Raw genomic sequence first — 144,179 nt, 5'->3', positions numbered from 1 at the left:
CGTGACAACTATTTATCTGCTAACTTGGAGAAATGGCAATTTGTGGTACAGCAGGTCCAGTTCTCAGGACATTTGGCTCCTGCATTGGGGTTTCAGATGGACCCCGTTAAGGTCCAAGCAGTCCTTGATTGCTTCTAACCAAGTAACCTGAAAGCGTTAGAGATTTCTTGTAGTCGAGATACTGAGGAACAAACAAGTGAAAAATAGGGTCTTATCTGATAACAAGATATAATGAAAATAGAGGAGTATTACACTCACCTGATACAGTGGCACCTTAGCAACATGTTCAATGCATAAATCAGCTGCTGCAGGACATGGGTCCAAAGACCGAGCAGAATAGTTGATCCGGGTATAATGTGTCTGTACCTGCACTGCTGATGAAGACTAACAGATATGGAGATTTCCTTAAAAACGTTTATTCAAATAGGTTTTCAAAGTCAACGCGTGTTAGGTGTCGAGTTCCTGCCTCTGCACAAGGGGAATCTTGAACCATCTCTGCTGCAGTCTCCCATTCTTCTCCAGCCACAGTGGAGCCTGCTCAGCAGAGACATTGGTCCCAGCATCTATTTCAGGCTGATACTCGGCAACTGGTTACTACTGTTCTTCCAGGCTCTTCCTTTGCAGCCAGCGCTGATCAGCAGCGAGCAGACCTTTCTGGGACTAAGTCCTGCTTTTCCCATACTGGGCATGCCCACGGGACGACCTCCCATTGGAGCTCAGGGGTCACATGCGCAGGTCCTGAAGCGGGTCCTATTGGACTGCTAGGATGGTCCTTGAGTGCTAAACCTATAAAGGGCTTGCATGGCCATACGCTAGTATCAACTTTTATCATGAGCTCAGCGTCATTGTGGTCATTTGTGTATGTGGTCAGGGTTTGATTGAAATAAGCCCCTAGAATACCGGCACCTCCGGTGAGTTTTGTGTAAGTGGATTCAGGGCTGGCGTATAGACACTAGAATTCTGGATCCACCGGAGAGGAGTTGCTTGTGTGATTCTGACGGCATGACCACTGTTTGCTCTACTAGGAAGCTGTGTACCTCTGTGAGGATAACAAGGCACAAAGTTTTCCTTTCTCTGCGAATCTGTGTAGTAACAGACTTCGCTTATACCGCCATATAGTGCCATCTATCACTAGCAGCAGGTTTTCTCCTGCACGGTGGACCCCGGGTTGCGAATGCACCTTCCATTTCATAAATATATACACGGTGTGTTATGCCAAACATAACAGTATACTAGCGCCAGGGTCTGGCTAGTAAATGGTGGATGAACAGCAATCCTTGCGGTACATCCAGCAGCTGGAGGGTAGGTTGGCGGCTCTCGAGCGCACAACCTCAGCTGTGGATGTAACCACAGTTGCTGTACAGGATGCTAGCGTGGCTGCAGCAACCTTGTCCACTGCCACCTCTGTTCCGACTCTATCTCGCCTCCTGCTACCAGAAAAATTTGCTGGTGACAGTAAATCTTGTAGGGGTTTCGTGAGTCAGTGCTCTATACACCTCGAGCTCCTTGCCGCACGTTTCCCCACAGAGCGGGCAAAGGTGGGATTTATTGTGTCTCTCTTGTTGGGCAGGGCGTTGGAATGGGCTACGCCGCTGTGGGAGTGTGGCGATCATGTGGTGCAGAGTGCTCCACTGTTCCTGAGCACTCTGAAACAGGTCTATTTAGGACCTCGAGTCACCCATGATATGGCGCTCCAACTGTTGGCATGGACTCAGGGCTCGTCCTTGGTCAGCCATTTTGCTGTCAACTTCCCCACCCTAGCATCTGAGCTGGACTGGTCTGATAAAGCCCTTATCCCTATATTTTGGAGAGGCTGGCGGACCACGTGAAGGACGCTCTGGCCACTAGGGAGATTCACACCATACTGGAGCTGTGTCTACTCGTATTGACATCCGTTTTAACGAGCGGAGGTTAGAGCGAGTCCTGGTCCCTGAGTCACATGAGGCCATGGAAATGTCACAAGCTGGATCTAAGTCCTGGACCGCTTGTGCACTCAAGGTTCTATGTTTGCCAGCAGCCAGGACACCTTGCCACCAGATGTCCCCAGCGGTCGAGGAAACATCAGTGTCTAGTGGTAGTAGGTGGAGGTACACTAGACACGGCGACGTTTGCCTCCAAATTGTCCTTTAAGGGGACAATTACTATAGGCTCATTCACCCACTTGGTAGAGCTGTGCGTGGATTCTGGGGCGGAGGGCAATTTTATGTCTTCTGTCTTCTCCCAACGTCACGCAATACCCCTGGTAATGCTAGCTCAACCAGTAACCGTACGAGTGGTGAATGGGTCGACACTGCCCTCACAGATAACACACCAGACCATCCCTTTTACTCTGTCCATGTCACCATCTTATCAGGAGATTATATCTCTGCTTGTCTTTCCTGAGGGAATTGATGAGGTCCTGTTAGGGATACCTTGGCTACGGTACCACTCTCCTCATATTGAGTAGTCCACAGGCAGAATTCTGGGATGGGGTGAGTCTTGTGGGGGTAGGTGTCAGAGAGAATGCGTTCAGGTTGCTACTACTGAGGTACCCGCAGATCTATCCTCTCTCCCCAAGCAATATTGGCCCTATGCGGACATGTTCTCCAAAAGGGCTGCGAAGAGCCTATGACTGTCCTATTGACCTCTTGCCTGGTGCTGAGCCTCCCCGGGGTCAAGTCCATCCGTTATCTCTACCGGAGATGGAGGGAATGTCACAGTACATCCAGGAAAATCTGGCAAGGGTATTCATTAGGAAGTCAGTGTCACCAGCAGGGGCTGGGTTCTTCTTCGTGCAGAAGAACGGAAAACTATGTCAATGCATAGACTACAGGGGTCTTGACGCCATCACCGTTAAGAATAAGTGTCCTCTGCCCCTGATATCTGAGCTCTTTGATAGGCTTCGGGGAGCAAGGGTATTTACTAAACTAGAAATGCGGGGTGCTTACAACCTGATTCGCATCCGTGAGGGGGACGAATTGAAGACGGCTTTTAACACCAGGGATGGGCACTATGAATATCTAGTGATGCCCTTTGGGCTCTGTAATGCCATAGCCGTTTTCCAAGACTGTGTAAATGAAATCTTCTGGGATATGATTTCCTCTTCGGTCGTAGTCTATCTGGATGATATTCTCATCTACTCTTCAGATATTGACTCCCACTGAAGAGATGTTTGCAAAGTCTTCGACCTCTTAGGAGCAAATTCCCTCTATGCCAAGTTGGAGAAATGTGTGCTTGAGAAGGAGTCCTTACCTTTCCTGTATCATCTCTGCCTAGTAATTGGCTTTGGATCCTGCCAAACTCCAGGCTGTGATGGACTGGCAAGAACCCCATTCTCTTAAAGCAGTGCAGCGCTTTATGGGGTTCATTAACTATTATCGCCAGTTCATTCCTCATTTCTCAACTTTGGTAGCCCTCACCAAGAAGGGAGCATATCCCAAATTGTGGTCTGAAGAGGTCCCCAAGGCCTTCACCTCTATTAAGTCTCGTTTTGCCAGCACTTCCATCCTACATTGCCCCGATGTAGATAAGCCGTTTATATTGGAAGTGGATGCCTCATCCGTTGGTGCTGGAGCAGTCCTCTTCCAAAGGATGCTTAAGGTCGGAAGCATCCTTGCTTCTTCTTTTCCAACACCTTCTCACCAGCGGAGAGGAATTATTCCATCAGGGACAGGGAGTTGCTAGCAATGAAGTTGGCCTTCTCAGAGTGGAGACATCTTTTGGAGGGGGCTCGCTTTCCCTTCCAAGTATTCACAGACCACAAGAATTTGGTCTACTTGCAGACAGCCCAGCGGTTAAATTCTCGCCAGGCCAGATGGTCCTTGTTCTTCTCCCGGTTGCAGTTCACCCTCCATTTTCTATCTGGGGAGAAGAACATTCGTGCTGATGCTCTCTTGCTCCCTTGTATCATCTGAGGAGGAAGAGGAACCTTGGCTTATTGTCTCCACCGAGAGCCTGAGAACTGTGGCCCCGGTTTCGCTAGAGTCTGTGCCCCCGGGCAAGACTTTTGTACCATACAGACTGCATCCTGAGGTTCTCTCTTGGGCTCACTCGTCCAGGGTGGATGGACATTTTGGGTCCAAAAGGACATGAGTTACTGGCGAGGACATACTGGTGGCCGCATATGGCCCGTGATGTCACAAACTATGTTCGGGCGTGTGTCTCCTGCGCCAAGAACAAGTTGCTCGTCAATGGCCAGCTGGGTTGCTTTACCCCGTTGGTGGCAGACAGGCCCTGGGAGATGGTCAGGATGGATGTTGTGGTGGGCTTACCCAAGTCTCGTAGCTGCACCATTATTTGGGTGATCACCAAACATTTTTCCAAAATGGTGCACTTGATGTCTGTTCCACGGTTACCTTCTGCATGGGCTCTGGCATTGTTTAGCAAACATATCTTTTGTCTACACGGTATGCCGGAAAAAATTGTCAGTGACCGGGATCCCCAGTTTGCATCTCGATTCTGGAGAGAGCTTTGTCGTCTACTCAGTATTGAGTTGAATCTCTCCTCAGCATATCATCCCGAGACGAATGGGTTGGTAGAGAGGGCCAATCAGACCCTGGTCACATATCTATGACATTTTGTTTCTGCCAGGCAGGATGACTGGGCATCCTTGCTACCGTGGGCGAAGTTTGCACTTATCAATGCCGTAGCCGACTCCACCGGTTAGACCCCATTCCTCCTTAATTATGGCCAGCTTCCGCGTGTCCCTGTGCCCATGCCCGTGTCTTCCGCCGACTCTAAGGTGGCAGACTGGGCTGTGGAGGCACGGGACATTTGGGACCGCGCTCAGGATGCCATTTGGGCCTCCAAGGAGAGAATGAGATCTTCCGCCGATGCACATTGGCGCCCCGCTCCGACCTTTGCTCCTGGCGACTTAGTGTGGCTCTCCGCCCGTAACATCAGGCTGCGAGTTGAGTCCACTAAGCTTGCACCTCGCTACTTGGGTCCCTTCAAGGTCCTTGAACAGGTTAACCCTGTGGTCTACTGTCTGGCCCTTCCTCCACGCCTGGGTATCACTTACACCTTTCATGTGTCCCTCTTGAAGCCCATATACATGTCCCGGTTTTCCGAGTCATCTGCCGAGACGTCGGGTTCGTCTACGGACGATTATGAGGTGAACGCTATTTTAGGGTGCAAGGTGGTACATGGCAAAAAATTTTATTTGGTGGACTGGAAGGGTTATGGTCCAGAGGACAGTGTTCTGTCCATTCAAAGGACAGTAGGATTCCAATTATGCATTAAAAGTTCACTATTAATAGTGTTGGTTTTTTGCTGTGTTATAGCACCACCCAGTGGTGGTTAAATGTACTATCTGTGTTTTTTAGTAATAATTAGAGTGTTGCATTGTGGGATTGCACCAAGGCATTTTGGGATGAGGAACCTCCATTTTCTCCCTGTGTTCTTCCTGGACATACGTGTTCTTCTGCTGTGTTGGAAATACCTCACTTACTTGCCATCCTGGTTAAGTTTATCCGGTAAGATCATTTTCCCTGTTCTTGCAAAGTAGTGTTGTACAGAATGTGATTAACTGTATAGCAGTCAGTTGTAGCATGGTGGCTAAAGGGTGTGTAGTCTATGGGAGGTATGTGCCACATAAGTGCCTTGTTGCTGTAATGTAGCCTGGAGTATTTCTTTGTTGTACATAACCATGTATATATATGTGTTTCAGGACTTGTGGTGATGTCAGACCACATGTCTAATCATGTGATGGGTTACTGGGTGTGGTTAGCTCTATATAAGACAGGCTAATGCTTAATACAGCAGATATGTGTGGAGGTAAAACCCTCCTGAGTGTGTTATGGCTCCAGGATTGAGCCTGATGGACTGGACACTTTGTTTTCTTTTCCTGAGCTAAAGGCTATTTGTTTGCTGTTATTTTGCCATGTGGTTTATGAAGTAATAAACCCTGTGAACTTTTAAAGGAACGTGTCTCCTGAGTGTCAGCCGTTGCACCTGAGTGACTGAAATCCCTACACAGTACACAGGAAATGTGATTACCAGGGACTTACTATATGTAGTTATGCACATAGGTTGCATCATACTGTATACTTTCTTTGTCAGTTGTAAAGTATCAGCTGTGTGATTGTTTAGCCCAATACTGTTTAGCCCAATACTTATATATGTCATTTGTATTCCTTTAGTTTTACCGCATTTCAATACCTGTTACCAATAAACAAGTTAGACTACGGAGAACAGTCTGCTTATTTGGAAGACAGAAGTGGTTTATGCTGTATGTTGGATCACACACTGTATCAACGTGTATGAAGACAGAACAGACAGGTCTTGGGACTCTGCTGAGTACATTCGAGCTCCGCAGCTCATTGCTGCCTTCAAGCGTAGCGAGGTCCAAGGTGGGGGAGCCCTAGGAGGGGGGTAATGTTAGGTGTCGAGTTTCTGCCTCTGCACAGGGGGAATCTCGAACCATCTCCGCTGTGGTCTACCATCTCCGCTGTGGTCTACCATCTCCGTGGCCATGCACTAGTATCAACTTGTATCAGGAGCTCAGCGTCATTGTGGTCATGTGTGTATGTGGTCAGGGTTTGGCTGAAATAAGCCACTAGAATTTTTGTGTAAGTGGATTCAGGGCTGGCGTATAGACACTAGAATTCCGGCTCCACCGGAGAGAAGTTGCTTGTGTTATTCTGACTGCATGACCACTGTTTGCTCTACTAGGAAGCTGTGTACCTCTATGAGGATAACAAGGTACAGAGTTTTCCTTTCTTTGCGAATCCGTGAAGTAACAGACTTCGCTTATACCGCCATATAGTGCCGCCTATCACTAGCAGCAGGTTCTCTCCTGCACGGTGGACCCCGGGTTGCGAACACATCTTCCATTTCATAAATATATACAGGGTGGAGCGCGGTAATTTGCTTTTTTGCACTGCATGCTGTGGCGGCACTGTCGGTCGAAGAGAGGGGAGATTGGGTGTGGCTTACAGTGGCTGATGGGAGATTTGTATTCCTCTGCCTTTCAGTTGCCATCATGCAGTGGACACGTGAGGAGAGGTCATTTTGTGTTGAAGCGTATTTTTCAAATGCCCACTCGATCATTGCAGTGCAGCGTGCTTTTCGTTTACAATTCGCTGTTCCTCCACGCGGACGTGTTCCTGGACGGCAATCAATTGTAAATTGGGTGAATGCATTCAGAACAGCAGGGAATGTGTCATGTGTACGAAGGGGACCTGAGAGAAGGATTACAACACCACAAAACATCGAGAGAGTTAGAGCAGCAGTACTGCAATCTCTGAAACGCTCTGCTCGGAAGCAATCATTTGCTCTTGGCATTTCAAGACGTTCTCTCCACCGGATTCTTCATGATGAACTGAATTTTCACCCGTGCCATAACTGTGAACTCCGAACGGTACTTGTCTATGATACAGGATTATTTTCAGCCGGCTCTTGAGGCAATGGAACTAGAGGATACATGGTTCCAACAGGATGGTGCCACTGCACACACAGCGAGGGTTACCATGAATTGTTTGAGGCAAATGTTTCCTGGACGGCTTATCTCTTTGAGGGGAGATGTGAACTGGCCAGCACGCTCACCAGATTTAGCCCCATGCGATTTTTTCCTTTGGGGTTACCTGAAGTCTAAGGTGTATATCAACCGTCCCAACACCTTGGAAGACCTAAGGAACAATATTGAAGCTGAAATTGGCAGAATACCAGTGGACATGCTTGTTAGAGTTCATGAAAACTTCAGAAAACGTATGCAGCAGTGTGTGGATAGCGAAGGTCGACATTTGCCAGATACACTATTTAAAACCATGTAATTTAAAAATTCCATTACTGTTCAGTATAATTAAAATATAAAATAAATTTTTCTAATGATCATAATTTTTTTATTTCATTCCCAAATCAGCAAATTACCGCGCTCCACCCTGTACTTGGTGCATTCCGCCAACCCTAACAACGCGTTTCAGAGTCACGCAGGACCTCTTCATCAGGACAAAAACTGATAGCGGATGAACATGTCAAGCTTGTAACGTTTTATATGCAGTTTTTTTGGAAAAAAAAAGCCAAACAAAGCACGATATGTCAAAGTTAATGAGAAGGTCCGTAAAACAAAGATAAATTATGGTTCATGAAAAAACAAAAAACATTTACATACATTAATTATATTAAAAAGTACTTATGAATTAAGTGAGGTCACCTGAAAGAATGAATAAACATGTATGTGATATGAATGAGAAAGTTCTTGCCATTAAATAAATCATTTATAAATGGTGCTATTTAGTTGTGTCAGTAGTTTCCTATATGAGATGTGACCTGGTGTTCTGGAAGTTTCTGAGGTCACAGGTATAGTGGTGTAAAGCTGGGCACCACTAGTGAACTTGATGGATCAGCATTGGACTGAAAAAATAGGAATATTGTAAAAGAATCCATTGAACCAGAAGACAAATACATAACCCAATGGTTTATCTAATATATACGTAAAGCTGAATGTGTGTGTGTGTGTGTGTGTGTGTGTGTGTGTGTGTGTATGTCCGGGATTGGGATCTGCACTGTCGCAGCTACAGCCACAAAATTTTGCACAGTCACAGGTCTGGATCCCGAGAGCGTCATAGGCTATGTTGTGAGGTGAAATTTTAACCCTGTGCGTTCCAATTCACCAAACAATTTTGCCCCAATCTATATAATGGGGAAAAGGTGAAAGGAAAAGTGTTGGAGGCAAATTGACAGCTGCCAGATGTGAACAAGGGGGACTTAAAGAATGAGAGTGATGGCGCCAAAGAGTATATACCGTACAGTTGCTAAGGTGGGGCCCCGACATGGGATACTCACCACACACGGGGATATAAACACACACACAAAATGCGCCACACACTACCACGTGCTTGAACACATACCACCCTCAGCACACATTTCACCACACATACACCAACCTCGCCACATAAAAGTCGAAATACAAAAGTAGTCACTCAAAACTCGCTACGCCAGAAATTCGCCACATGCAAAACTCAGCTCACGCAAAACTCGCCACATGTGCAAAACTCACCTCATGGAAAACTCGCCACACGCAAAACTTGCACACGCGGAAAAATTTCTACATGCACAAAAGTTGCAACACATGCAAAAGTTGCCCCACACAAAACTTGCACATACCGAAAAATGCACCACGCACAAAACTCGCCATGCGCAAAACTTGCTGCACACAACTTGCTACACTAACCTGTTACATGCAACTTGACACACAAAAAGTTGCAACACTCATGTCACCACACAAAACTCATCTCATAAAAGTTGCTACATGCATGTCGCCACACGCAACTCAATACACACAACTTGACACATGAAACTCGCCCTAAAACACACACAAGTCTGGTATTATCCTTCAAAAATAAAAATCTGATTAATAAGCAAACTACAAGAGCAACAAATAATAATAATCTTTATTTTTATGTAGCGCTAACACATTCCGCAGCGCTTTACATTTTGCACACATTATCATCACTGTCCCCGATGGGGCTCACAATCTAAATTCCCTATCAGTATGTCTTTGGAATGTGGAAGGAAACCGGAGTACCCGGAGGAAACCTGTTATGTAGGCAATCCAGTGACAGAGTGTGCCAGCAATCAGAGCACATACAGTGATCTGACAATAACCCAAAAACAATAGAACGAGCTCTGAGACGTGGAATCTCTGTAGACCGCAATACCTGAACCTATCCTAAACACAACTAAAGGCAGCTGTGGATTGCGCCTGACACTACCTATGCAACTCGGCACAGCCTGAGGAGCTGACTAGCCTGAAGATAGAAAAACAAGCCTGACTTGCCTCAGAGAAATACCCCAAAGGAAAAGGCAGCCCCCCACATATAATGACTGTTAGCAAGATGAAAAGACAAACGTAGGGATGAAATAGATTCAGTAAAGTGAGGCCCGATATTCTAGATAAAGCGAGGATAGCAAAGAGAACTTTGCAGTCTACAAAAAACCCTAAAGCAAAAAACCACGCAAAGGGGGCAAAAAGACCCACCGTGCCGAACTAACGGCATGGCGGTACACCCTTTGCGTCTCAGAGCTTCCAGCAAAACGAATTGACAAGCTGGACAGAAAAAGTAGCAACAAAAGCAAAGAAGCACTTATCTAAGCAGAGCAGCAGGCCACAGGAAAGATCCAGAAGCTCAGATCCAACACTGGAACATTGACAAGAAGCAAGGAAGACAGAATCAGGCGGAGTTAAATAACAAAGCAGCCAACGAGCTCACCAGAACACCTGAGGGAGGAAGCTCAGAAGCTGCAGTACCACTTGTGACCACAGGAGTGAATTCAGCCACAGAATTCACAACAGTACCCCCCCCTTGAGGAGGGGTCACCGAACCCTCACCAGAGCCCCCAGGCCGACCAGGATGAGCCACATGAAAGGCACGAACAAGATCTGGAGCATGGACATCAGAGGCAAAAACCCAGGAATTATCTTCCTGAGCATAACCCTTCCATTTAACCAGATACTGGAGTTTCCGTCTAGAAACACAAGAATCCAAAATTTTCTCCACAATATACTCCAATTCCCCCTCCACCAAAACCAGGGCAGGAGGCTCAACAGATGGAACCATAGGTGCCACGTATCTCCGCAACAACGACCTATGGAATACATTATGTATGGAAAAGGAGTCTGGGAGGGTCAGACGAAAAGACACAGGATTGAGAATCTCAGAAATCCTATACGGACCAATAAAACGAGGTTTAAATTTAGGAGAGGAAACCTTCATAGGAATATGACGAGAAGATAACCAAACCAGATCCCCAACACGAAGTCGGGGACCCACATGGCGTCTGCGATTAGCGAAAAGTTGAGCCTTCTCCTGGGACAAGGTCAAATTGTCCACTACCTGAGTCCAGATCTGCTGCAACCTGTCCACCACAGAATCCACACCAGGACAGTCCGAAGACTCAACCTGTCCTGAAGAGAAACGAGGATGGAACCCAGAATTGCAGAAAAATGGAGAGACCAAGGTAGCCGAGCTGGCCCGATTATTAAGGGCGAACTCAGCCAAAGGCAAAAAGGACACCCAATCATCCTGGTCTGCAGAAACAAAACATCTCAGATATGTTTCCAAGGTTTGATTGGTTCGTTCGGTCTGGCCATTAGTGTGAGGATGGAAAGCCGAGGAAAAAGATAGGTCAATGCCCATCCTACCACAAAAGGCTCGCCAAAATCTTGAAACAAACTGGGAACCTCTGTCAGAAACAATATTCTCAGGAATGCCATGCAAACGAACCACATGCTGGAAGAACAAAGGCACCAAATCAGAGGAGGAAGGCAATTTAACCAAGGGCACCAGATGGACCATTTTAGAAAAGCGATCACAGACCACCCAAATGACTGACATCTTTTGAGAAACGGGAAGGTCAGAAATGAAATCCATCGAAATATGTGTCCAAGGCCTCTTTGGGACCGGCAAGGGCAAAAGCAACCCACTGGCACGTGAACAGCAGGGCTTAGCCCTAGCACAAATCCCACAGGACTGCTAAAAAGTACGTACATCCCGTGACAGAGATGGCCACCAGAAGGATCTAGCCACTAACTCTCTGGTACCAAAGATTCCAGGATGACCAGCCAACACCGAACAATGAAGTTCAGAGATAACTTTACTAGTCCACCTATCAGGGACGAACAGTCTCTCCGCCGGACAACGATCAGGTTTATTCGCCTGAAATTTTTGCAACACTCGCCGCAAATCAGGGGAGATGGCAGACACAATGACTCCTTCCTTGAGGATACTCGCCGGCTCAGATGAACCCGGAGAGTCGGGCACAAAACTCCTAGACAGAGCATCCGCCTTCACATGTTTAGAGCCCGGAAGGTACGAAATCACAAAATCGAAGCGGGCAAAAAATAACGACCAACGGGCCTGTCTAGGATTCAAGCGCTTGGCAGACTCGAGATAAGTAAGGTTCTTATGATCAGTCAATACCACCACGCGATGCTTAGCTCCTTCAAGCCAATGACGCCATTCCTCGAATGCCCACTTCATGGCCAGCAACTCTCGGTTGCCCACATCATAATTACGCTCAGCAGCCGAAAACTTCCTGGAAAAGAAAGCACATGGTTTCAACACTGTGCAACCAGAACCTCTCTGTGACAAAACCGCCCCTGCTCCAATCTCAGAAGCATCAACCTCGACCTGCAACGGAAGAGAAACATCTGGTTGACACAACACAGAGGCAGAACAAAAACGATGCTTCAACTCCTGAAAAGCTTCCACAGCAGCAGAAGACCAATTAACCAAATCAGCACCCTTCTTGGTCAAATCGGTCAATGGTTTGGCAATGCTACAAAAATTACAGATGAAGCGACGATAAAAATTAGCAAAGCCCAGGAATTTTTGCAGACTTTTCAGAGATGTCGGCTGAGTCCAATCCTGGATGGCTTGGACCTTAACCGGATCCATCTCGATAGTAGAAGGGGAAAAGATGAAGCCCAAAAATGAAACTTTCTGCACACCGAAGAGACACTTTGATCCCTTCACAAACAAAGAATTAGCACGCAGGACCTGGAAAACCATTCTGACCTGCTTCACATGAGAGTCCCAATCATCTGAGAAGATCAAAATGTCATCCAAGTAAACAATCAGGAATTTATCCAGATACTCACGGAAGATGTCATGCATAAAAGACTGAAACACAGATGGAGCATTGGCAAGTCCGAACGGCATCACTAGATACTCAAAATGACCCTCGGGCGTATTAAATGCAGTTTTCCATTCATCTCCTTGCCTGATTCTCACCAGATTATACGCACCACGAAGATCTATCTTAGTGAACCAACTAGCCCCCTTAATCCGAGCAAACAAGTCAGATAACAATGGCAAGGGATACTGAAATTTAACAGTGATCTTATTAAGAAGGCGGTAATCAATACACGGTCTCAGCGAACCATCCTTCTTGGCTACAAAAAAGAACCCTGCTCCCAGTGGTGATGACGATGGGCGAATATGTCCCTTCTCCAGGGATTCCTTCACATAACTGCGCATAGCGGCGTGTTCAGGCACGGATAAATTAAATAATCAACCTTTAGGGAATTTACTACCAGGAATCAAATTGATAGCACAATCACAATCCCTATGCGGAGGTAGGGCATCGGACTTGGGCTCTTCAAATACATCCTGATAATCAGACAAGAACTCTGGGACCTCAGAAGGAGTGGATGACGAAATAGACAAAAATGGAACATCACCATGTACCCCCTGACAACCCCAGCTGGATACCGACATAGAGTTCCAATCCAATACTGGATTATGGGTTTGCAGCCATGGCAACCCCAACACGACCACATCATGCAGATTATGTAGCACCAGAAAGCGAATAACTTCCTGATGTGCAGGAGCCATGCACATGGTCAGCTGGGTCCAGTACTGAGGTTTATTCTTGGCCAAAGGTGTAGCATCAATTCCTCTCAACGGAATAGGACACCGCAAAGGCTCCAAGAAAAACCCACAACGTTTAGCATAATCCAAATCCATCAGATTCAGGGCAGCGCCTGAATCCACAAACGCCATGACAGAATACGATGACAAAGAGCATATCAAGGTAATGGACAGAAGGAATTTGGATTGTACAGTACCAATGGCGGCAGACCTATCGAACCGCTTAGTGCGCTTAGGACAATCAGAAATAGCATGAGTGGAATCTCCACAGTAGAAACACAGACCATTCAGACGTCTGTGTTCTTGCCGTTCAACTCTGGTCATAGTCCTATCGCACTGCATAGGCTCAGGTTTAATCTTAGACAATACCGCCAAATGGTGCACAGATTTACGCTCGCGCAAGCGTCGACCGATCTGAATGGCCAAAGACATAGACTCATTCAAACCAGCAGGCATAGGAAAACCCACCATGACATCCTTAAGAGCCTCAGAGAGACCCTTTCTGAACAAAGCTGCCAGTGCAGATTCATTCCACAGAGTGAGTACTGACCACTTATTAAATTTCTGACAATATACTTCTATATCATCCTGACCCTGGCACAAAGCCAGCAAATTTTTCTCAGCCTGATCCACTGAATTAGGCTCATCGTAAAGTAATCCGAGCGCCAGGAAAAACGCATTGACATTACTCAATGCAGGGTCTGGCGCAAGAGAAAATGCCCAGTCCTGAGGGTCGCCGCGCAAAAAAGAAATAATAATCAAAACCTGTTGAATAGGATTACCAGAAGAATGAGGTTTCAAGGCCAGAAATAGCTTACAATTATTTTTGAAATTAAGAAACTTAGTTCTATCACCAAAAAAACAAATCAGGAATAGGAATTCTTGGTTCTAACATAGATTTCTGATCAATAGTATCTTGAATCCTTTGTACATTTGTAACGAGATTATCCATTGAAGAGCACAGACCCTGAATATCCATGTCCACACCTGTGTCCTGAAACACCCAAATGTCTAGGGGAAAAAAAAGACTGAACACAGAGCTGAGAAAAAAAATGATGTCAGAACTTCTTTTTTCCCTCTATTGAGAATCATTAGGTTGGCTCCTTGTACTGTTATGTAGGCAATCCAGTGACACAGTGTGCCAGCAATCAGAGCACATACAGTGATCTGACAATAACCCAAAAACAATAGAACGAGCTCTGAGACGTGGAATCTCTGTAGACCGCAATACCTGAACCTATCCTAAACACAACTAAAGGCAGCTGTGGATTGCGCCTGACACTACCTATGCAACTCGGCACAGCCTGAGGAGCTGACTAGCCTGAAGATAGAAAAACAAGCCTGACTTGCCTCAGAGAAATACCCCAAAGGAAAAGGCAGCCCCCCACATATAATGACTGTTAGCAAGATGAAAAGACAAACGTAGGGATGAAGTAGATTCAGCAAAGTGAGGCCCGATATTCTAGATAGAGCGAGGATAGCAAAGAGAACTTTGCAGTCTACAAAAAACCCTAAAGCAAAAAACCACGCAAAGGGGGCAAAAAGACCCACCGTGCCGAACTAACGGCACGGCGGTACACCCTTTGCGTCTCAGAGCTTCCAGCAAAACGAATTGACAAGCTGGACAGAAAAAGTAGCAACAAAAGCAAAGAAGCACTTATCTAAGCAGAGCAGCAGGCCACAGGAAAGATCCAGAAGCTCAGATCCAACACTGGAACATTGACAAGGAGCAAGGAAGACAGAATCAGGCGGAGTTAAATAACAAAGCAGCCAACGAGCTCACCAGAACACCTGAGGGAGGAAGCTCAGAAGCTGCAGTACCACTTGTGACCACAGGAGTGAATTCAGCCACAGAATTCACAACAGAAACCCACGCAAAACGGAGAGAACATGCAAACTCTTTGCAGATGTTGTCCTTGGTGGGGTTTGAACCCAGGACTCCAGCGCTGCAAGGCTGCTGTGCTAACCACTGCACCACCATGCCACCCAAATGTACCATATAGGAAATACAGCAGCTGTCAGTCACATGACCTGTCTATTATGTGTATGTGTGAGCTAATATATACTGCCAGGGGGAGGGCTTCCTGTTGGTGGGGGATCAATAGCAATTGCCAATAGCAACCAATCACAGTTCAGCTTCTATTTTGCTACAGTTAATTATTCTAAGCTCTGATTGGTTAATATAGGCAACAAAGGACATTCTCAGTATAACAAAGCTTGTGTGAGGTAATAGCATGTCAGTTAGGGTTTGTTGGTGGAAAGGCTGATGTCAGTCACATTACCTCTATGTGGGAGGATATAGAAACTGCCAGTTACAGACTATTTTTACCACAATAATGCCTCATAAGAAAAGGAATTCCATGGCATGAATATTAGCTGATGCGAAAAGAAAAGCTGCATTACGGGCCAATGAAAAACGTGAAGATCGAGAAAAAAGGCTGACACACGTGAGAACAGCAGCTGCTTCCTCAAGAGCCAATGAACTTTCTGAGCAGAGGGAAGTGAGGCTTGCAGACATGAAAAAAAGAGCTGCTTCCTCAAGGGCCAATGAACTTTCTGAGGAGAGGGAAGCGAGGCTTTCAGACATGAAAACAAGAGTTGCTTCCTCAAGTGCCAATGAACTGTCTGAGGAGAGGGAAGCGAGGCTTGCAGACAAGAAAACGAGAACTGCTTCCTTAAGAGCCAATGAACTTTCTGAGGAGAGGGAAGTGAGGCTTGCAGACATGAAAAAAAGAGCTGCTTCCTCAAGTGCCAATGAACTTTCTGAGGAGAGGGAAGTGAGGCTTGCAGACATGAAAACTACAGCTGCTTCCTCAAGAGCCAATGAACTTTCTGAGGAGAGGTAAGTGAGGCTTGCAAACATGAAAACAAGAGCTGCTTCCTCAAGGGCCAATGAACTTTCTGAGAGGGAAGCGAAGCTTGCAGACAAGAGAACAAGAACTGCTTCCTCAAGAGCCAATGAACTTTCTGAGTAGAGGGAAGTGAGGTTTGCAGATAAGAGAAGAGCTGCTTCCTCAAGGGCCAATGAGTCATCTCAGCAGAGAGAAGGCCGACTTGCCACTAAGAGAATTGCTATTTCTTCCACCAGGGCACAGGAAATGATTGGAGATTTGAAACATGCTGCCTTTTGTTACCAGTTAGACATAAACTATCAGGATAATCCTAAAGTTCAGATAGGAAAAATTGATGTGGTCTGCATGTACTGCAGTGCCCTGAAATGGAAAGATGAACCACCAGGTTTATGCTGTGCAAATGGCAAGATAAAACTTCCACCTCTCCTGTCACCACCAGATCCCCTAAAGTCTCTGATGACAGGTACCAGTACAATATCAAAGCATTTCTTAGACATCAGGAAGTACAACTCCTGCTTCCAAATTACATCATTTGGTGCAACAAAAGAAATGTTTACAACAGGATTTATGCCGACATTTAAAGTTCAAGGACAGGTTTACCACTCAATTGGCTCACTGCTTCAATTACAAAGAGAAGACCCTCTACTTATTCAACTCTTTCATGGGAAATGCAGAAGCAGAGATTCAGCGGAGATGCTCTTTAATTCCTAACACTCACCTTGTTATTGTCACTATTTTGCAGCAGTTCCTTCACTCCAACAATCCACATGTTCAACTTTTCAAGACTTGAACTTGAATCCATGCCAAATGACGATTACAAGGTTGTCACTCGAGCTGACAAATCACCACAAGGTGAACATCAGCAATGTTTCAATGCTCCCACATTTGATGAGGTAGCCATCTCGATTGTAGGTAATGATTTTCAAAGCCGTGACATTGTGCTTCAGAAAAGGAACAATAGTTTGCAACGAGTAGCAGAAACTCCCAGGTCCTATGATGGTCTGCAATATCCAAACATCTTTTGGCAGGGACAGGATGGCTATCACTTTGGAATACCTCAGACAGATCCTACAACAGGCAACCCTTCAGGAAAAAAAGTGTCTGCCATTGACTTCTTTGCATATAGGATCATGACAAGATTTGCAGAGGATAATCACATCTTGAAATGCAAACACCTCTTCCACCAATTTATTGTTGACATGCATGCAAAGATTGAGAGTGAATGTCTTTTATATATCCAACTAAATCAAAAGAAGCTCAGGGCAGAGGAATATATTCACCTTAGAGATGCTGTTGCAAATGATGCTGATCCAAAAGAGTTGGGGAACATGGTTATTCTTCCATCAACTCTCACTGGAAGCCCACAACACATGCATGAATACACACAAGATACAATGACTTATGTGAGAAAGTATGGCCATACAGATATTTTCATCACCTTTACTTGCAATCCTGCCTGGGAGGAAATTGGAGGTGACCTGTTGCCGGGCCAAAGAACAGTGAATCGCCATGACCGTATTGCTTGAGTTTTCAAACAGAAACTTTCAAAAATTACTAATCTCATCACAAAATCACATATTTGTGGTGAGACGCAGTGCTGGATGTATTCAGTTGAATGGCAAGAAAGAGGCCTTCCTCACGCCCACATCTTGATCTCGCTGAAGCAAAAAATACAGCCTACCGAAATTGACAATATCATCAGTGCCGAATTGCCAGACCTTCAAATTGACCCATTGCTGTTTGACACCATCACAAAAAACATAATCCATGGTCCGTGTGGGAGTCTCATCAAAAATTCTCCCTGTATGATTGATGGCAGGTGTTGAAAGCATTACCCACGATCCCTGGTCCAAGAAACCCAAACAGGACAAGATGGATATCCAGTCTACCGAAGAAGAAAGCCAGGGGATGGTGGTTTCACAGCAAAGCTCAAAATGAGTGTTGGATCATCACTCCAAAAGATAGAAATTGACAACATGTGGGTAGTGCCATACAACCTTTTGCTCTCAAAAATCTTCCAGGAACACATAAATGTCGAATCTTGCCACTCTGTGAAATCCATCAAGTATATCTGCAAATATGTCCACAAAGGAAGTGATCAAGCAGTTTTTGAACTCCAGAAAAATGGACCTATTATTGATGAAGTGGAGGCATTCTAGATGAGCAGGTACATAAGCAGCAATTAAGCTGTTTGGGGAATACTAGGATTCTCCATTCATGAGCGCTACCCACCAGCTGTGCATCTGAGTGTGCACTTGGAAAATGGACAGAGAATTTACTTTAACCCAGCAAACTTGCAGCAGCAGCTCCTAACACCACCTAAGACCACCCTCTTGGCATTTTTTTTAGCGGTGTCAACAAGACCCTTTTTCAAAAACAATTCTCTACTGTGTTTTACCAAAGTAATACACTTGGAATGCCTCCAGAGAAACACTGGAACGGAGGAAACGGCGGCTTGATATTGAAGGCTATCCAGGGGTGAAAGCAACTGATACTCTTGGTCGCATCTACACTGTTGTTCATCCGTGAAATGCAGAGTGCTTCTACCTGCGCATGTTACTTCATGTTGTCATTCTGGAAAATGATGGACACTGGGACATTACTCTCAGTGAAGCAGCAGCCAGACAAACCCCAAAGCGACTAAGACACCTCTTTGCTATTATTCTAACAACCTGTAGCATTTTAAATCCTCCTGATATTTGGACAAAGTACAAAACTGCATGTAGAAAAGCCGCGGAGACACCGTCACATGTTTCTCAACGCAAGCAATAAATATTTCACCGGGAAGGAACAACCACGGGAAAGGCAGCATCCAAAAAGGAAAACCACCTATGTATCCATCCACAGACAGCTGTTTCGGGGTATTTGCCCCTCATCAGTGTGGAGTGTTGTGAATTCTGCTCTTGGGTTCCCTCCAGTGGTTGTAGATGGGAATGCAGTTGTCTCTGAGTGGCAGTCTTGGCCAGGTGTCTCTACTGATTACAATTCTGACTGGGAGATTTAGGTGTGCTGGAGTCTTTAGCCCTTGCCAGTTGTCAATGTTCCTTGTGCAGTGTTGGATTACTTTCTGGCTTCTCCTGCGTGCTGCCAAATTCAGCAAAGATAAGTGTTTGGTTTTCATTCCTGTAGCACACTGCTGTGTGCTTGTTTTTGTTTGTATTCCTGCTCTGATTGTAGGATTCACTGGAGTTGCAGATATACGCTCCTACATCTTTAGTTAGATGTAGGAAGTTTTTGTATATTCTGCTGTGGATATTTTTGAAGGGTTTTAATACTGTCCTATCCTGTCCTATCTAGCTAGAGAGGCCTCCTGTGCTAAATCCTGTTTTTCTGCCTGTGTATGTTTTTTCCTCTCCGACTCACCGCCAATATTTGTGGGGGGCTGTCTATCCTTTGGGGATTTTCTCTGAGGCAAGATAGTATTCATATTTCCATCCTTAGGGGTATTTAGTCCTCCGGCTGTGACGAGGTGTCTAGGTGTTTTAGGTACACTCCACGGCTACTTCTAGTTGCGGTGTTAAGTTCAGGATTGCGGTCAGTATAGTGGCTACCTTCTCCAGTGAAAGTTCTCATGCTGCTCCAAGGTCACCGGATCATAACAGTACAACTGGCCCATAAAAAGTTAAATGCATCTCAAAAGAAGGGAAGAAAGCTCTTGAGCCATTTTTTTTTCTCCAGTCTCTTTTGTGTTCTCCTCCCTCTTAATATCTGGGTGGCTGAGGAGCCTGGTGCAAGCATGAATGTTCAGGAATTAGCTTCTCGTGTAGACCAGCTTGCTGCTAGGGTGCAGGGTATTTCTGATTATATTGTTCAGAATCCTGCTTTAGAACCGAAGTGTTGTGAATTCTGTGGCAGAGCTCCCTCCTGTGGTCACAAGTGGTACTTCGGCTGATTCTCTCTGGGAGCTTCCGTTTGTGGATGAAACTGGTACTGCTGCTTCTGAGTTTCCTCCCTCGGGTGATCTGGTGAGGTCGTTAGGTGCTTCTCTACTTAACCCCACCTAATGCTTTGATTCATGCTTCGTGTCAATGTTCCAGTGTTGTACTTGTTTTTTCTCTGGATCATTCCTGTGGCCTGCTGCTCTGCATAGCTAAGTGCTTCTTTGCTATTTGTTTGCTATTTTTTCTGTCCAGCTTGTCTATTTGTTTTGCTGGAAGCTCTGGGACGCAAAGGGTGTACCTCCGTGCCGTTAGTTCGGTACGGAGGGTCTTTTTGCCCCCTTTGCGTGGTTTTCTTTAGGGTTTTGTGTAGACCGCAAAGTTATCTTTCCTATCCTCGTTCTGTCTAGAATATCGGGCCTCACTTTGCTGAATCTTTTTCATCCCTACGTTTGTCTTTTCATCTTACTCACAGTCATTATATGTGGGGGGCTGCCTTTTCCTTTGGGGTATTTCTCTGAGGCAAGGTAGGCTTATTTTTCTATCTTCAGGCTAGTTAGTTTCTCAGGCTGTGCCGAGTTGCATAGGGAGCGTTAGGCGCAATCCACGGCTGCCTCTAGTTGTGTTTGGAGAGGATCAGGGATTGCGGTCTGCAGAGTTCCCTCGTCTCAGAGCTCGTTCTATTATTTTGGGTTATTGTCAGATCACTGTATGTGCTCTGACCTCCATGTCCATTGTGATACTGAATTGCCTTTCATAACAGTACAGGAAGCCAAAAGTACTAATGATTCTCAATAGAGGGAAAAACGAAGTTCTGAGACCATTTTTTTTTCTTGGCATTGTGTGTTGTCTTTTTTTTTCCCCTAGACATTTGGGTGGTTCAGTACACAGGTGTAGCGATGGACATTAGAAGTCTGTCTTCATTTGTGGATCAGCTCTCGGCAAGAGTACAAAAGATTCAAGACACTATTGATCAGAAATCTATGTTAGAACCAAGAATTCCTATTCCTGATTTGTTTTTTGGAGATAGAACTAAGTTTCTGAGTTTCAAAAATAATTGTAAGTTATTTCTGGCCTTGAAACCTCGTTCCTCTGGTGATCCAGTTCAACAGGTTTTGATTATTATTTCTTTTTTGCGCGGCGACCCTCAGGACTGGGCATTTTCTCTTGCGCCAGGAGATCCTGCATTAAGTAATATCAATGCGTTTTTCCTGGCCCTCGGATTGCTGTACGATGAGCCTAATTCAGTGGATCAGGCAGAAAAGAATTTGCTGGCTCTTTGTCAGGGTCAGGATGAGATAGAGGTATATTGCCAGAAATTTAGAAAATGGTCAGTGCTCACTCAATGGAATGAATCTGCGCTGGCAGCTATGTTCAGAAAGGGTCTCTCTGAAGCCCTTAAGGATGTCACGGTGGGATTTCCTATGCCTGCTGGTTTGAATGAGTCTATGTCTTTGGCTATTCAGATCGGTCGACGCTTGCGTGAGCAAAAATCTGTGCACCATTTGGCGGTATTACCTGAGCTTAAACCTGAGCTTATGCAGTGCGATAGGACTTTGACCAGAGTTGAACGGCAAGAACACAGACGTCTGAATGGGCTGTGTTTCTACTGTGGTGATTCCACCCATGCTATCTCTGATTGTCCTAAGCGCACTAAGCGGTTCGCTAGGTCTGCCACCATTGGTACGGTACAGTCAAAATTTCTTCTGTCCGTTACCTTGATCTGCTCTTTCTCATCGTATTCTGTCATGGCGTTTGTGGATTCAGGTGCTGCCCTGAATTTGATGGACTTGGAATATGCTAAGCGTTGTGGGTTTTTCTTGGAGCCCTTGCAGTGTCCTATTCCATTGAGAGGAATTGATGCTACGCCTTTGGCCAAGAATAAGCCTCAATACTGGACCCAGCTGACCATGTGCATGGCTCCTGCACATCAGGAGGTTATTCGCTTTCTGGTGTTGCATAATCTGCATGATGTGGTCGTGTTGGGGTTGCCATGGCTACAAGCCCATAATCCAGTATTGGATTGGAAATCCATGTCGGTGTCCAGCTGGGGTTGTCAGGGGGTACATGGTGATGTTCCATTTTTGTCAATTTCGTCATCCACCCCTTCTGAGGTTCCAGAGTTCTTGTCTGATTACCGGGATGTATTTGATGAGCCCAAGTCCGATGCCCTACCTCCGCATAGGGATTGTGATTGTGCTATCAATTTGATTCCTGGTAGTAAATTCCCAAAAGGTCGACTGTTTAATTTATCCGTGCCTGAGCACACCGCTATGCGCAGTTATGTGAAGGAATCCCTGGAGAAGGGGCATATTCACCCGTCATCGTCGCCATTAGGAGCAGGGTTCTTTTTTGTAGCCAAAAAGGATGGTTCGCTGAGACCTTGTATAGATTATCGCCTTCTTAATAAGATCACTGTTAAATTTCAGTACCCCTTGCCTTTGTTATCTGATTTGTTTGCTCGGATTAAGGGGGCTAGTTGGTTCACCAAGATTGATCTTCGTGGTGCGTATAATCTGGTGCGTATTAAGCGAGGCGATGAATGGAAAACTGCATTTAATACGCCCGAGGGTCATTTTGAGTATCTAGTGATGCCATTCGGACTTGCCAATGCTCCATCAGTGTTTCAGTCCTTTATGCATGACATCTTCCGAGAGTACCTGGATAAATTCCTGATTGTGTACTTGGATGACATTTTGATCTTCTCGGATGATTGGGAGTCTCATGTGAAACAGGTCAGAATGGTTTTTCAGGTCCTGCGTGCTAATTCTTTGTTTGTGAAGGGATCAAAGTGTCTCTTTGGTGTGCAGAAGGTTTCATTTTTGGGGTTCATCTTTTCCCCTTCTACTATCGAGATGGATCCTGTTAAGGTCCAAGCCATCCATGATTGGACTCAGCCGACATCTCTGAAAAGTCTGCAAAAGTTCCTGGGCTTTGCTAATTTTTATCGTTGCTTCATCTGCAATTTTTCTAGTATTGCCAAACCATTGACCGATTTGACCAAGAAGGGTGCTGATTTGGTCAATTGGTCTTCTGCTGCTGTGGAAGCTTTTCAAGAGTTGAAGCGTCATTTTTCTTCTGCCCCTGTGTTGTGTCAACCAGATGTTTCTCTTCTGTTCCAGGTCGAGGTTGATGCTTCTGAGATTGGAGCAGGGGCTGTTTTGTCGCAGAGAGGTTCTGATTGTTCAGTGATGAAACCATGCGCTTTTTTTTCCAGGAAGTTTTCGCCTGCTGAGCGGAATTATGATGTGGGCAACCGAGAGTTGCTGGCCATGAAGTGGGCATTCGAGGAGTGGCGTCATTGGCTTGAAGGAGCTAAGCATCGCGTGGTGGTATTGACTAATCATAAGAACTTGACTATCTCAAGTCTGCTAAGCGTTTGAATCCTAGACAGGCTCGTTGGTCGCTGTTTTTCGCCCGTTTTGACTTTGTGATTTCGTACCTTCCGGGCTCTAAAAATGTGAAGGCGGATGCTCTGTCTAGGAGTTTTGTGCCCGACTCTCCGGGTTTATCTGAGCCGGCGGGTATCCTCAAGGAAGGAGTAATTGTGTCTGCCATCTCCCCTGATTTGCGGTGGGTGCTTCAAAAATTTCAGGCTAATAAACCTGATCGTTGTCCAGTGGAGAAACTGTTTGTCCCGGATAGGTGGACAAATAAAGTGATCTCTGAGGTTCATTGTTCGGTGTTGGCTGGTCATCCTGGAATCTTTGGTACCAGAGAGTTAGTGGCTAGATCCTTTTGGTGGCCATCTCTGTCGCGGGATGTGCGTACTTTTGTGCAGTCCTGTGGGATTTGTGCTCGGGCTAAGCCCTGCTGTTCTCGTGACAGTGGGTTGCTTTTGCCCTTGCCGGTCCCAAAGAGACCTTGGACACATATCTCTATGGATTTTATTTCAGATCTTCCCGTCTCTCAAAAGATGTCAGTCATTTGGGTGGTCTGTGATCGCTTTTCTAAGATTGTCCATCTGGTACCCTTGTCCAAATTGCCTTCCTCCTCTGATTTGGTGCCATTGTTCTTCCAGTATGTGGTTCGTTTGCATGGCATTCCAGAGAATATCGTTTCTGACAGAGGTTCCCAGTTTGTTTCGAGGTTTTGGCGAGCCTTTTGTGGTAGGATGGGCATTGACTTGTCTTTTTCCTCGGCTTTTCATCCTCAGACTAATGGCCAGACCGAACGAACCAATCAGACCTTGGAAACATATCTGAGATGCTTTGTTTCTGCTGATCAGGATGACTGGGTGTCCTTTTTGCCTTTGGCTGAGTTCGCCCTTAATAATCGGGCCAGCTCGGCTACCTTAGTTTCACCGTTTTTCTGCAACTCTGGGTTCCATCCTCGTTTCTCTTCAGGGCAGGTTGAGTCTTCGGACTGTCCTGGTGTGGATACTGTGGTGGACAGGTTGCAGCAGATTTGGACTCATGTAGTGGACAATTTGACCTTGTCCCAGGAGAAGGCTCAACGTTTCGCTAATCGCAGACGCCGTGTGGGTCCCCGACTTCGTGTTGGGGATCTGGTTTGGTTATCTTCTCGTCATATTCCTATGAAGGTTTCCTCTCCTAAGTTTAAACCTCGTTTCATTGGTCCTTATAGGATTTCTGAGGTTATTAATCCTGTGTCATTTCGTCTGACCCTCCCAGATTCTTTTTCCATACATAACGTCTTCCATAGGTCATTGTTGCGGAGATACGTGGCACCTATGGTTCCATCTGTTGACCCTCCTGCCCCGGTTTTGGTGGAGGGGGAATTGGAGTATATTGTGGAGAAGATTTTGGATTGTCGTGTTTCAAGACGGAAACTCCAGTATCTGGTTAAATGGAAGGGTTATGCTCAGGAGGATAATTCCTGGGTTTTTGCCTCTGATGTCCATGCTCCCGATCTTGTTCGTGCCTTTCATGTGGCTCATCCTGATCGGCCTGGGGGCTCTGGTGAGGGTTCGGTGACCCCTCCTCAAGGGGGGGGGGGGGTACTGTTGTGAATTCTGTGGCAGAGCTCCCTCCTGTGGTCACAAGTGGTACTTCGGCTGATTCTCTCTGGGAGCTTCCGTTTGTGGAGGAAACTGGTACTGCTGCTTCTGAGTTTCCTCCCTCAGGTGATCTGGTGAGGTCGTTAGGTGCTTCTCTACTTAACCCCACCTAATGCTTTGATTCATGCTTCCTGTCAATGTTCCAGTGTTGGACTTGTTTTTTCTCTGGATCATTCCTGTGGCCTGCTGCTCTGCATAGCTAAGTGCTTCTTTGCTATTTGTTTGCTATTTTTTCTGTCCAGCTTGTCTATTTGTTTTGCTGGAAGCTCTGGGACGCAAAGGGTGTACCTCCGTGCCGTTAGTTCGGTACGGAGGGTCTTTTTGCCCCCTTTGCGTGGTTTTCTTTAGGGTTTTGTGTAGACCGCAAAGTTATCTTTCCTATCCTCGTTCTGTCTAGAATATCGGGCCTCACTTTGCTGAATCTTTTTCATCCCTACGTTTGTCTTTTCATCTTACTCACAGTCATTATATGTGGGGGGCTGCCTTTTCCTTTGGGGTATTTCTCTGAGGCAAGGTAGGCTTATTTTTCTATCTTCAGGCTAGTTAGTTTCTCAGGCTGTGCCGAGTTGCATAGGGAGCATTAGGCGCAATCCACGGCTGCCTCTAGTTGTGTTTGGAGAGGATCAGGGATTGCGGTCTGCAGAGTTCCCTCGTCTCAGAGCTCGTTCTATTATTTTGGGTTATTGTCAGATCACTGTATGTGCTCTGACCTCCATGTCCATTGTGATACTGAATTGCCTTTCATAACACCGAAGATTCCTACTCCTGATTTGTTTTCTGGTGACGGGTCCAAATTTTTGAGTTTTAAAAACAACTGTAAACTGTTCCTTGCTCTGAGACCTCGATCCTCTGGTGGTTCCATTCAGCAGGTAAAAATCGTAATCTCCCTGCTGCGTGGCGACCCGCAGGATTGGGCGTTTTCCCTGGAATCGGGAAATCCGGCTTTGTGTAATATTGACTCCTTTTTTCAGGCTTTGGGATTATTGTATGATGAATCTAATTCTGTGGCTCAAGCTGAGAAGACCTTGTTGGCCCTGTCTCACGGTCAAGAGGCGGCTGAATTGTATTGTCATAAATTCAGAATATGGTCTGTGTTGACTAAATGAAATAATGATGCTTTGGCAGCAATTTTCAGAAAGGGTCTTTCTGAGTCCATGAAAGATGTCATGGTTGGGTTTCCCACGCCTTCCGGTCTGAGTGATTTTATGTCTCTGGTCATTCAGATTGACCGACGCTTGCGGGAGCGCAGAACTGTGTGCGCTGTGGCGTTATCCTCAGAGCAAATAACTGAGCCTATGCAGTGTGATAGAATTCTGTCTAGAACGAAACGACAAAGTTTCAGACGTCAAAATAGGTTGTGTTATTATTGTGGCGAAGCTTCTCATGTCATTTCTGTCTGTCCCAAGCGGACAAAGAGGATCGCCAGTTCAATTACCATCAGTACTGTACAACCTAAATTTTTGTTATCTGTGTCCTTGATCTGCTCATTGTCATCATTTTCTGTCATGGCGTTTGTGGATTCAGGCGCCGCCTTGAATTTAATGGACTTTGAGTTTGCCAAGCGTTGTGGTTTTCCCTTGCAGCCTTTGCAGAACCCTATTCCTTTAAGGGGCATTGATGCTACACCCTTAACTAAAAATAAGCCCCAGTTTTGGACACAGGTGACCATGCGCATGGCGCCAGCCCATCAGGAAGATTGTCGATTTCTGGTGTTGAATAACTTGCATGATGCTATCGTGCTGGGTTTTCCGTGGTTGCAGGTACATAATCCTGTGTTGGATTGGAAGTCCATGTCTGTGACTAGTTGGGGTTGTCAGGGGGTTCATAATGATGTTCCTTTGATGTCAATCTCCTCTTCTTCCTCTTCTGAAATTCCAGAGTTTTTGTCTGATTTTCAGGATGTATTCGATGAGCCCAAGTCCAGTTTCCTTCCACCGCACAGGGACTGCGATTGTGCTATTGACTTGATTCCAGGCTGTAAGTTTCCTAAGGGTCGACTTTTCAACCTGTCTGTGCCTGAACATACCGTCATGCGGAGCTATATTAAGGAGTCTTTGGAGAGAGGGCATATTCGACCATCTTCTTCACCGTTGTTGCTAAAAAAGATGGTTCCTTGAGACCCTGTATAGATTATCGCCTCTTGAATAAAATCACGGTCAAGTTTCAATACCCTTTACCTTTGCTTTCCAATTTGTTTGCTAGGATTAACCCCTTTACCCCCAAGGGTGGTTTGCACGTTATGGACCGGGCCAATTTTTACAATTCTGACCACTGTCCCTTTATGAGGTTATAACTCTGGAACGCTTCAACGGATCCCAGTGATTCTGATATTGTTTTCTCGTGACATATTGTACTTCATGATAGTGCTAAAATTTCTTTGATATTACCTGCGTTTATTTGTGAAAAAAACGGAAACATGGCGAAAATTTTTAAAATTTCGCAATTTTCCAAATTTGAATTTTTATGCAATTAAATCACAGAGATATGTCACACAAAATACTTAATAAGTAACATTTCCCACATGTCTACTTTACATCATTTTTTGTTAGGGAGTTATAAGGGTTAAAAGTTGACCAGCAATTTCTCATTTTTACAACACCATTTTATTTTAGGGACCACATCTCATTTGAAGTCATTTTGAGGGGTCTATATGATAGAAAATACCCAAGTGTGACACAATTCTAAAAGCTGCACCCCTCAAGGTTCTCAAAACCACATTCAAGAAGTTTATTAACCCTTCAGGTGTTTCACAGGAATTTTTGGAATGTTTAAATAAAAATTAACATTTAACTTTTTTTCACAAAAAATTTACTTCAGCTCCAATTTGTTTTATTTTGCCAAGAGTTACAGGAGAAAATGGACCCCAAACCTTGTTGTACAATTTGTCCTGAGTACGACGATACCCCATAAGTGGAGGTAAACCACAGTTTGGGTGCATGGAAGAGCTCGGAAGGGAAGGAGCGCCATTTGACTTTTTAATGCAAAATTGACTGGAATTGAGATGGGACGCCATGTTGCGTTTGGAGAGCCACTGATGTGCCTAAACATTGAAACCCCCCACAAGTGACACCATTTTGGAAAGTAGACCCCCTAAGGAACTAATCTAGAGGTGTGGTGAGCACTTTGACCCACCAATTGCTTCACAGAAGTTTATAATGCAGAACCGTAAAAATAAAAAATAATTTTTGTGAAAAAAAATGATCTTTTCGCCCCCAATTTTTTATTTTCCCAATGGTAAGAGAAGAAATTGGAACCAAAAAGTTGTACAATTTGTCCTGAGTACGCTGATACCCCATATGTGGGGGTAAACCACTGTTTGGGCGCATGGGAGAGCTTGGAAGGGAAGGAGCGCCGTTTGACTTTTCAATGCAAAATTCACAGGAATTGAGATGAGACGCCATGTTGCGTTTGGAGAGCCACTGATGTGCCTAAATATTGAAACCCCCCACAAGTGACACCATTTTGGAAAGTAGACCCCCTAAGGAACTTATCTAGATGTGTGGTGAGCACTTTGACGCATTAAGAGCTTCACAGAAGTTTATAATGCAGAGCCGTAAAAATAAAACAAAAATTTTTTCCCACAAATATTTTTTAGCCCCCAGTTTTGTATTTTCCCGAGGGTAACAGGAGAAATTGGACCCCAAAATTTGTTGTGCAATTTGTCCAGAGTGCGCTGATACCCCATATGTGGGGGGGGGAACCACCGTTTGGGCGCATGGGAAGGCTCGGAAGGGAAGGAGCGCCATTTGAAATACAGACTTAGATGGAATGGTCTGCAGGCGTCACATTGCGTTTGCAGAATGTACCTAAACAGTAGAAACCCCCCACAAGTGACCCCATATTGGAAACTAGACCCCCCCACGAACTTATCTAGATGTGTTGTGAGAACTTTGAGCCCCCAAGTGTTTCACTACAGTTTATAACGCAGAGCCGTGAAAATGAAAAAATCTTTTTTTCCCACAAAACTTATTTTTTAGCCCCCAGTTTTGTATTTTCCCAAGGGTAACAGGAGAAATTTCACCCCAAAAGTTGTTGTCCAATTTGTCCTGAGTATGCTGATACCACATATGTTGGGGTAAACTCCTGTTTGGGCACACGGGAGAGCTCGGAAGGGAAGGAGCACTGTTTTACTTTTTCAACGCAGAATTGGCTGGAATTGAGATCGGACGCCATGTCGCGTTTGGAGAGCCCCTGATGTGTCTAAACAGTGGAAACCCCCCAATTATAACTGAAACCCTAATACAAACACACCCCTAACCCTAATCCCAACGGTAACCCTAACCACACCTCTAACCCAGACACACCCCTAACCCTAATCCCAACCCTATTCCCAACCGCAAATGTAATCCAAACCCTAACCCTAACTTTAGCCCCAACCCTAACTGTAGCCTTAACCCTAACTGTAGCCTTAACCCTAACTGTAGCCTTAACCCTAACTGTAGCCTTTACCCTAACTGTAGCCTTAACCCTAGCCCTAACCCTAACCCTAGCCCTAACCCTAGCCCTAACCCTAACCCTAGCCCTAACCCTAACCCTAGCCCTAGCCCTAACCCTAATGGGAAAATGGAAATAAATACATTTTTTGATTTTTTTTTTATTTTTCCCTAACTAAGGGGGTAATGAAGGGTGGTTTGATTTACTTTTATAGCGGGTTTTTTTAGCGGATTTTTATGATTGGCAACCGTCACTCACTGAAAGACGCTTTTTATTGTAAAAAATATTTTTTGCGTTACCACATTTTGAGAGCTATAATTTTTCCATATTTGAGTCCACAGAGTCATGTGAGGTCTTGTTTTTTGCGGGACGAGTTGACGTTTTTATTGGTAACACTTTCGGGCACGTGACATTTTTTGATCGCTTTTTATTCCGATTTTTGTGAGGCAGAATTAGCAAAAACCAGCTATTCATGAATTTCTTTTGGGGGAGGCGTTTATACCGTTCCGCGTTTGGTAAAATTGATAAAGCAGTTTTATTCTTCGGGTCAGTACGATTACAGTGACATCTCATTTATATCTTTTTTTATGTTTTGGCGCTTTTATACGATAAAAACTATTTTATAGAAAAAATAATTATTTTTGCATCGCTTTATTCTCAGGACTATAAATTTTTTATTTTTTTGCTGATGTTGCTGTATGGCAGCTCGTTTTTTGCGGGACAAGATGACGCTTTCAGCGGTACCATGGTTATTTATATCTGTCTTTTTGTTCGCGTGTTATTCCACTTTATGTTTGGCGGTATGATAATAAAGCGTTGTTTTTTGCCTCGTTTTTTTTTTCTTACGGTGTTTACTGAAGGGGTTAACTAGTGGGCCAGTTTTATAGGTCGGGTCGTTACGGACGCGGCGATACTAAATATGTGTACTTTTATTGTTTTGTTTTTTTTATTTAGATAAAGAAATGTATTTATGGGAATAATATATATATTTTTTTTCATTATTTAGGATTTTTTTTTTTTTTTTTTTTTTTACACACTTGCAAAATTTTTTTTTTACTTTGTCCCAGGGGGGGGAAATACAGATCGGTGATCTGCCAGTTTGCACAGCACTCTGACAGATCACCGATCTGTCAAACAGCGCTGCAGCGTTACCAAGTGCCTGCTCTGAGCAGGCACTTGGTAAGCCACCTCCCTCCCTGCAGGACCCGGATCCGCGGCCATCTTGGATCCGGGACTTTCTGCAGGGAGGAGGTAAGAGACCCCCGGAGCAACGCGATCACATCGCGTTGCTGCGGGGGTCTCAGGGAAGCACGCAGGGAGCCCCCTCCCTGCGCGATGCTTCCCTGCACCGCCGGCACATCGCGATCATGTTTGATCGCGGTGTGCCAGGGGTTAATGTGCCGGGGGCGGTCCGTGACCGCTCCTGGCACATAGTGCCGGATGTCAGCTGCGATAAGCAGCTGACACCCGGCCGCGATCGGCCGCGCTCCCCCCGTGAGCGCGGCCAATCGCCTATGACGTACTATTCCGTCCTTGGGAAGTAAAGCCCACCCCACATGGACGGAATAGTACGTCTAATGGCAGAAAGGGGTTAAGGGAGCTAGTTGGTTTACGAAGATTGACCTTCGAGGGGCATATAATCTTGTTCGTATTAAGCAGGGTGACGAATGGAAAACTGCGTTTAACACACCCGAAGGCCATTTTGAATATCTTGTGATGCCATTCGGGCTCACTAATGCTCCATCTGTTTTTCAGTCCTTCATGCATGATATTTTCCGGACTTATATTGATAAGTTCTTGATTGTATATTTGGACGATATTTTGATTTTTTCCGATGATTGGGAGTCTCATGTGAAACAGGTCAGGATGGTATTTCAGATCCTTCGTGGCAATGCCCTGTTTGTGAAAGGGTCTAAGTGTCTCTTTGGGGAGCAGAAGGACTCTTTTTTGGGCTTTATTTTTTCTCCCTCGTCTATAGAGATGGATCCGGTTAAGGTTCAGGCCATTCATGATTGGATTCAGCCCACATCCGTGAAGAGCCTTCAGAAATGTTTGGGTTTTGCAAATTTTTATCGCCGTTTCATTGCTAATTTTTCCAGCGTGGCTAAACCCTTGACTGATTTGACGAAGAAAGGCGCTGATGTGGCGAATTGGTCCTCTGCGGCTGTCTCTGCCTTTCAGGAGCTTAAACGTCGATTTACTTCTGCTCCGGTGTTGCGCCAGCCGGATGTTTCTCTTCCGTTTCAGGTTGAGGTTGACGCTTCTGAGATTGGGGAGGGGCCGTTTTGTCTCAAAGGGATCCTGTTGGTTCCTTAATGAAACCGTGTGCTTTCTTTTCCCGTAAATTGTCGCCTGCTGAACGCAATTATGATGTCGGCAATCAGGAGTTGTTGGCAATGAAGTGGGCGTTTGAGGAGTGGCGACATTGGCTTGAGGGAGCTAAGCACCGTATTAGTAACATAGTAACATAGTAACATAGTTAGTAAGGCCGAAAAAAGACATTTGTCCATCCAGTTCAGCCTATATTCCATCATAATAAATACCCAGATCTACGTCCTTCTACAGAACCTAATAATTGTATGATACAATATTGTTCTGCTCCAGGAAGACATCCAGGCCTCTCTTGAACCCCTCGACTGAGTTCGCCATCACCACCTCCTCAGGCAAGCAATTCCAGATTCTCACTGCCCTAACAGTAAAGAATCCTCTTCTATGTTGGTGGAAAAACCTTCTCTCCTCCAGACGCAAAGAATGCCCCCTTGTGCCCGTCACCTTCCTTGGTATAAACAGATCCTCAGCGAGATATTTGTATTGTCCCCTTATATACTTATACATGGTTATTAGATCGCCCCTCAGTCGTCTTTTTTCTAGACTAAATAATCCTAATTGTGCTAATCTATCTGGGTATTGTAGTTCTCCCATCCCCTTTATTAATTTTGTTGCCCTCCTTTGTACTCTCTCTAGTTCCATTATATCCTTCCTGAGCACCGGTGCCCAAAACTGGACACAGTACTCCATGTGCGGTCTAACTAGGGATTTGTACAGAGGCAGTATAATGCTCTCATCATGTGTATCCAGACCTCTTTTAATGCACCCCATGATCCTGTTTGCCTTGGCAGCTGCTGCCTGGCACTGGCTGCTCCAGGTAAGTTTATCATTAACTAGGATCCCCAAGTCCTTCTCCCTGTCAGATTTACCCAGTGGTTTCCCGTTCAGTGTGTAATGGTGATATTGATTCCCTCTTCCCATGTGTATAACCTTACATTTATCATTGTTAAACCTCATCTGCCACCTTTCAGCCCAAGTTTCCAACTTATCCAGATCCATCTGTAGCAGAATACTATCTTCTCTTGTATTAACTGCTTTACATAGTTTTGTATCATCTGCAAATATCGATATTTTACTGTGTAAACCTTCTACCAGATCATTAATGAATATGTTGAAGAGAACAGGTCCCAATACTGACCCCTGCGGTACCCCACTGGTCACAGCGACCCAGTTAGAGACTATACCATTTATAACCACTCTCTGCTTTCTATCACTAAGCCAGTTACTAACCCATTTACACACATTTTCCCCCAGACCAAGCATTCTCATTTTGTGTACCAACCTCTTGTGCGGCACGGTATCAAACGCTTTGGAAAAATCGAGATATACCACGTCCAATGACTCACCGTGGTCCAGTCTATAGCTTACCTCTTCATAAAAACTGATTAGATTGGTTTGACAGGAGCGATTTCTCATAAACCCATGCTTTTCTCATAAACCCATGCTTTTCTCATAAACCCATGCTGTATTGTGGTCTTGACCGATCATAAGAATTTGATTTACCTCGAGTCTGCCAAACGGCTGAATCCTAGACAGGCTCGATGGTCCTTGTTTTTTTCCCGTTTTGATTTTGTGGTCTCGTACCTTCCGGGTTCTAAGAACATTAAGGCTGATGCCCTCTCTAGGAGTTTTTTGCCTGATTCTCCTGAGGTCTTGGAACTGGACGGTATTCTGAAAGGGGTGGTCCTTTCTGCCATTTCCCTGATTCACGATGGGTTCTTCAGGAATTTCAGGCTGACAGACCTGACCGCTGTCCTGTGGGGAAGCTGTTTGATCCTGACAGATGGACTAGTAGAGTGATCTCTGAGGTTCACTGTTCTGTGTTGGCTGGTCATCCTGGCATTTTTGGTACCAGAGACTTGGTTGGTAGGTCCTTTTGGTGGCCTTCTTTGTCGCGTGATTTGCGTTCTTTTGTGCAGTCCTGTGGAACTTGTGCGCGGGCCAAGCCTTGTTGTTCCTGTGCTAGTGGGTTGCTTTTGCCATTGCCGGTCTCTGAGAGCCCCTGGACACATATTTCTATGGATTTTATTTCCGATCTTCCGGTCTCCCAGAGGATGTCTCTTATCTGGGTTGTTTGTGACCGGTTCTCTAAGATGGTTCATTTGGTGCCTTTGCCCAAATTGCCTTCCTCTTCGGATTTGGTTCCGTTGTTTTTTCAGCATGTGGTCCGTTTGCATGGTATTCCGGAGAATATTGTGTCTGACAGAGGTTCCCAGTTTGTTTCTAGGTTTTGGCGGGCCTTTTGTGCCAGGCTGGGCATTGATTTGTCTTTTTCTTCTGCGTTTCATCCTCAGACAAATGGTCAGACCGAGCGAACTAATCAGACTTTGGAGACTTATTTGAGATGCTTTGTGTCTGCTGATCAGGATGATTGCGTGGTTTTTTTGCCATTGGCCGAGTTTGCCCTTAATAATCGGGCTAGTTCGGCTACTTTGGTTTCGCCTTTCTTTTGTAATTTTGGTTTTCATCCTCGTTTTTCTTCTGGGCAGGTTGAACCTTCTGACTGTCCTGGTGTGGATTCTGTGGTTGACAGGTTGCAGCAGATTTGGGCTCATGTGGTGGACAACTTGGTGTTGTCTCAGGAGGAGGCTCAACGTTTTGCTAACTGTCGTCGGTGTGTTGGTTCCCAGCTTCGGGTTGGGGATCTGGTCTGGTTGTCTTCCCGTCATATTCCTATGAAGGATTCTTCTCCTAAGTTTAAGCCTCGGTTTATTGGTCCTTATAGGATTTCTGAGATTATTAATCCGGTGTCCTTTCGACTGGCAGTTCCGGCCTCTTTTGATATCCATAATGTCTTCCACAGATCTTTATTGCGGAAATATGTGGAGCCCGTTGTTCCCTCTGTTGATCCTCCGGCCACTGTGTTGGATGATGGGGAGTTGGAATATGTTGTTGAGAAGATTTTGGATTCCCGTTTTTCTAGGCAGAAGCTTCAGTACCTTGTGAAATGAAAGGGTTATGGCAGGAGGATAATTCTTGGGTTTTTGCCTCTGATGTCCATGCCGCTGATTTGGTTCGTGCCTTTCATCTGGCTCATCCTGATTGGCCTGGGGGCTCTGGTGAGGGTTCGGTGACCCCTCCTCAACGGGGGGAACTGTTGTGAATTCTGCTTCTGGGCTCCCTCATGTGGTGGCAGGTGGTAATGCAGTTGTGCCTGGGCTGCAGTCCTGGACAGGTGTATCTGCTAATTGCAATTCTGACTGAGATATTTAGGTTTCCTGGACTCATTAGTCCTTGCCAGTTGTCAATGTTTCTTGTGAAGTGTTGGATCCCTGTCTGGCTTCTCCTGCCTTGCTGCCAATTCAGCTAAGATAAGTGTCTGTTTCTTTTTCCATGGCACACAAGTTGTGTGCTTGTTTTTTGATTGCATTCTTGCTTTGAGTGTATTTTTCTCTGGAGTTGCAGATATACGACCCACGTCTTTAGTTGGATGGTGGGTTTTTTGTATTATCTGTTGTGGATATTTTTGAAGGGTTTTAACCCCTTCATGACCCAGCCTATTTTGACCTTAAAGACCTTGCCGTTTTTTGCAATTCTGACCAGTGTCCCTTTATGAGGTAATAACTCAGGAACGCTTAAACGGATCCTAGCGGTTCTGAGATTTTTTTTTCGTGACATATTGGGCTTCATGATAGTAGTAAATTTAGGTCAATAAATTATGCGTTTATTTGTGATAAAAACGGAAATTTGGCGAAAATTTCGCAATTTTCACATTTTGAATTTTTATTCTGTTAAACCAGAAAGATATGTGACACAAAATAGTTAATAAATAACATTTCCCACATGTATACTTTACATCAGCACAATTTTGGAAACAAAATTTTTTTTTGTTAGGAAGTTATAAGGGTTAAAATTTGACCAGCGATTTGTCATTTTTACAACGAAATTTACAAAACCATTTTTTTAGGGACCACCTCACATTTGAAGTCAGTTTAAGGGGTCTATATGGCTGAAAATACCCAAAAGTGACACCATTCTAAAAACTGCACCCCTCAAGGTACTCAAAACCACATTCAAGAAGTTTATTAACCCTTCAGGTGCTTCACAGCAGCAGAAGCAACATGGAAGGAAAAAATGAACATTTAACTTTTTAGTCACAAAAATTATCTTTTAGCAACAATTTTTTTATTTTCCCAATGGTAAAAGGAGAAACTGAACCACGAAAGTTGTTGTCCAATTTGTCCTGAGTACGCTGATACCTCATATGTGGGGGTAAACCACTGTTTGGGTGCACGGCAGGGCTTGGAAGGGAAGGAGCGCCATTTGACTTTTTGAATCAAAAATTGGCTCCACTCTTTAGCGGACACCATGTCACGTTTGGAGAGCCCCCGTGTGCCTAAAAATTGGAGCTCCCCCACAAGTGACCCCATTTTGGAAACTAGACGCCACAAGGAACTTATCTAGATGCATAGTGAGCACTTTGAACCCCCAGGTGCTTCACAAATTGATCCGTAAAAATGAAAAAGTACTTTTTTTTTCACAAAAAAATTCTTTTAGCCTCAATTTTTTCATTTTCACATGGGCAAAAGGATAAAATGGATCCTGAAATGTGTTGGGCAATTTCTCCTGAGTACACCAATACCTCACATGTGGGGGTAAACCACTGTTTGGGCACATGGTAAGGCTCGGAAAGGAAGGAGCGCCATTTGACTTTTTGAATGAAAAATTATTTTCATCGTTAGCGGACACCATGTCGCGTTTGGATAGCTCCTGTGTGCCTAAACATTGGCGCTCCCCCACAAGTGACCCCATTTTGGAAACTAGACCCCCCAAGGAACTAATTTAGATGCCTAGTGAGCACTTTAAACCCTCAGGTGCTTCACAAATTGATCTGTAAAAATGAAAAAGTACTTTTTTTTCACAAAAAAATTCTTTTTGCCTCAATTTTTTCATTTTCACATGGGCAGTAGGATAAAATGGATCATAAAATTTGTTGGGCAATTTCTCCCGAGTACGCCGATACCTCATATGTGGGGGTAAACCACTGTTTGGGCACTCGGCAGGGCTCGGAAGGGAAGGCGCGCCATTTGACTTTTTGAATGGAAAATTAGCTCCAATTGTTAGCGGACACCATGTCGCGTTTGGAGAGCCCCTGTGTGCCTAAACATTGGAGATCCCCCAGAAATGACCCCATTTTGGAAACTAGACCCCAAAGGAACTAATCTAGATGTGTGGTGAGGACTTTGAACCCCCAAGTGCTTCACAGAAGTTTATAACGCAGAGCCATGAAAATAAAAAAATTTTTTTTCTCAAAAATGATCTTTTAGCCTGCAATTTTTTATTTTCCCAAGGGTAACAGGAGAAATTTGACCCCAAAAGTTGTTGTCCAGTTTCTCCTGAGTACGCTGATACCCCATATGTGGGGGTAAATCACTGTTTGGGCACATGCCGGGGCTCGGAAGTGAAGTAGTGACGTTTTGAAATGCAGACTTTGATGGAATGCTCTGCGGGCGTCACGTTGCGTTTGCAGAGCCCCTGATGTGCCTAAACAGTAGAAACCCCCAACAAGTGACCCCATTTTGGAAACTAGACCCCGAAAGGAACTTATCTAGATGTGTGGTGAGCACTTTGAACCCCCAAGTGCTTCATAGAAGTTTATAATGCAGAGCCGTGAAAATAATAAATACGTTTTCTTTCCTCAAAAATAATTATTTAGCCCAGAATTTTTTATTTTCCCAAGGGTTACAGGAGAAATTAGACCCCAAAAGTTGTTTTTCAGTTTCTCCTGAGTACGCTGATACCCCATGTGTGGGGGTAAACCACTGTTTGGGCACACGTCGGGGCTCAGAAGGGAAGTAGTGACTTTTGAAATGCAGACTTTGATGGAATGGTCTGCGGGCGTCACATTGCGTTTGCAGAGCCCCTGGTGTGCCTAAACAGTAGAAACCCCCCACAAGTGACCCCATTTTAGAAACTAGACCTCCCAAGAAACTTATCTAGATATGTGGTGAGTACTTTGAACCCCCAAGTGCTTCACAGACGTTTACAACGCAGAGCCGTGAAAATAAAAAATCATTTTTCTTTCCTCAAAAATTATGTTTTAGCAAGCATTTTTTTAGATTCACAAGGGTAACAGGAGAAATTGGACCCCAGTAATTGTTGCGCAGTTTATCCTGAGTATGCTGGTACCCCATATGTGGGGGTAAACCACTGTTTGGGCACACGTCAGGGCTCGGAAGTGAGGGAGCACCATTTGACTTTTTGAATACGAGATTGGCTGGAATCAATGGTGGCGCCATGTTGCGTTTGGAGACCCCTGATGTGCCTAAACAGTGGAAACCCCTCAATTCTACCTCCAACACTAACCCCAACACACCCCTAACCCTAATCCCAACTGTAGCCATAACCCTAATCACAACCCTAACCCCGACACACCCCTAATCACAACCCTAACCACAACCCTAATTCCAACCCTAACCCTAAGGCTATGTGCCCACGTTGCGGATTCGTGTGAGATATTTCCGCACCATTTTTGAAAAATCCGCGGGTAAAAGGCACTGCGTTTTACCTGCGGATTTTCCGCGGATTTCCAGTGTTTTTTGTGCGGATTTCACCTGCGGATTCCTATTGAGGAACAGGTGTAAAACGCTGAGGAATCCGCACAAAGAATTGACAGCGTTTCCGCGCGGTATTTTCCGCACCATGGGCACAGCGGATTTGGTTTTTCATATGTTTACATGGTACTGTAAACCTGATGGAACACTGCTGCGAATCCGCAGCGGCCAATCCGCAGCCAAATCCGCACCGTGTGCACATAGCCTAATTCTAAAGGTATGTGCACACGCTGCAGAAAACGCTGCGGATCCGCAGCAGTTTCTCATGAGCTTACAGTTCAATGTAAACCTACGGAAAACAAAAATCGCTGTACACATGCTGCGGAAAAACTGCACGGAAACGCAGCGGTTTACATTCTGCAGCATGTCACTTCTTTGTGCGGATTCCGCAGCGGTTTTACAACTGCTCCAATAGAAAATCGCAATTGTAAAACCGCAGTGAAATGCGCAGAAAAAAACGCGGTAAATCCGCCATAAATCCGCAGCGGTTTAGCACTGCGGATTTATCAAATCCGCAGCGGAAAAATCCGCAGAGGACCAGAATACGTGTGCACATACCGAAACCCTAACCCTAACCCTAACTCTACCCCTAACCCTACCCCTAACCCTAGCCCTACCCCTAACCCTACCCCTAACCCTACCCCTAACCCTAACCCTAACCCTACCCCTAACCCTAACCCTATTCTAACATTAGTGGAAAAAAAAAATTCTTTATTTTTTTATTGTCCCTACCTATGGGGGTGACAAAGGGGGGGGGGTCATTTATTATTTTTTTTATTTTGATCACTGAGATATAATCTATCTCAGTGATCAAAATGCACTTTGGAACGAATCTGCCGGCCGGCAGATTCGGCGGGCGCACTGCGCATGCGCCCGCCATTTTGGAAGATGGCGGCGCCCAGGGAGAAGACGGACGGGACCCCGGCAGGATCGGTAAGTATGATGGGGTGGGGGGGACCACGGGGGGGGGGATCGGAGCACGGGGGGGGGAATCGGAGCGCGGCAGGCGTGGAACGGAGCACGGGGGGCGTGGCACGGAGCACGGGGGGCTGGAACGGAGCACGGGGGGGTGTAACGGAGCACGGGGGTGGTGGATCGGAGTGCAGGGGGGGGTGATTGGAGCACGGGGGGGTGATTGGAGCACGGGGGGAGCGGACACGAGCACGGGGGGGAGCGGAGCACAGGGCGGAGGGGAGCCGGAGCAGTGTACCGGCCAGATCGGGGGGCTGGAGGGGCGATCGGTGGGGTGGGGGCACATTAGTATTTCCAGCCATGGCCGATGATATTGCAGCATCGGCCATGGCTGGATTGTAATATTTCACCAGTTATAATCGGTGAAATATTACAAATCGCTCTGATTGGCAGTTTCACTTTCAACAGCCAATCAGAGCGATCGTAGCCACGAGGGGGTGAAGCCACCCCCCCCTGGGCTAAACTACCACTCCCCCTGTCCCTGCAGATCGGGTGAAATGGGAATTAACCCTTTCACCCGATCTGCAGGGACGCGATCTTTCCATGACGCCACATAGGCGTCATGGGTCGGATTGGCACCGACTTTCATGACGCCTACGTGGCGTCATGGGTCGGGAAGGGGTTAATAGTGACCGCACAGAACTCTGTCCTATCCTTTCCTATTTTAGCTAGAAGGGCCTCTTGCGCTAATCCTGTTTTTCTGCCTGTGTGCGTCTTTTCCTCTCCTGTTGTGAGTTCTGTTTTTGGGCTCCCTCTGGTGGTTACTGATGGTACTGGGTGATTTGTGTTCTGCTGTCTCTGGTGTCCACCTGTTCTATCAGGATATGGGAGTTTCCTATTTAACCGGGCTTTCTTGTCATTTCCTGGCCGGCTATCAAGGTTATCAGAGTGTTTTGTTACCTCAGCTTCTGGCTTCAGTAATCTTCAGGACAAGCTAAGTTTTGATTTTTCTTGTTTCTCGTTTTGCTTTATTTTTGTCTTGTCCAGCTTGCAGATACGTGTTTCTTTGCTGCTGGTTGCTCTAGTGGGCTGTAATTGCTCCTCATGTTCCATGAGTTGGAACATGAGTTCAAGTAATTTCAGGATGGCTTTTTGAAGGGTTTTTTGCTGACCGCGCAGTTTACTTTTGTATCCTCTGCTATCTAGTTTTAGCGGGCCTCATTTTGCTGAATCTGTTTTCATACTGCGTATGTGCCTTCCTCTCATTTCACCGTCATTATATGTGGGGGGCTGCTATTTCTGTGGGGTATTTCTCTGGAGGCAAGAGAGGTCTGTGTTTCTTCTAATAGGGGAAGTTAGATCTTCGGCTGGTGCGAGACGTCTAGGATCAACGTAGGCACGTTCCCCGGCTATTATTATTTGTGTGTTTAGGTTTAGGGTCGCGGTCAGCTCAGGTTCCATCACCCTAGAGCTCGTTTGTGCTTGTCCTTTTGTGATTCCCTGCCATTGGGATCATGACAGTATAGCCGGCCCGAAAGTTTTGGCTGAAGTAGGAGGAAGAGTAGTCTGAGGACGTTTTTTTTTTTTTTTTTTTTCCACTCCTCTGAGGTTGCTGCCTAGCCTTAATTGCAGCCTGGCTGATTTTTTCCTCCTCTTAATCCTTGAATGGCTCTGACCTTAGCTGTTTATCATGGACGTCCAGAGTTTAGCTTCGAGCCTGAATAATCTTGCTGCTAAGGTTCAAAATATACAAGATTTTGTTGTACATGCTCCTATGTCTGAACCTAGAATTCCTATCCCAGAGTTCTTTGCTGGAGATAGATCTAGTTTTCTGAATTTTAGGAACAATTGCAAGTTGTTCCTTTCTTTGAAATCTCACTCTTCTGGAGACCCTGCTCAGCAGGTTAAGATTATTATATCTTTCCTGCGGGGTGACCCTCAAAATTGGGCATTTGCATTGGCACCAGGGGATCCTGCGTTGCTTAATGTGGATGCGTTTTTTCTGGCATTGGGTTTGCTCTATGAGGAACCTAACCAAGAGATTCAGGCTGAAAAAGCTTTATTAGCTCTCTCTCAGGGGCAAGATGAAGCAGAAATATATTGTCAGAAATTTCGGAAGTGGTCAGTGCTTACTCAGTGGAATGAGTGCGCCCTGGCTGCAAAGTTCAGAGATGGCCTTTCTGAGGCCATTAAAGATGTTATGGTGGGGTTCCCTGCGCCTACAGGTCTGAATGAGTCTATGACTATGGCTATTCAGATTGATCGGCGCTTACGGGAGCGCAAACCTGTGCACCATTTGGCGGTGTCTTCTGAACAGGCACTTGAGACAATGCAATGTGATAGAGTTCAGTCCAGAAGTGAACGGCAAAACTATAGGCGGAAAAATGGGTTGTGCTTTTATTGTGGTGATTCAGCTCATGTTATATCAGCATGCTCTAAACGCACAAAAAAGGTTGATAAGTCTGTTGCCATTAGTACGTTACAGTCTAAGTTCATTCTGTCTGTGACTCTGATTTGTTCATTATCATCCATTTCCGTCGATGCCTATGTAGATTCAGGCGCTGCCCTGAGTCTTATGGATTGGTCATTTGCCAAGCGCTGTGGGTTTAGTCTTGAGCCTCTGGAAGTCCCTATTCCTTTGAAGGGAATTGACTCTACACCTTTAGCTATGAATAAACCTCAGTACTGGACACAAGTGACCATGCGTATGACTCCCGTTCATCAGGAGGTGATTCGCTTCCTGGTATTGTATAATTTACATGATGTTCTAGTACTTGGTCTGCCATGGTTACAAACTCATAATCCAGTCCTTGACTGGAAAACAATGTCTGTGTTAAGCTGGGGATGTCAGGGGGTTCATGATGATGCACCTCCGATTTCTATCGCTTCATCTACTCCTTCTGAGATTCCTGTATTTTTGTCTGATTATCGGGATGTTTTTGAGGAGCCTAAGCTCAGTTCGCTTCCTCCTCACAGGGATTGCGATTGTGCTATAGATTTAATTCCTGGTAGTAAATTTCCTAAAGGTCGTTTGTTCAATCTGTCAGTGCCAGAGCATACTGCTATGCGGGATTATGTTAGGGAGTCCTTGGAAAAGGGACATATCCGTCCATCTTCGTCCCCTTTGGGAGCAGGTTTTTTTTTCGTGGCCAAAAAAGATGGTTCCTTGAGGCCTTGTATAGATTATCGTCTTTTGAATAAGATTACCGTAAAATATCAGTATCCTTTGCCATTGTTGACTGATTTGTTTGCTCGCATTAAGGGGGCTAAATGGTTCACTAAGATTGATCTTCGGGGTGCGTATAATCTTATACGAATAAAGCAAGGTGATGAGTGGAAAACCGCATTTAATACGCCTGAGGGCCATTTTGAGTATTTGGTAATGCCTTTCGGACTTTCTAATGCTCCTTCAGTCTTCCAGTCCTTTATGCACGATATTTTCCGTGAATATCTGGATAAATTTATGATTGTGTATTTGGATGATATTTTGTTTTTTTCTGATGACTGGGAGTCTCATGTTCAGCAGGTCAGGAAGGTGTTTCAGGTCCTGCGGGCCAATTCCTTGTTTGTAAAGGGCTCAAAGTGTCTCTTTGGAGTCCAGAAGATTTCTTTCTTGGGGTATATTTTTTCCCCTTCTACTATTGAGATGGATCCCGTCAAGGTTCAGGCTATTTGTGACTGGACGCAGCCTACATCTCTTAAGAGTCTACAGAAGTTCTTGGGCTTTGCTAATTTCTATCGTCGTTTCATAACTAATTTTTCTAGTGTTGTTAAGCCTTTGACGGATTTGACTAAGAAGGGTGCTGATGTTGCTGATTGGTCTCCTGCGGCTGTGGAGGCCTTTAAGGAACTTAAACGCCGGTTTTCTTCTGCTCCTGTGTTGCGTCAGCCAGATGTTTCGCTTCCTTTCCAGGTTGAGGTTGATGCTTCTGAGATTGGAGCGGGGGCGGTTTTGTCACAGAGAAGCTTCGATTGCTCGGTGATGAAGCCATGTGCGTTCTTTTCTAGAAAATTTTCGCCCGCTGAGCGGAATTATGATGTTGGTAATCGGGAACTTTTGGCCATGAAGTGGGCATTTGAGGAGTGGCGTCATTGGCTGGAGGGTGCTAGACATCGTGTGGTGGTCTTGACTGATCACAAAAATCTGATTTACCTTGAGTCTGCCAGGCGTCTGAATCCTAGACAGGCTCGTTGGTCACTGTTTTTCTCTCGTTTCAATTTTGTGGTTTCATACCTGCCAGGTTCAAAGAATGTGAAGGCGGATGCTCTTTCTAGGAGTTTTGTGCCTGACTCCCCTGGAAATTCTGAGCCCACTGGTATCCTTAGGGATGGGGTGATTTTGTCGGCCGTCTTCCCAGACTTGCGACGTGCTTTGCAGGAGTTTCAGGCGGGTAAACCTGATCGTTGTCCGCCTGAGAGACTGTTTGTTCCGGATAGTTGGACCAGTAGAGTCATCTCCGAGGTCCATTCTTCTGCGTTGGCAGGTCATCCTGGAATATTTGGTACTAGAGACTTGGTGGCCAGGTCTTTTTGGTGGCCTTCCTTGTCGAGGGATGTGCGTTCTTTTGTGCAGTCTTGTGAGGTTTGTGCTCGGGCTAAGCCTTGCTGTTCTCGAGCCAGTGGATTGTTGTCACCTTTGCCTATCCCGAAGAGGCCTTGGACGCACATTTCCATGGACTTTATTTCGGATCTCCCTGTCTCTCAAAAAATGTCCGTCATCTGGGTTGTGTGTGACCGCTTTTCTAAAATGGTTCATCTGGTACCCTTGCCTAAGTTACCTTCCTCCTCTGAGTTGGTCCCTCTGTTTTTCCAGAACGTGGTTCGTTTGCATGGGATTCCAGAGAGCATCGTTTCTGACAGGGGATCCCAGTTTGTGTCTAGATTTTGGCGGACGTTCTGTGCTAAGATGGGCATTGATTTGTCCTTTTCGTCTGCATTCCACCCTCAGACGAATGGCCAGACGGAGCGAACTAATCAGACCTTGGAAACTTATTTGAGGTGTTTTGTTTCTGCTTATCAGGATGACTGGGTTACCTTTTTGCCGCTGGCCGAGTTTGCCCTTAATAATCGGGCTAGTTCTGCTACCTTGGTTTCTCCTTTCTTTTGTAATTCGGGGTTTCATCCTCGTTTTTCCTCTGGTCAGGTGGAGCCTTCTGATTGTCCTGGAGTGGACATGGTGGTGGATAGGTTGCATCAGATTTGGAGTCATGTGGTGGACAATTTGAAGTTGTCCCAGGAGAAGGCTCAGCAGTTTGCTAATTGCCGTCGCCGCGTGGGTCCTCGACTTCGTGTTGGGTACTTGGTGTGGTTGTCTTCTCGTTTTGTTCCTATGAAGGTCTCTTCTCCTAAGTTCAAGCCTCGGTTCATCGGTCCTTATAGGATCTTGGAAATTCTTAACCCTGTGTCGTTTCGTTTGGATCTCCCGGCATCGTTTGCTATTCATAATGTGTTCCATCGGTCGTTGTTGCGGAGGTATGAGGTACCTGTTGTTCCTTCCCTTGAGCCTCCTGCTCCGGTGCTGGTGGAGGGAGAATTGGAGTATGTTGTGGAGAAGATCTTGGATTCTCGTGTTTCCAGACGGAAACTCCAATATTTGGTCAAGTGGAAGGGTTATGGTCAGGAGGATAATTCTTGGGTGGTTGCCTCTGATGTTCATGCTGATGATTTGGTCTGCGCTTTTCATAGTGCTCATCCTGGTCGCCCTGGTGGTTCTCGTGAGGGTTCGGTGACCCCTCCTCAAGGGGGGGGGTACTGTTGTGAGTTCTGTTTTTGGGCTCCCTCTGGTGGTTACTGATGGTACTGGGTGATTTGTGTTCTGCTGTCTCTGGTGTCCACCTGTTCTATCAGGATATGGGAGTTTCCTATTTAACCGGGCTTTCTTGTCATTTCCTGGCCGGCTATCAAGGTTATCCGAGTGTTTTTTGTTACCTCAGCTTCTGGCTTCAGTAATCTTCAGGACAAGCTAAGTTTTGATTTTTCTTGTTTCTCGTTTTGCTTTATTTTTGTCTTGTCCAGCTTGCAGATACGTGTTTCTTTGCTGCTGGTTGCTCTAGTGGGCTGTAATTGCTCCTCATGTTCCTTGAGTTGGAACATGAGTTCAAGTAATTTCAGGATGGCTTTTTGAAGGGTTTTTTGCTGACCGCGCAGTTTACTTTTGTATCCTCTGCTATCTAGTTTTAGCGGGCCTCATTTTGCTGAATCTGTTTTCATACTGCGTATGTGCCTTCCTCTCATTTCACCGTCATTATATGTGGGGGGCTGCTATTTCTGTGGGGTATTTCTCTGGAGGCAAGAGAGGTCTGTGTTTCTTCTAATAGGGGAAGTTAGATCTTCGGCTGGTGCGAGACGTCTAGGATCAACGTAGGCACGTTCCCCGGCTATTATTATTTGTGTGTTTAGGTTTAGGGTCGCGGTCAGCTCAGGTTCCATCACCCTAGAGCTCGTTTGTGCTTGTCCTTTTGTGATTCCCTGCCATTGGGATCATGACACTCTCCTACTCACAGCCAATATTTGTGGGGGGCTGCCTATACTTTGGGGTTCTGCTCTGAGGCAAGATAGTATTCCTATTTCTATCTTTAGGGGTATTTAGTCCTCCGGCTGTGACGAGGTGTCTAGGTTTTGTTAGGTACATCCCACGGCTACTTCTAGTTGCTGTGTTAAGTTCAGGATTTGCGGTCAGTATAGTTACCACTTACTCCAGTGTAGGTTCTTATGCTGCTTCAAGGTCACCGGATCATAACAGTAGCAGAGCCGTGTGTGTATGACGTGTATGGAGCGGAGCTGAATGTATGCAAGGTGTACGGAACGGAGCTGCGTGTGTACGAGGTGTATGGAGCGGAGCCGTGTGTGTATGAGGTGTATGGAGCGGAGCTGAATGTGTATGAGGTGTATGGAGCGGAGCTGAATGTGTACGAGGTGTACGGAGCAGAGCTGCATGTGTACGAGGTGTACAGAGTGGAGCCGTGTGTGTATAAGGTGTATGGAGCAGAGCGCATGTGTACGGATCGGAGCCGTGTGTGCAAAGTGTACAGAGCGCAGCCGCGTGTGTAGGAGTAGCTATGTGTGGCCATTATACGGTACGCAGTATCATGTGCGGCCAATATACAGTATGGAGCATCATGTGCGGTCATTATACGGTACGCAGTATCATGTGTGGCCAATATACAGTATGGAGCATCATGTGTGGCCATTATACAGTATGGAGCATCATGTGTGGCCATTATACAGTATGGAGCATCATGTGTGGTCATTATACAGTATGGAGCATCATGTGCGGTCATTATACAGTATGGAGCATCATGTGTGGCCATTATACAGTATGGAGCATCATGTGCGGTCATTATACAGTATGGAGCATCATGTGCGGTCATTATACAGTATGGAGCATCATGTGCAGTCATTATACAGTATGGAGCATCATGTGCGGCCATTATACAGTATAGAGCATCATGTGTGGCCATTATACAGTATGGAGCATCATGTGCGGTCATTATACAGTATGGAGCATCATGTGCAGTCATTATACAGTATGGAGCATCATGTGTGGCCATTATACAGTATGGAGCATCATGTGTGGCCATTATACAGTATGGAGCATCATGTGTGGCCATTATACAGTATGGAGCATCATGTGTGGCCATTATACAGTATGGAGCATCATGTGCAGTCATACAGTATGGAGCATCATGTGTGGCCATATTTTTTTGTTTATAATTATTCTTTATGAAACAGTGTGATCAGCAGTGCTAAATGGGTGTGGTTGGGACGTGAAAATGGGTGTGACTAGTTATGAATTGGTGTGGTTAGAGGTGTGGCCTAAAATTTGCCAAACTTTATCCCTCTTTCCCATCTTCAAAAGTTGGGAGGTATGGTATATGACCCTTAGCCAGACACTGGAAGGGGTTAGGGTATGTTTCCTCGTTCAGGAAATGCTGCGTCCAGATGTTACAGCATAGTGGAGGGGATTTCATGAATTCCCGTCTGCACTATGCATTAAAAGACGCATGCGGCATACCCGCGAAAACGCACATGCGGCACGTCTTTTAAGAATGCAGCATGTCCTTACATTGCAGAAACAACGCAAGGACAGCGCAGGTGACCTGCCAGTGACCTCAGGTGCAGATTTCGTCAGGATTTTACCTGTATAAAATCGTGACCAAATCCTGATGCAATCCTGAACGTGGACACAACCCTTAAATAAGTGAGATTTCGGCATTTTAGCTCCTGGTGTGGAGGTGATAGCACAATCATATGCCGCCATATACTAGACGTCCGGTAACCGGTAATAATTCCCTCATGTGTGGGGTCTATTTGTCTCCAGAGAAATCACACGTTACATTCCACACATAACATTGTGTAGAAAAGGCGGCGCGAGGTAATTGTGCCAGTAGTGAGGGCGAATAATGGCGGAAATGTCACTGACTGAGGAGAAGTCTCCATGTAGCGTCTTCACTGCGGATCACGTGACCCCTGACTCCTCCCCCCTGTGACCTCATCACAGGTCCTGTGCGCACAGAGCAGCCATATATGTGGAGTGCGGCTCTGCAGGTGGAGGTATGTGGAGATTCCCCATTACTGAGCACGGGGACATTAACCCCTTCTGCACGGAGACTCTTTATAAGAATCATAACGTTGTTGTTCTGTTTCCTGTAATAGATACATACGAGCCAACTATGGAGGACAGGAAGTGAGGGAGCGGATTGTTCTCCTAGTACAGGGCCCCTTTCTTGGCCCCACACAGTGTAATGCCCCCATTATGCCCTGTAAGCAGGGTTCTGCCCCACACCCAGTATAATGTTCTCATAGTACCGCCATACCCCCACACAGTATAATGTTCCCACAGTACTGCTATACCCTCACACAGTATAATGTTCTCATAGTACCGCCATACCCCCACACACAGTATAATCTCATAGTATCGCCATACCCCCACACACAGTATAATCTTCTCATAGTACCTCCATCCCCCTCACACACAGTATAATGTCCCCACAGTACTGCCATCCCCCCACTTTCTAATGTCCCCACAGTACTGCCCCCTACATGCACAATATGGTACCATCCACCTCACTGACTACCTCCGACCACCGACAATTAATAAATACTCACTTAGCCTCATTCTTGGTGCAAATACTAATGAACCCAGGATCTATGAGATATTTACCATACGATGGTTGGATAGGCAGGAATGTATCATCCATAAAAGTAGCCCACTCGGTTGCTATGATGCCTATGAAGTGACAGGGCTCGGTGGGGTGCGGTATTGGTCACCCTCTCCTTCCCATCATCACAATTTCAGCGATATCCACATTCCCATGACGGTGATACTGCTGAATAGATTAGTGAATCAGGGAGTGGAAAGCTCTTGATCCACCATTCAGCCTTCGCTTCTGAGTCTGAGACTCCGTGGACTGCAGACTGATGGAGTGGAATTACCAGCAGGGCACATAGCAGATGTACAGACATGCTACAAGTACCTCAGCATCCCACAGGGATATGGTAACCATGATGAGGAGGCAAGGAAAGCAGCAACATCCAAATACCATCATTGGGTAAGACAGGTCCTCAGTAGCGTAGCTACTGGGGGGGCAGAGGGGGCCATCGCCCCGGGACCGCTCACATGAAGGGGCCCACTGAGAGGCAGGGCAGGGCCACTTCTGTGAGGAGGCAGAACACCGCATAGGAGCAGAGCACTCAGCAGTATAATGTCTGCACGCTGCTAGCACAGTGGCCGGCTGCAGTGAATGGTTTCGCCTGTCAGTGTCTGACCTGATCCTGAAGCTTTTCCTGGCTGCAGTTTCTTCACTCTGTGCACGCTGGGTCCTAGTGCCCACCTTTCATTTCACTCACTTCCTGGTCCTGCCTGCAGTGCAAACTTTCTCAGTAAGTGGAGATGGAACTTATTAGATTTATTAAATTCAGGTATGTCACTGTGAGACCGTTGGGGTATTGTGGGGGCTGAAAGTGAGTGAGGGGGACAGGGTACTGGGGGGTGATTGTGAGACCATGGGGGTATTGTGGGGGAGGGGAGTCAGGGCACTGGGGGGTGAATGTGAGACCATTTGGGGGTTGTGAGGGCAGAAGGTGGGTGAAGTGGGACAGGGCACTGAGGGGTGGATGTGAGATGATGGGGGCATTGGGGCTGAGGTGGGGGAGGGGGGACAGGTCACTGGGGGCTGAATATTATAATGTTTTGTTATATTATATGTGCTCCATCACATGTAATATTTGCTGGCTGGAGATGGGGGGTTTGATACGTACCACCTGGGTCTTTTATGAGTATTAGTATAAGGAGCCCGCATACAGTAACCAAGAGCTGCATCACATTTACAGCACCACTCCAGCGTTATTTTATTTCATTGCTGGAGCGGTGCTGAAAATCCAAGTCCCCTGCCCTCTGTCTGATACTCACCTTCTGACGTTTTTCATCTGGTTTTGTCTCCGCTCGGCTCCGTCTCCTGCAGTTTGTGGCCTGTCCGCGGCTCCAGTGTTTCATGGAGCAGCGCAGAGGTAACTAATCAGTGTGAGTCTATGGGAGCCTCGTTCTGGCCCCTTTCTCACGCTCAGGTTATGTGCACACGTTGCGGATTGGCCGCTGAGGATTCGCAGCAGTTTTCTGTCTGGTTTACAGTGCCATGTAAACCTATGGAAAACCAAATCCGCAGTGCACATGGTGCGGAAAATACAGCGCGGAAACGCTGCGTTGTATTTTCCGTAGCATGTCAATTCTTTGTGTAGATTCCGTAGCGTTTTACACCTGCTACTGTATAGGAATCCGCAGGTGGTAAAACGCGGGTGAAATCTGCACAAAAAACACAGGAAATCCATGGTAATTCCGCACACAAATCCGCAACAAGTGCACATAGCCTCATAGTCTTACATTGAGCGCTTGTGACATAACTTCTAACTTCTGGCCAGTCAGAAGCTGTGCTCACAAGTTTGAGCAGCGGCATTGCAGCAGTGCCACAAAAAATAGTGAATACGCTGGAGGATGAGTAAATGACCGGGACATCCAAATCATGACAGGAGGCTGTGAATCCATCACACTGTGTATAAGGGAGCTGCGGGCCCATCACACTGTGTATACGGGAGCTGTGGGTCCATCACACTATGTATACGGGAGCTGCGGGCTCATCATACTGTGTATACGGGAGCTGCGGGCCCATCACACTGTGTATAAGGCAGCTGTGGGCCCATCATACTGTGTATAAGGAAGCTGCGGGCTGTGGGCCCATCATACTGTGTATATGGGAGCTGCAGGCCCATCACACTGTGTATAAGGGAGCTGTGGGCCCATCATACTGTGTATAAGGAAGCTGCGGGCCCATCATACTGTGTATAAGGGAGATGTGAGTCCATCATACTGTGTATAAGGAAGCTGCGGGCCCATCATACTGTGTATAAGGGAGCTGTGGGCCCATCATACTGTGTATATGGGAGCTGCGGGCCCATCACACTGTGTATAAGGGAGCTGCAGGCCAATCATACTGTGTATACGGTGGCTGCGGGTCCATCATACTGTGTATAAGGGAGCTGCGGGCCCATCATACTGTGTATACGGGAGCTGTGGGCCCATCACACTGTGTATACAGGAGCTGCGGGTCCATCATACTGTGTATAAGGGAGCTGTGAGTCCATCATACTGTGTATAAGGGAGCTGCGGGCCCATCATACTGTGTATAAGGGAGTTGTGAGTCCATCATACTGTGTATAAGGGAGCTGTGCACACATCATACTGTGTATATGGAAGCTGTGGGCCCATTATACTGTGTATAGGGAACTGTGGGGGACATCATACTATGTATAGGGAACTGTGAAGGCATATTGTGCATATGGGAGCTGTTGGCCCATTACACTATATAGGGGAGCTCTGGGGGGCATTATACTTTCTATAGTGGAGTTCTGTCAGCATTATTCTGTGTATAGGGGAGCATTGGGCTTATACTATGTATAGGGGAGCAGTGGGATCATACTGTGTAAAGGGGAGCAGTGGGAACATCATACGGTGTATCGGGGAGTTGTAGAATCATCATAATTTGTATAGGGGAGCTGTGGGGGCCTTATACTGTGTATATGGAAGCTTTAAGCTCACCATACTGTGTATAATGGAGCAGTACATGGGGGAACTTAGGGGACATTATTAAATGTTAAGTGGGCACTTATGCATCATTGTTATAGGGGCACTCAGAGTATTGTGACCGTCAAAGTTGCATATCGACACAATATGGCGGTAATGTCAATGTTCGTTTTTGTATATAGATTTATTTTCAATAACAGCGCGGTCATATTCTGAGGTTCCACAATATTCACAATTAGAGTGTGCAACCATAGCTGTAATCAGGGTTAGCTGGTTAGGGGCCACTCAGATGTCCCCCCCCCCCCCCCTAAGTTGAAACCCTAGCTACGCCTCTGCAGGTCCTGAAGAACCAGCTCAATGGGAAGAATAAAATCCGTGCCATCAATATGTATGCCTTGCCAGTTATCAGATACCCTGCTGGCATAGTGTGGTGGCCAAAAGAAGAGATGGAAGCTGCAGATGTGAAAACATGAAAGCTCCTCACAATGCATGGAGGTCTCCACCCTAAGTCTAACACCCACGAATCATCAAGAGTGTGCAAAGCAGTTATCAAAGCAAAAGGTGGCTACTTTGAGTAACCTAGAATATTTAGACATATTCTAGACATATTTTCAGTTGTTTCATACTTTTTTGTTAAGTATACTGTGTGTGTGTGTGTGTGTGTGTGCATGCATATATATATGTGTGTGTGTCACTGACATCTATATATTCTATGTGTATATATCTGTTCTATCTATCTATTCTAACCTCCTCTATGTGATTTTATTGAAGCGGCACATGAATTGCCGGCTTTTGAGGGGAGCACTCTATTCTTGATAACCAGCCTTGCTGAAGCTGACGGCTGAGGGTTGCAGCCCCCAGCTGTGAGTTTTGCCTGGCTGGTTATCAAAAATACAGGAGAACCCACGCAGTTTCTTTTTTTTATTATTTATTTACAGCGCAGTAGCATATGATGAATTCACCCATCAGCCGCTCCGGCTCTCTCTGTTATTAGCGGCTGTAGGTGTCGGATGATGGGAGCTGTAGTCCCATCAGCTGACACCAGTGACCTGATGTAAACTTTTTACCTCCGATCACAGATGAGCGGTCACGCTGTCTTCTGACAGGGTGGGAACCGCGGCTCTCTGAACGGCGGAGATGATTTTACCACCAATCAGAAGCGCTACGCCGGTGATTAATACAATGTCACACAGCTTGGGAAACAGCGGCTTTTGTGCTGTGCATGTTCTGCTATATTTGGCGATTTAATTAACGATTAAACGTGAGTCGAACCGGACATTGAAATATTCTCTCATCTCTAGCCATAATTCTGTGTGAGGGGCTGTGGGGCCGTCATACTGTGTGGAGACCTCATACTGAGCTACATGGGCAGACAGGAGAACAACTTCCTTGTGATGAGTCAGATAGAAAGTGAGAAGTACAGACCTTTGGTCTATATGATTGCAGTCCTCCTGAATTGATACGGTGTTGTGTGCCAGGAGGGAGACCTCAGATGGTACGTCCTGAAGGTAAGCAAAGATATAATGGCAGTAAGAATTCGGATTCCAGGCAGGGAGCATAGCGGAGACAAAGAGCAGGAAGAGGTCATTAGCTCCAGTTTGCTGCACTATTGTGGCTTATAACTAAAGTTATGTACCGCCACATGTAACCGGAAAGTTTCTGACTCTGCACAATGCAGAAGAAGCATTCATAAAGTGTTGTGCCTGCTATCTGATGTATATACTTCTCATCAAGCTCTTATTAAGATAAGGAAAGTCTATTTTTGAACTTTGGTCTCCCTCATTTATCTCCATACCATCCGGTCTGGGAATACAACGACAGCATGCAATCTGCAGAGTCGGGAGATATGACTCTGCCAAATATATACAGTCATGGCCAGAAGTTTTGAGAATGACACCAAAATTCTATTTTCACATGATCTGCTGCCCTCTGGTTTTTATTAGTGTTTGTCTGATGTTTATATCACATACAGAAATATAATTGCAATCATATTATGAGTACCAATAGGTTATATTGACAGTTAGAACGAGTTAATGCAGCAAGTCAATATTTGCAGTGTTGACCCTTCTTCTTCAAGACCTCTGCAATTCTCCCTGGCATGCTCTCAATCAACTTCTGGACCAAATCCTGACTGATAGCAGTCCATTCTTGCATAATCAATGCTTGCATTTTGCCAGAATTTGTTGGTTTTTGTTTGTCCACCCGTCTCTTGATGATTGACCACACGTTATCAATGGGATTAAGATCTGGGGAGTTTCCAGGCCATGGACCCAAAATCTCTATGTTTTGTTCCATGAGCCATTTAGTTATCACCTTTGCTTTATGGCAAGGTGCTCCATCATGCTGGAAAAGGCATTGTTGGGCGCCAAACTGCTCTTGGACGGTTGGGAGAAGTTGCTCTTGGAGGACATTCTGGTACCATTCTTTATTCATGGCTGTGTTTTTAGGCAAAGACTGTGAGTGAGCCGATTCCCTTGGCTGAGAAGCAACCCCACACATGAATGGTTTCAGGATGCTTTACAGTTGGCATGAGACAAGACTGGTGGTAGCGCTCACCTCTTCTTCTCCGAATAAGCTGTTTTCCAGATGTCCCAAACAATCGAAAAGGGGATTCATCAGAGAAAATGACTTTGCCCCAGTCCTCAGCAGTCCACTCCCTGTACCTTTTGCAGAATATCAGTCGGTCCCTGATGGTTTTTCTGGAGAGAAGTGGCTTCTTTGCTGCCCTCCTTGAAACCAGGCCTTGCTCAAAGAGTCTCCGCCTCGCAGTGCATGCAGAAGCGCTCACACCAGCCTGCTGCCATTCCTGAGCAAGCTCGACACTACTGGTAGTCCGATCCCACAGCTGAAACAGTTTTAAGATATGGTCCTGGCGCTTGCTGGTCTTTCTTGGGCACCCTGGAGCCATTTTGACAACAATGGAAGCTCTCTGCTTGAAGTTCTTGATGAGGCGATAGATTGTTGACTGAGGTGCAATCTTTGTAGCTGCGATACTCTTCCCTGTTAGGCCATTTTTGTGCAGTGCAATGATGGCTGCACGTGTTTCTTTAGAGATAACCATGGTTAACTGAAGAGAAACAATGATACCAAGCACCAGCCTCCTTTTAAAGTGTCCAGTGATGTCATTCTTACTTAATCATGACTGATTGATCGCCAGCCCTGTCCTCATCAACACCCACACCTGTGTTAATGGATCAATCACTAAAACGATGTTAGCTACTCCTTTTAAGGCAGGACTGCAATGATGTTGAAATGTGTTTTGGGGGTTAAAGTTCATTTTCTGGGCAAATATTGACTTTGCAGTCAGTAATTGCTGTTAATCTGATCACTCTGACATTCAGGAGTATATGCAAATTGCCATTAGAAAAAATGAAGCAGTAGACTTTGGAAAAATTAATATTTGTCTCATTCTCAAAATTTTTGTCCATGACTGTACTGCCCCCTACATGCACAATATGGTAACATCCACCTCACTGACTACCTCCAACCACCGACAATTAATAAAATAGTCACTTAGCCTCATTCTTGGTGCAAATACTAATTAACCCAGGATCTATGAGATATTTCCCACAAGATAGTTGGATAGGCAGGAATGTATCATCCATAAAGGTAGCCCACTCGGTTGCTATGATGCCTATGAATTGACAGGGCTCGGTGGGGTGTGGTATTGGTGACCCTCTCCTTCCCATCATCACAATTTCAGCGATATCCATATTCCCATGACGGTGATACCGCTGAATAGATTATTGAATCAGGGAGTCGAAAGCTCCTGATCCACCATTCAGCCTTCACTTCTGAGTCTGAGACTCCGTCTGTAATGGATGTAACTCAGGATCAGTAATGTAATGTATGTACATAGTGACTGCACCAGCAGAATAGTGAGTGCAGCTCTGGAATATAATACAGGATGTAACTCAGGATCAGTAATGTATGTACACAGTGACTGCACCAGCAGAATAGTGAGTGCAGCTCTGGGGTATAATACAGGATGTAACTCAGGATCAGTAATGTAATGTATGTACTGTTATGATAGGTAATTCAGTATCACAATGGACATAGCGATCAGAGCACATACAGTGATCTGACAGTAACCCAAAATAATAGAACGAGCTCTGAGACGTGGGAACTCTGCAGACCGCAATCCCTAATCCTCTCCAAACAACACTAGAGGCAGCCGTGGATTGCGCCTAACTCTGCCTATGCAACTCGGCACAGCCTGAGAAACTAACTAGCCTGAAGATAGAAAAATAAGCCTACCTTGCCTCAGAGAAATTCCCCAAAGGAAAAGGCAGCCCCCCACATATAATGACTGTGAGTTAAGATGAAAAGACAAACGTAGAGATGAAATAGATTCAGCAAAGTGAGGCCCGACTTTCTTAACAGAGCGAGGATAGGAAAGATAACTTTGCGGTCCACACAAAACCCTAAAGAAAACCACGCAAAGGGGGCAAAAAGACCCTCCGTACCGAACTAACGGCACGGAGGTACACCCTTTGCGTCCCAGAGCTTCCAGCAAAACAAAACGAATAGACAAGCTGGACAGAAAAAATAGCAAACAAATAGCAAAGAGGAACTTAGCTATGCAGAGCAGCAGGCCACAGGAATGATCCAGGGAAAAACAAGTCCAACACTGGAACATTGACAGGAAGCATGGATCAAAGCATTAGGTGGAGTTAAGTAGAGAAGCACCTAACGACCTCACCAGATCACCTGAGGGAGGAAACTCAGAAGCCGCAGTACCACTTTCCTCCACAAACGGAAGCTCCCAGAGAGAATCAGCCGAAGTACCACTTGTGACCACAGGAGTGAACTCTGCCACAGAATTCACAACAGTACCCCCCCCCCCTTGAGGAGGGGTCACCGAACCCTCACCAGAGCTCCCAGGCCGACCAGGATGAGCCACATGAAAGGCACGAACAAGATCGGGAGCATGGACATCAGAGGCAAAAACCCAGGAATTATCTTCCTGAGCATAACCCTTCCATTTAACCACATACTGGAGTTTCCGTCTTGAAACACGAGAATCCAAAATCTTCTCCACAATATACTCCAATTCCCCCTCCACCAAAACCGGGGCAGGAGGGTCAACAGATGGAACCATAGGTGCCACGTATCTCCGCAACAATGACCTATGAAATACGTTATGTATGGAAAAAGAATCTGGGAGGGTCAGACGAAAAGACACAGGATTAAGAACCTCAGAAATCCTATACGGACCAATGAAACGAGGTTTAAACTTAGGAGAGGAAACCTTCATAGGAATATGACGAGAAGATAACCAAACCAGATCCCCAACACGAAGTCGGGGACCCACATGGCGTCTGCGATTAGCGAAACGTTGAGCCTTCTCCTGGGACAAGGTCAAATTGTCCACTACATGAGTCCAAATCTGCTGCAACCTGTCCACCACAGTATCCACACCAGGACAGTCCGAAGGCTCAACCTGCCCTGAAGAGAAACGAGGATGAAAACCAGAATTACAGAAAAACGGCGAAACCAAAGTAGCCGAGCTGGCCCGATTATTAAGGGCGAACTCAGCCAAAGGCAAGAAGGACACCCAATCATCCTGATCAGCAGGAACAAAGCATCTCAGATATGTTTCCAAAGTCTGATTAGTTCGTTCGGTTTGGCCATTTGTCTGAGGATGGAAAGCCGAAGAAAAAGACAAATCAATGCCCATCTTAGCACAAAAGGACCGCCAAAACCTCGAAACAAACTGGGAACCTCTGTCCGAGACGATGTTCTCCGGAATGCCATGCAAACGAACCACATGCTGGAAAAACAATGGCACCAAATCAGAGAAGGAAGGCAATTTAGACAAGGGTACCAAATGGACCATCTTAGAGAAGCGATCACAAACCACCCAAATGACCGACATCCATAGAGACAGGGAGATCTGAAATAAAATCCATGGAAATATGCATCCAGGGCCTCTTCGGGACCGGCAAGAGCAAAAGCAACCCACTGGCACGAGAACAGCAGGGCTTAGCCCGAGCACAAGTCCCACAGGACTGCACAAAAGAACGCATATCCCGTGACAAAGAAGGCCACCAAAAGGATCTAGCCACCAAATCTCTGGTACCAAAGATTCCAGGATGACCAGCCAACACCGAACAATGAACCTCAGAGATAACTCTACTAGTCCATCTATCAGGGACAAACAGTTTCTCCGCTGGACAACGGTCAGGTCTATCAGCCTGAAACTTCTGCAGCACCCGCCGCAAATCAGGAGAGATGGCAGACAAAATTACTCCCTCTTTGAGAATACCCGCCGGCTCAGGAACACCCGGAGAGTCAGGTACAAAACTCCTTGACAGGGCATCAGCCTTCACATTCTTAGAGCCCGGAAGGTACGAAACCACAAAATCAAAATGGGAGAAAAACAGCGACCATCGAGCCTGTCCAGGATTCAACCGTTTGGCAGACTCGAGATAAGTCAAATTCTTGTGATCCATCAAAACCACCACGCGATGCTTGGCTCCTTCAAGCCAATGTCGCCACTCCTCGAATGCCCACTTCATAGGCAACAACTCTCGATTGCCAACAGCATAATTGCGCTCAGCAGGCGAGAACTTCCTAGAAAAGAAGGCACACGGTTTCATCACCGAGCCATCAGAACTTCTTTGCGACAAAACAGCCCCTGCTCCAATCTCAGAAGCATCAACCTTGACCTGAAACGGGAGCGAAACATCTGGCTGGCATAACACAGGGGCAGAAGAAAAACGACACTTCAACTCCTGAAGAGCCTCTACAGCCGCAGAGGACCAATTGACCACATCAGCACCTTTCTTGGTCAAATCAGTCAACGGTTTAGCCACACTAGAAAAATTAGCGATGAAGCGACGGTAAAAATTAGCAAAGCCCAGGAATCTGCAGGCTCTTCAGAGATGTTGGCTGAGTCCAATCATAAATGGCCTGAACTTTAACAGGGTCCATCTCGATAGTAGAAGGGGAAAAAATGAAACCCCAAAATGAAACCTTCTGAACTCCAAAGAGACACTTTGACCCCTTCACAAACAAGGAATTCGCACGAAGGACCTGGAACACCATTCTGACCTGCTTTACATGAGACTCCCAATCATCCGAAAAGACCAAAATATCATCCAAATATACAATCATGAATCTATCCAGGTACTCTCGGAAGATGTCATGCATAAAGGACTGAAATACAGATGGAGCATTAGAAAGCCCAAATGGCATAACCAGGTACTCAAAATGGCCCTCGGGCGTATTAAATGCTGTTTTCCATTCATCGCCCTGTTTAATTCGCACAAGATTATACGCTCCTCGAAGATCTATCTTGGTGAACCAACTAGCCCCCTTAATCCGAGCAAACAAATCAGACAGCAGCGGCAAAGGGTACTGAAATTTGACTTTGATCTTATTAAGAAGGCGGTAATCAATACAAGGTCTCAAAGAACCATCCTTCTTGGCCACAAAAAAGAACCCTGCTCCCAACGGTGATGACGACGGGCGAATATGACCTTTCTCCAAGGATTCCTTTATATAACTCCACATAGCGGCGTGCTCTGGCACAGATAAATTGAACAGTCGGCCCTTAGGAAACTTACTACCAGGAATCAAATTAATAGCACAATCGCAATCCCTATGAGGAGGTAGGGCACTGGATTTGGGCTCATCAAATACATCCCGGTAATCCGACAAAAATTCAGGGACTTCAGAAGGAGTGGAAGGCGAAATTGACAGCAATGGAACATCACCATGTACCCCTTGACAACCCCAGCTGGACACAGACATAGATTTCCAATCCAATACTGGATTATGGACCTGTAGCCATGGCAACCCCAAAACGACCACATCATGCAGATTATGCAACACCAAAAAGCGAATATCCTCCTGATGTGCAGGAGCCATGCACATGGTCAATTGAGTCCAGTACTGAGGCTTATTCTTGGCCAAAGGTGTAGCATCAATTCCTCTCAATGGAATAGGATACTGCAAGGGCTCCAAGAAAAAACCACAGCGCCTGGCAAACTCCAAGTCCATCAAATTCAGGGCAGCGCCTGAATCCACAAATGCCATAACAGAATAGGACGACAAAGAGCAAATCAGAGTAACAGACAAAAGAAATTTAGACTGTACCGTACCAATGGTGGCAGACCTAGCGAACCGCTTAGTGCGCTTAGGACACTCGGAGATAGCATGAGTGGAATCACCACAGTAAAAACACAGCCCATTCCGACGTCTGTGTTCTTGCCGTTCAGCTCTGGTCAAAGTCCTATCACATTGCATAGGCTCAGGCCTATGCTCAGAGAATACCGCCAAATGGTGCACAGCTTTGCGCTCCCGCAAGCGCCGATCGATCTGAATGGCCAAGGACATAGACTCATTCAGACCAGCAGGCGTGGGAAATCCCACCATGACATCCTTAAGGGCTTCAGAAAGACCCTTTCTGAAAATTGCCGCCAGGGCACACTCATTCCACTGAGTAAGCACAGACCACTTTCTAAACTTCTGACAATATACCTCTGCTTCATCCTGACCCTGACACAAAGCCAGCAAGATTTTCTCTGCCTGATCCACTGAATTTGGTTCATCATAAAGCAATCCAAGCGCCAGAAAAAACGCATCTACATCACGTTATGCAGGATCTCCTGGCGCAAGGGAAAATGCCCAGTCTTGAGGGTCACCACGCAACAAAGAAATAATGATTTTTACTTGTTGAACGGGGTCACCAGAGGAGCGGGGTTTCAAAGCAAGAAACAGTTTACAATTATTTTTGAAATTCAGGAACTTAGATCTATCCCCAGAAAACAAATCAGGAATTGGAATTCTAGGCTCTAACATAGGATTCTGAACCACAAAAATCTTGAATGTTTTGTACCCTTGCAGTGAGATGATCCACACAAGAGGACAGACCTTGAATGTCCATATCTACACCTGTGTCCTGAACCACCCAGAGGTTAAGGGGAAAAGAAAGACAAAACACACTGCAGAGAAAAAAAAATGGTCTCAGAACTTCTCTTATCCCTCTATTGAGATGCTTTAATACTTTGGGCCAGCTGTACTGTTATGGACATGGTGGTTAGGAGCACCTGGAACGACCTGATGGTTAAACTGACACAGAACAAGCTCTGGGATGTGGGAGCTCTGCTGACCACAACCCCTAATCCTATCACACACACTAGAAATAGCCGTGGAGCGTACCTAACAGGCCTAGACGCCTCTTCACAGCCTAAGAGCTAACTAGCCCTAGAGAAAGAAAATAAAGCGTACCTTGCCTCAGAGAAATTCCCCAAAGGAAAAGGCAGCCCCCCACATATATTGACTGTGAGTTAAGATGAAAGTCACAAACACAGGAATGAAACAAGTTTCAGCAAAGGGAGGCCAGACTAACTAAACAGACTGAGGATAGGAAAGGTATCTTTGCGGTCAGCACAAAAAACTACAAAAAAACCACGCAGAGTGTGCAAAAAGACCTCCGCACCGACTCACGGTGCGGAGGTGCCACTCTGCATCCCAGAGCTTCCAGCTAGCACGGCAAAATCATGATAGCAAGCTGGACAAGAAAACAAAGAACAAATAATAAACTAGCAGGGACTTAGCTTCTGCTGGAGTAGAGAGGTCATCCGTAAGATCCAAGAGCGAACTGAACCAGTACAAGAACATTTCAAAAACCTGACGGGCACATCCAAACATAGACTCAGTGTGAACAGGTGCTGAACCTAGAGTCGCCATTAAATAAGGCAGCACACTGCAGTGCTAGAACAGTACAAGAACATTGACAGCTGGCATGGAGTAACGATCTGAGTGAAGTTAAATAGAGCAGCCATCCAAAGAATAAACTATGTCACCTGTGGAAGGAACCTCAGAAGCAGCAGCTCCACTCACAGCCACCAGAGGGAGTCCATGGACAGAACTCGCCGAAGTACCATTCATGACCACAGGAGGGAGTTCGATAACAGAATTCACAACAAGTCCCGTGCCCATATACCCATCACACATCCTCCATCCCATAGTCCCATGCCCATATACCCATCACACACATCCTGCATTCCATCGTCCCTAGGAGGGTGGCGCTGAGCAGGGAGTTCCTGGAGATGTGCTGTTATGTAACCTGGCAGTGCGGCTCTGTGTGCGGCCGCTGATGATGCAATTTTCTATGCCGGTAACAATAGAGCACGGCAATAATAGAGGAGGGGGGATTCATTTCTGTCATGTGCTCTCTGCTCCTTTCTGGGGGGCAGAAAATGGCTGGAGCTTATGTTCCCAGGGATGCGAGATTTCTCCCACCCGGTCAGTGTCTGCTGAGGTGTTGTGGAGTGGGAAAACTGAATCAAATATAGAATCACTGCACTCAGTAGAAAGGTATGCTTTCAAGTGAATGAATTTTGTTTACGGTGATAGGTGAAGCGACAGTTGACGTTTCGGCCGAACCCCGGCTTTTATCATATAGTCGCCTTTGAGGTCAACGAGAGGATATTGGCACCGTTTTTGGAATTTTTCAAATTGAAGACATATATCCAGTTTGGTGGATGATCCAGAAGGGGTTTGCAGCAAGCCAGGGGAACGCTATCCTGACCGTGACAACTGGGAGGTATTGGTGGCGCAGTGGTCATGCGGGACACACACTGCACCAGCACGCCTGTGCTCCCGCATAACGTAATATATACAATAATAGTGATCCACGGCAATGAGGCCTTGAACTTTGCCCCATTCCTATAAGATGTTTTAGATAGTAATATTTTTACATGGCCCCTCCTTTTTTGTGGAGTTCTCCTCTATGTATGTTGTTTTGTTTCTTTTTATAATTTATTTTCTTTGTATTTTTTTAATTTAGTGTGCATCATAATTGGACCTATTATCCTTCCTTTTCCTGAGGTGGATCCAAGAATGGGGCAAAAGAACGTTGGGATACTGCCACACTATTGAATTGCCGTGGACCACTATTATTGTATATATTACGTTATAACGGCTGTTATTCTTTTTGTGTGCCACAACGTTAGATATTGCTACCCTCTTATAACTGTCGTTCTTAATCCATGTGCCTATTGGGTTTCATCTTCCCTTGCTATTATGCTGTGTTTAGAAGCTGCGTGCTGTTGTCAAAACTAGCTGTGGTGCGCGTGCGCCGGTTTGCTCCGCCCCTCTGTGCCTTCTGGGTCCGGCCGGTGTGCGTGAGCGGCGGGTGACTGGGTTGCTATGGTTTCCATGCACCCACTCACCTGTCCGCTGACGTGAGCTGGGCTTGGGGGGTGGCGTGGGGATGGGCCACTGGCGCATGCGCCGCTATACACATCGCTACACCGCATGCGGTCAAATGACCATCATGTGACCCAGGAAGTGATGATATAAGGTCCTGGCTGTAGAAACAAGGCACTCCCCTTGATAAAGCCAAGTATAGGAGCGGCGAAACGCACGTCGGGGGTTGCGCTCAATCAAGGGACCCCTATTACATGGTAAGATCCGGGTATGTTCTGTGTCTGGAGGGAGACTTTTATGCCGGCTGGCTATTTACTACTATTCTCTCCTGAGACATTTCTCACATCTCAGCCTCACTATGGTTCATGATAGTCTGATCTGGAGCAACATAGCTATCCTAGTTTCAGGGACACGTACTATTAATACGGGTGGATCTGACGTTATTGTCCTGTTGTGAGGTGGTGTGGGCGCCACGGATCTTCTTTTGTCTACATCAATTTATAATAACATGGCACAACTGTTATATTTAATGCCATATATATACTATATGAATTGATGTTATTTTTGTCTGGGTTTTCCCAGTGTTTTCTATTGGTGTCTTTTTTCCCTACAATAAAATTTATATTTTCCTATATACTCCTGTGGTTCTCCTGTGTTTATATAGGATTTATTAGTAGATGTAAAGAAGGAAACTAAATACTGTAAAATATTATTATTTTTATTATTATTTATTTATATAGCACTATTAATTCCATGGTGTTGTACATGAGAAAGGGGTTACATAGAGAGTTATAGATATCGTTTACAGTAGACAAATTTACAGTGACAGGCTGGTACATAGGGGAGAGGACCCTGTCCTTGCGGACTTACATTCTATGGGATAGTGGGGAAAAGGCAGAAGGTAGGGGCGAGGCAGCGGCTCTGGCGATGGTGAGGCAGCAGAATGGTTATTGCAGGCTGTAGGCTTTCTTGAAGAGATGGGTTTTCAGGTTCCGTCTGAAGGAGCCGAGGGTGGTGGATAATCGGACGTGTTGAGGCGTGGAATTCCAGAGGATGGGAGATATTCGGGAGAAATCTTGGAGGCGGTTGTGTGAGGAACGAATAAGTGTGGAGGAGAGTAGGAGGTCTTGGGAGGATCGGAGATTACGTGAGGGAAGATATTGGGAGATTAGTTCAGAGATATAGGGAGGGGACAGGTTGTGGATGGCTTTGTAGGTCAGTGTTAGTAGTTTGAACAGGATTCGTTGGGGAACTGGGAGCCAGTGGAGGGATTTGCAGAGGGGAGAAGCAGGGGAGTAGCGAGGAGAGAGGTGGATTAGCCGGGCAGCAGAGTTGAGAACAGACTGGAGTGGTGCAAGAGAGTTAGCGGGGAAGCCACAGAGGAGGGTGTTGCAGTAGTCGAGGTGGGAGATGATGAGGGCATGCACAAGAGATTTGGGAGATTGTGGGCTGAGGAAGGAATGGATTCTGGCAATATTTTTGAGTTGGAGACGACAGGAGGTGGCAAGAGTTTGGACGTGCGGTTTAAAGAACAGGGCAGAGTCGAGAGTTACCCCGAGGCAGCGGATTTCAGGTGCGGGAGAGAGCGTGATGCCGTTTACCATAATAGATAGGTTAGGTAGGGGGGATACGTGAGATGGGGGAAAGATGATGAGCTCGGTTTTACCTACATTGAGTTTTAGGAAGCGAGAGGTGAAGGAGGAGGATATGGCTGACAGACACTTCGGGATTCTGGACAGCAGAGAGGTGACATCTGGGCCAGAGAGGCAGATCTGAGTGTCGCCGCATACGGGAGGTACTGGAAGCCGTGGGACTTTAAGAGTTGTCCTAGGCCAAGAGTATAGATGGGGAAAAAAGCAGGGGCCCTAGGACAGAGCCTGGAGGGACTCCAACAGAGAGAGGGCGGGATGAGGAGGTGGAGTAGGAGTGGGAAACGCCAAATGTGCAGTCGGAAAGGTATGAGGCAATCCAGGACAGGGCAAGGTCTTTGATGCTAAGGGAAGAAAAAATCTGTAGCAGTAGGCAATGATCGACTGTCGAAAGCAGAGGACAGGTCAAGAAGGAGGAGGATGGAGAACTGTCTGTTAGCTTTGGCTGTAAGTCATTAGTAATTTTTGTCAGGGCAGTTTCGGTGGAGTGGTGGGGGCGGAAGCCAGATTGGAGGTTGTTAAGGAGAAAGTTAGATGAGAGGTGGGAGGAAATTTGAGCATGGACATGCTGCTCAAGGAGTTTTGAAGCAAACGGGAGCAGTGATATGGGGCGGTAGCTGGGCATAGCAGTTGGGTCAAGGTTAGTTTTTTTGAGGATGGGTGTGATGGTGGCATGTTTACAGGCCGAGGGGAAGGTACCAGAATATAGCGATAGGTTGAAGAGATGGGTAAGGGCTGGAATGAGCATGTTAGTAAGGTTGGGGAGCAGGTGGGAGGGGATGGGGTCAAGTGCACAGGTGGTGAGGTGCGATTTGGAAAAGAGGCGATTAAGCTCTCCTTCAGTGATGTTGGAGAGGGAGATTATTAGGGAAGGGCAGAGGTCTGGTATATGGAGTGGTTGGGGTGATGGAACAGTAAAGGTTTGCCTTGTTTGGTCGATCTTGTTTTTGAAGTACGTGGCAAAGTCCTCAGAAGAGATGAGGGGAGTTGGAGGTGGCAGTGGTGGGCGGAGGAGGGAGGTAAATGTGCTGAATAGTTTTTTTGGGTTGTAGGATAGTGAAGATACAAGGTTAGTGAAATAAGTCTGTTTAGCGGAGGTGAAGGCTAATTTGAAGTCAAATGTAGCTTGTTTGAAAGCAGTGATGTCATATGGCAGTCGTGTTTTCTTCCAACGCTGCTCCGCAACCCTGTATACTTGTCGAAGTTTTTTTGTGAGATTGTTATGCCAAGGTTGCCTATTGGTTCGTCGCACTGTGCCATGCATGAGAGGGGCGACTGAGTCTATGGCTGATGAGAGGGTGGAGTTATAGAAAGCGGTGGCGCTGTCTGTGTCGAGGAGAGAAGATATGGAGGACAGGGGTAGGAGAAAGTCTGAGAGTCTGTGAATGTCTAGATGTGCGAGGTTTCTGCAAGGATGTGGTAATGGCTGGACATGGGGGGCAGGTGAGGAGGACAAGGATGAGAAGGTGAGTAGATGGTGGTCAGATAGGGGGAAGGGAGAGGTTGTGAGATTAGATAAGGAACAGAGGTGGGTGAAGATGAGGTCTAGTGTATGTCCGTCTGTGTGGGTGGCTGTGGAGGACCACTGAGTGAGACCAAAGGATGAAGTAAGGGCCAGTAGCTTGGAGGCTGCTGGCTGGTGGGTGTCAGTAGGTATATTAAAGTCACCCATGATGATGGTGGGGATGTCAGCAGAGAGAAAGTGAAGGAGCCAGGTGGAGAATTGGTCGATGAAGGCAGTGGCTGAGCCCGGTGGTCGGTATATGACAGCCATTTGGAGATTGGAGGGAGAGTAGATATGGACAGAGTGAACCTCGAAAGAAGGGAGGATAAAGGAGGATGGCGGTTGGATAGGGTTGAAGGAACAGTTTTTAGAAAGAAGGATACCCACTCCTCCACCATGTCTGTTGCCAGAGCGAGGAGTGTGGGTAAATTGGAGGCCACTGTAGCTCAGTGCTGCAGGCGAGGCCGTGTCAGGGGGTGTCAGCCAGGTCTCAGTGAGGGCCAGGAAGGAAAGGTTTCGGGAAGTAAAGAGATTGTGGATCACATGGAGCTTGTTGCATATAGAGCGGGTATTCCAAAGTGCCCCAGAGAGAGGAAGCAGGGGGGTGGGGGTCAGTGGCACAGATTTTAAGTGTGAGGGGTTGCGATAGTTTCTCATAGTGTGAGAAGGATAGGGGTGAGGATTAGTGATAAATATGGGGCGGGGGGAAAGGGGCAGGGTTGGGGGATGTGTCGCCAGCAGTGAGAATAAGCAGAGAAAGAAGCAGGTGGGTGAAGGAGAGTGATTGGCTTATATTATATTTTGGTGGTAGAGGTCTGAGGTTAGAGAGCAGGTCAGCAGTTAGGAAAGAGGGAGAGAAGTACATGGGATTCAGGGGTGCAGTGGCTATTTCAAAGTAGGAGATCAGACGTACCTGTGAATGAAAGCAGATGGACATGACAGCATGAAGAAGAATATACCATGGGTTATCATTGTGGTATATTTCAGATGATACACTTAAAATATGTCACTTGAAATTATGTCACATCTGACTGAAGTCAGATCTGACCCACACCATGCAACTTATACCATTCAATAATAAATCTCCTCATATGTTTCCCTTATTATCTCCAGAACAGGTAATTGTATTATTACACAGGTTCTTCTGATGTTATATCATCTTCTCATTCAGGTCTCTACAATATCAGATCCTCTCAGTGAAGATCTTCTACAAAAGAAAATTGTCCTCATTCACCCATCAAAGATGGATATGGACAGAGACAAGATGGCGGAGAGGATATTACACCTCACCCTAGAGATCCTCTTCCGGCTTACTGGAGAGGTGAGAGATTCTGATGACGTCACACTACATCATTCTTATCTCTGGAAATAACAGATGGACAGAACTGGAGAGGTGAGGACTCTGGAAATGTCTGTAGTGAGATTTATTAATGTGTCTCTCCATTACCAGGATTACACAGTGGTGAAGAAGACCTCTAGTGATCGCTGTCAGGACCCTGTGTCTGAGGGATGGGGAAGACCCCTGAGCCCAATCACGGGGCCTCCACCTCACCCCCTGATCCATGAGAACATCAATGACCAGAAGATCCTAGAACTCATCTACAAGATGATTGAGCTGCTGACTGGAGAGGTGACACTGCTGGGAATGCTGGGACATTATACAGTAACACTATGAAGGGATCGAGGGATGACGGTATCATTGTATGTGTCAGGTTCCTATAAGGTGTCAGGATGTCGCTGTCTATTTCTCCATGGAGGAGTGGGAGTATTTAGAAGGACACAGAGATCTGTACAAGAAGGTCATAATGGAGGTTCCCCAGCCCCTCACATCTCCAGGTAATAGACAGGACTAAATACACACGGCCTATAATTATCTGTATGTAAAGAATGAATTCACTCCCTGTATGTGTTTCCTCCAGATCTATCCAGTAAGAAGACAACACCAGAGAGATGTCCCCGTCCTTTTCTTCCACAGGACTGCAACCAAGAAGATCCCAATGCTCCTCAGGATCATCAGGTAGATGGAGAGAAGGTGTCAGGAGATCTCCCCTATGATGTGTAGACGCCGGTGAAGGTCTTGTGCTCAGTCTTGTTTTATCCACCAGTATTATATGTTTTATACCTGTGTAATGAGAGCGGTGGAGATGGCAGGATTAGAGCTGATCATAGATGTGACTTCTCCATCTATCGGTGACTTTTATAATATTTGTTTCAGGGTGAAGATCTGACCCATATTAATACTACAGAGACATATGTGAGGGGGGATGAGTGGTGTAAAGAGGAGATTCCCACATATGACTACCCAGGTGAGTAGTGACCACTAAATGCAGAGAAGTCACAGATTCTTCTCAGTCACCGGCTGTGGCTGCTTTATCGGTGGTGTATTCCGGCCGTATTACCATGATCACCATTTTACCTCTACACCACAACATTCTCCTCCACCCAAAACTGTTCAAATAACTTTGGTTATTGAAAGCCCTTTTCTATAGAACTTACAACCTGGTAGATCCACCTACCCCCTGTGTTTAGGAGACGCTGTTACCTGCCCAGATCTGTGAACTATAAAGCCAAATGACAGCGTACGTAGAATGTGCTGACAAGATAGAAAATCACTTGGAGAAAAATATGATGATGGGCTGAAAGAGAAAGCGGAGGGTAATGATGCTGTTGGCTTCCTAGAACCCTGAGATCTTATCGGATGAATCTCCCTTCCATCACTTTTGTGCTGCTGAATGTGATCATATGGTCCCTACAAGACCAGGTCCAGTCTTTCTGGCCAAACTTCACTTTTATGATCGACAACATTAAGGCTATGTGCACACGTCCGGAATTGCTGCGGACATTTCCATAGCACTTCCGGAACTCCCTGCCACGGGTATAACGCATGTGGAATTGGCATGCGTTTTCCCTCACTAGAGTTTTGCAAGCATAATTAGCTTGCAGAATGCTAGCGTTTTCCAAGCGATCTGTAGCATCGCTTGGAGAACTGATTGACAGGTTGGTCATAGTGCATAGCGTTTGCCAAGCGTGACCAACTTTTTACTATTGATGCTGCCTATATAGCATCAATAGTAAAAATATGTAATGTTAAAAATGATATAAAAAAAAGAAAAAAATGATTATTCTCACCTTCCGACGGCCCCCGATCTCAGCGGTGCACGCGGTGGCTTCCGTTCCCAGGGATGCTTTGCGCGCAGGACCTTTGTGACGTCACGGTCTCGTGACCGCGACGTTATCCCAGGTTCTTCGCACAAAGCATCCCTGGGAACGGAAGGAGTCACGTGCACTGCCGAGAGGCGGGAGGACTCTGGGGGCCATCGGAAGGTGAGCATATCAATATTTGTTATTTTAATTCTTCTTTTTACCGTGATATGGTGCCCAGTCCAGGAGACTCTCCTCCACCCTGGGTACCATCCGCACATGATCCGCTTAATTCCCGCATGGTGGGCATAGCCTCATGCGGGAAGTAAGCGGATCAATGCATTCCTATGTGTGCGGAATCCCTGTGATTCCGCGAAATTAATGAACATGCTGCGTTTTTTTCCGGAATGCGTTTCCGCTCCGAAAAAAAACACAGCATGTGCATGCAAAATGCAGATTGCATTCTATTAATAGCATGCTTAATGTGAGCATTTTTTTGCCGTTTTATCGCGTTTTTATAGCGAAAAAACACGAAAAATCCAGAACATGTGCACACAGCCTAAATGTGCAGTGAGGCCAAGTGTGAATTTCTGGACAATAACAGAGTTTCCCTTTATCCTGACTTTTCAATTTGTATTAAAACCGACTAACTTCACGGAGGATTGTGATAATCTACATAAAACACATCACACCGGTGCCATGATATATCTCTGAGCTGTGCGTGGCTGATGGCTATAATATACTGTATTTTTCGCTTTGTAGGACGCACTTTTTCCCCCCAAATTTGGGCAGAAAATGGGGGCTGCGTCTTACAAAGCGGACGTGCCTTACCGATACCATGGGTGTAGGCCGCAGACTGGGAAGAGGGGGTGTCCGGGTGTCTCCAGGTGCTCAGCGGTTGCTGGCCAGTGCTGTGGGTGTCTCTGGTGCCCAGCGGTGCTGCGTGGGTGTCTGGCGCTGCCCAAGGCTCTGCCGACATTTTGTGACAGGCCAGAGCCCCGGTAATTCCACGGTTCCTTGTGCATGTGCGGTGGACTCCAGAAATATGACCGCCGCCGGGGGCAGCTCATGAGCCGATGTGAGCTCGGGACCAAGATCTTGAGAGATGAGATTTCAGCGAACTGTGGAATTACGAGGGCTTTGGCCTGTCGCAAAATGTCGGCAGAGCCCTGGCAGCAACACCCACACAGCACCGCTGGGCACCGGAGACACCCGGCAGCAGCATCGGACATGCACCAGCACAAGACCAGCGCATTGCAGCTTCGGAGCCCCCCTCATCCCAGCCTGCGGCCTGCAGCATCACCCTACTCCTGCCTCTTACAGCAGTGACCCTGGGACCCCGCTTCACCACATCCACCATCCCCGGTAAGCAAGAAGATTCAGAGATTATAGGAAGCACCACTATTTTGTAAAAAATTATTTTTTTCTTATTTTTCTCCGCAAAATTTGGGGTGAGTCTTATAATCCGGATTGTCTTATAATTAGTGATGAGCGAATATACTCGTTACTCAAGATTTTACTCTTTGCCACGACAGCACCCCTGGAGAGAGGGATCCGCCCCGCAGGAACAGGAAACCTACAGAAAAATAAAAGGGGGCGGTCCGCCTCTCCTCCTCAGTTTAGGTTTCCTGTTCCTGCGGGAACATACAGGACGACAGGACTACACGGACATACCTGGGCTTGCATTCTGCCTGCGCGGTGTCCATGAGAACACAGGGGCTGCAGCTCAGAAGCAGCATCGGGGGAGTTCCGTTAGATGGCTCCCTCCTCGTCTGGTGGAGCATGCAGACGGCTGGGTCCGGGGAGGGCCGCCCGGCATCATCTACAGTGGGGGGGGCCGGCTGGAGTGGGGTAAGAAAGCGGCTGTACTCCTATTGCGGTCCGGTGCTGAATCCCGGACCGCACATGTGCCGACCGCCGCAATACAGGCTACCCCGGAAGTGGATGGTTGACTTCCGGGGCGCCTAGGCCGGATCTAGGGCGGGGGAGCCAGCGCCGATCCGCGCATGCGCACTGCGCCGGAAAAGGAAAAAAAAATGGGCGCACTATTTAAACCGCAGATCAACTGTAATACGGCGATGCAGAGATGTCATCCCCAGGTGCCATGGACCCCACAGCTGGAGATCCAGTACCCCCCCGCCAAGGATCACACCAGAGGATCCTCTGAGACCGCTCGTAAAAGCGATGGATCCAGAACAGGATCTCGGCCTTCTGATCCGGTACTATTTGCTTCACTGGGTGAGTTTTTTAAACTCTGCCTATAAAGCTGACGTTGTCTCCCTACTTCTCTCTTTTCTCTTTCTCTCACTACTTATTACGCTTAGACTAAAAAGCGACAAAAAACGAAGCATAAGGAATGTGCCTTGTGTAGCCAGCCCCTTCCGGACTCATACCCCAAAAAACTTTGCAAAGACTGTTTTAAGGAAACAACACAGGGAGCAACAGTGTCCATTACAGACTTACGGGCCATTATTAAGGAGGAACTAAAAAATATGGCCCAGGATAAACCGCGTAAAACTAAGTCCAAAACACCGACACCTGTGTCAGACTCTGATAGTGACCAGACTGTACTCTCAGAAGCCTCCCTATCATCATCATCCTCATCAGAGATTGAGGGACGCTCATGTTTTCCCTTAGACAGTGTGGACAACTTGGTAAAGTCAATTAGAAATACCATGGGGTGTGAGGAGACAAAGGGTGCGCAAACCACACAGGACATAATGTTCGCGGGTTTAGCAGAGAGAAAGAGGATATGTTTTCCAGTTATCCCAGCAGTGAAAGCATTAATTAAAAGAGAGTGGGAGAAACAGGATCAAAGAAGTTTTTTTACCCTCCGCGTCAAAACGTAAATATCCGTTTAGTGACGAGGAGCTTCTTACATGGACCAAGGTCCCTAAGGTCGACGCAGCTGTAGCCTCTACCTCTAAGCAATCCACTCTACCTGTGGAGGATGAGGGACTACTGGTCGATCCTTTGGATCGTAAGGCTGAATCATCCCTTAAACGTTCTTGGGAAGTGACTACAGGAATATTCAAACCTGCAGTAGCCAGCACTTGCGCTGCCCGGTCAATGATCATTTGGATTGATCAGTTAGACCAGCAAATTGAAAGTAAGGTTTCGAGAGAAAAACTGCAAGCGGCCATCCCCTTAATACGAGGAGCGGCAGCTTTTATGGCAGATGCATCCGCCGACTCTCTCCGTTTGGCAGCAAAATCCGCAGGCCTCGTGAATAATGCGAGACGAGCGCTATGGATGAAAAGCTGGAAAGGGGATGCGCAGTCTAAGTCTAAAATATGCGCAATCCCATGTGAGGGTGAGTACCTCTTTGGTAAAACCTTAGACGAAATAATCAAAAAGGCAAAGGACAGGAAGAAAGCTTTTCCTGGTTCCTCTATTCCCTTTTACAGGAGAGCCTTTAAGAGGAGACCGTTTGGCAAAAGGAGGCAAACGGATAGGTCAACAACATGGACCGCTAAAGAAGACAAACAAAGAGGTACCATGTTTAGAAGACCCAACCCCCCAAAAGACAACAAATACTAAGGATATACCAGTAAGGGGCAGACTGAAATTTTTGGCCACCCAATGGGAAAAAATAACATCTGGCTCGTGGGTTTTAAATATCATCCGAGATGGAATTAAACTACAATTCTCTTATGTTCCCCACGAGTCATATATTATAACATCCCTCAGCTCGCCTGTACAACAACAGGCTCTAGAGCTTGAAAATCAAACCCTATTTTCAAAACGGGTTTTAGTCCAGGTTCCTGAAGGACAGGAAGGTAGGGGATTCTACTCTCCCTTATTCCTGATTTCCAAACCCGAAGGTTCTTTCAGGACAATCATAAACCTTAAAAAACTCAATTCATTTATTGAAAACCATACATTTAAGATGGAATCCATTAGATCCACTATAAAACTCCTCTTTCCAAACTGTATGATGGGGGGCATTGATCTAAAAGATGCTTATTATCATCTTCATATTCATGACAGATACCAAAAATTGCTCAGGGTAGCAGTGATAACCAACAGCAAGATTCGTCATTTCCAGTACACGGCCATGCCCTTCGGCCTTTCTACAGCGCCGAGGATCTTCACCAAGATAATGCTAGAGGTGATGGCCTATCTTCGCCAAAAGGAAACCTTAATTGTGCCCTATCTGGATGACTTTCTGGTCATAGGAAATTCAGTTACTCAATGTGCTGATCGTTTGGCTCACGCAATTTCCTCTCTACAGGATCTAGGCTGGATAATCAATACCAACAAATCCAGACTCACTCCGCTTTCCCGTCAGGCGTTCTTGGGGTTCCATCTAGACTCCATATCTCAAAAGTGTCTTCTGCCTCAGGTAAAGATACTACTGATCAGACACAAAGTCCTAACCGCAATAAATAGTCCACGTATATCCCTAAGACAAGCTATGTCATTACTAGGATCCCTTATCTCTTGTATACCTGCAGTAAAATAGGCTCAATATCATACCCGAACACTACAACACCAGATTTTACAAGAAGATAGACGGTTATTTGGTCACCTAAATGCAAAAATAACCTTGTCACAGGAGGTTTTATCTTCCTTAGTGTGGTGGCTAGATTCAAATCATTTGATGAGTGGTGTTCCATGGGTAATAACGCCATCTCATACCATAACCACTGACGCCAGTCCTCACGGATGGGGCGCTCATATGGGGAATTATTTTTGCCAAGGGTTATGGAACATGGAGGAAAGCTACAACTCCTCTAACGTTAAAGAACTAAATGCAGTAAAATACGCCTTATACCATTTTCTCCCACAGCTTCAGGGAAAAGACGTCAGAATCCTTTCTGACAACACCACCACAGTGGCGTATCTAAACAGGCAAGGAGGCACTCAATCAGAGACTCTGATGTCTTCTGCTACAGAAATCTTGAATCTAGCAGAGTGTCACCTGACATCTCTTACTGCGCTTCACATAAGAGGGGAAAACAACCAGCAGGCAGACTTCTTAAGTCGACACACCTTGAGACAAGGGGAGTGGTGCCTAAACCAGCAGATTTTTCTGGACATAATATCCCTATGGGGTCGTCCTCAGATAGATCTCTTCGCCACAAGAAGAAACAAGAAAGTCCGGAGATTTGCCTCCTTATCTCCAGCAGATCATCCGGACATTCTGGACGCTCTCCAAGCCCCTTGGCAGTTCAGTCTGGCGTACGCTTGTCCTCCAATCATATTACTACCCCAGGTCATACGCAAAATCAGAGAAGAAGGAGCGAGAGTGATATTGATAGCTCCAAGAGACCATGGTTCTCGTGGCTGCAAACCATGTCGGTCTCAGATCCTTGGGTCCTCCCCTCAACACCCAATCTTCTCTTCCAGGGACCGTTTTTCCACCCTCAGGTGGACAATCTCTATCTGACGGCCTGGAATTTGAGAGGCAGATGCTAAAATCAAGGGGGTTCTCGGAGGGATTGATTAACACACTCCTCCAAATTAGAAAACCTTCCACTACCAAAATCTATACAGGGATATGGAAAAAATTCCTACAATTCCATACATCTCCAAACACGTCAGAAATTCCGATACAATCTATCCTGGAATTTCTTCAAAAAGGGAGAGAACTAGGTTTAACTGTAAACACCTTAAAGGGAACCTGTCACCTGAATTTGGCGGGACTGGTTTTGGGTCATATGGGCGGAGTTTTCGGGTGTTTGATTCACCCTTTCCTTACCCGCTGGCTGCATGCTGGCTGCAATATTGGATTGAAGTTCATTCTCTGTCCTCCATAGTACACGCCTGCACAAGGCAAGATTGCTTTGCGCAGGCGTGTACTATGGAGGACAGAGAATGAACTTCAATCCAATATTGCAGCCAGCATGCAGCCAGCGGGTAAGGAAAGGGTGAATCAAACACCCGAAAATTCCGCCCATATGACCCAAAACCAGTCCCGCCAAATTCAGGTGACAGAGTCCCTTTAAAGGTTCATGTTTCAGCACTAGGAGCCCTCTATGGCCATAACATTGCGGGAGATAGATGGGTATCCCGATTTATTACAGCCTGCGAACGAATAAACCCAGTTAATATACCTAGAATTCCTCCCTGGGATCTAAATTTAGTTTTACAAGCCCTAACAGACTCTCCATTTGAACCAATAGTTTCAATACCAATCAAAAGCCTATCACTAAAGACGGCCCTCTTGGTAGCACTGACTTCAGCTAGGAGAATCAGTGACTTCCAAGCCCTCTCTGTAGATCCACCTTTCCTGTTAACTTTTCAGGATAAGTTGATCCTTAAACCAGACCCTTCCTACCTTCCCAAAGTAGCAAAGAAATTTCATAGGTCTCAGGAAATAATTTTGCCCACTTTCTTCAGTAATCCCTCCACTCCTGAAGAACAGAAGTACCACACTCTAGATGTTAAAAGAGTAGTGTTAAAATACATTGAAAGAACCAGTAGCTGGCTGACTGTGGGCCCCACTGATGACAAACGGAAAGTAAAGCTGTTTTATTACCTAATTGGGGAAAATGGCAGAGAATTAGCCCACACCTTGCTCCCAGACACAGACAACCTCCTCCTAGCAGACATTGTGCAGGCATTTGATAAACACTGTGACCCAAAGAAGAATGAGACAGTGGAAAGATATAAGTTTTTCACAAGACATCAGGAGGATGGTGAAAATGTGGACAGATATCTGACAGAGCTGAGGAGACTTGCAGAAACATGTGGCTTTGGAGAGATCAGGGGCAGTCTAATCAAGGGCAGAATGGTGTGTGGCATAAAGGACAGTCATCTCAAAGAAAGATTACTGAGAGAGGAAGGCATGACTTTAGAGAAATGTATGCAAATCTGCAGGGCTGCTGAGCTCACAAAGCACAGCCTGAAGATGATGGCAGGCACCAGTGAGAATGATGATGACAAGGTACATGCAGTATCTATGAAAGGAAAGACAGGACCAGACTACCCTATAAACACTGTCCACTGCAAGTATTGTGGGAAAAGACATGAGAGAGACAAAACCAAGTGTCCAGCATATGGGGAAACCTGCAGGTCATGTGGCAAGAAGAATCATTCCTCTGCTGTCTGCAGGCAAGGAAGAGGCAAACAGTACAGACAGCTCCACACTGTGACACCAGACACTGACAGTGCAGAGGACATTACATGGCTACAAATGCAGTCTACAACAGAGAAAGTCAATGTAGTCGGGCAGTCAGTAGTGAAGGATGCCAAGCAGCTTTATGCAACATTCTTGTTGGATGAGAAGCCCATTAGATTTCAGCTGGATTGTGGAGCAAGCTGCAATGTAATTTCATTTGATCTGCTAAACAAACAGGTTTCTATTGAGCCAACTGACAAGGTACTGGTGATGTACAACAAAAGTGTTCTGAAACCAATGGGGACATGTAAGCTAAAAATACGAAACCCATGTAACAGAAAGAGTTATAGAGTTGAATTTACCGTGTTACGGGGTGGTAACATAGTAACATAGTTAGTAAGGCCGAAAAAAGACATTTGTCCATCCAGTTCAGCCTATATTCCATCATAATAAATCCCCATATCTACGTCCTTCTACAGAACCTAATAATTGTATGATACAATATTGTTCTGCTCCAGGAAGACATCCAGGCCTCTCTTGAACCCCTCGACTGAGTTCGCCATCACCACCTCCTCAGGCAAGCAATTCCAGATTCTCACTGCCCTAACAGTAAAGAATCCTCTTCTATGTTGGTGGAAAAACCTTCTCTCCTCCAGACGCAAAGAATTCCCCCTTGTGCCCGTCACCTTCCTTGGTATAAACAGATCCTCAGCGAGATATTTGTATTGTCCCCTTATATACTTATACATGGTTATTAGATCGCCCCTCAGTCGTCTTTTTTCTAGACTAAATAATCCTAATTTCGCTAATCTATCTGGGTATTGTAGTTCTCCCATCCCCTTTATTAATTTTGTTGCCCTCCTTTGTACTCTCTCTAGTTCCATTATATCCTTCCTGAGCACCGGTGCCCAAAACTGGACACAGTACTCCATGTGCGGTCTAACTAGGGATTTGTACAGAGGCAGTATAATGCTCTCATCATGTGTATCCAGACCTCTTTTAATGCACTCCATGATCCTGTTTGCCTTGGCAGCTGCTGCCTGGCACTGGCTGCTCCAGGTAAGTTTATCATTAACTAGGATCCCCAAGTCCTTCTCCCTGTCAGATTTACCCAGTGGTTTCCCGTTCAGTGTGTAATGGTGATATTGATTCCTTCTTCCCATGTGAATAACCTTACATTTATCATTGTTAAACCTCATCTGCCACCTTTCAGCCCAAGTTTCCAACTTATCCAGATCCATCTGTAGCAGAATACTATCTTCTCTTGTATTAACTGGTAACCATGTACCATTACTGGGAGTAAAAGCAGTTCAGGCAATGGACTTAATAAAAGTACAGTCTCAGAACATTATGTCTGTTGAAGTTGCCCAGGATATACAAAATCCAAAACTAAATGCAGAGCACAACTTGGACATGCAGAAAATTAAAAGCAGAGTATGCTGATGTATTTGAAGGTGATGGATGCTTTGAAGGTAAATATAGGCTAGAAATTGACAACACAGTGCAGCCCACCAGATTACCTACAAGAAGAGTGCCTGTAGCTTTAATGCAACCGCTGAAAGTAGAACTGCAAGATCTACAGAGAAGAGGCATGATAGCACCAGAGGCATAAGAGCACAGATTGGATCAGCAGTTTGGTCATAGTGCAGAAACCATCGGGCAAGTTAAGAATATGTATTGATCCTAAGCCACTCAACAAGGCGCTGAAACGAAATCATTACCCAATGCCAACATTAGATGATGTTCTACCAGATTTATCAAAGGCTAAAATATTTTCTGTATGTGATGTAAAAAATGGATTCTGGCATGTGGCCCTGACTGAAGATTCAAGTTTATTGACAACATTTTCTTCACCATTTGGACGCTTTAAATGGCTGAAAATGCCCATGGGACTAAAACCTGCTCCAGAGATATTCCAGCAGAAATTGATGCAGGCTTTGGAAGGACTTAGGCTAGGTTCACACTGCGTTGGTGCAGTCCGTTCAACATATCCGTTAAACGGACTGCACTAACGCAAGTGCCGGCGCTTGCACAGCGCTAGCGCAGATGGAGCTTCTGCTAGCTCCATCTGCGCAAGCAGTGACAGACCCGGAAACGCTGCAGCCCGCGTCTCGGGTCCGTCACTCAAATGACGGCACATCACTAGGGCACGCCCATTGTGGGCGTGCGCTAGCGATGCGTTCGCCATTGCAAGTAATGGCGGCGTTAACAGACTACGTTACACCGCGTTATGCCGCGGTGTAACGTAGTCCGTTAAACGGGTTCACACAACGCAATGTGAACCCAGCCTTACTGGAGTGAAGACAATAGCGGATGATATCCTAGTAGTGGGAGAAGGTGAAAATATGGAATCTGCAATCAAGGATCACGATCAGAAGATGATACAATTTTTGGACAGATGCAGAGAAAAAAACATAAAGCTGAATTTGGACAAATTCAAATTGAAAATGACAGAAGTGGCCTATATTGGTCATCGACTGACTTCAACTGGGGTCAAAGTGGATCCTGAAAAGGTGAGAGCAATACAAGATTTGCCTACCCCTACTGATGTTTCTGGAGTACAACGATTTTTGGGCATGGCGAATTATCTCTCAAAATTTTGCAGACATCTGTCAGACATGTGTGAGCCACTGAGACAGCTAACCCACAAAGATGTGCGCTGGGAATGGACAGAAAGCCAGGAGACTGCTTTCCGAGCAGTAAAGAATGCCATTGCAGATACAGCAACCCTAAAGTATTTCGATCCAGATCGAGAACTGGTGGTACAATGTGATGCTTCGGAAAAAGGCCTTGGAGCCACATTAATGCAGAACAAACAGCCAATTACATTTGCAAGCAGAGCCCTTACAACAACAAAGCAAGGATATGCGCAGATTGAGAAGGAACTACTGGCTGTGGTATTTGGGATGGAGAAGTTTCACCAGTACACCTATGGTCGACGGGTAACAGTGCAGTCGGATCACAAACCATTGGAGAGCATTACAAAGAAACCATTACTAAATGTCCCAAAGAGACTACAGCGCATGCTGTTGCGACTTCAGAAATATGATGTTGACATCGGGTACTGTCCAGGAAGAGACTTACTGATTGCAGATACGCTAAGCAGAGCTTACCTTCCTATCACAAATGATGAGGAGGAAGACATTGAAACCATCAATATGTGTAACTACCTTGCAGTGTCAAAAGAAAAGGTCAAGCAAATCCAGACTTTTACAGAGAAGGATAAAAGTCTCCAGAGTTTAAAGACTGTCATCTTGCAGGGCTGGCCAAAATACAAGCAGCATGCTCCGAGGGAAGTCTCACCATTCTTCCACATAAGAGATGAATTGTCAGTGCAGCAAGGAATCATCTTTAAAGGAGACAGGGCTGTTATACCTGAAGTTCTCAGAAGAGGCATATTGAAGACATTGCACTCTTCTCACTTAGGCATAAAAGGATGCCTACGTCATGCACGAGAATCAGTTTATTGGCCAGGAATGAATGACCACATAAAAAATTACATAGCACAATGTGAAATATGTGCATCCTGCAATGATAAGCAACCAAAGGAGACATTGCAACCTCATGAAACTCCACATAGGCCTTGGTCAAAAATAGGAACAGACTTGTTCACATGGAATGACAAAGAATACCTGATTACAGTGGACTATTTCTCTAACTTCTGGGAGGTTGATTTGGTGCAGGACACAAGGGCGAGAACAGTGATTAACCCCTCTGTGACCTTAGACGTACTATCCCGTCGAGGTGCCCTGGGCCTATTTGACCCTTGACGGGATAGTACATCATGCCCTTTAATGCGATACCGCGACTTAAGTCGCGGTGATCGCATTAAAATTCCGACGCCATCTTACCTGGGGGAAGATGGCCTCGGCATCCAGGGCATTGTCGCCGCCCACCCGCCCTCTCGATCGCTGTGATTGGCTGTTCAATTCTGAACAGCCAATCACAGCCATTCTCATTGTTTCAGCCAATCGGAGCGGCTGAAACAATGAGGTGACAGGCTAGGATCGAGTACCGATGTACTCGATCCTAGGTCCGGTGCCTGGCAACGCCAGGCACCGGCAAGAACACCCCGGATTGGCGCGATCGCATCGATCGCGCCAATCGCAGGGCACCGTGCGGTATTACCGCGCTGTGCCCTGCCGGAACCTGCGTGGATCGGTGCTCTAATAGCACCGATCCTAGGATAGGACACAGTGCAGGCACAGCAGGGCCTGCAGGAGCCGATTGGCGCGATCGATGTCATCGCGCCAATCACAGGGCGCAGCGGCGATCACGCTGTGATCGCTCTGTGCCCTGCAGGTGACCTGGCTGTGACCTGCCTAGGATCGGCGCGAACAGCTCCGATCCTAGGCAGGTCACAGCCAGGTCACCAGGAAAGCTCTGGTAGGATCGATGTTATGGTCGATCCCACCAATGACAGGTCACAGCAGCAGCATGACCGCTCTGTGACCTGTCTGTGTCACCTGCCTGACCTGTGTATGACCGCTCTACAGGGGTCCTCATTCTAGCTGAGGATTCCTACAGAGCGGTCATACTGCTGGATCTCCCTGCTGGATTTTGTGCCTGGATCTCCCTGCCGTGCTGGGTATTGTGGTGCCACAGCAGCCTGTATCACCACAATCCCTGCTAAAGAAGAAGACAACTAAACGTAAGTTTTATCCGTGCCCAATCCCCGTTCATCCGTGCCCAATCCCCGTTCATCCGTGCCCAATCCCCGTTCATCCACCCCAATCCCCGTTCATCCACCCCAATCCCCGTTCATCCACCCCAATCCCCCCTTCCCCCTCTTTTTACCCCCTCCAACCCCATTTGTGCTGCCTCCGTGCGCACATTTAGTAGCCGCCAAGCATTGATTGGTGACGCAGTTCACCGATCAACGCTCGCGCTCACTTTTTTTCCCTCACCCCCGTTGCGCCAGCTCCGTACACATCCCGCAGCCGCCAAAGTTTGATAAGTGACGTAGTTCACTTATCAGAGTTTGTGCCTGCCGTTTTCCTTTTTTTTTCTCACCCCCCTTTTGTGCCACCTGACTACAACCGTACGTTTTGATCACTGATCCCTGCCCAATCACCACTTCCACCCCCATCTCCCTTCCCCCTCTTTTTACCCCCCTTTGCACCTCCTTCCGTGCGCCCATTTAACAGCCGCCGAGCGTTGATTGGTGACGCAGTTCACCGATCAACGCTCGCTCTCGCTTTTTTCCCCTCACCCCCGTTGCGCCAACTCCGTACACACATCCCGCAGCCGCCAAAGTTTGATAAGTGACGCAGTTCACTTATCAGAGTTTGTGCCTGCCGTTTTCCTTTTTTTTTTTTTCACCCCCCTTTTGCGCCACCTGACTACAACCGTACGTTTTGATCACTGATCCCTGCCCAATCCCCACTTCCACCCCCATCTCCCTTCCCCCTCTTTTTACCCCCCTTTGCACCTCCTTCCGTGCGCCCATTTAACAGCCGCCGAGCGTTGATTGGTGACGCAGTTCACCGATCAACGCTCGCGCTCGCTTTTTTTCCCTCACCCCCGTTGCGCCAACTCTGTACACACATCCCGCAGCCGCCAAAGTTTGATAAGTGACGCAGTTCACTTATCAGAGTTTGTGCCTGCCATTTTCCTTTTTTTTTTCACCCCCCTTTTGCGCCACCTGACTACAACCGTACATTTTAATCACTTATCCCTGCCCAATCCTCACTTCCACCCCCATCTCCCTTCCCCCTCTTTTTACCCCCCTTTGCACCTCCTTCCGTGCGCTCATTTAACAGCTGCCGAGCGTTGATTGGTGACGCAGTTGACCGATCAACTCTCGCGCTCGCTTTTTTCCCCTCAGCCTTTTTGCGCAACCTCCGTACACACATCCCGCAGCCGCCAAACTTTGATAAGTGACGCAGTTCTCTTATCAGAGTTTGTGCCTTCCTTTTTTTTTTTTTCCCCCCCCCTTGCCCGACCCTCGTGCGCACATCAAGCAGCGGCCAAATTTTGATAAGTGAAACAGTTCACTGATCAGAGCTGGGCCTGCTGTTTTAGACACTTTTACTTTTTTTTGTCATCTCCGTGCGCACATCCAGCAGCCGCCAAATTTTGATAAGTAACGCAAGTTCACTTATCAGAGCTAGGGCCTGCTGTTTTAGACTTTTCTTTTTACAGGTTTTTCTTCTCCTTTTAGCATTTTCTTTTCAGATAAGGTTGCACAAATCACTATCCCCCCACACATACACATACAGTTATCAATAAAGTGCACCCAATCACCATATTCACACAAAAATGTCCCGCTCGTCCCATTCGTCCCAACAGCGCTATTCATTGGAGGAGGCATATGCTTTCCTTGCCTCCGACACTGATACCGAGTGAGAGGATCCCACTTTTCTTTACTTTTCTGATTCTTCATCCTCTTCCTCCTCCTCCTCCTCTTCCTCCTCATCTTCCTCCTCGGGTCCTGCGGAACCGCCACGCAGACGCCCCAGGACAGAAGATGAGGCAGCCCCCACCACTCCTGAACCAGTGCTCCCCACTGCGGAACCCACATGGACCTCGCCCCCCGAAAATTACGAGCCACTGATTCCTGATTTTGTGGCAGAATCAGGAATCAAGTTTGACACCACGGGCCTCACAGAAACAGACTTTTTCAAAGTCTTTTTCTCTGAGGATTTTATTAACCTCATGGTGGAGCAAACTAATTTGTATGCTCGTCAATTTTTGGAGCAAAACCCCGGTACATCATTTTCCAACTGGTCTCCTGTAGACGCAGTTGAAATTATGCAGTTTTGGGGCCTGGTCCTCCACATGGGGATCGTGAAGAAGCCAGAAATGCGGCAATATTGGAGTGTAGATGTTTTATATAACACTCCAGTGTTCCGAATGGCCATGGTTCGGAGACGTTTTGAGGCCATCCATAAATTCCTGCATTATTCCGATAATGCACAGTGTCCCGTACGAGATGACCCCAACTTTGACCGTCTGTTCAAAGTTCGGCCGGTCATCGAACACTTCAACAAAAAGTTTTCTGAAGTGTTCGTGCCCAAAAGGGACATCTGCGTGGATGAGTCCTTGGTCCATTTTAAGGGGCGGCTCGGATTCCGTCAATACCTGCCCAACAAAAGGGCCAGGTACGGAATCAAACTCTACAAGCTGTGTGAGAGTGCCTCAGGGTACATCCACAGGTTTAGAGTGTATGAAGGGAAGGACACCAGGATTGAACCCCCTGATCACTCCTGACCTGGGAGTGAGTGGGAAGATCGTGTGGGATTTGGTGCACCCACTGCTGGATAAAGGTTATCACCTCTATACTGATAACTTTTATACCAGCATCCCACTCTACAGATCCCTCTCTGCGTGAGGTACCGCAGCCTGCGGTACTGTCCGCAAAAATCAGAGAGGCCTCCCAAAGACGCTACTTGGGCAGATGCTCAGAAAAGGTGAGAGCAAGGCCCAATGTAGCGACCACCTGCTGGTGGTCAAGTACAAGGACAAGAGGGATGTCCTTCTCTTGACCACCATACATGGTGATGGCAGAGCCCTCAGCACTGTACGGGGTACCTCTACACAGGTCTGCAAACCGGACTGTGTACTGGGCTACAACAAAAGCATGGGGGGGTTGATCTCTCTGATCAACTCCTCCAACCATACAGTGCTTTGAGAAAGGCCAAGGTGTGGTACAAAAAGCTGGCCGTGCACATTGTACAAATGGCAATGCTCAACGCTTTCCTGCTGTTACGATGTGCACGCCACACCGATACGTCGTACCTTCAGTTCCAGTAGGTAGTGGTTAAGGCCCTGATATTTGGTACTCCGGAAGGAGAGGGCCCCAGTACTTCCGGAACTGAAGGTGCTCGTATCGTACCAGGCCAGCATTTTCCGGGGGTGGTCCCGCCAACCGGCAAAAAAGGTAAGCCGCAAAAAAGGTGCCGAATGTGTTACAAAAGGGGAATACGCAAGGACACCATTTATCAATGCGACACCTGCCCCGAAAAACCTGGCCTGTGTATGAAGGATTGCTTCAAATTGTACCACACCTCCATGCACTACTAATTTACTTTACAAGAAAGCGTACATTAGTTCCAAAAAGGGGGCACATCTAGATAAGTTCCTTGGGGGGGGGGGGAAGGTCTAGGTTCCAAAATGATGTCACTTGTGGTTTTTTTTTACTGTTTAGGCACATCAGGGGCTCTGCAAATGGAACATGACGACCGCAGACCATTTCATCAAAGTCTGCATTCCAAAACATCACTACTTCCCTTTCGAGCCCCAACGTGTGCCTAAACAGTTTTTTCCCACATATGGCGTACCAGCGTAATCAGGACAATTTGGACAACAACTTTTGATGTCCAATTTCTCCTGTTACCTTTGGGAAAATTAAAAATTGGGGACTAAAATATCATTTTTGTGGAAAAAAATAGGATTTTTTATTTTCACGCCTGGGCATTACAAACTTTAGTGAAGCACATCGGGGTTCAAAATTCTCACCACACACCTAGATAAGTTCCTTAGGGGGTACAGTTTCCAAAATGGGGTCACTTGTGGGGGGTTTCTACTGTTTAGTCACATCAGGGGCTCTGCAAATGGAACATGATGCCAGCAGAACATTCCATCAAAGTCTGCATTCCAAAACGTCACTACTTCCCTTTCGAGCCCCAACGTGTGCCCACACAGTAGTTCCTCCCCACATATGGGGTATCAGCGTACTCAGGACAAATTGGACAACTTTTGGGGTCCAATTTCTCCTGGTACCCTTGGGAAAATTAAAAATTGGGGACTAAAATATCATTTTTGTGGGAAAAAATAGGATTTTTTATTTTCACGCCTGGGCATTACAAACTTTAGTGAAGCACATGGGGGTTCAAAATTCTCACCACACACCTAGATAAGTTCCTTAGGGGGTACAGTTTCCAAAATGGGGTCACTTGTGGGGGGTTTCTACTGTTTAGTCACATCAGGGGCTCTGCAAATGGAACATGATGCCAGCAGAACATTCCATCAAAGTCTGCATTCCAAAACGTCATTACTTCCCTTTCGAGCCCCAACGTGTGCCCAAACAGTAGTTCCTCCCCACATATGGGGTATCAGCGTACTCAGGACAAATTGGACAACAACTTTTGGGGTCCAATTTCTCCTGGTACCCTTGGGAAAATTAAAAATTGGGGACTAAAATATCATTTTTGTGGGAAAAAATAGGATTTTTTATTTTCACGCCTGGGCATTATAAACTTTAGTGAAGCACGTGGGGGTTCAAAATTCTCACCACACACCTAGATAATTTCCTTAGAGGGTCTAGTTTCCAAAATGTGGTCACTTGTGGGGGGTTTCCACTGTTTAGGCACATCAGGGGCTCGCCAAACGCGACATGGCGTCCAATCTCAATTCCAGCCAAATTTAGCTTGAAAAAGTCAAACGGCGCTCCTTTCCTTCTGAGCCCTGCCATGCGCCCAAACAGTGGTTTCCCCCACAATGGGGTATCAGCGTACTCAGGACAAATTGGACAACAACTTTTGGGGTCCAATTTCTCCATTTACCCTTGAGAAAATAAAAAATTGGGGACTAAACGATCATGTTTGTGGAAAAAATAGGATTTTTTTTTTCACGCCCGGGCATTATAAACTTTCGTGAAGCACTTGGGGGATAAAAGTGCTCATGACACATCTAGATAAGTTCCTTAGGGGGTCTAGTTTCCAAAATGGGGTCACTTGTGGGGATTTCCACTGTTTAGGCACATCAGGGGGTCGCCAAACGCGACATGGCGTCCGATCTCAATTCCAGCCAAATTTAGCTTGAAAAAGTCAAACGGCGCTCCTTTCCTTCTGAGCCCTGCCATGCGCCCAAACAGTGGTTCCCCCCCCCCCCCCACATATGGGGTATCAGCGTACTCAGGACAAATTGGACAACAACTTTTGGTGTCCAATTTCTCCTTTTACCCTTGAGAAAATAAAAAATTGGGGACTAAACGATCATGTTTGTGGAAAAAAATAGGAATTTTTTTTTCACGCCTGGGCGTTATAAACTTTCGTGAAGCACTTGGGGGATAAAAGTGCTCATGAAACATCTAGATAAGTTCCTTAGGGGGTCTAGTTTCCAAAATGGGGTCACTTGTGGTGGGTTTCCACTGTTTAGGCACATCATGGGCTCGCCAAACGCGACATGGCGTCCAATCTCAATTCCAGCCAAATTTAGCTTGAAAAATTCAAACGGCGCTCCTTTCCTTCTGAGCCCTGCCATGCGCCCAAAAAGTGGTTCCCCCTCACATGTGGGGTATCAGCGTACTCAGGATAAATTGGACAACAACTTTTGAGGTCCATTTTCTCTTTTTACCCTTGGGAAATTAAAAAGATTATTGCTGAAAGATCATTTTTGTGACTAAAAAGTAAAATGTTAATTTTTTCCTTCCATGTTGCTTCTGCTGCTGTGAATCACCTGAAGGGTTAATAAACTTATTGAATGTGGTTTTGAGCACCTTGAGGGGTGCAGTTTTTAGAATGGTTTTCGCTTTTGGGTATTTTCTGCCATATAGACCCCTCAAAATGACTTCAAATGTGAGGTAGTCCCTAAAAAAAATGGTTTTGTAAATTTGGTTGTAAAAATGAGAAATTGCTGGTCAAATTTTAACCCTTATAACTTCCTTGAAAAAAAAAAGTTTGTTTCAAAAATTGTGCTGATGTAAAGTAGACATGTGGGAAATGTTATTTATTAACTATATTGTGTCACATAACTCTCTGGTTTAACAGAATAAAAATTTAAAGTTGGAAAATTGTGAAATTTTCAAAATTTTCGCCAAATTTCCGTTTTTTTCACAAATAAACGCAAGGTATATCGAAGAAATTTTAGCACTATCATGAAGTACAATATGTTACAAGAAAACACTCTCAGAATCGCTAAGATACGTTGAAGCGTTTCGGAGTTATAACCTCATAAAGGGACAGTGGTCAGAATTGTAAAATTGGCTTGGTCATTGACGTGCAAGCCACCCTTGGGGGTAAAGGGGTTAAAAAAACTCAAAGCCCATTTTGCCAGGTATGGCATTCCAGATATCGTTTTCTCTGACATTGCGGCACAGTTTACGTCGGAAGAATTCAAAACTTTCAGTAAGAAATGGGAATTTGAACACCAGACGTCTTCTCCAAGATATCCTCAGAGTAATGGGAAAGCAGAGTCTGCAGTAAAAACGGCCAAAAGACTCATGCAGAAAGCAAACCAGGCGGGTGCTGATGTATATCTGTCTATACTCGATCATAGAAACACACCCACCCAAGGCCTAGACAGCAGTCCGGCACAGAGGCTCATGAGTAGGCGTACAAAGACACTTGTACCAAGTGTGTGTCATCTGTTAGAGCCAAAGCTGCTGGGAAACATCGAAGCTAAATTACAGAAGAATCAAGCTAGGCAAGCTTTCTATTACAATAAATCTGCAAAGGATCTGCCTGAGCTCCAGAGAAATGACAACATTCGGCTGCAGCCAAGCACCACATTTGACAAACACTGGCAAAAGGCAAAGGTTGTCCAGAAACTGGGACCTCGGTCTTACGAAATTCTAACAGACGACGGAAGAAGACTAAGGAGGAATCGAAGATATTTGAGGAAAACGCAAGAAAGTGAGGATTCATGGCCTTTTGAACAGTATCCAGACACCCAAGACAACGAGGCAGCAAGTACAAGTCAGGCACCAACAGTGACAGCTGACCATCAGGGTGAGGACTCTGGCCAGAGACAGACAATATCAGAAGAACTACCAGATGTACCAGATGTAGAAAGTGACACATCTTATATTACCAGAGCTGGCAAAATTAGCAAGAAGCCGGCGCACCTCAAAGATTATATCTAACTGGACGTACTAGGTTAATTTCTAACTTTGTCATAGTATACATTAGTTTAGTATCTTTTATCGTTCCTCTAGTTAAAAGAGAAAATATGTAGCAATATGTTATATGTTCATGTGGCCTCTAGGGGTCTCACTACTTTTATGTGTGTAAACATTCAAGAAAAGAGGAGGGAGAGGGAAAGGAAAAGTTATGAGCTTGACACGCCGAGATATGCATCTGTAAGCCGTTGCAAATGAATGTAACTGGTGGGTGCAGTACCTGCTGGTGATTTCAGCTGAAGTAGAAGAAAGGAAAAGGGAATATCCAGCATGTCCATCCAGTGTAAGTAAAATATCCAAAATTTATTGAAGCATTTTAAAAAACAATATTAAAAAAGAGAGAGGGAGACTCTCTTTGCCTGACGCGTTTCTGGCGCACCACGGCGCCCTTAGTCATAGGAACTAATACCATATAGATGAACAGGTTTATATATAGCAAGGAACCAATCACAGACATAGCAATCAATTGCATTGAAAAAAGCTGCAGCTAGACACACATATCAAGACTTTTTTCTCCTATTTCAAATACACTGAAATTGCATAAATATATACTTTAAATTGCCGCAAGATCTATCTGTTAGTTCAATATATGTAAAAAAGGTCATTCCTGTAATTCATACCGTGTGGATGTTTAGTGTCTAAAGTCAGAATCCAAAAGGCTTCCCGCAGTGCTAATTGTTTCTTCCAATCTCCACCTCTAGGTGACTGACTAACCCTTTCTATGCCAAAAAATGAAAAATCTGATAGGTCTCCTTTATGTACAGAAATAAAATGTTTCGTAGCCCCAGAATAGCCTGAATTATTGTTATTTATATTTGCTATGTGTTCTGAAATTTTTTTTGATTTTCCTTGTGGTGTAACCTATATAGCAAATGTTGCAAGCCTTACATTTTATGCAGTATATGACGTGGTCAGAATCACAATTAATAAATGATTTTATATTATAAGTAACATTGTGATTCGAGGAAAAAGTAGTTCTTTTGTTGTCTGCAAATTGGCAGACATTACATCTGTTGCCAGAACATTTAAAAAAACCTTTTATTGATAGCCATGATGTGGGAGTTTTTTTCTGGCGCACCATACTGGGAGACAAAATATTCCCCAGTGTGCAACCTCTCCTGGCCACTACTCTGCATCCATTCTGAAGAATTGTGCATAAAGATTTATCCTGATTGACTACAGGGAGATATTTAAGAATGATCTGTTTAATTTTATTGTACTGACTGCTATAAGCGGTAGAAAAAGTAATCTGCGTTTCAGGAGCGGCACTAGCATTTTCACTGTCAGACAGTGGCGTAACTACCGCGGTCGCAGCGGTCGCCAGTGTGACCGGGCCTGGCAGGTCAGGGGCCCGGGCCCGGCAGGTCAGGGGCACCCAACACCATGTTGCAGTGCAGGAGATTCCTCCTGCACGGCAACAGTCAGAGGCGTATCTAGGGGGAGGGGGCAGCCGGGGCACGTGAAAGACAGGAAGCAGCTCCAGTCATCATGCCAGGTGAGACTGTCAGCTTCTGCTCTGCAGCCCCGGGATAGAAGGTGAGACACCCTTGTGCCTGTCTCCCCTAGCCCCCTTGTGCCCTCTCCCCTGCCCCCTCGTCACCATTTGCTGGTGTCTTTCTCACTGCCCCTGTATGGAGGGGCTGCATTATACTATTAGGGGGGCTGCGTTATATTCTATGGGGGTTACATTGAGTTGTATGGCAGGGCTGCAGGGGGGGGGCCCCATTTGGAAGTTCGCACCGGGGCCCCTAACTTTGTAGTTACGCCACTGCTGTCAGAATACAATAAATCAGCACGTGGAATTTTGGAAACATGTCTGAATGCATGTCTTATATTAGATTGTTTATATCCCCTATCAAATAATCTATCAGAAATAAGATGACTTTCCTTGTGGAAACTTTCCTCACTAGAGCAAATTCTTCTCGCTCTCGTGAGCTCACCCCTAGGAATGGCATGAATGGTGTGTCGAGGGTGTGCGCTTGAAGACATCAGGATTGTGTTTCCAGAATTGTCTTTTCTATAAAGAGAAGTATTAACCCTATGTGTTGTATTGCTACCTGTAAGAAGCGCATCCAAAAATGAAAGCTCTTCCGATGGAATGCCACTGGTGAAACGCAGGTTACACTTGTTATTATTCAAATAGAGCATGAAATCAGAAAACTTAGTCACACCCCCTTGCCAAATTAGCAGAATATCATCCACAAATCTCCCATACCAATTAAGGTATGGGAGAAATGGATTATCATCTGTGAATATGTAGGTTTCTTCCCACCATGCCATAAATAAAACGGCTAAAGATGGGGAGAATTTAGACCCCATAGGAGCACCTATGGTCTGGATGAAGTACTCATTTTGAAACATAAAAAAATTATGCTTAAGTAAATAATGTAGAGACGCAAGAATGAACCATTTCAATGAATCTGAATAGCTACTATACTTACTTAGATGATGTTCAATTGCTGTCATAGCCAAAGAATGGGGAATGCATGAATATAAATTTGTGACATCGCAAGTTACAAAAGAATAATTATGACACCATTGAAAAGTAGCAAAAACCTTTAAAACTGTTGAGGTGTCTTTAAGATACCCTGGAATTCTTGGGATCAAAGGTTGGAGATACTCGTCAATCAAATGACTGAGGTTTTCATTAAGGGAACCCATCCCAGAAATTATAGGTCGTAACGGTGGGGGAAAAACGTTTTTATGCGTTTTTGGGAGCCCATGGAAAATGGGAGTAATTGAATGTTCAGGCAATAGCCATTTGTAAATCTTGTTGCTAATAACCCCCAATCTCTGTGCTTTATTGAGTATTTCAGTCATGTCATATTTAAAGGATAAAGTGGGGTCAGATCTTAAAGAAGTATATGTGCTAGTATCCCGTATAATAGACATTATCAACTTACAATACAAAGCAGTGTCTATGACTACTATACAGCCCCCTTTGTCCGACTGGCGGACTGTCAAGTTGTAATTACGTTGTAAATCTCTAACAGCCTGAGATTGGTCTCTACTCAGGTTACTTCGGTGGTTTGCACTCCGGGTTTCAGCATGTAATTTTTTCAAATCTTGTTCGACCAGAGTCTGAAAAAGGTCTAAGGCAGGAACCCTTGATTGGAGGGAATAATATGCCGGATTAGATGAAAGCACCTGCACATCCTCGTCCTTTATTTTATTCTCGGCAAAATTTTCTTCCTGAAGAGAAGTTAAAGTGAGTAAAGTACATTGTTCCATAAAGGAAAGAGACGCATTATTTTCCCTGGTACAATATGATATTTTTCTGCCAGAATTGAGGTCATTTTGATTGTCTGAAAAAAAATGTATTTTAACAGTAAGAAGACGAGTAAATTTATTGACATCTTTGATAGTCTCAAATAGATTGAAATTGCCAGTGGGAACAAAGTTTAAACCTTTAGCCAATGTTTCAATTTGTGTAGAGGATAGAATGGTGGGAGTCAGAATTATAACACTGTCCAGATGCTGACTCAATACTGATGTCTGCTTTCCTTTCCCTCCTGGGATATCTTCTCCATTCGTCTCTTGCGGGCTCTCCTGCCCCCCCTCCTCCTCCTGCGTTTTTTGACATACAGTTAGGGCCAGAAATATTTGGACAGTGACACAATTTTCGCGAGTTGGGCTCTGCATGCCACCACATTGGATTTGAAATGAAACCTCTACAACAGAATTCAAATGCAGATTGTAACGTTTAATTTGAAGGGTTGAACAAAAATATCTGATAGAAAATGTAGGAATTGTACACATTTCTTTACAAACACTCCACATTTTAGGAGGTCAAAAGTAATTGGACAAATAAACATAACCCAAACAAAATATTTTTATTTTCAATATTTTGTTGCAAATCCTTTGGAGGCAATCACTGCCTTAAGTCTGGAACCCATGGACATCACCAAACGCTGGGTTTCCTCCTTCTTAATGCTTTGCCAGGCCTTTACAGCCGCAGCCTTCAGGTCTTGCTTGTTTGTGGGTCTTTCCGTCTTAAGTCTGGATTTGAGCAAGTGAAATGCATGCTCAATTGGGTTTAGATCTGGAGATTGACTTGGCCATTGCAGAATGTTCCACTTTTTGGCACTCATGAACTCCTGGGTAGCTTTGGCTGTATGCTTGGGGTCATTGTCCATCTGTACTATGAAGCGCCGTCCAATCAACTTTGCAGCATTTGGCTGAATCTGGGCTGAAAGTATATCCCGTTACACTTCAGAATTCATCCGGCTACTCTTGTCTGCTCTTATGTCATCAATAAACACAAGTGACCCAGTGCCATTGAAAGCCATGCATGCCCATGCCATCACGTTGCCTCCACCATGTTTTACAGAGGATGCGGTGTGCCTTGGATCATGTGTCGTTCCCTTTCTTCTCCAAACTTTTTTCTTCCCATCATTCTGGTACAGGTTGATCTTTGTCTCATCTGTCCATAGAATACTTTTCCAGAACTGAGCTGGCTTCTTGAGGTGTTTTTCTGCAAATTTAACTCTGGCCTGTCTATTTTTGGTATTGATGAATGGTTTGCATCTAGATGTGAACCCTTTGTATTTACTGTCATGGAGTCTTCTCTTTACTGTTGACTTAGAGACAGATACACCTACTTCACTGAGAGTGTTCTGGACTTCAGTTGATGTTGTGAACGGGTTCTTCTTCACCAAATTAAGTATTCGGCGATCATCCACCACTGTTGTCATCCGTGGACGCCCAGGCCTTTTTGAGTTCCCAAGCTCACCAGTCAATTCCTTTTTTCTCAGAATGTACCCAACTGTTGATTTTGCTACTCCAAGCATGTCTGCTATCTCTCTGATGGATTTTTTCTTTTTTTTCAGCCTCAGGATGTTCTGCTTCACCTCAATTGAGAGTTCCTTTGACCGCATGTTGTCTGCTCACAGCAACAGCTTCCAAATGCAAAACCACACACCTGGAATCCACCCCTGACCTTTTAACTACTTCATTGATTACAGGTTAACGAGGGAGACGCCTTCAGAGTTAATTGCAGCCCTTAGAGTCCATTGTCCAATTACTTTTGGTCCCTTGAAAAAGAGGACGCTATGCATTACAGAGCTATGATTCCTAAACCCTTTCTCCGATTTGGATGTGGAAACTATCATATTGCAGCTGGGAGTGTGCACTTTCAGCCCATATTATATATATAATTGTATTTCTGAACATGTTTTTGTAAACAGCTAAAATAACAAAACTTGTGTCACTGTCCAAATATTTCTGGCCCTAACTGTAGCAGTGCTGTGGACATGTCTGGCATCTGCACTGGAGAAAGACGCATCTGTTTCACAATCTGATGGATTATACTCCGATGAAGAAAAAGACACAGATTTTCTATGTGCATATTCACATTGACGCCAATGAGGTTGGTTTCTGAGTATAGGCTTGGGTGTATAATCAATCCGTTTCCTCCATGAATACACTTTGTCATTTTTATAATCAAAAGAGTCTCTATTGAACTTAGATTTTTTCATTTTTGTGATGGAATCCTCCATAGTTTTTAAATGATCAGTCATTTTTTTGGAGAGCATATCAAAATCAGGCTGGTCAGTATATTTAGAAAGTTCATTATTGGTATTATCAATGTCCACCTTAAGTTGGTGAAGTTTGATTTCTTCATATGATATGATCAAACTCATAAGTTTTAGTGAGCATTGTGAAAGAATCATATTCCATTCAGAGAGAAATTTATCTGAAAAAATATAAGTAGGAGATTTTTTCATACGCAAACCCCTGGGAATCATTTCTTTTTCAACATATTTCTTTAAAGTATTATGGTCCCACCAGGTGCGTATTTCTTGCTGAGAAAATTTCTCTAATTTTGAAAGGAGATCTTTCAGCTCACTAGGTGGTGCAGAGATACCATCTGTGTTGTCAAACACTGAGGCTAATTTAGCCATGCGGGAATCCATGATTGAGTTAAAAAAAAAAAATGCACAATATATATGAGTAAACCACACTTGTGTGCTAGCTGCTGCGTTTCCCAGACATAAAAGTTTTGCAACGGAATGAATGATAGTCTATACTGTGGCACCATCCATATGATCAAGCAAATATATAAACAAATATGAACATTAATCCCTTAGCAACCGCCGATACGCCTTTTAACGGCGGACGCTAAGGGTACTTAAACCACAGCGCCGTTAATTAACGGCGCTGTGGAAAAAGTGAATAGCGCCCCCCCAGAGGCCGATTTTCTCCGGGGTCTCGGCTGCCGGGGGTAGCCGAGACCCCAGAGAACATGATTCGGGTTTTTTTTTTACCGACCCCGCATTTGCGATCGCCGGTAATTAACCGTTTACCGGCGATCGCAAAAAAAAAAGCGATCTCTTTTTAATTTCTCTGTCCTCCGATGTGATCGCACATCGGAAGACAGAGAAAAAGGGTCCCAGGTGGCCCCCCAATACTCACCTATCTCCCCCGATGCTCCTCGTGTCTCCCGGTGGGCGCCGCCATCTTCAAAATGGCGGGCGCATGCGCAGTGCACCCGCCGGCCCCGCGAGAATCTTTGGGGTCTCGGCTGCCGGGGGTAGCCGAGACCCCAAAGAGCATGATCGGGGTCGGTTTTACCGACCCCTGTTTTGCGATCGCCGGTAATTAACTGTTTACCGGCGACTGCAAAAAAAAAAGTAAAGTGTAATTCTCTGTCCTCTGATGTGATCGCACATCAGAGGACAGAGAAATAGGGGGATTCGGGGACCCTACAATACTCACCTGTGTCCCTGGATCCTCTTGCTGCTCCTCCTGGCCGCCGGCAGAAGAAAATGGCGGGCGCATGCACAGTCTCCATCTGCCGGCCGGCAGGAGAAGAGCAGTTGGGGCTAAAATTAGGGTTAGGGGTAGGGCTAGGGTTGGGGCTAAATTTAGGGTTAGGGTTGGGGCTAAATTTAGGGTTAGGGTTGGGGCTAAATTTAGGGTTAGGCTTCTTTCACACTTACGTCGGTACGGGGCCGTCGCAATGCGTCGGCCCGACATACCGACGCACGTTGTGAAAATTGTGCACAACGTGGGCATCAGCTGTAGTTTTTCAACGCATCCGCTGCCCAATCTATGTCCTGGGGGGGAGGGGGCGGAGTTACGGCCACGCATGCGCGGTCAGAAATGGCGGATGCGACGTACAAAAAAAGTTTCATTGAACGTTTTTTTGTGCCGACGGTCCGCCAAAACACAACTGATCCAGTGCACGACGGACGCGACGTGTGGCCATCCGTCACGATCCGTCGGCAATATGTCTATGGGCAAAAAACGCATCCTGCGGGCACATTTGCAGGATCCGTTTCTTGTCCAAAACGACGGATTGCGACGGAATGCCAAACGACGCAAGTGTGAAAGTAGCCTTAGGGTTAGGGTTGGGGCTAAAGTTAGGGCTAGGGTTGGGGCTAAAGTTAGGGTTAGAGCTGGGATTAGGGTTAGGGTTTGGATTAGGGTTGGGGTTAGGGTTGGCATTAGGGTTACGCTTGGGATTAGGGTTAGGTTTGGGATTAGGGTTAAGGTTAGGGTTGTGTTTGGGGGTGTATTGGGATTAGGGTTAGGTTTGAGGTTAGGGTTGAGATTAGGATTAGGGGTGTGTTGGATTTAGGGTTTTGATTAGGGTTATGGTTAGGGTTGACATTAGGGTTGTTTTGGGGTAAGGGTTGTGATTATGGTTAGGGTTAGTGATTAGGATTATGGATCAGGTTGGGATTAGGGTTAGGGGTGTGTTGGGGTTAGGGTTGGAGCTAGAATTGGGGGGTTTCCACTGTTTAGGTACATCAGGGGGTCTCCAAACACGACAGCCAATTTTGTGCTCAAAAAGTCAAATGGTGCTCCCTCCTTCTGAGCTCTGCCGTGCGCCCAAACAGTGGGTTACCCCCACATATGGGGCATCAGCGTACTCGGGATAAATTGGACAACAACTTCTGGGGTCCAATTTCTCTTGTTACCCTTGTGAAAATAAAAACTTGGGGGCTACAATATCTTTTTTGTGAAAAAAAATATTGTTTATTTTCACGACTCTGCATTCTAAACTTCTGTGAAGCACTTGGGCATTCAAAGTTCTCACCACACATCTAGATAAGTTCCTTGGGGGGTCTAGTTTCCAAAATGGGGTCACTTGTGGGGGGTTACTACAGTTTAGGTACATCAGGGGCTCTGCAATCGCAACATAATGCCCACAGACCATTCTATCAAAGTCTGCATTCCAAAAAGGCGCTCCTTCCCTTCCGAGCTCTGCCGTGCGCCCAAACAGTGGGTTACCCCCACATATGGTGCATCAGCGTACTCGGGATAAATTGGACAACAACTATTGAAGTCCAATTTCTCCTGTTACCCTTGTGAAAATAAAAACTTGGGGGCTACAATATCTTTTTTGTGGAAAAAAAAATATTTTTTATTTTCACGACTCTGCATTCTAAACTTCTGTGAAGCACTTGGGCATTCAAAGTACTCACCACACATCTAGATAAGTTCCTTGGGGGGTCTAGTTTCCAAAATGGGGTCACTTGTGGAGGGAGGGTTTCTACTGGTTAGGTACATCAGGGGCTCTGCAAACGCAACATAATACCCGCAGACCATTCTATCAAAGTCTGCATTCCAAAACGGCGCTCCTTCCTTCCGAGCTCTGCCGTGCGCCCAAACAGTGGTTTACCCCCACATATGGGGTACCAGCATACTCAGGACAAATTGGACAACAACTTTTGGGGTCCAATTTCTCTTGTTACCCTTGTGAAAATAAAAACTTGGGGGCAAAAAAATCTTTTTTGTGGAAAAAAAAATATTTTTTATTTTCACAGCTCTGCATTATAAACTTCTGTGAAGCACTTGGGCATTCAAGGTTCTCACCACACATCTAGATAAGTTCCATGGGGAGTCTAGTTTCCAAAATGGGGTCACTTGTGGGGGATTTCTACTGTTTAGGCACATCAGGGGCTCTCCAAACGCGACATGGCGTCCGATCTTAATTCCAGCCAATTCTACATTGAAAAAGTAAAACGGCACTCTTTCTCTTCCAAGCTCTGCGGTGCACCCAAACAGTGGTTTACCCCCACATATTGGGTATCGACGTACTCAGGAGAAATTGCACAACAACTTTAGTGGTCTGATTTCTCCTGTTACCCTTGTGAAAATAAAAATTTGGGGGCAAAAAAATCATTTTTGTAGAAAAAATGCAATTTTTTTTTTCACGGCTCTACGTTATAAACTTCTGTGAAGCACATGGGGGTTCAAAGTGCTCGCCACACATCTAGATAAGTTCCTTAAGGGGTCTAGTTTCCAAAATGGTGTCACTTGTGGGGGTTTCCACTGTTTAGGCACATCAGGGGCTCTCCAAACGCGACATGGCGTCCAATCTCAATTCCAGCCAATTCTACATTGAAAAAGTAAAACGGCACTACTTCTCTTCCAAGCTCTGCGGTGCGCCCTAACAGTGGTTTACCCCCACATATTGGGTATCAGCGTACTCAGGAGAAATTGCACAACAACTTTTGTGGTCTAATTTCTCCTGTTACCCTTGTGAAAATAAAAATTTGTGGGCAAAAAAATCATTTTTCTGTAAACAAAAGCGATTTTTTATTTTCACGGCTCTACGTTATAAACTTCTGTGAAGCACTTGGGGGTTCAAAGTGCTCACCACACATCTAGATAAGTTCCTTAAGGGGTCTAGTTTCCAAAATGGTGTCACTTGTGGGGAGTTTCCACTGTTTAGGCACATCAGGGGCTCTCTAAACGTGACATGGCGTCCGATCTCAATTCCAGCCAATTCTGCATTGAAAAAGTCAAACGGCGCTCCTTCACTTCTAAGTTCTGCGGTGCGCCCAAAAAGTGGTTTACCCCCACATATAGGGTATTGGCGTATTCAGGAGAAATTGCATAACAAAATTTATGGTTACATTTCTGTTTTTACACTTGTGAAAATAAAAAAAAAATGGTTCTGAATTAAGATGTTTGCAAAAAAAAGTTAAATGTTCATTTTTTCCTTCCACATTGTTTCAGTTCCTGTGAAGCACGTAAAGGGTTAATAAACTTCTTGAATGTGGTTTTGAGAACCTTGAGGGGTGTAGTTTTTAGAATGGTGTCACACTTCATTATTTTCTATCATATAGACCCCTCAAAATGACTTCAAATGTGATGTGGTCCCTAAAAAAAAAATGGTGTTGTAAAAATGAGAAATTGCTGGTCAACTTTTAACCCTTATAACTCCCTAACAAAAAAAAATTTTGTTTCCAAAATTGTGCTGATGTAAAGTAGACATGTGGGAAATGTTATTTATTAACTATTTTTCGTGACATATCTCTCTGATTTAAGGGCATAAAAATACAAAGTTTGACAATTGCAAAATTTTAAAAATTTTCGCCATATTTCCGTTTTTTTCATAAATAATCGCAAGTAATATCGAAGAAGTGTTACCACTAACATGAAGTTCAATATGTCACGAAAAAACAATCTCAGAATCAGCGGGATCCGTTGAAGCGTTCCAGAGTTATAACCTCATAAAGTGACAGTGGTCAGAATTGCAAAAATTGGCCTGGTCATTAAGTACCAAATTGGCTCTGTCACTAAGGGGTTAAACAAAAGACTTGCGATGTCACAAATTTATATTCATGCATTCCCCATTCTTTGGCTATGACAGCAATTGAACATCATCTAAGTAAGTATAGTAGCTACTCAGATTCATTGAAATGGTTCATTCTTGCGTCTCTACATTATTTACTTAAGCATAATTTTTTTATGTTTCAAAATGAGTACTTCATCCAAACCATGGGTGCTCCTATGGGGTCTAAATTCTCCCCATCTTTAGCCGTTTTATTTATGGCATGGTGGGAAGAAACCTACATATTCACAGATGATAATCCATTTCTCCCATACCTTAATTGGTATGGGAGATTTGTGGATGATATTCTGCTAATTTGGCAAGGGGGTGTGACTAAGTTTTCTGATTTCATGCTCTATTTGAATAATAACAAGTGTAACCTGCGTTTCACCAGTGGCATTCCATCGGACGAGGTTTCATTTTTGGATGTGCTTCTTACAGGCAGCAATACAACACATAGGGTTAATACTTCTCTTTATAGAAAAGACAATTCTGGAAACACAATCCTGATGTCTTCAAGCGCACACCCTCGACACACCATTCATGCCATTCCTAGGGGTGAGCTCACGAGAGCGAGAAGAATTTGCTCTAGCGAGGAAAGTTTCCACAAGGAAAGTCATCTTATTTCTGATAGATTATTTGATAGGGGATATAAACAATCTAATATAAGACATGCATTCAGACATGTTTCCAAAATTCCACGTGCTGATTTATTGTATTCTGACAGTGAAAATGCAAGTGCCGCTCCTGAAACGCAGATTACTTTTTCTACCGCTTATAGCAGTCAGTACAATAAAATTAAACAGATCATTCTTAAATATCTCCCTGTAGTCAATCAGGATAAATCTTTATGCACAATTCTTCAGAATGGAAGCAGAGTAGTGGCCAGGAGAGGTTGCACACTGGGGAATATTTTGTCTCCCAGTATGGTGCACCAGAAAAAAACTCCCACATCATGGCTATCAATAAAAGGTTTTTTTAAATGTTCTGGCAACAGATGTAATGTCTGCCAATTTGCAGACAACAAAATAACTACTTTTTCCTCGAATCACAATGTTACTAGACACTAAACATCCACACGGTATGAATTACAGGAATGACCTTTTTTACATATATTGAACTAACAGATAGATCTTGCGGCAATTTAAAGTATATATTTATGCAATTTCAGTGTATTTGAAATAGGAGAAAAAAGTCTTGTTATGTGTGTTTAGCTGCACCTTTTTTAATGCAATTGATTGCTATGTCTGTGATTGGTTCCTTGCTATATATAAACCTGTTCATCTATACGGTATTAGTTCCTATGACTAAGGGCGCCGTGGTGCGCCAGAAACGCGTCAGGCAGAGAGAGGCTCCCTCTCTCTTTTTTAATATTGTTTTTTAAAATGCTTCAATAAATTTTGGATATTTTACTTACACTGGATGGACGTGCTGGATATTCCCTTTTCCTTTCTTCTACTTTTATGTGTGTTCTATAGTCTTTGTTTGGAACTTGTTGCATGTTGTTGTACTCGGAATTCATGTAATGGAGGTTGAGACATGATGTGAATAAAGAGCCTGGAGATACTCACAGAGTGTGATTTATGACAGGATTCATCAAACAGAACATAAGCACAAACAGAAACCATTACAAAAAACACAGTGCAGGATCTGAGGCTCAGGGCACCTGACTGAAACTGCATGCACTGACCCACGTGGAAAGTCATGCACCAGCTGCAAATGACTTCACAAACCGCAGACAGCTTCACAGCAGCAACCAGGGACCGCACATGAGGAAGGTATTCGGCAGGGCAAATACCTAAAAGCCCATGTACGACTGCGCAGCAGAGCAGGGAATTGAGAAGGCTCCAATCAAAGTAACAGCCAACAGTATCCCAGCTCAAATTAGGGAGAAAAGAGTAAAGGGTTAAAGCAAACATAGGCATTGTCATGCCGAAAACCAGAAACAGACAGAACGGCGTGACATGATGGAGACTGATCAGTTTGAGCATTTCAGTAGATGTTATTGTCTATAATCAGTTTTTGATTGCAGTAGTGTCCAAAATACTCTGATTTAACCTCTTCCTGCACCCAGTTTTGGGTTCTTAATCAGCCCCCATTTTTACAATCTGACGTGTGTCACTTTATGTGGTGATACCTTTGGAATTATTCACAAAGGATAATAGAAAACAAATGGATCTTGCAAATTATTTTCCAACTTCTCACAATAGTTTGCAGACACAATGTATTGGGAGCAATGTTCATGGTCAACTGGCAGCTCAAAAGATCTCCACCATGAACATGCTTGGCACTATCTTCTCTGCTTTCCATATCCTAAGGATTGCCTTGCTCATCGCTCTTTAACACAATTACATGGATCTGGACTTACACAGGGACCCCTAGGCTTGGACCATGGTGTTACCTGCTATTCTGTGGTATTAGATGACAAGAAGAATAGTCAGATAGCTGGGTCAGATCCAGAAGGACAGAATCAGAAGACACAAGAGTAGTCCGTAAACGGGCCACGGTCACAACAGTAAACAAATACACAAGCCGCAAGCTGAGCACAGAGGACTGAACCAGAGGAGAACAACGCTGTTTCTGGCAGATTCCGGCCATGTTCTTTGAGCTTTAGTAGGGTGTGGTACTTTCCAATTGGCTGAAGTAGGGAGCAGATTACTGCAGCTGGACAGCAGGAACAGATCCCAGATGAGATTGGACACACCATATGCAGAAGCGCTAATATGACTAAATGACACAAAACTAGAATAGTCAAAATCCCCATAAAGTGATTCCATTTTGTAAATTAATTCACTGAGGGAAATAATCTATACATATGTGGTCAAAATTGTTGATACCCCTCGTTTAATGACAGAAAAACCCACAGTGGTGACAGAAATAACTTGAATCTGACAAAAGTAATAAGAAATAAAAGATCTATGAAAATGAAGTAATGAAAGTCATACTTTGTTTTTCAACCATGATTCCACAGAAATAAAAAAAATAATGAAATAGGCCTGGACAGAAATGATGGTACCCCTGAAAATAATGTGACAAAAGGGACATGTTAAATCGTGGTGTGTCCACTAACTACCATCACAGGTGTCTACAGTCTTGGAATCAATGAGTGGCCTGTATATAGGACTACAGATACTCACTGTCCAAAAAGAGTTCTTTCATAAAAATAACAAAGTTTTTTGAAAACCTGATATTACATGAAAATCAGAAACAAAATGATAAAAACAGCTTATCAATAACAAGGCACATAGAGAGCTTCTGTGTGAAGGACACAAAAACAGTGGCACTGAGAAAAAGCAGGCTGGGCAAGCAGAGGTCATAAATCTCCACCTCAATAAACTTCAATGCAATAGCAAAAAAAGTGCATAGTGCAAATAAGGTGCAAACATTATACCAATTATCCAAAAAAGTAGAGGGCTTAATATAGCTTAATGTGGGAGAGTATACATCACTCTAAATAAACCCATTAGCCAAATATCACTACCCTAGGGATTGAAGCGACACTCAAAGTCCTGCTTACCCATGTCGCCTGTCATCGTGTGTCCAGGGCAGCCTTGACGCGCGTTTCGCTTGGGCTTCTTCGGGAGGCTGCCTCCTGAACGTGCGTCGAACTGCTTTGGACACATTCTGACAGGCAACATGGGTAAGCAGTAGTGATGAGCGAATATACTCGGTACTCGAGATTTCCTGAGCACGTTCGGGTGTCCTCCAAGTATATGTAAGTACTTGGAGATTTAGTTTTCAGTGCCGCAGCTGAATGATTTATATCTGTTAGCCAGCTTTATTACATGTGGGGATTCCCTAGCAACCAGGCAACCCCCACATGTACTTATGCTGGCTAACAGATGAAAATCATTCAACTGCGTCGCTGAAAACTAAATCTCCTATAGAGTTATAGGTACTTACATATACTCGTAGGACACCCGAACGTGCTCGGGAAATCTCGAGTAACGAGTATATTCGCTCATCACTAGTAAGCAGGACTTTGTTTGAGTGTCGTTTTTATCCTTAGGGTAGTGATATTTGGCTAGTGGGTTTATTCAGAGTGATGTATGCTCTCCCACATTAAGCCATATTAAAATGAGAAGGAATTTACTACGTAAATTGTATACACTGACGATCCACCAGAAAGGATACCTGTAACAAAAAACTGAAAAAGCTGCTGGTGATTGTACAGGCTCTGTGTAATGTTTCCTGTTTGTGCACTAGTGCTATTAACCCCTTCATGACCTTGGGATTTTCCGTTTTTCTGTGTTCGTTTTTCGTTCCCCTCCTTCCCAGAGCCATAACTTTTTTATTTTTCTGTCAATATGGCCATTTGAGGGCTTATTTTTTGCAAAACAAGTTGTACTTTTGAACGACATCATTGCTTTTAGCATGTTGTGTGCTAGAAAACGGGGAAAAAATTCCAAGTGCGGTGAAATTGCAAAAAAAGTGCAATCCCACACTTGTTTTTTGATTGGCTTTTTTACTAGGTTCACTAATTGCTAAAACTGACCAGCCATTATGATTCTCCAGGTAATTACGAGTTCATAGACACCAAACATGTCTAGGTTCTCTTTTATCGAAGCGGTGAAAATTCCAAACTTTGCTAAAAAAAAAAAAAAAATTGCACCATATTACGATACCCGTAGCGCCTCCATTTTTCATGATCTGGGGTCGGGTGATGGCTTATTTTTTGTGTGCCGAGCTGGCCTTTTTAATGATAACATTTTGGTGTAGATATGTTCTTTTGATCGCCTGTTATTGCATTTTAATGCAATGTTGCGGCAACCAAAAAAACGTAATTCAGGCGGTTCAAATTTTTTTCTTGCTATGCTGTTTAGCGATCAGGTTAATGCTTGTTTTTATTGATAGATCGGGCGATTCTAAACGCGGCGATACCAAATATGTGTAGGTTTGATTTTTTTTTTTAATTGATTTATTTTGAATGGGGGGAAAGGGGTTGATTTAAACTTCTATATATTTTTTTTATTTTTTTTTCATTTATTTTTATTTTTATTTTTTTTACTTTCGCCATGCTTCAATAGCCTCAATGGGAGGCTAGAAGCTGGCACAACGCGATCGGCTCTGCTACATAGCAGCGATCATCAGATCGCTGCTATGCAGCAGAAATGCAGGTGTTCTATGAGCGCCGACCACAGGGGGGCACTCACAGCAAACCGGCATCAGTAACCATAGAGGTCCTTGATTACTATTCTGACACATCGCTGACCCCCGATCATGTGACGGAGGTCGGCGATGCGCTCATTTCCGGCTGCCAGGTTGGAAGCGCCGGTTAAATGCCGCTGTCAGCGTTTGACAGTGGCATTTAACTAGTTAATAGCGGCGGGTAAATCGCGATTTCATCCGCCGCTATTGCGGGCACATGTCAGCTGTTCAAAACAGCTGACATTTCCTGGCTTTAATGCGGGCCCACCGCCGGAGCCCGCATCAAAACACGATATCTGACCTCGGACGTACTATCCCGTCCGAGGTCAGAAAGAGGTTAAAAATGAAAAAACGAGAGGGTAATCACCTGCGCTAATTACAGTTGAAGAACAGAGTTAATAATTTGGATCAACAAATGTTGTACTTACATATGTGGCTGTGATACTGCGACTGTCCACTGCATGTGGGGAAGTCAACATAGGGGTGGGTGATAAGTTTGTCAGTCATATAATCGTAGCATCCTAGCTTGGTGCTAGAACCTGTAATATAATGAGCCACTTAGATCCGATATATATATATATATATATATATATATATATATATATATATATATATTTTTTTTTTTTTTTTTTATATATCAGTGTTAAATGTATAAATGCGCTTACCCAGTGTACCCGGATAATGGATTCACCTTGAAGGCACAACAGAAGAGGGTGGGATATGTTGTTGTTCCACTGTGGATAATTGGTTTGGACCTCTGATTTCCAGGGGCCTGTGCTGCTAATGCTGCAATAGGTATAATATCTAGATTATGGTAATCTCAGTTCAAAAAAGCACCGTTTTGAGGAGATGTGCTGTACACTTAAGGTACCTTCACACTAAACAACTTCACAACGATATCGCTAGCGATCCGTGACGTTGCAGCGTCCTGGCTAGCGATATTGTTGTGTTTGACACGCAGCAGCTATCAGGATCCTGCTGTGATGTCGTTGGTCGGAGCTAGAAGGCCAGAACTTTCTTTCGTCGCTGGACTCCCTGCAGACATCGCTGAATCGGCGTGTGTGACACCGATTCAGCGATGTCTTCACTGGTAACCAGGGTAAACATCGGGTTACTAAGCGCAGGGCCGGCGCTCTGCTTCCTGCACTGGCTGTGAGCGCCGGTCAGCCGGAAAGCAGAGCTGTGCTCACAGTCAGTGCAGGAAGAGTGCAGAGAAGACAGAGCGCCGGGGACTGACAGCAGAAGGTAAGTATGTAGTGTTTGTTTTTTTTACTTTTACGATGGTAACCAGGGTAAACATCGGGTTACTAAGCGCGGCCCTGCGCTTAGTAACCCGATGTTTACCCTGGTTACCGGGGACCTCGGCATCGTTGGTCGCTGGAGAGCTGTCTGTGTGACAGCTCTCCAGCGACCAAACAGCGACGCTGCAGCGATCAACATCGTTGTCGGTATCGCTGCAGCGTCGCTAAGTGTGAAGGTACCTTTACTTACTTAATCTTCTACCGATTTGATGGAGTATAGATAGGTTCCAGATATAGTCTTTGCGCTGATTGTAGCGTGGTTGTCTGGATATTTAATAAATACACAGCTGTTTTTTTAACCAAAATAGCAGTACCTTGCTTGTTGGAGCGTTGTTAGTAATCTGCGGTCCGTGGGGCTGTTAGTGGTGTTTATAGCCTTGCTGGAGTGCCGCTCCTAAAGGTGGGCCACAGCCACGAGTCCACCTGTAGATACTGCGCTGTGGTGGTAGTTGCCGGTGGCTCCAATCAAGAGGTGGAACTCGCGCTGAATCAGCGGAGACGCCGGCGCCTGGCGTGCTCTGGCCGGAAGCAGCGATGCGCGAAAGGAAGGGGAGGAGCTTAGCATGATGCCACGAACTAGCAAGGACAAGTGCCAATGAGATCAATGGGATAGCCAACACGTTTTAAGGGAATCGTTCCCTCTTCAACAGGGCTTTGATGCATTGGTGCACCCTATCGCTCACACCCCTTCTATGACCTTTCCCGGCGCCTGGCACTGCAGTACTTTGCTCTGCCCTCAACAGGGCAGACAAAGTATGCCGGAGCCGTGGCGTGAAGACCAGAAGAGGACATCATGGAATGAAGATTGGAGGCACTGGCCGGACCTGAGACACCCATCGGACCCGGGACCGCAGCGGGACCGCCCCTGGGTGAGTATAATCTAACCTCTTTTTCTCCTCTTTCAGGTAACATCGGAGGCTTATCTACAGCATTACAGAATGCTGTAGATAAGCCTCTGATGACGGTGAGCTTACCTCACCATTGATTTTGGGGGTGACAGGTTCCCTTTAAAAGCATGACATTTTACACATTACTTAATACATATTTTACTATAGTGCATGGATATATGTGAAATATTTGTCAATTGCAACCAGGGGTGGATTAAGGGTAGCCAGGGCCCCGGGCTGCTCAGACACTGTGCCCCCCCGGTCATGTGACGGGGGTCATGATATACCCGAACCAGATTATTCCAGAAAAATGGCCGGGCCCTATTCTACTGTAACCTATTAAATATTTGTTAAAATCTGCAATACAATTTAGGTATATATTGACCAATAATATCACATACAAGGAACAAATACCACCGCACCATGACCAGACCACACATTACAACCACAGTGATCGAATAATATCACATACAAGGAACAAATACCACCGCACCATGTCAAGACCACATATTACCACCACTTGGTGACCAAATATCACATACAAGGGACAAATACCACAACACCATTTCCAGACCACATATTACCACCACATAGTGACTGAATACTACAATACTGATCAGTAAAAAACAACAACACAATACTATCACCATAAGTGCCAGTATTCACAGGAGATCTGTACTTAGTATGCAGTGTCTGTGTAGAGGTAATACAGAGATCACTGGTGGTATTATACACAGGACCTCTATATAGTATACAGTGTATAGTGTCAGTGTATAGGTAACACTGACTCACCAGTGACATCTCTAGGTGAAGTCCTTCATCTTTCATCCAGCACAGACCGCCATCATTTCTTCCAGCCAGGACTCGTTTCTGCAGGAAATAACACAGTTATCTTGAGCTCCGCTTGCAGAACACATTACTTAATTTTTCACAACTTCTACATTACACCATATGAAGAAAAAAAGACGATATAGTGTCACTCTGCACAGTAACAGGACCGACCCCCATTTAAAACAGTATACTCAAAAAATAAAATAAATACATCACTGCAGTAATAATGCCCCTATGGTAATAATATTCCACATCCTGGCCCCGTGTGTCTCATTCCTGGCTCCAGCCATATGTTCTCGCATCCTGCCCTCATGAGTATCCATTGTACCCCATATGATCTCCACATCCTGCCCCATATGTCTCCATCGTATCCATCCTGCCCCATGATCCAATCCTGCCCCATGTCTTTCATTCTGCCCCGTGTCTCCAATCATGCCCCGTGTCTACATTCTGCCCATGCCTCCAGTCCTGCCCCCAGTGTGTCCAGCAATCTGCCCCAGTATGTCCAGCATATTGCCCAAGTGTCCAGCAATCTGCCCCAGTGTCTCCAGCATATTGCCCCCAGTGTGTCCATCATTGCCCCCAGACAGTGTGTCCAGCAATCCGCCCCAGTGTGTCCAGCAATCTGCCCCAGTGTCTCCAGCATATTGCCCCCAGTGTGTCCATCATTGCCCCCAGACAGTGTGTCCAGCAATCCGCCCCAGTGTGTCCAGCAATCTGCCCCAGTGTGTCCAGCATATTACCCCCAGTGTGTCCAGCAATCTGCCGCAGTATGTCCAGCATATTGCCCCAGTGTGTCCAGCATATTGCCCCCAGACAGTGTGTCCAGCAATCTGCCCCAGTGCGTCCAGCATTGCCCCCAGACAGTGTGTCCAGAATATTACCACCAGTGTGTCCAGCAATCTGCCCCAGTATGTCCAGCATTTCCCCCAGTATGTCCAGCATTTTCCCCAGTGTCTCCAGCATTTCCCCCAGTGTCTCCAGCAATCTGCCCCAGTGTCTCCAGCAATCTGCCCCAGTGTCTCCAGCAATCTGCCCCAGTGTCTCCAGCAATCTGCCCCAGTGTCCTCCAGCATTGCCCCAGTGTCCTCCAGCAATCTTCCCCAGTGTCCTCCAGCATTGCCCCAGTGTCCTCCAGCATTGCCCCAGTGTCTCCAGCAATCTGCCCCAGTGTCTCCAGCAATCTGCCCCAGTGTCCTCCAGCATTGCCCGTGTCCTCCAGCAATCTGCCCCAGTGTCCTCCAGCATTGCCCCAGTGTCTCCAGCAATCTGCCCCAGTGTCTCCAGCAATCTGCCCCAGTGTCCTCCAGCAATCTGCTCCAGTGGCCTCCAGCATTGCCCCAGTGTCTCCAGCAATCTGCCCCAGTGTCCTCCAGCAATCTGCTCCAGTGTCCTCCAGCAATCTGCCCCAGTGTCCTCCAGCAATCTGCCCCAGTGTCCTCCAGCAATCTGCACCAGTGTCCTCCAGCAATCTGCCCCAGTGTCCTCCAGCAATCTGCCCCAGTGTCCTCCAGCATTGCCCCAGTGTCCTCCAGCAATCTGCCCCAGTGTCCTCCAGCAATCTGCCCCAGTGTCCTCCAGCAATCTGCCCCAGTGTCCTCCAGCAATCTGCCCCAGTGTCCTCCAGCAATCTGCCCCAGTGTCCTCCAGCATTGCCCCAGTGTCCTCCAGCAATCTGCCCCAGTGTCCTCCAGCAATCTGCCCCAGTGTCCTCCAGCAATCTGCCCCAGTGTCCTCCAGCAATCTGCCCCAGTGTCCTCCAGCAATCTGCCCCAGTGTCCTCCAGCATTGCCCTCAGTGTGTCCACCGTTATATAAAAAAAACCAAAACAAAGTCTCCGTCCTCACCTGTCCGCGCTCCAGCGGTGAGCTCCCTCCAACAGAGCACACTCGCCGGCGACTGACAATGACGTCAGACGCCGGCGACGTGTGCGCCTGTGGCCGACATCAGCCACCAGCCTCCAATTGGCTGGCGGCTGTTGTTAACTATTGACGTGCGGGCGCGTGCCCGCACATCAATAGGAAACCGCCGCAGCGCCGGAAGGGGCCCGGTGAGCAGATGAGAAGGGGCCCGATGCGAGCCCCCTCTCTCTGCCCACCGGGTACGGCGGGGACACATAAATGCCGGCGGCGGCGGCGGCCGCCGGCATTCACAGATGATCATCAGAGGGTCAATCTGTGCGGTAGCCCAGGGCCTCCCCAGACCTCTGGGCCCTGGGCTACCGCCCATATTGACCCTCTGATAATCCGCCCCTGATTGCAACTCCTTAAACTGTACTATATCTAAATCATTGAAATTCTACCAAATAAAGCACTGCCATCTATACGAGCAGCAATTGTTCACCTTACCTTCAAGAGTTTTCTTGCAATATTCGCATGTGAAATGAGGTACTCAGGACTTGTCTTGATCCCCGACAGGCATGCCGAAATATGCCTTGTACGCCTCGCACATCTTACGACATGCTTTCATGATACAGATTGGGATATTTGTGGTAAATTTCTGCGCTGCTGAATCACTAGAATTCCAGAATTATTAGTACATGTGGCTTTATTATTCTACGCCTTTCAGAGTTCAAGATGTTTCGGTGGTGGTGTGTCCTGATGAAGGAGTCTTGAACTCTGAAATGCATAGAATAATAAAGCCACATGTACTAATAATTTTGGAATTCTAGTGATTCAGCAGCGCAGAAATTTACCACAATTATCCCAATCTGTATCTAACGGCTGGTCCTTTCCTGGACTTATGGATCTGCTGCAGCGAATGCTTTCAATGCTTCAACTCCGCTACATCTGGTGAGTGCAATCCTATGGATTAACCTTTTAACCTTCTCAGATAAAACACTATTTGCGCTCTTTCTTTCAACAGTTTTCATGGGACATGCTTTCATTAAATACTTTCTCGCTCTTGTTTTTATAAATTGTCCACACACGTAGCAAAATGCATCTGCTGGGCGCAAACAACCTCTTGATTCCATCTAAATAAAAAATTCCACTTTAACTACGATTCGTTATTCTCTTACTCAGCAATAACATAAACCGAAATGTTGGTTCGAGTCACCTGTGCTTTTATACTTGTATGACTAGTATTGAACAGTCCGAGAATGTTCTAGGAAGTTCTAAAAGTTTCTAGAAACTTCTAGATAATTCTGGAAAATTGTAGAAACTTCTGCACAATTCTAGCAGTTTAAGAATACAGTTAGTCCTCGGGTTACAACGGTCTCGAGTTACATTGTTTCGTGGTTACAACGCTTTATACAACGCCTCATTCCGACTTACACGGTTTTGCGTCGTAAGTCGAACTACATGCAACTACGTGCAGCATCAGAAGAATAGAGTCCAGTACTGTACACTGTACCCGGTTACACAAGGAAAACGAGTCTCCTGCACGCCATAACACCCTAATTATGTGTTAGGATAGGTGTTTGGATAGGCTAAGTTTTTGCAGTACTGTACTGTTATTATGGTACAGTACTGTATGAATGTATGGTCCGACTTACATCGAAATTCGGTTTACAACGCAGCGTAAGAACGGATCAACGGCGTAAGTCGAGGACTACCTGTATTCTAGAAGACTACTCAGTATTGAATACAAATCGAGATTTTTACGGAAAACAGACACATTTCAAAATTTCATTGTCCTGATCACTGAAGCAAAGTTTTGGTGGAACAACAACTATTTTGTATTTGTTTTATGCATAACAGGTTAAGAAAACACACTTTCTACCCAGGAAAAAAAATTATTGTTACATAGTGTAATTAAATTTTTTTTTACATAGCTTGCCATTTTTATGGACAGTTTAAGTAGAAATGTTCAAACATGCAAAACTCAAGGATATTTTATTAAAAAATAATAATTGTTTTTTATCTTAGCAGATGACTGTACCAGGAGATCAGAGGGACAGCTGACATCTTCAATTTTTAAATCTGATGATTTTGAGATCGTACAAGATACAACTGAAGTGATTGCTGTTACTCCAGATATATCATCATCCGTTCACAGCAAAAATCTGTCATGTAATCCTAAGAAACAGGTCCCATCCTATGATACGTTACCGGCTACTAAGGAAAATCAAAGTCACAAAAGAGGCATTAAAAAGCAAGCTGCTCCTAAAGCAAAGAAGTCGTTTTCATGTTCAGATTGTGGGAAAAGTTTTAACAAGAAATCACGTTTTGTTACTCACCATAGAACGTACACAGGGGAGAGGACTTTTTCATGTTCAGAATGTTGGAAATGTTTTAATCGGAAAGCAGATTTGGTTAATCACCAGAGAACTCACACGGGGGAGAAGCCTTTTTCCTGTTCTGAATGTGGAAAATGTTTTAAATGGAAATTCAATTTAGTCAATCACCATAGAATTCACACAGGGGAGAAGCCTTTTTCCTGTTCAGAATGTGGAAAATGTTTTACCCTCAAAGAGAATCTTGTTAGACACCAAAAAACCCACACAGGGGAGAAGCCTTTTTCATGTTTAGAATGTAGAAAATGTTTTAGCCAGAAATCAGGTTTGGTTAATCACCATAGAAATCACACAGGGGAGAAGCCTTTTTCCTGTTCAGAATGTAGAGAATGTTTTAAATGGAAATTAGATTTGGTTAAACACCATAGAATTCACACAGGGGAGAAGCCTTTTTCCTGTTCAGATTGTGGAAAATGTTTTACCCTCAAAGAGAATCTTGTTAGACACCAAAAAACCCACACAGGGGAGAAGCCTTTTTCATGTTCAGAATGTGGGAAATGTTTTACCTGTAAAAGATATCTTGTTGAACATCAAAGAACCCACACAGGGGAGAAGCCTTTTTTCTGTTCAGAATGTGGGAAATGTTTTACCTGTAAAAGGAATCTTGTTCAACATCAAAGAACTCACACAGTGAAGAAGCCTTTTTCCTGTTCAGAATGTGAGAAATGTTTTACCTGTAAAAGGAATCTTGTTCAACATCAAAGAACCCACACAGGGGAGAAGCCTTTCTTCTGTTCAGAATGTGGGAAATGTTTTACCTATAAAGGGAATCTTGTTAGGCACCATAGAACTCACACAGAGGAGAAGCCTTTTTCATTTTCTTAATGTGGGAAATATTTTACTTGGAAATCAATTGTTAATAAACGTCACATAGGGGAGAAACCTTTTTTATGCTCATAATGTTGGAATAGTTTTAACCAAAATTGAATCTTCTTAAATGGGTTGTCTCTTGTCATTCCTCATGTTTGCTGAAAAAAGGATAAAACTGAACCTTATTCATTCCAAATGTAAAACTAGACCTATAATTTACACCCTGAAGGTTATTCGGTAGGTGACTAATAGAAAAAACATGTACCCCACAGTTTAGTATATAGGGTGAGGTGACGTATACACACTCACTCTCCAAGCCTCTCATTTGTACAGGTTTCATCGTCCTCACCAAAGGCAACTCATCAGGAGACTATTTAATATTGACCTATATTCAAGCGAGACTAGACAAAAAAAAAACACTAAAGTCATGTATCATGTTATCCAAGAAAGTCAGGAAGCTAGCCACATATTGGCAGATCCCAGACCTCAAACTATATACTTCATAAGTTTATAAGCCACTCTAGTGTCAGTAATAGATAGTATGTGAAAATACAGTATAATTCTTGTGTTTTTTTCTCCTATAGGGACTGCCCTAGTTTGGTATTGTAACAGCTGTTAATTAGTAGTGCAGACAAATTGTCCTGGACTAAACTCCGTTTTCAGATGGCCCAATATGTACCACTCAGGGAAAACTTACCTGCTCCAAAGATCAAAAGCAGCTTCTAACTAATGGCCATGCTGCGGTCTGTTGGTCTGTTAAGGAATGAATGCAATATCGTTCTAAAGACTAGGGATGTGTGCAATCATAATGTCTGGAAGATCTGTGCCATTATTTAGTTTGAATATGGAAATTATCTCTGAAAGTTAAGTGTTCCCTGAGCGGTATATAGTGTATTTTCACATGCCATCTATTCCTAACACTGGAGAGGCGTATAAACTTACAAAGTATATAGTCTGGGGTCTGCCAATATGTGGCTAGTTTTCTGACTGTTTCGGATAACATGATACATGATTTAAGGGTTTTCTTTGTCTAGTCCTGCTTGAATGTCGTTCAGCATTAAATAGTCTCCTGATGAATAAATCCAATGAATATTCATTTCTCTTCAGTAGCGGCACGCGTGACCGCCGGCAGCAGCAGGAAGCCAGTGGCTGACACTGCGCACTAATGAAGAGCAATGAATACTCACCACTTGTGTTGAGCGATACCTTCCGATATTCGGAAGTATCGGTATCGGATTGGATCGGCCGATATCGGAAAAATATCGGATATCGCCGATACCAATGCAAGTCAATGGTTAATTCCACATGAAGGAAAACAACTAAGAATAACGTAGAATGTATCGGAGGAGGTGGAGGAGACATTAAAGGTTTAGCCCATTCAAATGGAATAGCATGAATTAAAAAATTTTTAAGACGTTCGGAGTTACAAATATTTTGACTATGTTTAGATTTTTTAGATTTTGTCAGATATTTATGTTTCTCTACTTCCATGCTCTGCACCTTTTTTTTACTTCTACCACACTTTCTTCTTCATCATCCTCAGCAGCAGCATCTTTTTCATCAACTTATTCTTTACCTTATTCATCTTCTTCTTCACCTTCTTCCTATTCTTTTTTATAAAATTCTTCATATTCTTCTCATTCAACTCTTCTTAATATTCATATTCAACTTCATCATCTCTTTCATATTCCTCTTCTTCATCAAAATCTTATGTGTGACAGGCATTCCTGTAGTTGTTATCTATCAAAGGTTGAAAATTACACCTTCCGTTCTGCCTGTCACAAAAGATTTAAAACAGGATTTGTCCGCGTTCAGTTTGGCCTGCAGCAGCAGGTTTTTTCCAGGGGCACCAAGAGGAGGAACGGACTCACCCCCATACTTCTTAGTCTTCTTTTGCTTATAATTTAGATAATATCTTTTGCTCTGATTTTTAGTCTTATGCTGAATGTTCTTCTGCTTTTTGTTCTGCAGCTTCTTGTTCTTTTGCTTCTCGGTCTTCAGGGTCGTCATGCTTAGGCTCTTGAACTTGGAACTGTAGCAGGAAGTACAAGAAGGCCGAGCAACTGCCGAGAACCAGCTGACGGTACTGGAATCCAGATGGCTACCCGAAGGTAGAAGAGCCAATGGCATGACCGAGGACCAGCTGACGGTGCTGGAACCCGGTTACTAAGCAGGAGGTACCTGTGCTACAAAGCACTACCAAGGACCGCCTGACGTTGGTGGAACTCGGATACCCAGAAGGAGGCACCTAAGCCAAAGGCTCTGCCCGGAACCAGCTGACGGTGCTGGGACCAGGATGGGGAGCAGAAGGTAAAAGAGCAAAAGACACTGCCGAGAACCAGCTGACGGTACTGGAACCCGGATGGCTACCCGAAGGTAGAAGAGCCAATGGCACGACCGAGGACCAGCTGACGGTACTGGAACCGTGTGAATAAGCAGGAGGTACCTGTGCCAGAAAGCACTTCTGATACCCAGAAGGAGGCACCTAAGCCAAAGGCTCTACCTGGAACCAGCTGACAGTGCTGGAACCAGCGGGACCTAGTCAAGATTGTGATCCTAAGAACCAACTAATGGTGCTGGAACTCAGGCAGCAGAAGGTCCACAGGAAAAGAGAAAATAGCTAGGCCGCAAGGCGGCCGCAGTTACCGAACACCAACAGTCCTACAGGGGGAGCTTGTCCTATTGGCACTACAGAACCAGTCTTGATTGCCACTTCCCGCAGCCCACATAGGAAGCTCCTAAACTGCAGGCACCATGGAGTCGGCTAACCCGACCTCAACACGACAGGAGAATGTTTGGAAGTCTAAGTGACCTTGACACTACCTGGAAACAGCTGGCATGCTGGAACCAGGCTGGGTTGGAGGGAGCACCCGTGCTAAAGACACTGCTGAGAACCAGCTGATGGTACTGGAACCCAGATGCGTTGCCCAAAGGTGCAAGAGCCAATGGCAGGACCGAGGACCAGCTGACTGTACTGGAACCCGTTGAGAAAGCAGGAGGTACCCATGCCAGAAAGCACTACCAAGACAGCTTGACGTTGGTAGAACTCGGATACCCAGAAGGATGCACCTAAGCCAAAGGCTCTGCCCGGAACCAGCTGACAGTGCTGGAACCAGGATGGGGAGCGGAAAGTACAAGAGCAAAAGACACTGCCGAGAACCAGCTGATGGTACTGGAACGCGGATGGCTACACGAAGGTAGAAGAGCCAATGGCAGGACCGAGGACCAGCTGACAGTACTGGAACCTGGTTACTAAGTAGGAGGTACCTGTGCCACAAAGCACTACCAAGGACCACCTGACGTTGGCGGAACTCGGATACGCAGAAGGAGGCACCTAAGCCAAAGGCTCTGCCCAGAACCAGCTGGCGGTGCTGGAACCAGGATGTGGAGCAGAGAGTCCAAACGAAAAGAAAAAATAGCTAGGCCGCGAGGTGGCCGCAGTTACCGAACACCAACAGTCCTACAGGGGGAGCTTGTCCTACAGAACCAGCCTTGATTGCCACTTCCTGCAGCCAACATAGGAAGCTCCTAAACTGCTGGCACCATGGAGTCAGCTAACCCGACCTCAACACGACAGGACTACGTTTGGTAGTGTAAGTGACCTTGACACTACCCGGAAACAGCTGGCATGCTGGAACCAGGCTGGGCAGGAGGGAGTTCCCGTGCCAAAGACACTTCTGAGCAGCAACTGGCGGTGTTGGAGCCCAGGAATTACATGACAAACAGAGTTTAGGCTGAGGCATAATTGGAGCAAGTTTAAAGGGAACCTTTAACCCCCCCCCCCAGGCGTTAGCAACTGAAAGAGCCATCTTGTGCAGCACTAATGCTGCACAAAGAAAAGGTGGCTCTTTTATTTATGCTCATTGCACACGCTGAACTAAACACTTATAAAATGTGTCCCTTGATACCGTGAAAACATCCCAGAGGTGGGACTTTCCATCGTCATGAGACGCAGCACAGCCGGTATTCATACCCCCTTGGAGCCGCCGCCTCAGCGTTGTTTGAATCTGTCACAGAGCACGCGCTGTTATGTTAAAACTTGGCCATGCGCTAGTGCATATCTTCTTAGTGCTGCCCGTCTTCTGACATCATTTGGCGTCAGGCTGACTGCGCCTCTGCAGCCGTGCTGCCCGAGATCCCGGCCCACAGTGTCTTCTGATTTAGTCACACTGTGGGGCTGGGATTCATGGCCATGCGCAGTGCATATCTTCGCCTCTCAATCTTCTCCATCCGCCTTCTTCAGAGTGTGCGGCGTAAGCTGATCCCTAATCACATGTCACGGCCATTATGCCGCACAGTCTGAGGAAGGCAGAAGGACATGAGTGAGAGGCGAAGATATGCACTGCACATACACATGAATCCCAGCACCGCAGTGTGAATAAATCAGAAGACACTGTGGGGCGGGATCACGGGCAACGTGGCCGCACAGGCGCAGTCAGCCTGACATCAAATGATGTCAGAAGACGGGCAGTGCTAACTGCGCATGTCCAAGGTTAAACATAACAGCGCTGGCTCCGGGACAGATTCAAACAACGCTGAGGAGGCGGCGCCATCGGGGCATGAATGCTGGCTGGGCTGCGTCTCATTCCAAAGGAAAGTCCCACCTCCGTGACGGTTTCACGGTATGAGGGGACACCGATTTTATAAGTGTTAAGTGCAGCGTCTGCAAGGAGCATAACTAAAAGAGCCACCTGTTCCTTGTGCAGCATTAGTGCTGCACAAGTTGTCTCTTTCAGTTACAAATGTTATTTAATCAGTAAGAGGAGTGGCAAATTCCTGTGAGATCCAGGCCTTGTTCATTTTCAAAAAAGTAAGCCAGTCAACGTTATCGGATGATAGTCGCATGCGACGGTCTGTTAGTACACCACCTGCAGCACTAAAGACGCGTTCCGATAATACACTGGCAGCAGGGCTAGCCAGCACCTTCAATACATACTGGCTAAGCTCTGGCCATGTATCCAGCTTAGAGACTCAAAACTTGAAGGGGGAAGAGCCGTCTGGGATTACGCTGAGAGTGCAAGACATGTAGTCTGTCACCATCTGACGGAAACGTGGCCTCCTGCTGACTGGATCTGTCTGTGGTGTAGACATTTGTGGCGGGCACACAAAACTTTGCCACTGTTGGGCCAGACTGGTATTGCCTTGGGCTGAGGCACTGCTTCTGCTCCCTCTTTGTGCAAAGATTCCTCCACTGGCTCGATGCACAGAGCTGCTTTTTAAAGCAGTAGCAGGCGCAGCACTTCTCTCGATTGGACTGTAAAAAATTATGGACTGCACCAGTGTGTCTTGGTACAGCCACATTTTACGCTCCCGCTGCAACTGTGGTATGAGGGTTTGTAAATTGTCCCTGTAACACGTATCGAGGAGGGTGTACACCCAATCAGCCGTGATAAGAATGTGGGTGATGCGGCGGTCGTTTCTCAGGCACTGCAGCATGAAATCAACCATGTACTGCAGACTGCCAACTGGCCAAGAAACGCTGCCCCCTGCTTGAGGCGTGATGTCTGGCTGCTCTGCATCACCCCACCCTCGCTCTACATACTGACTACTGGAGATTTGTGTAACTCCCTCCTCTGGAAAGATGTCTTCCTCCATTGACTCCTCCTCATCCTCACAAAATGTCCCCTGCCTAGGCCTTTGTGAGGAACCACATCGCGCAGACTGTCCAGAATCAGATGGCATTTCTGACTCCTCATCCTCAACCTCTTCCACCACCTCATCCCTTAGCGCTTGCAGTGTTCTTTCAAGCAGGCAGATAAGGGGGACAGTCATGCTGACTAGTGCATCATCTGCACTCGCCATCCACGTGGATTCATCGAATGCACGCAAAACCTGGCAGATGTCCTTCATAGTGGCCCACTCAGTGGTTGTGAAGTCTGAATGGCGCACACTGAGACTTTTTTGCGCCTGATGCAGCTGGTACTCCATTACTGCTGGCTGCTGCTCACACAACCGCTCCAACATATGTAACGTTGAATTCCACCTGGTGGGGAGGTCACATATGATGCGATGTTCCAGAAGGCGGAATCGGCGCTACAGAGTTGCAATGCCGATCTTGCCATGCTGGAACGCCGCAAGTGAGCACACTCTAGGCGGACCTTGTGCAGCAGTGCATCAAGATCCGGATAGTCCCTCAGAAAACTCTACACGACCAAGTTGAGCACATGTGCCAGACATGGGATGTGAGTGATGTTGCCAAGGCCCAGAGCTGCCACCAGATTTCAGCCATTGTCACACACTACCATGCCTGGCTGGAGATTCGCTGGCACAATCCGCACGTCGCTCTCCTGATTGATGGCATTCCAGAGCTCCTGCGCTATGTGGCTTCGATTCCCCAAAGAAATTAATTTCAGTACGGCCTGTTGACGTTTGGCCACAGCTGTGCTCATATTGGTTGTAACAGGTAAGCGTTCATGGGTCAAGGTGGAGGTAGACCGTGACGGCTCCTGCAGCGATGATTCTGAGGAACTGGAGTATGAGGAGGAGTCAATGTGCACAGACTGGATTCCTGCAATCCTTGGAGTTGGCAGAACACGTACAGCGCCACTCGCCAGATCTGTACCCGGCTCCACAACATTGACCCAATGGGCAGTGAGGGAACGGTATCTTCCCTGTCCATGGTGACTGGTCCACGCATCGGTGGTGAGGTGGACCTTGCTACTAACGGCGTTTAGTAGTGCATGTTTAATGTTTCCCTCCACATGCTTTTGCAGGGCATGGACGGCTTGCCTGCTGAAATAAAAGCAGCTGGGCACATTGTATTGTGGGACTGCCAATGCCATCAAGTTACGGAAGCTGTCAGTCGGTGGAGACTGACAGCTTCCGTAACTTGATGGCATTGGCCATGAAGCCTGAATGAGAGCATTGCAAGGGACAGAAGTTTTGCAATGCCTGAATTGAGAGCCTGTGCTCGTGGGTGGTTTGCCGAGGATGGCAGCCTTTTCTCCCATACCTGTGCTACTGATGACTGTTGACTGGGCTGGAAGTGTGAGGATGACTGGGAACGTGGTGCTGTGGGTGGAATTCCACTGGGTCTCTGGACAATGGTGCCAGAGGTTCTACCATGGCGATCCTGTGAGGAAGCCGAACCAGCAGTGTGTGAGCTGGAGGAAGAGGCTCCAACACGAGCTGATGAGGTGGTAGGTGCAGCTTGTAGGGTAGCCTAGGTCTTCAGTGTGTTTTTGTAACGCCACCGCATGCTTGGTCCGCACATGTTTCCACATATTTGAGGTATTGAGGTTGCTGACATTTCTCCCTCGTTTGATTTTCTGACGACACAGCTTGCATTTGACAAAGCAAATGTCATCTGCAACTGTGTCAAAAAAAGGACCAGGCACTACAAGTCTTGGGAGCGCCCGCTTTGGCTTTTGTAAGAGGCATGCTCCTAATGGGTGCCGAAGTGGAGGCTACAGGCACCGCAGTCTTCCCCCCTCCCTCTCCCGGCCGTTCGGGGAATCTCTTCCTCGGAGCTGCTCCCACCACCTTCCTGTTCCTTACGCCATGATGGGTCGAGGACCTCATCATCTACGCTACCCTCTTCCACCAACTGCTTCTCCTGGGTAGTCTCGGCAGCACAGTACGCACCAGAACGTGGCACCTGAGTCTCATCATCTCATCAGATGCATACTGAGATGTGGAAACTGGAGGCACTGTCCCACCCACCTCTTCTCATTCAGAGAGACAAAGCTGTTGGGCATCACTGCATACAGCCTCTTCTTCTGATTCTCGAATGCTGCTTGACTGGCCCCCTGTTTCAAAGCCAAGAGATTCAGAGAACAGAAGTAGAGATGGCTCCTGTCCTGGGCTCTCTGACTGCCTGGGCAATTTGGCAGGTGGTGAAGAGACAGATGGTTGCTCTTCAGTGCTCTGTGCCTGAGAGGATGTGGCACTAACTGAAGTCGATGCGTTAGCTGCCATCCATCCGACAACGGCTTCAATTTGTTCGTCCCGCAGCAGCGGGGTACAGCGAGCTCCTACAAAGCTGCGCATGAAGGTCTGTTCCCTGCTAAAACTGGGGGATGATGAGTCACCGATGCCCGCAGCAGGCACAGAATCCCCACATCCTCTCCCTGCTCCACGCCCACATGCCTAACTCCCTGCCTTCTTCATCTCGATAGACTGATAAAGATAGGCAGAAAAGTACAAAGGGCTTAGCGTGCTTATTCCTGAACAGCTGCTAACAGGTATAAGAAACACTAATTTTATGAAATGTGGTCTATACTTTATTATCAGCTTATGTGGCCTACACAACGGTGAAGTGGAGTGTTTGGTGAACTTTATAAACTTTGGATTTGTTTCGCACAACAGACACTACAGAGTGAGCGCAGTACTCACACACAGACCGTGCAGACACCCGCGAACGGCGATGCAAGGCCAAGAAAGCTCCTATATCTAATCCTATACAGTGTTTTTCCACAATCTAGCGGGATACGGATGGAAAGACACTAATAGGATATTTTTGAAAAAATGTGCAGCTGGCTGCTGCACTTATTGCAATTTAGAACAATGGATTCAGCAATATGAGGCAGTGACGCACCCTGAGCTGACCACAACCGGCTGTGGCTGCGGACAGACTACAAAGCGAGCTGCACTCACACACACAGACCTTGCAGACAGCTGTGAACAGCACTGTCAAAAGCAAGGTTCTCACACAGCGGTTGCTAAATTGCGCACTGCAGTACTTTACTCTGCTCTCAGCAGGGAATATAAGTACACCTGTGCAGGAGCGCGATGTCGGGGAGCGATGAAGCAAGCAGGAGGGCGGCGCCAGACCTGGACCTGCGACACCCATCGGACCAGACAGCACAGTACCGCCACCTGGATGAGCATTATAAAAATTATTTTTCTTGTCTTGCTAGTCGGATCAGAGGCTTTTCCACAGCATTATAGAACGGTTTAGATAAGCCTTGAAAGGCAGTGGCCGCATGTTATCTCAGCCACAACGGCTGACAGGTTCACTTTAACAATAAAACACCTGCAAAGGCTCCTAAGTGTTTATAAAGGTCCCTTAGTCTGTTTCACTAGCTCCACAATCATGGGGAAGACTGCGGACTTGTCAGATGTCCAGAAGGCCGTCATTGACACTTCACAAGGAGGGGAAGCCACAAAAGGTCATTGCTAAAGAAGCTGGCTGTGCACAGAGTGCTGTATCCAAGCATATTAATGGAAAGTGGAGTGGAAGGAAAAAGTGTGGTTGAAAAAGGTGCACAAGAAACCGGGATAACCGCAGCCCTGAAAGGATTGTTAAGAAAAGGCCATTCAGTAATGTGGGGGAGATTCACAAGGAGTGGACTGCTGCTGGAGTCATTGCTTCACCACACACAGACGTCTCCAGGACACGGGCTACAAGTGTCGCATTCCTTGTGTCACCCACTCATGACCAATAGACAACGCCAGACCTGCGTTTTTGATGCTTTTTTTTTATGCGGATTTGTGTGTGTTTTTGTAAGCCCAATAAAGATATACAAAAAAAAAGAATTGTGATGTCATTTCTTGTCCAACCTCTTCATTTACATACTCCATTTACAGATAGATAACAGATAGATAGATAGATAGGTATGGGACAGATGGATAGATATGGGACAGATAGATCTATCGTATCTATCTATTGTATCTATCGATAGCAGATAGGTCTTGGCATCAAAGACCTTGCCCTGTCCTGGATTGCCTCACACCTTTCTGACCGCACATTTAGCGTTTCCCACTCCCACACCACCTCCTCATCCCGCCCTCTCTGTTGTAGTCCCTCAAGGCTCTGTCCTAGGGCTCCTACTTTTTTCCATCTATACTCTTGGCCTAGGACAACTCATAAAGTCCCTCGGCTTCCAGTACCACCTGTATGCGGACGACACTCACATCTACCTCTCTGGCCCAGATGTCACCTCTCTGCTGTCCAGAATCCCGAAGTGCCTGTCAGCCATATCCTCCTTCTTCACCTCTCGCTTCCTAAAACTCAATGTAGACAAAACCGAACTCATCATCTTTCCCCCATCTCACGTAGTATTATTATTATTATTTATTGTTATGGCGCCGTTTATTCCATGGCGCTTTACATGTGAGGAGGGGTATACATAATAAAAACAAGTACAATAATCTTAAACAATTAAAGTCATAACTGGTACAGGAGGAGTGAGGACCCTGCCCGCGAAGGCTCACAATCTACAAGTAGGCGAGGATAAAGCTGGTCATGCAGCGGTTTGGTCGATCGGTGATTACTGCAGGTTGTAGGCCTGTCGGAAGAGGTGGGTCTTCAGGTTCTTCATGTATCCCCCCTATCTGACCTATCTATTATGGTAAACGGCATCACGCTCTCTCTCGCACCTGAAATCCGCTGCCTCGGGGTAACGCTCGACTCTGCCCTGTCCTTCAAACCGCACGTCCAAACTCTTGCCACCTCCTGTCGTCTCCAACTTAAAAATATTGCCAGAATCCGTTCCTTCCTCAGTCCACAATCTACCAAAACTCTTGTGCATGTCCTCATCATCTCTTGCCTCGACTACTGCAACACCCTCCTCTGTGGCCTCCCCGCTAACTCTCTTGCACCACTCCAGTCTGTCCTCAACTCTGCTGCCTGGCTAATCCATCTCTCTCCTCGCTACTCCCCTGCTTCTCCACTGGCTCCCAATTCCCCAATGAATCCAGTTCAAACTACTAATACTGACCTGCAAAGCCATCCACAACCTGTCCCCTCCCTATATCTCTGAATTAATCTCCCAATATCTTCCCTCACGTAATCTCTGATCCTCCCAAGACCTCCTACTCTCCTCCACACTTATTCGTTCCTCACACAACCACCTCCAAGATTTCTCCCGAATATCCCCCATCCTCTGGAATTCCATGCCTCAACACGTCCGACTATCCACCACCCTCGGCTCCTTCAGATAAACCTGAAAACCCATCTCTTCAAGAAAGCCTACAGCCTGCAATAACCATTCTGCCGCCTCGCCAGAGCCGCCGCCTCGCCTTTGCCACCGCCTCGCCCCTACCTTCTACCTCTTCCCCACGATCCCATAGAATATAAGTCCGCAAGGACAGGGTCCTCTCCCCTCTGTACCGGTCTGTCATTGTAAACTTGTTTACTGTAAACGATATCTATAACTCTGTATGTAACCTCTTTCTCATGTACAGCACCATGGAACTAATGGTGCTATATAAATAAATAATAATAATAATCTATCTATCATCCATCTATCGATAGATATATTGATAGATAGCTATATTGATAGATGATCGACAGGTGATAGATACGATAAATAATAGATGACAAATAGATAGATCTATTGTATCTATCTATAAATATATCTATCAATAGATAATCTATATATAGCTAGATAAATATATCGATAGATACGATAGATAAGATAGATAGATACGATAGATCTATCTATCTATTATCTATCTATCATCTATCTATTTCTATCTATCATCTATCGTATCTATTATCTATCAATAGATATATCTATAGATAGCAAGATAGATATATCGATAGATGATAGATAGATGATAGATACTATAGATAGATGATAGATAGATAATTCCAAGCCCGATATTTAGTATATCTATGTATCTATAGATATATCTATCCATAAATATATCTAAAGATTTTCCATAGATATATAATAGCAAGGCCGATGTTTATTAATGAATGTTTAATTTAAAAAAAAAACCGTAAAAAAATGGCGTGGGCTACCACGCAATTTTCTGCGCCAGAGAGGGAAAGCCAACGGCCGGTGGCCAATATTTGTAGCCTGGGAAGGGGGTAATAAAATTTTGTATTAATTATTTGTTTGCATGTTTTACAGTTTCTCGTCCCGCATTTATAACTGCCTTTTACACTCAACCATGTCTCCTGAGACGTACGAGATACGAACATACTGGGAGACAAAACAGTACCTATGGTGGGAGACAAAACAGTAGCTATGGTGGGAGACAAAACAGTACCTATGGTGGGAGACAAAACAGTACCTATGGTAGGAGACAAAACAGTGCCTATGGTGGGAGACAAAACAGTACCTATGGTGAAAGACAAAACAGTACCTATGGTGGGAGACAAAACAGTACCTATGGTGGGAGACAAAACAGTGCCTATGGTGGGAGACAAAACAGTACCTATGGTGGGAGACAAAACAGTACCTATGGTGGGAGACAAAACAGTAGCTATGGTGGGAGACAAACCAGTAGCTATGGTGGGAAACAAAACAGTACCTATGGTGGGAGACAAAACAGTAGCTATGGTGGGAGACAAAACAGTGCCTATGGTGGGAGACAAAACAGTGCCTATGGTGGGAGACAAAACAGTAGCTATGGTGGGAGACAAAACAGTAGCTATGGTGGGAGACAAAACAGTACCTATGGTGGGAGACAAACCAGTAGCTATGGTGGGAGACAAAACAGTACCTATGGTGGGAGACAAAACAGTACCTATGGTGGGAGACAAAACAGTAGCTATGGTGGGAGACAAAACAGTGCCTATGGTGGGAGACAAAACAGTGCCTATGGTGGGAGACAAAACAGTAGCTATGGTGGGTGACAAAACAGTAGCTATGGTGGGAGACAAAACAGTACCTATGGTGGGAGACAAACCAGTAGCTATGGTGGGAGACAAAACAGTACCTATTGTGGGTGCCTTCCTTGCTATTACATTACATCCACTTTGCAAAATAACTGCAAGTGTGGGATCCTCATATAAGATTGGAATAAATTTTTTAAATATGTTTGTAATCAAATAAAATTGAGAACTGTATTGCAAGCACGAAAAAGGTTTATGAGCAACTGAATCATTAATTGGAACATTGGAATTGCGGGGAACAATTAAATCTTCATGATTTTTGGTTGCTACTTTACTCAAGGCTCTATTTAGCATCCAATTGGGATAATTTCTTTTCTTAAATTTATTACAGGACTGTTGTAGTTCCATATGCAGATTTTGCTGATCATTACAGTTACGTTTCATTCTGGTAAGCTCACCCACAGGTATAGACCTGATCGTGTGTTTGGGGTGGCTGCTTTTAGCATGAAGAATCGTGTTACCACTCATCGGTTTAGACTAAGTCTGTGTGGAAATCTTACAGTCATGAATACCTCCCAATTTCAGGTCTAAAAAAGAAATTTGATGTTTATCAAAAACATGAGTAAACCTGAGATTCAGGTCATTCAGATTAATATAATTAATTAAATCTGGTATGGCAGACACATCGGCGCCCCATATAATGAGCATATCGTCGATGTATCTGCCATACCAGATAATAGCAGACATGAAAGGGTTAAAATCAGAAAATAAAAAATAAAACTCCCAAAAAGCCATGGTTAAATTTGCTAAAGAAGGTAAAAATTTTGCACCCATGGCCACCCCAGTGCGCTGTAAATAAAAATGTCCATGACCAATGGCTGAAGCAATGAATCAAGCCACTCACATAAATGTTCATTTGCGGCCCCTATTCCAGAGACAATAGGTCTCATGGATGGAAATAATCCAGGCTTGTGTATTTTTGGTAAGCCATGCATTATAGGTGTAATAGGATGAGCCACTTGTAAAAATTCTGCCTGCTTTTTTGACAACACACCCAAACTCAATCCATCCTGAATGATTCGATCAGTTTCAGACTTATATTCCATCGAAGGATTACCATGCAGCTTCTCATAAGTAGAATTATCCTCCAACATTGTTTGCATTGCACCTCTGTAATCCTCAGAGTTCATGATAACTATCACACCGCCTTTATCAGACATTTTAATTGTTAAATCTGTCATCTTCTTTAATTCTGAAATTGCATCCTGATGTTTCTTAGGCAGATTATTCTTATTACGATTCCCTCTTGTATTATTTGAGCAATTTCAATTCTCGCTCTATTACCTCCTGGAATCTGTCCATACAGTCTGATCGAGATTGGATCGGGTAAAATGATGGGTTTTGGAGTTTAAAGCTTGTGAACTGATTAATAATAATAATAATTTTATTTATATAGCGCCAACATATTCCGCAGCGCTTTACAAATTATAGAGGGGACTTGTACAGACAATAGACATTACAGTATAACAGAAATCACAGATCAAAATAGATACCAAGAGGAGTGAGGGCCCTGCTGCTCGCAAGCTTACAAACTATGAGGAAAAGGGGAGACACGAGAGGTGGATGGTAACAATTGTTTTAGTTATTCGGACCAGCCATAGTGTAAGGCTCGGGTGTTCATTTAAAGCTGCATGAACCAGTTAACTGCCTAAGTATGTAGCAGTATAGACACAGAGGGCTATTAACTGCATAAAGTGTATGAGAACACGAGGAACCTGATTGTTTTTTTTGTTTTTTTTTTTTATGATAGGCCGCACAGGGATCGTTAGGTTAATGTGTTGAGGCGGTAGGCCAGTCTGAACAAATGAGTTTTTAGGGCACGCTTAAAACTGTGGGGATTGGGAATTAATCGTATTAACCTAGGTAGTGCATTCCAAAGAATCGGGCGCAGCACGTGTAAAGTCTTGCAGATGAGAGTAGGAGGTTCTAATTATTAAGGATGCTAACCTGAGGTCATTAGCGGAGCGGAGGGCATGGGTAGGGTGGTAGACTGAGACCAGAGAGGAGATGTAGGGTGGTGCTGAGCCATGGAGTGCTTTGTGGATGAGGGTAGTAGTTTTGTACTGGATTCTGAAGTGGATGGGTAGCCAGTGTAATGACTGGCACAAGGTAGAGGCATCGGTGTAAAAGGCGTAGCATCAATTCCTCTCAATGGAATAGGACACTGCAAGGGCTCCAAGAAAAACCCACAACGCTTAGCATATTCCAAGTCCATCAAATTCAGGGCAGCGCCTGAATCCACAAACGCCATGACAGAATACGATGACAAAGAGCAGATCAAGGTAACGGACAGAAGAAATTTTGACTGTACTGTACCAATGGTGGCAGACCTAGCGAACCGCTTAGTGCGCTTAGGACAATCAGAGATAGCATGAGTGGAATCACCACAGTAGAAACACAGCCCATTCAGCTGTCTGTGTTCTTGCCGTTCAACTCTGGTCATAGTCCTATCGCACTGCATAGGCTCAGGTTTAATCTCAGGTAATACCGCCAAATGGTGCACAGATTTACGCTCACGCAAGCGTCGACCGATCTGAATAGCCAAAGACATAGACTCATTCAAACCAGCGGGCATAGGAAATCCCACCATGACATCCTTAAGGGCTTCAGAGAGACCCTTTCTGAATATAGCTGCAAGCGCATATTCATTCCATTGAGTGAGCACGGACCATTTTCTTAATTTCTGGCAATATACCTCTATCTCATCCTGAGCCTGACAAAGAGCCAGCAAATTTTTTTCTGCCTGATCTACTGAATTAGGCTCATCGTACAGCAATCCAAGCACCAGGAAAAACACATCGATATTACTTAATGCAGGATCTCCTGACGCAAAAGAAAATGCCCAGTCCTGAGGGTCGCCACGCAAAAAAGAAATGACGATCCTAACCTGTTGAACTGGGTCACCAGAGGAGCGAGGTTTCAAAGCCAGAAACAGTTTACAATTATTTTTGAAACTCAGAAATTTAGTTCTATCTCCAAAAAACAAATCTGGAATAGGAATTCTCGGTTCTAACAAAGAATTCTGAACCACAAAATCTTGAATATCTTGAACTCTTGCCGTGAGCTGATCTACACATGAAGACAGACCTTTAATGTCCATTGTTACACCTGTGTCCTGAACCACCCAAATGTCTAGGGGAAAAAAAAGGCAAAACACAGTGCAAAGGAAAATAAATGGTCTCAGAACTTCTTTTTTCCCTCTATTGAGAATCATTAGCACTTTTGGCTTCCTGTACTGTTATGATAGGCAATTCAGTATCACAATGGACATAGCAGTCAGAGCACCTACAGTGATCTGACAATAACCCAAAATAATAGAACGAGCTCTGAGACGTGGGAACTCTGCAGACCGCAATCCCTAATCCTCTCAAAACAACACTAGAGGCAGCCGTGGATTGTCCCTAACTCTGCCTATGCAACTCGGCACAGCCTGAGAAACTAACTAGCCTGAAGATAGAAAAATAAGCCTACCTTGCCTCAGATAAATACCCCAAAGGAAAAGGCAGCCCCCCACATATAATGACTGTGAGTTAAGATGAAAAGACAAACGTAGGGATGAAATAGATTCAGCAAAGTGAGGCCCGACTTTCTTAACAGAGCGAGGATAGGAAAGATAACTTTGCGGTCTACACAAAACCCTAAAGAAAACCACGCAAAGGGGGCAAAAAGACCCTCCGTACCGAACTAACGGCACGGAGGTACACCCTTTGCGTCCCAGAGCTTCCAGCAAAACAAATAGACAAGCTGGACAGAAAAAACAGCAAACAAATAGCAAAGAAGAACTTAGCTATGTAGAGCAGCAGGCCACAGGAATGATCCAGGGAAAAACAAGTCCAACACTGGAACATTGACAGGAAGCATGGATCAACGCATTAGGTGGAGTTAAGTAGAGAAGCACCTAACGACCTCACCAGATCACCTGAGGGAGGAAACTCAGAAGCCGCAGTACCACTTTCCTCCACAAACGGAAGCTCCCAGAGAGAATCAGCCGAAGTACCACTTGTGAACAAAGGAGTGAACTCTGCCACAGAATTCACAACACTGGAAGCTCTGGGACGCAGAGGGTGTACCTCCGTGCCGTTAGTTCGGTACGGAGGGTCTTTTTGCCCCCTTTGCGTGGTTTTCTTTAGGGTTTTGTGTAGACCGCAAAGTTACTTACAGTGTCCTATTCCATTGAGAGGAATTGATGCTACGCCTTTGGCCAAGAATAAGCCTCAGTACTGGACCCAGCTGACCATGTGCATGGCTCCTGCCCATCAGGAGGTTATTCGCTTTCTGGTGTTGCATAATCTGCATGATGTGGTCGTGTTGGGGTTGCCATGGCTACAAGTCCATAATCCAGTATTAGATTGGAAATCCATGTCTGTGTCCAGCTGGGGTTGTCAGGGGGTACATGGTGATGTCCCATTTCTGACTATTTCGTCATCCACCCCTTCTGAGGTTCCTGAGTTTTTGTCTGATTACCGGGATTTATTTGATGAGCCCAAGTCCGATACCCTACCTCCGCATAGGGATTGTGATTGTGCTATCGATTTGATTCCTGGTAGTAAATTCCCAAAAGGTCGACTGTTTAATTTATCTGTGCCTGAGCACGCCGCTATGCGGAGTTATGTGATGGAGTCTTTGGAGAAGGGGCATATTCGCCCGTCATCGTCGCCATTGGGAGCAGGGTTCTTTTTTGTAGCCAAGAAGGATGGTTCACTGAGACCTTGTATAGATTACCGCCTTCTAAATAAGATCACGGTTAAATTTCAGTACCCCTTGCCATTGTTATCTGATTTGTTTGCTCGGATTAAGGGGGCTAGTTGGTTCACCAAGATAGATCTTCGTGGTGCGTATAATCTTGTGCGTATTAAGCGAGGCGGTGAGTGGAAAACTGCATTTAATACGCCCGAGGGCCATTTTGAGTACCTGGTAATGCCATTCGGACTTGCCAATGCTCCATCAGTGTTTCAGTCCTTTATGCATGACATCTTCCGAGAGTACCTGGATAAATTCTTGATTGTGTACTTAGATGACATTTTGATCTTCTCGGATGATTGGGAGTCTCATGTGAAGCAGGTCAGAACGGTGTTTCAGGTCCTGCGTACTAATTCTTTGTTTGTGAAGGGATCAAAGTGTCTCTTTGGTGTTCAGAAGGTTTCATTTTTGGGGTTCATCTTTTCCCCTTCTACTATCGAGATGGACCCTGTTAAGTTCCAAGCCATCCATAATTGGACTCAGCCGACATCTCTGAAAAGTCTGCAAAAGTTCCTGGGCTTTGCTAATTTTTATCGTCGCTTCATCTGCAATTTTTCTAGTATTGCTAAACCATTGACCGATTTGACCAAGAAAGGTGCTGATGTGGTCAATTGGTCTTCTGTTGCTGTGGAAGCTTTTCGAGAGTTGAAGCGTCGTTTTTCTTCTGCCCCTGTGTTGTGTCAGCCAGATGTTTCGCTTCCGTTCCAGGTCGAGGTTGATGCTTCAGAGATTGGAGCAGGGGCTGTTTTGTCGCAGAGAAGTTCTGATTGCTTGGTGATGAAACCATGCGCCTTCTTTTCCAGGAAGTTTTCGCCTGCTGAGCGAAATTATGATGTGGGCAATCGTGAGTTGCTGGCCATGAAGTGGGCATTCGAGGAGTGGCGTCATTGGCTTGAAGGAGCTAAGCATCGCGTGGTGGTCTTGACTCATCATAAGAACTTGACTTACCTCGAGTCCGCCAAGCGGTTGAATCCTAGACAAGCTCGTTGGTCGTTGTTTTTTGCCCGTTTTGACTTTGTGATTTCATACCTTCCGGGCTCTAAAAATGTGAAGGCGGATGCTCTGTCTAGGAGTTTTGTGCCCAATTCTCCGGGTGTATCTGAGCCGGCGGGTATCCTCAAAGAGGGAGTAATTGTGTCTGCCATCTCCCCTGATTTGCGGCGGGTGCTGCAGAAATTTCAGGCTAATAAACCTGATCGTTGCCCAGCGGAGAAACTGTTTGTCCCTGATAGGTGGATGAATAAAGTCATCTCTGAGGTTCATTGTTCGGTGTTGGCTGGTCATCCTGGAATCTTTGGTACCAGAGAGTTAGTGGCCAGATCCTTTTGGTGGCCATCTCTGTTGTGGGATGTGCGTACTTTTGTGCAGTCCTGTGGGATTTGTGCTCGGGCTAAGCCCTGCTGTTCTCGTGCCAGTGGGTTGCTTTTGCCCTTGCCGGTCTCGAAGAGGCCTTGGACACATATCTCTATGGATTTTATTTCAGATCTTCCCGTCTCTCAAAAGATGTCAGTCATTTGGGTGGTCTGTGATCGCTTCTCTAAGATGGTCCATTTGGTACCCTTGTCTAAATTGCCTTCCTCCTCTGATTTGGTGCCATTGTTTTTCCAGCATGTGGTTCGTTTACATGGCATTCCAGAGAATATCGTTTCTGACAGAGGTTCCCAGTTTGTTTCGAGGTTTTGGCGAGCCTTTTGTGGTAGGATGGGCATTGACTTGTCTTTTTCCTCGGCTTTCCATCCTCAGACTAATGGCTAGACCGAACGAACCAATCAGACCTTGGAAACATATCTGAGATGCTTTGTTTCTGCTGATCAGGATGACTGCGTGTCCTTTTTGCCTTTGGCTGAGTTCGCCCTTAATAATCGGGCCAGCTCGGCTACCTTGGTTTCATCGTTTTTCTGCAACTCTGGGTTCCATCCTCGTTTCTCTTCAGGGCAGGTTGAGTCTTTGGACTGTCCTGGTGTGGATACTGTGGTGGACAGGTTGCAGCAGATTTGGACTCATGTGGTGGACAATTTGACTTTGTCCCAGGAGAAGGCTCAACGTTTCGCTAATCGCAGACGCTGTGTTGGTCCCCGACTTCGGGTTGGGGACTTGGTTTGGTTATCTTCTCGTCATATTCCTATGAAGGTTTCCTCTCCTAAGTTTAAACCTCGTTTTATTGGTCCGTATAGGATTTCTGAGGTTCTTAATCCTGTGTCTTTTCGTCTGACCCTTCCAGATTCTTTTTCCATACATAACGTATTCCATAGGTCATTGTTGCGGAGATACGTGGCACCCGTGGTTCCATCTGTTGATACTCCTGCCCCGGTTTTGGTGGAGGGGGAGTTGGAGTATATTGTGGAGAAGATTTTGGATTCTCGTGTTTCTAGACGGAAAATCCAGTATGTGGTTAAGTGGAAGGGTTATGCTCAGGAAGATAATTCCTGGGTCTTTGCCTCTGATGTCCATGCTCCCGATCTTGTTCGTGCCTTTCATATGGCTCATCCTGGTCGTCCTGGGAGCTCTGGTGAGGGTTCGGTGACCCCTCCTCAAGGGGGGGGTACTGTTGTGAATTCTGTGGCAGAGCTCCCTCTTGTGGTCACAAGTGGTACTTCGGCTGATTCTCTCTGTGAGCTTTCGTTGGTGGAGGAAAGTGGTACTGCGGCTTCTGAGTTTCCTTCCTCAGGTGATATGGTGAAGTCGTTAGGTGCTACCCTATTTAACTCCACCTGGTGCTTTGATCCTGGCTTCCAGTCAATGTTCTAGTATTGGACCTGTTTCCTCCTGGATCATTCCTGTGGCCTGCTGCTCTGCATAGCTAAGTTCCTCTTTGCTATTTGTTTGCTGTTTTGTTTTCTGTCCAGCTTGTCATTTTGTTTTTTCTGCTTGCTGGAAGCTCTGGGACGCAGAGGGTGTACCTCTGTGCCGTTAGTTCGGTACGGAGGGTCTTTTTGCCCCCTTTGCGTGGTTTTTGTAGGGTTTTGTGTTGACCGCAAAGTTACCTTTCCTATCCTCGCTCTGTTCAGAAAGTTGGGCCTCACTTTGCTTAGTCTATTTCATCTCTACGTTTGTCTTTTCATCTTAACTCACAGTCATTATATGTGGGGGCTGCCTTTTCCTTTGGGGTATTTCTCTGAGGCAAGGTAGGCTTATTTTCTATCTTCAGGCTAGCTAGTTTCTCAGGCCGTGCCGAGTTGCATAGGCAGCGTTAGGCGCAATCCACGGCTGCCTCTAGTGTGGATGGAGAGGATCAGGGATTGCGGTCAACAGAGTTCCCACGTCTCAAAGCTCGTTCTTGTTTTTTGGGTTATTGCCAGGTCACTGTATGTGCACTGACCTCTATGTCCATTGTGGTACTGAATTACCTTTCAAAACAGGAGAGTTTGGTAAGAGGGAGGCCGATTAGTAGATAGTTACAATAGTCCAGACGAGAATGAATAAGTGAAACAGTAAGAGTTTTTGCAGAGTCGAAAGTAAGAAAAGGGCGAATTCTAGAAATGTTTTTGAGGTGCAGATAAGAAGAGCGAGCCAGTGATCGGATGTGGGGGGTGAATGAAAGCTCGGAATCAAGGATGACCCCAAGGCAGCGGGCATGTTGCTTTGGAATAATGGTGGAACCGCACACGGAGTTGGCAATGTCAGGCAAAGGTAGGTTAGTAGAGGGAGCGAACACAAGGAGTTCAGTTTTTGACAGCTTGAGTTTCAATCAGTCACTGACTGATTAATCAAATCACCTGACGCATTAGTCTGTGAGCGGAGATCCTGAAGCAGTAATATTGAGTGTTGTTCCTGAAAATCCAGTCCATGAAATTCGTTGTTGATTGGCTCCACAGTTTGTGCTGAACTGGAAGAGTCCTCCCTGAAAAAATGTTTTTTCACCGTCAAATCACGCATGAATTTATTTATGCCAAGAATAGTAGAAAATAAATCAAAATCTTGATCCAAAGTAAAATTTAAACCATATGAAAGTACTTCCAACTGTTCACATGATAAATTTCTGGAAGATAGGTTTAGAACATTGTCAGGACTTAATTTGTTGGAAAGATTTTCTTGTGGCGCGTTGTCATGCCAGAATGCCTTTCTATGTTTACGGTCAACCAAGCCTTGTGCATTTTTTGACATCCTCTGCGATTTATTAGTATGACTGACTTTGTTAAATGAAGAATCAGAAGCACTACAATTATCAGATGACTCATAGTTAGACGAATTAAAGCTGACATGCGTCTTTTTAGAATTTTTCTTGCCATATCTCAAGATAGATCTTGGAGTTTTGTTTTTTTCCATCATACATGACGGCACCACGAGAGACATCAAGGACAGGAAACCTTCAAGATAAAAGGGGCGGCTCCTCTCTCCACATCAGTTGGTTTCCTGTCCTTAACGGGGAACCCTCAAGATGAAGACTTCTGATGAAGACAGAAGAGGATGCCTGGGCCTGGGTCAGGTGGATTTGGGCAGGCGCTGGTCTGCTGCACCCATCACCAGGTACCGGTAGTCCCCTTGGATGTCATGTATTCCATGCCCCCCTGAGCGAAGCATGGCCACAGCCCGTGAGGCATTGCCCGGGTGAAGATTATCCATGGGGGTCGCAGGTGGCGTTTCCCCCCTGTTGATTTAAAATCCTGCTGTCCACGGTGGTCACTTTTTATTGTGCCCCCCCTGTTGACCAGAGGTGGCCATGCAGCCTGTAAGCCACATCGGTGCCCAGGCTGAGTAAGTCTCCTCGGAGGTTTTGGGGCCCTCCCTGTCAAGCATTAAGAGCAGGTCTCCCCCCTTCCCCCTCCTTGGTACCTGAGGCAGCAGAGGGGTATGGAGCGATGTCTGGCAACACTGTGGAAAAGACACTGGAGGTGAGTGCTATGCTGTCTCCCTGAGTTCCGGACCGCAGCATGGACATTCCCGGGCACTGCGAGCTTTCTGCCCAGCCGGCGCCATGTTTCAGGAAATGGTATGGTACGCATGTGTGCACAATACCCGGCAGCAGCACTCGGAATGTTTTGTGCAGGAAGAGGGGCAGGAGGGCCAAAAACTGCGGCGCGCACCGGAAATGAAGGTCGGGTGCGCGCCTGGAAGTAAAGTACTGAAGGAGCGCACACCGGAAGTAAGGGCCGGGTGCGCGCTCAGGACCCGACGGCAGGTTCGGGAAGAGGCAGGATCAATCAGGTGAATGGTGGATCTAATAGCGCACACCAGAAGTGATTGCCGGGTGCGCGCTCTGGCATAATTATACAGCCCAGGCGTTGCGCTAGCGGCCGGCAGATGCAGGATCAACCAGGTGATTGATTGCATCTATGAGCACCGGAAGTGGTGCAGGCACAATCAGCCAGGTAATCAAATCATGACAGGTGCGCACATGCACCTGACTACTTAAGCGACCAATAATGGCAGGATCAACCAGGTGATCCATTAAAAAAAAAAGAGGAAGTGAATCTATTTAAATGAACCAGAAGTGCTGCCCTGTGTCACTAAACCAGGCCAGGTTGGAGGTGACTACTCTTGTTACGTGGTGGTGTGTAAGATGGAGAGGTTTTCACCAGAACATTTAATGCCACAGCAAGAAGTGCAGGAGAGGCGGTCTCGCTCAAGTGAAAAGAGCCAGATCCCCCATGGCAGCAGCAGAAGCCACTCGGACAGCATACGGACGGATCAGCATACCAAGGAGGGTTCCCTAGTCTTATTGGGAGACACGGAGAAAACCAATCAACCTCCGGATCTGGTACACGTACTGTGAAAGCGTCCGAGTGGTGAGTGAACTGCGAGAAAGTCCAGCACGCTAATGTCTGTTCTTTTCTCTTCTCTTATGTCCGTCTCTCTCTTCTTTTCTTACATACATTGGGGGGAGGGGGTGGAGTATAGGAGGTCCTCAAAAAATATAAGACAAAAGCTAAAAATAAGGAATGTCCCTTATGTAAAAAGCCTTTAAAGACATCTTGGGGTAAAAGACTGTGTCAGGAGTGTATCAACAAGACAGTGGCGAAGGAAACACCCTCCTTTACGGAGAGCCTAAGATCTCTAATCCAGTCCGAGGTCTCTAGGTCTGTAAAAGTTTTACAGACAGCTGACACAGATGCCAGATCTAGGGACAGATCCAGCCCCTCAGTAGCATCCCAAGGGGATTCCTCGGAGTCAGAGGAGGACTCAGATACAGCCTGCTGCTCAGATAGTAGCTCAGAAGAGGAGGATACATTTCCAGCGGAGGCTACGGATAGGCTTATAAAAGCTGTTTGCTCTACCATGGGGCTGGTAGACGAGAAGGCAAAAAAGACAGCCCAAGAACTAATGCTCAGTGGTCTGCAAAAGAAAAGACGGAGGTCATTCCCTATTAATGAACAGCTACAAGAACTGATTAAGAGGGAATGACAAAAACCGGAGAAAAAGTCCCAAATAGTCAACTCCCTAAAGAGAAGATATCCTTTTGAGGAGGAGGCGTCCTCATCTTGGGATAGAGCCCCAAAAATTGATGTGGCAATTTCAAAAGTTGCCAGAAAATCCTCCCTGCCATTCGAGGATCTAGGTTCTCTAAAAGAACCTCTGGATAGAAAGGTCGACAGTTCCCTGAAGACAGCATGGGAAGCCTCGGAAGGAGCACTAAGACCAGCTATCGCGGCCACTTGTGTAGTCAGATCCCTAAAAATCTGGATAGACAACCTGGAGGAACAGGTAGAACAAAAAGTTCCCAGAGAGACTATCCTAGAGACAATACCGGCCATAAGAGCAGCAGCAGTATTTCTAGCTGAGGCGTCAGCAGACTCGGCTAGACTGACAGCAAAGTCAACAGCTTTAGCCAACACAGGACGCCGTGCGGTATGGCTTAAATGCTGGCCAGGAGATACTCAGGCAAAGATGAAACTTTGCTCTTTGCCATGTGAGGGGAACTTTCTGTTTGGACCAGCATTAGACAAAGTGTTAGAAAAAAACGATGACAAAAGAAAAAACTTTCCAATGCAGCCATTTCAGCCCTTTTGGCGCTCCTTTCAGAGAGGCCGAAAATTCCGAAGGCAGCAGTTTAGAGACCAAGACAGGAGCAACTTGGACAAGCGATCCAGGGGAGGAAAAGGTTTCTATTTTGGCAAGTCCCCCAGGGACACCAAAAAACCCTCCCAATGACGGTCCTTCTCAGGTGGGAGGGAGGCTCTCTCACTTCCTTCCAGCCTGGGAGAGGATCTCCTCCAGCATATGGATCCGACAGATCATAGGATCAGGCCTAAAATTAAAATTCCACCACTGGCCTCCAAGAAGATATATGCAGACCCCGGTACAGTCCTCCCAAGACAAACAAGACAGGCTGGAAGGGGAAGTAACATCTGTTGTGAGTTCTGTTTTTGGGCTCCCTCTGGTGGTTACTGATGGTACTGGGTGATTTGTGTTCTGCTGTCTCTGGTGTCCACCTGTTCTATTAGGATTTGGGAGTTTCCTATTTAACCGGGCTCTCTTGTCATTTCCCCACCGGCTATCAAGGTTATCAGAGTGTTTTGTTACCTCAGCTTCTGGCTTCAGTAATCTTCAGGACAAGCTAAGTTTTTGATTTTCTTGTTCCACGTTTTGCTTTATTTTTGTCTTGTCCAGCTTGCATATATTTGTTTCTTTGCTGCTGGTTGCTCTAGCGGGCTGTAATTGCTCCTCATGTTCCATGAGTTGGAACATGAGTTCAAGTAATTACAGGATGGTTTTTTGAAGGGTTTTTTGCTGACCGCGCAGTTTACTTTTGTATCCTCTGCTATCTAGTTTTAGCGGGCCTCATTTTGCTGAATCTGTTTTCATACTGTGTATGTGCCTTCCTCTCATTTCACCGTCATTATATGTGGGGGGCTGCTATTTCTGTGGGGTATTTCTCTGGAGGCAAGAGAGGTCTGTGTTTCTTCTAATAGGGGAAGTTAGATCTTCGGCTGGTGCGAGACGTCTAGGATCAACGTAGGCACGTTCCCCGGCTATTGTTATTTGTGTGTTCAGGTTTAGGGTCGCGGTCAGCTCAGGTTCCATCACCCTAGAGCTTGTTGGTGCTTGTCCTTTTGTGATTCCCTGCCATTGGAATCATGACAGTATAGCCGGCCAAAATGTTTGGGCTGAAGTAGGAGGAAAAGTAGTCTGAGAAAGTTTTTTTTTTTTTTCTCCTCTGAGGTTGCTGCCTAGCCCTAATTGCAGCCTGGCTGATTTTTTTTTTTCCTCCTCTTAATCCTTGAATGGCTCTGACCTTAGCTGTTTATCATGGACGTCCAGAGTTTAGCTTCCAGCTTGAATAATCTTGCTGCTAAGGTTCAAAATATACAAGATTTTGTTGTACATGCTCCTATGTCTGAACCTAGAATTCCTATTCCAGAGTTCTTTGCTGGAGATAGATCTAGTTTTCTGAATTTTAGGAACAATTGCAAGCTGTTCCTTTCTTTGAAATCTCGCTCTTCTGGAGACCCTGCTCAGCAGGTTAAGATTATTATATCTTTCCTGCGGGGTGACCCTCAAAATTGGGCATTTGCATTGGCACCAGGGGATCCTGCGTTGCTTAATGTGGATGCGTTTTTTCTGGCATTGGGTTTGCTCTATGAGGAACCTAACCAAGAGATTCAGGCTGAAAAAGCTTTATTAGCTCTCTCTCAGGGGCAAGATGAAGCAGAAATATATTGTCAAAAATTTTGGAAATAGTCAGTGCTTACTCAGTGGAATGAGTGCGCCCTGGCTGCAAAGTTCAGAGATGGCCTTTCTGAGGCCATTAAAGATGTTATGGTGGAGTTCCCTGCGCCTACGGGTCTGAATGAGTCTATGACTATGGCTATTCAGATTGATCGGCGTTTACGGGAGCGCAAACCTGTGCACCATTTGGCGGTGTCTTCTGAACAGGCACTTGAGACAATGCAATGTGATAGAGTTCAGTCTAGAAGTGAACGGCAAAACTATAGGCGGAAAAATGGGTTGTGCTTTTATTGTGGTGATTCAGCTCATGTTATATCAGCATGCTCTAAACGCACAAAAAAGGTTGATAAGTCTGTTGCCATTAGTACGTTACAGTCTAAGTTAATTCTGTCTGTGACTCTGATTTGCTCATTATCATCCATTTCCGTCGATGCCTATGTAGATTCAGGCGCTGCCCTGAGTCTTATGGATTGGTCATTTGCCAAGCGATGTGGGTTTAGTCTTGAGCCTCTGGAAGTCCCTATTCCTTTGAAGGGAATTGACTCTACACCTTTAGCTATGAATAAACCTCAGTACTGGACACAAGTGACCATGCGTATGACTCCCGTTCATCAGGAGGTGATTCGCTTCCTGGTATTGTATAATTTACATGATGTTCTAGTACTTGGTCTGCCATGGTTACAAACTCATAATCCAGTCCTTGACTGGAAAACAATGCCTGTGTTAAGCTGGGGATGTCAGGGGGTTCATGATGATGCACCTCCGATTTCTATCGCTTCATCTACTCCTTCTGAGGTTCCTGTATTTTTGTCTGATTATCGGGATGTTTTTGAGGAGCCTAAGCTCAGTTCGCTTCCTCCTCACAGGGATTGCGATTGTGCTATAGATTTAATTCCTGGTAGTAAATTTCCTAAAGGTCGTTTGTTCAATCTGTCAGTGCCAGAGCATACTGCTATGCGGGATTATGTTAAGGAGTCCTTGGAAAAGGGACATATCCGTCCATCTTCGACCCCTTTGGGAGCAGGTTTTTTTTTCGTGGCCAAGAAAGATGGGTCCTTGAGGCCTTGTATAGATTATCGTCTTTTGAATAAGATTACCGTAAAATATCAGTATCCTTTGCCTTTGTTGACTGATTTGTTTGCTCGCATTAAGGGGGCTAAATGGTTCACTAAGATTGATCTCCGGGGTGCGTATAATCTTATACGAATAAAGCAAGGTGATGAGTGGAAAACCGCATTTAATACGCCTGAGGGCCATTTTGAGTATTTGGTAATGCCTTTCGGACTTTCTAATGTTCCTTCAGTCTTCCAGTCCTTTATGCACGATATTTTCCGTGAATATCTGGATAAATTTATGATTGTGTATTTGGATGATATTTTGGTTTTTTCTGATGACTGGGAGTCTCATGTTCAGCAGGTCAGGAAGGTGTTTCAGGTCCTGCGGGCTAATTCCTTGTTTGTAAAGGGCTCAAAGTGTCTCTTTGGAGTCCAGAAGATTTATTTCTTGGGGTATATTTTTTCCCCTTCTACTATTGAGATGGATCCCGTCAAGGTTCGGGCTATTTGTGACTGGACGCAGCCTGCATCTCTTAAGAGTTTGCAGAAGTTCTTGGGCTTTGCTAATTTCTATCGTCGTTTTATAACTAATTTTTCTAGTGTTGTTAAGCCTTTGACGGATTTGACTAAGAAGGGTGCTGATGTTGCTGATTGGTCTCCTGCGGCTGTGGAGGCCTTTCAGGAACTTAAACGCCGGTTTTCTTCTGCTCCTGTGTTGCGTCAGCCTGATGTTTCGCTTCCTTTCCAAGTTGAGGTTGATGCTTCCGAGATTGGAGCGGGGGCGGTTTTGTCACAGAGAAGCTCCGATTGCTCGGTGATGAAGCCATGTGCGTTCTTTTCTAGAAAATTTTCGCCCGCTGAGCGGAATTATGATGTGGGTAATCGGGAACTTTTGGCCATGAAGTGGGCATTTGAGGAGTGGTGTCATTGGCTGGAGGGTGCTAGACATCGTGTGGTGGTCTTGACTGATCACAAAAATCTGATTTACCTTGAGTCTGCCAGGCGTCTGAATCCTAGACAGGCTCGTTGGTCACTGTTTTTCTCTCGTTTCAATTTTGTGGTTTCATACCTGCCAGGTTCAAAGAATGTGAAGGCGGATGCTCTTTCTAGGAGTTTTGTGCCTGACTCCCCTGGAAATTCTGAGCCCACTGGTATCCTTAGGGATGGGGTGATTTTGTCGGCCGTCTTCCCAGACTTGCGACGTGCTTTGCAGGAGTTTCAGGCGGGTAAACCTGATCGTTGTCCGCCTGAGAGACTGTTTGTTCCGGATAGTTGGACCAGTAGAGTCATCTCCGAGGTCCATTCTTCTGCGTTGGCAGGTCATCCTGGAATATTTGGTACTAGAGACTTGGTGGCCAGGTCTTTTTGGTGGCCTTCCTTGTCGAGGGATGTGCGTTCTTTTGTGCAGTCTTGTGAGGTTTGTGCTCGGGCTAAGCCTTGCTGTTCTCGAGCCAGTGGATTGTTGTCACCTTTGCCTATCCCGAAGAGGCCTTGGACGCACATTTCCATGGACTTTATTTCGGATCTCCCTGTCTCTCAAAAAATGTCTGTCATCTGGGTTGTGTGTGACCGCTTTTCTAAAATGGTTCATCTTGTACCCTTGCCTAAGTTGCCTTCCTCCTCTGAGTTGGTCCCTCTGTTTTTCCAGAACGTGGTTCGTTTGCATGGGATTCCGGAGAACATCGTTTCTGACAGGGGATCCCAGTTTGTGTCTAGATTTTGGCCGACGTTCTGTGCTAAGATGGGCATTGATTTGTCCTTTTCGTCTGCATTCCACCCTCAGACGAATGGCCAGACGGAGCGAACTAATCAGACCTTGGAGACTTATTTGAGGTGTTTTGTTTCTGCTGATCAGGATGACTGGGTTACCTTTTTGCCGCTGGCCGAGTTTGCCCTTAATAATCGGGCTAGTTCTGCTACCTTGGTTTCTCCTTTCTTTTGTAATTCGGAGTTTCATCCTCGTTTTTCCTCTGGTCAGGTGGAGCCTTCTGATTGTCCTGGAGTGGACATGGTCGTGGATAGGTTGCATCAGATTTGGAGTCATGTGGTGGACAATTTGAAGTTGTCCCAGGAGAAGGCTCAGCAGTTTGCTAATCGCCGTCGCCGCGTGGGTCCTCGACTTCGTGTTGGGGACTTGGTGTGGTTGTCTTCTCGTTTTGTTCCTATGAAGTTCTCTTCTCCTAAGTTCAAGCCTCGGTTCATCCGGTCCTTATAGGATCTTGGAAATTCTTAACCCTGTGTCATTTCGTTTGGATCTCCCGGCATCGTTTGCTATTCATAATGTGTTCCATCGGTCTTTGTTGCGGAGGTATGAGGTACCTGTTGTTCCTTCGCTTGAGCCTCCTGCTCCGGTGCTGGTGGAGGGAGAATTGGAGTATGTTGTGGAGAAGATCTTGGATTCTCGTGTTTCCAGACGGAAACTCCAATATTTGGTCAAGTGGAAGGGTTATGGTCAGGAGGATAATTCTTGGGTGGTTGCCTCTGATGTTCATGCTGATGATTTGGTCCGCGCTTTTCATAGGGCTCATCCTGGTCGCCCTGGTGGTTCTCGTGATCGTTCGGTGACCCCTCCTCAAGGGGGGGGGTACTGTTGTGAGTTCTGTTTTTGGGCTCCCTCTGGTGGTTACTGATGGTACTGGGTGATTTGTGTTCTGCTGTCTCTGGTGTCCACCTGTTCTATTAGGATTTGGGAGTTTCCTATTTAACCGGGCTCTCTTGTCATTTCCCCGCCGGCTATCAAGGTTATCAGAGTGTTTTGTTACCTCAGCTTCTGGCTTCAGTAATCTTCAGGACAAGCTAAGTTTTTGATTTTCTTGTTCCACGTTTTGCTTTATTTTTGTCTTGTCCAGCTTGCATATAATTGTTTCTTTGCTGCTGGTTGCTCTAGCGGGCTGTAATTGCTCCTCATGTTCCATGAGTTGGAACATGAGTTCAAGTAATTACAGGATGGTTTTTTGAAGGGTTTTTTGCTGACCGCGCAGTTTACTTTTGTATCCTCTGCTATCTAGTTTTAGCGGGCCTCATTTTGCTGAATCTGTTTTCATACTGTGTATGTGCCTTCCTCTCATTTCACCGTCATTATATGTGGGGGGCTGCTATTTCTGTGGGGTATTTCTCTGGAGGCAAGAGAGGTCTGTGTTTCTTCTAATAGGGGAAGTTAGATCTTCGGCTGGTGCGAGACGTCTAGGATCAACGTAGGCACGTTCCCCGGCTATTGTTATTTGTGTGTTCAGGTTTAGGGTCGCGGTCAGCTCAGGTTCCATCACCCTAGAGCTTGTTGGTGCTTGTCCTTTTGTGATTCCCTGCCATTGGAATCATGACAGTATAGCCGGCCAAAATGTTTGGGCTGAAGTAGGAGGAAAAGTAGTCTGAGGAAGTTTTTTTTTTTTTTTTTTCTCCTCTGAGGTTGCTGCCTAGCCCTAATTGCAGCCTGGCTGATTTTTTTTTCCTCCTCTTAATCCTTGAATGGCTCTGACCTTAGCTATTTATCATGGACGTCCAGAGTTTAGCTTCCAGCTTGAATAATCTTGCTGCTAAGGTTCAAAATATACAAGATTTTGTTGTACATGCTCCTATGTCTGAACCTAGAATTCCTATTCCAGAGTTCTTTGCTGGAGATAGATCTAGTTTTCTGAATTTTAGGAACAATTGCAAGCTGTTCCTTTCTTTGAAATCTCGCTCTTCTGGAGACCCTGCTCAGCAGGTTAAGATTATTATATCTTTCCTGCGGGGTGACCCTCAAAATTGGGCATTTGCATTGGCACCAGGGGATCCTGCGTTGCTTAATGTGGATGCGTTTTTTCTGGCATTGGGTTTGCTCTATGAGGAACCTAACCAAGAGATTCAGGCTGAAAAAGCTTTATTAGCTCTCTCTCAGGGGCAAGATGAAGCAGAAATATATTGTCAAAAATTTTGGAAATAGTCAGTGCTTACTCAGTGGAATGAGTGCGCCCTGGCTGCAAAGTTCAGAGATGGCCTTTCTGAGGCCATTAAAGATGTTATGGTGGAGTTCCCTGCGCCTACGGGTCTGAATGAGTCTATGACTATGGCTATTCAGATTGATCGGCGTTTACGGGAGCGCAAACCTGTGCACCATTTGGCGGTGTCTTCTGAACAGGCACTTGAGACAATGCAATGTGATAGAGTTCAGTCTAGAAGTGAACGGCAAAACTATAGGCGGAAAAATGGGTTGTGCTTTTATTGTGGTGATTCAGCTCATGTTATATCAGCATGCTCTAAACGCACAAAAAAGGTTGATAAGTCTGTTGCCATTAGTACGTTACAGTCTAAGTTAATTCTGTCTGTGACTCTGATTTGCTCATTATCATCCATTTCCGTCGATGCCTATGTAGATTCAGGCGCTGCCCTGAGCCTTATGGATTGGTCATTTGCCAAGCGATGTGGGTTTAGTCTTGAGCCTCTGGAAGTCCCTATTCCTTTGAAGGGAATTGACTCTACACCTTTAGCTATGAATAAACCTCAGTACTGGACACAAGTGACCATGCGTATGACTCCCGTTCATCAGGAGGTGATTCGCTTCCTGGTATTGTATAATTTACATGATGTTCTAGTACTTGGTCTGCCATGGTTACAAACTCATAATCCAGTCCTTGACTGGAAAACAATGCCTGTGTTAAGCTGGGGATGTCAGGGGGTTCATGATGATGCACCTCCGATTTCTATCGCTTCATCTACTCCTTCTGAGGTTCCTGTATTTTTGTCTGATTATCGGGATGTTTTTGAGGAGCCTAAGCTCAGTTCGCTTCCTCCTCACAGGGATTGCGATTGTGCTATAGATTTAATTCCTGGTAGTAAATTTCCTAAAGGTCGTTTGTTCAATCTGTCAGTGCCAGAGCATACTGCTATGCGGGATTATGTTAAGGAGTCCTTGGAAAAGGGACATATCCGTCCATCTTCGACCCCTTTGGGAGCAGGTTTTTTTTTCGTGGCCAAGAAAGATGGGTCCTTGAGGCCTTGTATAGATTATCGTCTTTTGAATAAGATTACCGTAAAATATCAGTATCCTTTGCCTTTGTTGACTGATTTGTTTGCTCGCATTAAGGGGGCTAAATGGTTCACTAAGATTGATCTCCGGGGTGCGTATAATATTATACGAATAAAGCAAGGTGATGAGTGGAAAACCGCATTTAATACGCCTGAGGGCCATTTTGAGTATTTGGTAATGCCTTTCGGACTTTCTAATGTTCCTTCAGTCTTCCAGTCCTTTATGCACGATATTTTCCGTGAATATCTGGATAAATTTATGATTGTGTATTTGGATGATATTTTGGTTTTTTCTGATGACTGGGAGTCTCATGTTCAGCAGGTCAGGAAGGTGTTTCAGGTCCTGCGGGCTAATTCCTTGTTTGTAAAGGGCTCAAAGTGTCTCTTTGGAGTCCAGAAGATTTATTTCTTGGGGTATATTTTTTCCCCTTCTACTATTGAGATGGATCCCGTCAAGGTTCGGGCTATTTGTGACTGGACGCAGCCTGCATCTCTTAAGAGTTTGCAGAAGTTCTTGGGCTTTGCTAATTTCTATCGTCGTTTTGTAACTAATTTTTCTAGTGTTGTTAAGCCTTTGACGGATTTGACTAAGAAGGGTGCTGATGTTGCTGATTGGTCTCCTGCGGCTGTGGAGGCCTTTCAGGAACTTA

General features: G+C 45.6%; 1 protein-coding gene across 1 annotated transcript; it reads left to right on the top strand.

Moving 5' to 3' along the window:
• The first annotated feature begins 47,858 nt into the window (after positions 1-47,858).
• LOC138663026 (gastrula zinc finger protein XlCGF57.1-like) lies at positions 47,859-111,686 on the top strand. Its single transcript, XM_069749080.1, has 7 exons — positions 47,859-47,883; positions 66,894-67,043; positions 67,173-67,352; positions 67,435-67,558; positions 67,642-67,739; positions 67,938-68,028; positions 110,381-111,686. Exons 2-7 carry the CDS (start codon positions 66,966-66,968, stop codon positions 111,568-111,570), a joined length of 1,761 nt encoding a protein of 586 aa, XP_069605181.1. The 5' UTR covers positions 47,859-47,883; positions 66,894-66,965; the 3' UTR covers positions 111,571-111,686.
• The last annotated feature ends 32,493 nt before the right edge of the window (positions 111,687-144,179 follow it).

This window comes from Ranitomeya imitator, chromosome 2, assembly GCF_032444005.1.
Source record: "Ranitomeya imitator isolate aRanImi1 chromosome 2, aRanImi1.pri, whole genome shotgun sequence".
Lineage (NCBI taxonomy): Eukaryota > Metazoa > Chordata > Amphibia > Anura > Dendrobatidae > Ranitomeya > Ranitomeya imitator.
Note: the sequence above shows the minus strand (reverse complement) of the source record. Positions and strands in the feature narration are given on the sequence as shown.

Coding starts and splice junctions, on each gene's coding strand:
- LOC138663026 (XM_069749080.1), top strand. CDS start 66,966: ATGGATATGGACAGAGACAAGATGGCGGAGAGGATATTACACCTCACC. Junction 67,353..67,434: donor TTGAGCTGCTGACTGGAGAG/GTGACACTGCTG, acceptor TGTATGTGTCAG/GTTCCTATAAGGTGTCAGGA. Junction 68,029..110,380: donor TCCCACATATGACTACCCAG/GTGAGTAGTGAC, acceptor TTATCTTAGCAG/ATGACTGTACCAGGAGATCA.